The 144,179-nt window shown below is 34.6% G+C and overlaps 1 protein-coding gene across 1 annotated transcript; it reads right to left on the bottom strand.

Moving 5' to 3' along the window:
* Nucleotides 1–38,841: 38,841 nt before the first annotated feature.
* LOC149554852 (alpha/beta-Hydrolases superfamily protein) lies at nucleotides 38,842–98,534 on the bottom strand. Its single transcript, XM_089828866.1, has 5 exons — nucleotides 98,131–98,534; nucleotides 96,902–97,140; nucleotides 68,379–68,491; nucleotides 39,534–39,683; nucleotides 38,842–39,290 (listed from the first exon to the last, which is right to left on the bottom strand). The coding sequence occupies exons 1-5, from the start codon at nucleotides 98,432–98,434 to the stop codon at nucleotides 39,032–39,034; spliced, it is 1,065 nt and encodes a 354-aa protein (XP_089684992.1). The 5' UTR covers nucleotides 98,435–98,534; the 3' UTR covers nucleotides 38,842–39,031.
* Nucleotides 98,535–144,179: the final 45,645 nt, after the last annotated feature.

The raw sequence follows: 144,179 nt of genomic DNA, 5'->3' as shown, positions 1-144,179 counted from the left end.
TTCCTTTGTAATGATCACATTACTATGATAGATAAAAAAATTTGTTCCTTGTACTGCTTGTAGCCTTTTTATTTCACACTTTTTCTTCTTAATACTTATTAAATTCTTATTTGGATGTGATACAACATGTTACATATATACCAATACAATTTACAATTCATCAAAGTTGGCTACAATATAAGTTTCACCACAATACACAAAGTTAGCCCAACTACTGGTACTTGGATTCTGAAGACAAACTTGGTGAGGTTCTGACACTCGGCAACTATTGTCAATGCTCGACATCATCAATGTGCACTCAGTAGGCATAGAAGCTTAGGTTATACTAATCACTTCCAAGTAGTTTGAACTCAATCTACACTGGTGACTTGGTGAACACTGTGAAACTCGGCATATAAACTGAATCACTTGGTTGACATTGTATAGCTCGGTCAACATTAGATTCACATGATTGAAGCTACAAACTTGGTAAATATTGGAGAACTCAATTTGCACTAAGAAACTCAATAAACACTATGAAGCTCAGTTTAAGGTAGATACTGCTCAGTATGAATTGAATATTGTTCTTGGAACTCGATAGAAATTGTAGAACTTGTTGAGCCTGAATTATTTGGTTAAGACTATAAATTGCAAGATAAGCTTGGTAGCTGCTAACTATTTGATTAAGTGTGTCTATCACTAATAAACAAACTTGACTGTAATGTCAACATATGTATGTATGTATTTATGTATTTATATATACAAATATCTCTTTGTTTATACACATAAAAACATACATACATACATAGACACACACATATGTATGTGTATGTATGTATATATACACCTACATATACATAAAGAGAAGCTTCTCTAATCACCTATTGGGAGAAATATAAAGAGACACATGTTTAGAAGGAAAAGAAAAGAATATTTACATAGGTACCTCTTCTCCCCTTGAAGAAAACCACAGAGAAAGGGCATAGAGATCACAAGGGTGAGACAATGAGATGCAAAGATCACAAGGGCACCACAATGAAATGTAGCTATCACAAGGGCACGACAATGAAATCATGAATCTCCACTAATCTCCACTAAGGACATGACAACAAAATACAGAGATCAAAAATGCACAAGAACAAAACATAGCAATCACAAGGGCACGAAAATGAAATCTCCACCAATGTTCAAAGCTCTCCATCCTCTTTTGTGCGCAGCTCTCCATAATTGATCCAAAAATGGGGAATGATTTATGTCATTTTTTCTTCTTTTTTTATACTCACATGAGTGTCTCAATTGCGATGCAAACATTGGTATTGTGATGACATCGAGGAAAATTACAAAAAAAAATTTTAAAAAATCCACAAATTACCTTGTCGTCAAAAATTGTCATCGCAATTTGACCCCAAATGTTGTACTTAAGTATTTTTAAGACTTCCAATTTGAAGATAGAAAAACCTACAGTTGAGGTTCCTACTATTGAAAGATAGTTATTTGATCTTGTGATTAAGAGAAGAGGAAGAAGAAACAAAATTTCTAATCAGATGAAGGCTTGCAACAAGTATGATTCATTTGATCATGGTAGTTGTAGTAGCAAGAGAAGAGCTGATTTAATCCTCCTATTAGTAGTCTTACTATTTCTTCTCTACCTATGAGTGTTCCACCTACTTCATTTACTATCTCACAACATTCATACAATAGTATTCCTTACACTTATACTAATCCTCCTACTATGGTTCCTAATGTCCCATATATAACACTTTCTATTCCAGCTAATTTTTACACTCTTCCTAGTGTGTTGAATGTGTCGTTGCCACCTATTTCCTCTATTGATTCCACTATCATTAGTATTGCTCAAATTTTTTCTTCCTTGAAACAACAATCTGCTTCCCTTACTCAATCCAATTTTAATGTTCCTACATGTGATATGGGTAGTCCTACACAAAAATAATACAGACCAGGAAAAATGGGCAAAGTTCGTAAGAAGTTTTACAAAAAAATATTATAGCAAATATTTTTAGAAAGAAACAAGCCATAACCAAGTTAAATTGGTCTAGTTTCTGATTAGCTAGGTTGATTACAAATTCTTGTAGAACTGTCATCAAATTAGGTATAATAAAATGAATAATCAGTTGTTCTCAGCTAGCAAGATCAAATACAATTTTCCAAGGTGATAAAATCGTATATGTGGATGCATCTCTTGCATGTCATTCATGAAGCATATTCTCTTATTTAAAATGAATGGTTGGATATAAAGGCTCCATATGCTAGCCCAACAATCGAAGCCAAGGATGTAACCCTATGAGGATCCCAAGTATCTATTGCTACTGTTAATTTGGGCATCACTCTATGATTCAAAATGTTATGAAGTACTGAAGTTGGTAATAACTTCTCCCATGTCTCTAGAAAATGTAGCATAGGTTCAGGGTCTCTTGGCTCCCAGGAATTTGTAGTAGCTATTCTCACTACTAGAAGAATAACGTCAGTGATGAGTTGAGTGTAAGGAATTGAAGAAGCAAGTTTTGATTCTGTGTAAATGCTATAGTCACAAGGCTCATTCCCTTATAGAAGCCTCTACTACAATGGCATTACCTCTAAACCATGCAAAGGATGTTGAATTGGTTCCCAACCTTGAAACACTCTGATAAGCAATGGCAAAGCAAATGCAAATGCAATACATATATTACTATTATTTATGTATATGTATGTATGTATGTATGTATGTATGTATGTATGTACACACGTATATATACATATATATGTGTGTGCCTATGTATGTATATAGAGAGGTCTTGGTACAACAACAAATTGATCTAGCTATATACATATTCTAGAATCCAAATAATAAAACAATAAAACTATCTCAACCTGTGCTAAGTGACTTACCTCAAGATCCCATAAAAAAATAATGCAAACCAGGAAAAATGGGTAGAGTTTGCAAAAAATTTACAAAAACATATCATAGCAGATATTTTTAGAAAGAAACAAGCCATAAGACAGTTAAATTGGTATAGTTGTTGATTATCTAGATTGATTGCAAATTCCTATAGAACCATCATCAAATTAGGAACAATAAAATGAACAATCAGCCTTTCCTAGCTAGCAGGATCAAATACAATTTTCCAAGGTGATAAAATTGCATATGCAGATGCATCACTTGCATGCCATGCATGAAGCGCATTCCCCAATTTATAATGAATGGTTGGACATAACGGCTCCACATACTGGCCCAACAATGGAAGCCAAGGATGTAACCCTGCGAGGATCCCAAGTATTTATTGTTGCGATTAATTTGGGCATCATTATATGATCCTAAATGTTATGAAGCATTGAAGTTGGTGGTAACTTCTCTCATGTCTCCAAAAAATGTACCATAGGTTCAAGGTCCCTTGACTCCCAATAATTTGTGGCAACTATTCTCACTACTAGAAGAATAACTTTAATGAAGAGTTGAGTGTAAGGAGTTGAAGAAGCAAGTTCTGCTTCTATGTAAATGCCATAATCATGAGGCTCATTCCCTTGCAGAAGCCTCTACCACAATGACATTTCCTCTAAACAATGCAAAGGATGTTAAAGTGGTTCCCAACCTTGAAACACTCTTATAAGAAATGGCAAAACAAATATAGATGCAATACATATATTACTATTATTTATGTATATGTATGTATGAATATATATACATATATATACATATGTATATGTGTATATTTATACATACACACACACATGTGTGTATGTGCCTATGTATGTATACATAGAGATCATGGTACACCAACAAAATTGATCCAACTAAATACATATTCCAAAATTCAAATAATAAAATAATAAAACTCATTCAACCAGTTCTAAGTGACTTACCTCAAGATCCTGCACAAAAAATAATGCAAACCAAAAAAAATGGGTAGAGTTCATAAGAATTTTTACAAAAACATATCATAGTGGGAATAATTTGCTACTCCCAACTAGTAGGATCAAATACAGTTTTCCAAGCTGATAAAATTGCATATGCATATGTATGTATGTACGTATGTACGTACGTACGTACGTACGTACGTATGTATGTATGTATGTATATGTATATATTTATATATACACATACACACACATGTATGTTTCTGTGTATGTATTTTTATATATACAAAGAGATCTTGTGGATTGTGGAGATCAATGGAGACCTAGGATGTCATTGTCGTGTCCTTGTAATCACTACATTTTGTTGTTGTGCCATTGTGATCTCTACATCTCATTCTCGTGCCCTCGTGATATCTATATATGTATGTATATACATGTGTGTGTGTGTGTGTGTGTGTGTGTGTGTGTGTGTGTGTGTATTCATACATACAAACACATATATGTGTGTGTCTAAGTATGTATGTATGTATATAAATAGAGAGATCTTTGCACAAAAAAATAATAATAAAACTCACTCAACACATAGCATGGCCATAGATGTGATGGAAATTCCTATTGGTAAGTAGATTCCTCTTTTTCTCTCTCATTTTTCATGTGTTTGTTTCACTTGAACTATTATTTCTTAGGGGGCATTTTGTAATATTGGATTCATTTTATGCAGGACACAATGAGGACATTCTTGGATGTACTTGTGTTAGATGTATGAGAATCACTAAACAATTGTAATGAATTTCTCATGAGGAATGAAGATGGACTTCCCCTAAGAGTAGCAGGAGGCAATGAGGACATTCCAGGTACTTTAAAGATTGATCCTTTAATGGGGAATTTAGATGTTGGCGGGGGGTATGGTGCAAATGAGCTTCCACCTTCATGTGGTTGGCCCTAATTAGTAGAGAATATTAAACTATTCTCAAAACCAAGTGAATCTCAATATTAACCTATGATTGCATGACAACTAACTGTGTGAATCTCTTAGTTTCAGGCAATACAGAAGGACACCATAGTTCAATATGAAATCTCAATTCATATGCATACGACATCAGATGGAGCTGAAAAATGTAACGAGTTTTCATTTTTGTTAGAGGTCTTTAATTAAGTATTTTAAGTTATAGACCATTGTAAACATTGTAACTTTGACTCTTATAGGAAAGGATAATGTCCTCAGCATGCAAACAATTCAAGACTTTCTATGTGTTGGTTTGTTGAGGACATTTTCTTAGCCATAGTAGCTAGAGTTTAATGTTCATGATGGTCTATAATTTTAAAAATTTAATAGACCTATTAAATAAATGTAATCGTGTTGCATTTTTTCAGCTCCACCTATTACACATGCATATAGAATGCAGTTGCATGTGCATTTTTGATTCAGAGTGACGAAATCTTATTTTGGATGTGACAAAAAAATGACCTGCACCAGAAGATGGGAAAATGATGTCACTTTTGTAGGTCTGGAACCCTTTTTGGTACTTTAAAGATTGATCCTTTCTTAAATATTTTATGTGTTAACAGGGAATTTAGATGTTGGGGGGTTGGGGCCAAATAAACTTCCACCTTCATGTGGTTGGCCCTAATTAGTAGAGAATATTAAACTATTCTCAAAACCAAGTGAAACTCAACATTGAGCTATGATTACATGACAACTAACTATGTAAATCTCTTGGTTTCAAGCAATGCAGAAGGATGCCATAGTTCAATATGTAATCTCAATTCATATGCATACGACATTAGGTGAAGTTGAAAAAAATCAACGAGTTTTCATTTTTTTATAGGTTTGCATAGACCTATTAAATAAATGTAAACATGGTGGGATTTTTTAGCTCCACCTATTGTCCATGCATACAAAATGCAACTGCATGTGCATTATCGATTCAAAGTGGCATTCACAAGTTTATCAAATCAATGGTATGATTTTAATGAGGAATTTATTAATGGAATGAATGAATTTTATTAATCAATGAATTTTAGATGTTGACGGGGAATTCAGATGTTGGAGGCAAGGGGGGTGGGGTAAAATTAGCTTCCATCTTCACCTAGTTGGCCCTGATTAGTAGAGAATATTGAACTATTCTCAAAACCAAGTGAAGCTCAACATTAACCTATGATTGATGAAAACTATATGTGTGAATCTATTAGTTTCAGGCAATGTAGAAGGAAGCCATAGTTCAATATGCTACTATAATTCAAATAACTTTAAATTTTTGGCTCCTTTTTTCCTATGGTCCCATGGTATTTTGTACATAGAACATCTTCCCAATGAATATATAGGTCAATCATGTATAACTGATCTTCACTACTACAAAAAAGAACTAATAATCCTCATTGGACAAACTGTAAATTTTTTTTAATATTTTGGCTACTCATCACAATTGTGATGGCTTGTTTTGGTGGATAGCCATCTCTCCCATAGCACAGTTGTCGCATTCTCATTGCACTTGCTATTTCCTGTTCTGATGGATAGTCATCAGTCCCATAGCATGATTGTCACAAATCTATTATAATTATGATGATCTATTGTTGCAATTGGGATGGCATGAAGGATAAGCTCTTTCCCTTACCCTCTTCCAAGTTACGACAGTTTAATCTATCACACTTGTGACAGACGCCTGTGTTGTCGCAATTTGTGACAACAAAAGTCTGACACTCATCTGACGGAAGCCAGTTTGTAGTATTTTCACTTAGGTGATAGGTGGCCATCACAATTTAGGCCCAAATATAGTAGTGTTCCATAGGGCTTCCAGATGCATCCAAGAGAATCCATAGGCCCGACAGCCAAAAGCCTAAAAACAACAATAAAATAACTAAAAAATAACTTAACTTGTCCATTATGCACATGTTTTCATTTCTTTTTTAAGTTTTTTTTTCCTATGAAACCCTAAAATGACCCTAAAGGTGAATTTTTAAGCATTCACAACTCATTTTGGAACTTTGTTTGCACCTACTGTCACTTCTCATTTGGCCTCTAGTTTGCATTGTCATTGTGAAGCCAAGTTCAACATTTTTGAAGAGGATTGATCAAAGAGCAAGATATAGCTTTCTAAAATGAGTTTAAATCATTCAAGATAAGTGATCAATCTCATTCTTGAGTATTTTGATGAATTTTTTGAGTTTTGGATTAATTTTTCAAGTTCTTGAAGAAATTTTTTAAGTTATATTTTATTTTTTTGAAAGCTATGTAGAAGCAAGTTTAGATATCTATTTTAGTAGTTTTTTCTCACTTCTTCCACCTGTATGCATGATGTTCATACTTGTTTGGACCTATTTAAAATTTATTTATTTTCTTATAGAATAGGTTGTAAAAAACTAGGCAAGAATGGATACCGGTGTTAGTTTAGTGGGGGGCCAAGGAGGGGAAGGAACTAATAATTTCAAAATTGATATAGGTTCTCTTTTATGGAGACATACAACATGGATATCACATGTTATAAGAGGTGGCTCATACTATTGGAAGTGCAATTATTTTCAAAGTAACAAAGGAAAACCTTTCAATCACTCATATTCCTGAGTGAAGCTTCATTTTATGGGTCATGTTGGCAAAGGATTTGGAATGTGCAAAGGTAAAAATGGTATTGGGATGACTAGTGCAAAAATACTTTCATTTGTAAGAGAACAAAAATTTGTTGATGCATTGATCAATAGATCAAAAAAAAATCTACTATCAAGGTCCATCCTCAAAGAGCAAGATGCATGCACCCACTAAACCAATTGCATCCTTCCAACACCCTTTCTTGCAAGTACCTGTGCCAGGAAAGGATGAGGAAGAAGTGGGAATTTCAACCTGCAAAAGAGGCCCATTGTACACCGCATTTAAAATGGAGGCAAGAGATTTTACTAATGAAGCTATTGCACATTGCATCTATGTGAATGAGATTCCTTTGAGATCATCATATTAGAAGGAAATGGTGGTAACACTCAAAGAATCACTAGCTGACTACACAAGCCTAGGGTATGAAAAGGTTTGTATGACTCTATTGAAACAAGATAAGATAGATATAGAGAAATATCTTCAACCAATCCAAAAATATTGGAAGACTACAAGTCTAACTATTGTGTCAAATGGTTGGAAGGATACAAGAAATTGACCACTGATTAATGTGATTACAGTTTCCCCCAAAGGGGAAATATTTTTTAAGGTTTTTCATTGTGAGGGGAAAGTGAAGGACTCAAAATTCATTTCTAGAATTCTCATCAAGGCCATCAAGATGGTGAGTTGTGATAATGTGTTACAGGGGATCACAGAAAATGCCAAAAATTGCAGGGGTTCAGGTGCTTTAGTTGAGAGTTGGTATGAGCATATGTTTTGGACCCCATGCACAATTCACTCCCTTAACTTGATCATGCAGCGGATTGGCACTCAAAATAGATTGGGTGAATAAAATATACCAAGAGGCGGAGGAGATACAAATGTTTGTGACAAACCACCACATGTCACAATCCATTTTTAGAACATACTCTAAATTGGAGTTGTTGAAGGTAAATTGATCTTTTTAAATTACTAAGTCTTGTGGATTTGTAATTTAGTTAAAAATTGAAATTTATAATTTTACTATCAATTGACATATTTTTAACTTGCTTAGATTGTTGAGACCCATTTTGCATCTCATACATTTTTTATGAGATGACTCCTCAAGGTAAAAGATGCATTGGGCCAAATGGTCCTCAGTAATCAATGGGGCATATGGAAGGCCTATAATTCAAAAAAAGCACAAAAGATCATGGATTTGATCTTGAATGAGAATTAGGGGGCTTGTGTGGCATATGTATTGGATTTCACCGGTCCCATCATGACTATGCTCTATTCTGTTGATATAGATACACCTTGCTTGGGGGGTGTGTATGATGACATGGACACCATGGTTGAGAAGTTAAAACATTCTATACAAGCACATTAGAGTGGCCCCACATAAAGTGAAGCCTTATGCAAACAAGTGCAAGCAATTATCCACCATCACTAGAATGAGATAACTACCCCATTGCACCTCCTTGCATATGCCTCATCTCCTAGGTACTATAGTGAGGAGGTAGTTGGTATGTCGGGTAGAGTTGCACCATTTATAGATGAGGAGTTTGTTGAGGGGTGCCACAAATATCTTACAAGACTCTTCCCGCTAGAAGAAATGCATGAAAAAGTGAGGGAAGAATTTGGGTTGTTTTCTTCAAGGTTAAGGCATTCTCCATTTGCACTAAAAGACCAAAAAAAAATGGGAGCTATCACATGGTGGTACATGTATGGTCAAGCTTTCAAGCATCTTGAAGCTCTTGCAATCAAGGTCCTATCAAAAGTAAGATTTTTATTTTGTTTTATTTTAAACTTTTATGTTTACACTTGCATTCTAGAATTTCATGTTTCACACATTATTTAAAATTAATTTTCTTTTCATTTGTATTTTTTGTGACAACTATCTAGGTTGCTAGTTCTTTTGTTGCTGAAAGGAATTGGATTACATAATCCTTTATCCATTTAGTGAAGCACAACTAGTTGGGATCCAAGAAAGCTAAGGACTTGGTCTTTGTCCACACCAACTTGCATCTTTCGTCACGTAAGAATGATCATTACAAGGAAGGGAAAAAATGCTTTGGGATGTAGCCCTTAAGTGTACGAAATTAGATTCAATACTTCATGATCTTGTTATAGTTAGAGATGGTGATGATGATAGCATGGCACATGGTTCATCTAGCATAATAGAAACTATGTTTGGTTCAAATGATCATTTAGCAGTTGGAGGTGATGATGAGAATGTGAATTTTCTTGAAAATCCCTATGATTTAGACTCTGATGCAAGTTGATTGAATCTTCAATCATTAACTAAGTTTTTATTTTGTTGGAATCTTGAACATGACCTATTTGAACGTATTTTCTAAGACTAAGCTCTAAAGTTGGACAAGCACATATTGATATATCATATGAATTTTGATAAAGGGTTAAGTATCATATTCATACTATCAAATGATTTTATTTTGTATATTTCTTGCATTCTTTGCATGTGAGTGTGTGTGTGTGTGTGTGTGTGTGTGTGTGTGTGTGTGTGTGTGTGTGTGTGTGTTTCCTCCTGCATCTGCATCTGCAAAAAAAATCCATGCATCTCGTATCCAATTTGAAATGCGCATCTAAATCGGTAACTTAGACCTAAAGATTTTCTCTGAGCTATTAGATTCATAATTGGAAAATAATCAGGCTGAAGAGAAAACGATATGGTGAGGAGAGAGAGCCTTTTGCACAACTTAAATCCTACCAACCATGGACAAAAGATTGATCTGTCATTTCAAGTATATTTCTTTTCAATCTTAGAAAATAACTAGGACCACATTTCATTTAAAGAAGGATCAATAGAAAAAGGAATCCTCAAATATCTAACAATAGAGCTAGGACCCAACCATTGCCAACCATTACTAATAATTCAATCTGGGGGTTCAAGATGCTAGACAAGAATAGAGGATTTGTGGGTGGCAACGTTAGATCTTGAGACCAAAAAAAGAATTGAAGTCTATTAAACATATTATCAAAATTTTCTTGCTCCAATACAATGAAAAATGTAGTATCATCTGCAAATTGAGCATTAAGAAGAGTCTTGTATTAGGAATAAGAATACCCTTAACAAGAGGACCTAAGTGTAAGGTTATGAGAATATAATGTAAGGAATTTGTAGAAATGACAAATAGGGCATGAACAATGGGGCATCCTTGCCTGATAAACCTTTGGAGTTGGATGGTGTCTAAGAGATCACCATTGATATCAATAATAAAGGAGGATATTTATCCATTTGCAAAAGTAAGGGAGGAATACAAAAGCTTAAAGTGTACCCAAAACAAATGGTCATTCAATTATATCATAGGTCTTCTCAAAATCTAGAAACACCATAACTGCTTTTTGATCTTCACACTTGGCCCAATGCATTGTTTCCCAACTAGTAATGAGATTTTCTAGTATGAATCTACCTTTGATAAAACCAGTTTGAGTGGGGGAAATAAGTCATTCAACAGGCCTCAAATTCTTCTAGCAAGAATCTTGGCAATAATCTTATATGTGAGATTTAACAAGGTAATAGGCATCCATTTCTTCACCTAATTTTTATCTCCTCCTTTAGGGAGAAGCTTAATAATCCCTTGATCAATCTTAGGTCCTAAGGATCCTTGTTCAAAAACATCTTCATAATATCCAATAGCTCATTCCATATCCACTCCTTATTATGTTTATAGAATTCAGTTGGGAACCCATCAAGTCCTAGGGATTTATCATTAGCCTGCAAAGAGCTAATGGAACCCTCAATCTATTCCAACTTAATAGGCTAGTCTAATCTCTTAGCATTTGCTAGAAAAAATTTCCTAGGAATGAGGCCTAGGCATTCTTTCAGTGCACATATGTTCTCTTCTTTATATTCTGATGTAAAGATAATTTTGTAAAAGTTGAAGAAAGCCTCCTTTATACTATTAGGGTCACCAAATAATTCTCCATCAATTTGAATCCCCTCAATTCTCTCCCTTATTTTTTTGGCTCTAATGATATTAAAAAAAATATTTAGTACCTTTATCTCTTTCCCTCAACCAATTCATCCTAGCCCTAATCTTCTGAACTTTGATCTTAAATTGTTAGATCCTTCTCAAGTTACCTTAGATATACACTAACTGATTCTCCAAATGATGATCAAATCCATTTAATTAAAACTCCTTTTCTATAAAGTTCAATTTTTTTTGAAGTTCACCTTCTTCCTTAACCCTATCTGATGCTTTCATTTTTCCAATCATTTAGTATACCTTTCTCCAAGTAGCCACCAAATCTCCCCATCTCTCTCTAGGTTTCTTATCTTGATTGTAAAAATTTCTTAAAGTAGAAACCATCCTAATAGCATCATTACTCTCTACATCATCCATAAGTGAGGTATTGAGTTTAAAAAAACTTTTGTTCCTTCTTCTATTGACATCATCACTAAAACTCTCTAATCAAACACAAGAAGAAATAGGGTAATGATCAAACATAGCCACAAGAGACACTTTGACAAGGGTATACCTTGCTTCTAAAGAACAACACAAAGTATAAATGTCAGTATAAATTCTATCCAATTAGAAATAAACTCTCTGTTGACCCCTTTGATTATTGCACTAGGTATACCAGATGTCATTAAAAAAGATTTCTTACTAGCAAGAGGGTCAATGATTCTAAAAACCTCTTAAAATTAGACCAAAATGTTTTGCCTAAATTTCATTACTACAAATATTCTTTTAAATTGTAAACCCTAAAATTACTAGAATATGATGATAGCATAAAAATTGCTACGTTGATATAATATTAAATAAGCATTGATTTATGAAAAACTATATATATATATATATATATATATATATATATATATATATATATATATATATATATATATATATATATATCATGATTAGGGTTAGGTCAAAGGCATGGAAGATACAAACAATTAATACGTTAGGAAAAACATACAAGGCGTGAGCAGATAAAAATTTAATAAAGAAGAAGAACTTGCAAATCGCTAGCCAATTACCTCGGCACCTATACCACCACATAAGACGTACCGAGTTGTAAGCAAACATACTGTTTCACCGCATTGCCAACCTCTGAACCATCGATAATACCGGTATGATAATCTGGACTCGTTGGCAGTAGTATAATTATAAATTTGCAATGACATTGTATTATTACATTAAACATTTTGATTACCTCTACATCATGATTATAAATTCCAATGTCCTTCATGTTATTCATATTTCAATTATGTTATAATAAAGATAAGAAATCGTATGTAGAATCAATTATGCGGATTGATATCATGCGCATTACTTGAGCTTAATCAAATGGTTGTGTCATTCACCCACTTAGAATTAGTAAATATAATTCGTGGGTACGCATAGAATTATAATCAAATAATTTATATTATATATATATATATATATATATATATATATATATATATCCAATGGTTAATATTTCTAATGATTAATATTTCAATTTGTAAAATTGGTATAACTACATTAAAATCTCATTACATTATACGATCTTAAAGATTACCAATAAAGATATATATTTTTCCCAATTATAGTCCAGGAAGCTTGTTCTCTTCTGAGTTATTGCATTTTCAGATAGGAAGTGGGTGGAGGGAGAGGCAAAGTAAATTTGAGCACCTGATGGTGTCCTCCAGGGAGTCGCTTGTAGCTTGTTTCACGTGCCCTTTGCACCATCAATCTATTGTCTCCAGATAGTCATAACCCTGAGAGAATAGCTTGCCTGGTGCTATTTAGTGAAACTTTATAAATCAATTAAATTAATTAATCATTGCTCAATCTCTCTATTTTGAATAATAATAAGGATCTGAGGCTAATAACTAGAATGATGTCCTAAAATTATTAAATTTTGAATGACAGGTTAAAGTTTAAAAAAAAAGGGGTCATTACAATTGGTATCAGACCCTGATCCTGCCATCCTGAAAATATAGTAAATGACAAAAGGAGCAAAAATGAGTGAGCAATTATCCAATGAAATTAGGAATGTTATGGAACAGACAAACCAAACCTTAGCAGAGCAAATAGAAAGATCAAATCAAGCACTTATTCAAGCACTACAAAACATGGGTAATTCCATAAACAATCTTAAAAATAATAATTCTAATGGAAGGGACATAAGTTCAAATCATTCAGAAAATAATGGAGCTACGCCATCTGAAGTACCCAAACCTCCTTTCTTACCCAGGGAAGTCCCTTCAATGAAGAAGAAGGTCAAACACCCAATACTGCTATTGAAAATGCTAGAGCTTATGCCAATCTTGAACCAGAAATCAAGGAGTTAATAACATTCAGGGAATTCTGTGAAGCCAACAGGCAAGAAAGTCATAGGAAAGAAAAAAGACATCAAAATCAAGATTTTAGAAGTAAATTAAATAAAGTGACACTTCCAAATTTTGATGGATCAGAGAAACTTACGGCACGTGCATGGCTACAAAAATTGAACACCTATCTCACCCTAAGTCCAATGACAGAGGAAGATGCGCTTCAATTCACAATCCTTCACTTAGAAAGCACAGCGCATGATTGGTGGCATCATGGCCTTGTCACCAAGGGACACCAAAATATTACTTCCTATGAAGAATTTTCTCAAAAACTCATTAAGAGATTTGATAGGAAGCATCCTCAAGAAAACTTTAAGAAATTAACTCTATTAAGGCAACAAGGAACAGTAGAAGAGAATATTAAATAATTCCAAAGGATCTCTATCCAAGTCGCAGGAGTAGATGATGAATGCTTTACCTACTTGTTCATAGAAGGGTTAAAAGATTCACTAAAAGGTCTAGTAAGTTCCTTAAAGCCTTCATCCTTAGATGATGCTTTTGAAATGGCATTAAGGTTAGAAGTCTCAAACATGAGCAACAAACTATGGAATAAGCCCACTATTAAAAATCACAAAAAAGATAAATCCTACAAAAATTTCATTCCAACTAAGGAATGAGAGGAATTAAAGAAAAGGAATATATGCTTTAAATGCCAAGAACCATGGGAGCCAGGCCATAGCTACAAAAAGAACACTTGTAGAAATTATGGAATCGACTAGGTACCCGGACATAGATGTGGGAAAAAAGGCTGCATCCAAAAAAATAGAAGAAGATGATGAGGAAGAAAGGGTGAGCAAAAAGGCAAGATGTGACAAAGGCAATGAAGAAGAAGCAGAAGGGGAAGAATATGGAGTAATAGCCACTATGACTCAACCCTCCAAAAATAGGGTCTTAAGGATTAGATGCACCCTTAATGGACAGAAAGTCATTGCACTGGTGGATAATGGAGCATCCCATAACTACATTAATGAAAGATTGGTTAATAGAATAAAATTAAAAATAGAGAAGTTTAAAGGCTTTACTGTTGTTCAAGCCACAAGATCATTGGTACGTTGCACAAAGGTAATTCCACAACAAGAAATCACGTTAGGAAGAAAGCACACCATCAAAGAAGACCTACATGTGGTTCCACTCAACTTAGATATAATTTTGGGCAATCCATGGATATTTTCTCTGGGATGTTTTAGGTTCGACCTTCCAAACCTAAAAATCCATTTTGAGCACAATGGGGAAGAAATAACATTGGAAGGAATACCTGATGATTCTACGAAACTGGTTTCTTGCAAAAGAATAGAAAGAATACTATGACATGATCAGGGAGAATGGATTGCACAATGTTTAGTACTAAATAAATCAACTCCACAAGAATCTGTCATCCATATTGACATTGAACCTATCATTAAAAAACATCAAAGAGTATTTGAAGAGATTCCCGCAGGATTACCTCCCAAGAGAGGATTTGAACACATTATAGAATTGGAAAAAGATGTTAAACCAGTAATCACCACCCCTTACCGACATCCTCAAAAGTATAAGGATGAAATTGAAAAGGCCATTCAAGAACTCTTAGCCATAGGACACATTCAACCCAGCTCCAGTCCTTTTGCATCACCAGTAGTACTTGTGAAAAAGAAAGATGGGACAATGAGGATGTGTATAGATTATCGAGCCCTAAATAAGAAGACTATAAAAAATTGCTATCCCATTCCTAGGGTGGATGAACTCATAGATGAACTTCATGGAGCAGTATATTTCTCTAAAATTGATTTACGTTCAGGATACCATCAGATTAGGATGACGAAAGAAGATGTTCCCAAGACAGCATTTAGATGTCATTATGGGCATTTTGAGTTTCTGGTTCTACCCTTTGGCCTAACTAATGCCCCAACCACCTTCCAATCATGTATGAATCACATATTCCAAAAACAACTCAGGAAATTCCTTCTTATTTTCTTTTATGACCTCCTTATCTATAGCGAAACATGGGAAAAACATCTCTAGCACATTGATGAAGTCCTGAGTATATTGGAATCTGAATCCCTATTTGCGAAAGCATCAAAGTGCGAATTTGGATTAGAAGAAATTTTATATCTCGGTCATAAAATCAGTGCCAAAGGTGTAAGTGTGGATGAGGAAAAGATTAAAGCAATAAGAGAGTGGCCGAAACCCAAAACTCTTACTCATCTCAGAGGGTTCTTAGGCCTTTGCAGCTACTTTAGACGGTTTGTGAAGAATTTTTCAAAATTAGCATCTCCTTTGATAGATCTGACCAAGAAAGGAAATTTCAGATGGAATGAAGCGGCGCATGAGGCTTTTGAAGCATTAAAAGAAAGAATGAGTTCGTGCCCAGTCTTAGTTGTCCCAAATTTTACACAACCTTTTGAATTACAATGTGATGCTTCTGGTGAAGGAATTGGGGCTATGCTTATGCAAAGCAAACACCCTATTGCCTTTAAAAGTCGAAAACTTTCTAAGATAGAAAGACACTTCTCAATTTATGATAAGGAAATGTTAGCTATCATGCACACACTGGAAAAATTCAGGCAATACCTAGTGTGTGGAAGGTTCAATATTAAAATAGATCACAATAGCCTAAGATTCTTCATGAGTCAAAAGGATCTTAATGATCGGTAGCAAAAATGGATAAGTAAAATCCAAGCATATAACTTTGATATTGAGTATGTCAAAGGCACTCATAACGTGGTAGCTGATGCTTTATCTAGGCAAGGACAATTGAATACTCTTACTAGTATCACAGATAATTGGAAAAATGAAATTATTGCAGACTATGCTAAAGATCCTAGAACCAATGAGATCATGGAAGGAAATATAGCCAATGAGGAAATCAAAATTGTGGAGGAGCTCATACTATACAGAGGAAGAATATTGCTAGCAACAAATTCCAAAGTTAAAAGAAAGATCATGAAGGAGTATCATGATAACCCCCTATCGGGTCACACTGGATTTTACAAAACTTATAGAAAAGTTAGAGAAAGGTACTCCTGGAAAGGTATGAAGAAGGACATCATAAAGCATGTCCAAGAATGTATAATATGTCAGAAAAATAAATCTGAACAGCATTACCCGACTGGTTTATTACAACCATTACCCATTCCCAATCAAAAGTGGGAGAGCATTTCTATGGATTTCATCACAGGTTTACCCAAAGTGCAAGAAAAAGATTCCATCCTGTTAGTGGTGGATAGGCTAACAAAATTTGCACATTTCCTTCCCATATCCATACATTATAAAGCACCACAGATAGCAGAATTATTCTTTAAAGAGATCTTCATGCTTCATGGATTACCAAGAAATATCATAAGTGATAGGGATAGCAAATTCCTCAGCCTATTCTGGAAGGAACTCTTTAGATTAGCAGGAACTGAATTAACCCCCAGCACTAGCTATCATCCCCAAACAGATGGGCAGACCGAAATTGTCAATAAGTGGATAGAAGGTTATCTTAGAAATTATGTGACAAGACAACAAAATACATGGGTCAAATGGTTGTACTTGGGAGAATATTGTTATAATAATACCCATCATATGTCAATCGGGATGAGTCTGTTTAAGGCATTGTATGGATATGAAGCCACTACATTTGGAGATTTAATTAGCCAAAAAAGAAAGATACCAGGACCCAAGGACTTCATTCAACAAAGTGTTGATATTATGGAAGTTCTCAAAGATAATCTTCGCCATGCTCAAAACCAATAGAAGATTTATGCCGATCAGAGATGAGTGGAAAGATCATTCCAAGTCAGAGATCTGGTATTCTTAAGATTGCAACCCTACAAAAAAACCTCACTCAAGATCAGTGGAGTAGAGAAATTAAAACCCCGTTTCTACGGAGCATATCGGGTACTAAGAAGGATAGGAGAAGTGGCATATGAGATAGAGTTACCTGAGAATAGTAAAATCCACAACATATTCCATGTATCCAGACTGAAAAGGGTCCTCGGTAAGAATATAAACCCCTGTGTTGATCTCCCACCACTAGACAATGAAGGAAAGCTTGTTCTAGAGCCTGAGACTATTCTTGAAAAATGAGAGAAGAGATTAAGGAATAGGACTATTCCAGAGTACTTAGTAAGATGGAAAAATCTTCCCAAGGAAGATGCTACCTGGGTTGGAGAAGAAGCCCTTTCTCATACAACACTGCTTGAGGACAAGCAGAAATTGGAAGGGGGGACTGTAATGAACCTGGATTGATGTGTTTTACTCTATCAAGAATGTTATGTATTAAGTTCAAATAATTATTGATCTAATAAATTTTATTTATATATATATATATATATATATAATTTTTTTAATCAAATGACTCATAAGTTGTCATAAATATTATTATTATTACAGAGAAGTCTCGTACAAACATTAAACATATTATTGTTATTATTAAATATATTAATATTGTCAACTTTCAAAAGTATTCATTTTACTATTCCAAAATGTTTTACCTAAATTTCATTAGTACAAACGTTCTTTTAAATTGTAAACCCTAAAATTATTAGAATATGATGATAGCATAAAAATTGCTACATCGATATAATATTAAATAAGCATTGATTTATGAAAAACTAAATTAAACTTGATAGTCATGACTTTTCATTCGCACTATGCATGATATACATACATACATATATATATATATATATATATATATATATATATATATATATATCATGATTAGGGTTAGGTCAAAGGCATGGTGGGAGATACAAAACAATTAATACGTTGGGAGAAACGTACAAGGCATGAGAAGATAAAGATTTAATAAAGAAGAACTTGAAAATCATTGGCCAATTACCTCGGCACCTGTACCAGCACACAAGACGTACCGAGTTGTAAGCAAACATATTGTTTCACCGCATTGTCAACCTCTGAACCATCGATAATACCAGTATGATAATTTGGACTCGTTGGCAGTAGTATAATTATAAATTTGCAATGACATTGTAGTATTACATTAAACATTTTGATTACCTCTACATCATAATTATAAATTTGCAATGTCCTTCATGTTATTCATATTTCAATTATGTTATAATAAAGATAAGAAATCGTATGCAGAATAAATTATGCGGATTGATATCATGCGCATTACTTGAGCTTAATCAAATGGCTGTGTCATTCACCCACTTAGAATTAGTAAATATAATTCGTGGGTACGCATAGAATTATAATCAAATAATTTATATTATATATATATAATCTCATTACATTATACGATCTTAAAGATTACCAATAAAGATATATATTTTTCCCAATTATAGTTTAGGAAGCTTGTTCTCTTCTGATTTATGGCATCTTCAGATAGGGAGTGGGTGGAGGGAGAGGCGGAGTAAATTCGAGCACCTAACGGTGTCCTCTAGGGAGCCGCTTGTAGCTTGTTTCACGCGCCCTTTGCACTGTCAATCTACCGTCTCCAGATAGTCATAACCCTGAGAGAATAGCTTGCCTGGTGCTATTTAGTGAAACTTTATAAATCAATTAAATTAATTAATCATTGCTCAATCTCTCTATTTTGAATAATAATAAGGATCTAAGGCTAATAACTAGAATGGCATCCTAAAATTATTAAATTTTGAATGACAGGTTAAAGTTTTAAAAAAAGGGGTCATTACACCAGTCTCATAGTTTGGCTTTGTCCCTATAGTCATTTGGGGCATAGATGTTACATATGCCAATGGTGGTGTCATTGTATTTCAAAATGACCCATATAGCTCGCTGGCAAGGAGAGACACCATTGGCAGAGATCCTATCTAACCATTGAGGACCAACCATTATAGAAATAGCCCCCTTGCCTCTAAGATGATTGGAATAAAACCCAGTGAATTGGTTCCAAAAGAATTTAAGAATGGTATAGGCTTGAAACTCTACACCTCAATCTCCTATAAACAAATAATATCTTTGAGTTTCACATTGTAGCATCATCTCCTCACAAGATGTTACTTATATGACATTTCAAGGCCTCTCACATTCCAACTATGAATATGTATCATTTGGCTTTCTTATGTTTGGAGTTACTATATAACCTATTAAAGCAGTTTGGGATATCTTTCATTTTACTATCATTAGATATTGATTGTCTCTCAACAATCTTTCTCTTTTTTTTGATGATTTACTAGTGACTTCTAAGGGGGATTCAAGAAAAATCTCTACATTGTCATTAGAAATAATGACTGATTTGAGGGTCTCAGGTTGAGTTTCACCACCCCTAGGAGGACCATTATAAACTCTCCTAACATGCTCTAATCTTTCTACAATAGATTTGAGAGCAATTTGTTGAGTATTAAGCTTAGGTGGGGGAAAATATTTAAACACAACAATAGAATTGCTTGCATCACTATTGACATCTAAGGGATAATTGGTCAAGGGCTTGGTAGAACCATCTACATTAGCATGAACAACCTCAAATGGAGGATTATTTAAGCTAACAAATTTTTCTTTATCCATTATCTCTTGGTTAGAGTTATTAACAAAATTATCATCCACATCTTTAGCAACATCTTTATTAATAACCTTATTACAATCCCTTCCACTTATAGGGTTTGCACTATCCATATCGTTAGTTTCCTTCTTGACATCTTTAGGTTGAGGATTAGACTCAAATTTAGGGTTCAAAGAGGACTTAAGAGTCAAACAATCTTTTTTAGTGTGCACATTTTTTTACACTAGAAACAAGAACCCAAATTCCATAGGAGGGAAGTTTCCCATAAAAAATTCTCCTCATCTAGGGCCACTAAGATAAACTCAAGGAATTCAACCTCTGGATCTAGAGAAATTAAAATCCTTACATTAAGATGGACGAGAGTATGCTTAGATTCTTCAACTTGCAAAACTAACCCCAAAGGTTTAACAATTTGAGGGATGAACGGCCAAAATTCAGGCTACAAATTTTAAATTTTAATCTAGTAGGGAGAAGACTAAGCAACCAGTTGTTCAACATTCCCTTTCTCAGACCATTGAAAATCTCTAAAAAGAGACCGACCCACATTCCAATAACCTTTTTTCAAAACCCTATCTTGCATATTGTGGAATTTAAAGAAAACCACAAAGAGATCTTTTTGAATCATTCTACAAAAACTTATATGGTTCCCTAATTTCCTTCACCAAATATTCGGTCTAGTCATCAAAAAATTTAAGAGAAGGAAGTATATTCTTATCAACACATACAAAAAATATGGCAATATCTCTTAATCAAGATTGGTCCTTCTGAATGGCTTGCAGTGAGATATAATGAAGGATGTCGGTGATGATTAAAAGATATTAAATACATTGGTTCCCAGGTTTGAAAGTGATCCACTTACCTATCAAGGTCATGTATTTAATTGAATACATTGGGTTACAAACCATGCTTAAGGTAACAAAAAGGTATGATTGTGTTTGTTCATTCTCATATATATATGATATTTTTCTTTAAAAAATTATCATTTAAATACGTATCAATATAAGAAAGTTAAGACACACACACACACATATATAAACTTTCTTACATTATTTATTTATTTATATATACAGACACAGAGCCTATAGTCGAGCTCCATCATTCCATACGACCATTCTCATTCGTATATCTCTGGGGCAACCTCAATGTCGCTTCCCTATGCATAATTCTATGGGCAGTGCTCCCCATACAATTCTATGGGTAATGTAAGCCCTATCCATAGTAGTAAGGCCCTCAGGCAGGCCTGCTAAATGAATCAAGTTTGAAACATTGATCATCTTAACTTTCTTATATTGATCCATATTTAAATGAGAATTTGTTTAAGGAGAATATCTTAATGATATTTAATAACTTAATATTATGATTTGTTACATATAAACATGTTGAAAAATATAAGTTAGTTGTATTAATGTAAGGTACTAATATTATTATGAAATTTAAATATAATTATAAATATTGAATTTATAGGAGAATATGTTATTTGAAGTAAAGTCATATACATAGAAATTAAGCATTGTGCTATCTTAATTATATTATTGCAAATAAAGAGAGATGTTATAATCATGTTAGTAATGGTCATGAGTTAAATTACTAACATTCATGTTGACATTCGTATTTATACAACCAAGAGCTATATACCTTATATTTTCTTTTGGGTATGTTCTTGCAAGACAAAGAGAGAGATTGTGATTCAGAGGGAGGCTGACATTTTAGGCAACCTTGAAAGAGAGGGAGTAGATAGAGGATATGATTTAGTTAGCCTTCATGATCTTAGCCATATTGATTTAGAGGGAGTAAACCATGTCAAAATAGATTCTCTAGTAATCAATAAATTGTAATAGTCAAGAGGACTGTAATTCATGAATATATCCTATGACTATGTGATGGGCCTACCCCCTATGTAAATCATGAGGAAGTGACAACTTCCAAGTGATGATCACTTGAAATTGCATAATTTATTGAAAGGTGATGATCTTATAATAACTTAATTTTCTACTATAATGTATATCTTACGATATCTGTGTAGATCATGATAGATTATACTTTGCTTGGTAGATATTTATATGATAAGCATTATGAGAATGCATGTGTATATACCTTATAAACATTTTTGAGTACATGGTGAATGTTATTGATATTCTAGAAGGCCATTACATAGAGTACTTAGTGAATATTACATGCCTTAATGTTCTAGAAGGCCATTACTCATAGGGTACTTGGAAAATATTATGTGTCCTGATGTTCTAGGAGGCCATTACCCACAGTATTTGGTAAATATATTGGATTCTAGAAGGTCATTACTCAAAGAGTATTTGGTGAATATCATTGATATTCTGGGAAGCCAATACTCATGATATCATATGTGATATCAAAACTTTTTGAGTACTTGGTGGATATCAAATGTTGATCTTCTGGAAGACCAAGAATCTTGATATCAAATGTGATATCAAAATTTTGAATATCTTCTTATCAAAGATATTTCTATATTACATTGAGTTAATATATCATCATGTGTCTATTTATATTTTTTATTGTATTAAATATATTAATGAATAGATATGTCCCTTCATAAGACATGTCTCTTCTTGGTTTATTCCTCATAAAAATTCAAAGAGATTGGTGCACTTGGAAAATAGATACCATAAAAGGCAGTACTATTGCATTTGCAACTATCCCAAAAAACTAACAACAAGGGTCACATACGTGCAAGTCTTGAAAAAATAAACAATAGATCATGTTATTATAAATTATAGGCTATCTCTTATGTTTATTGTTAGATTTGGGTTTTCTAAATAATGAATGGGGGACCAAATGTAGATTTTAATCTCGTCATGTGAAGACTAGTTGCTTTGGCAAAGCCTTGAGTTCTTGTCCATTCCCTTTGTGATCTGTGAAGCAATCTCTTCAACTGAAGTGAAGAACAAAATGAGGAGTCTCGTGCAGTAATAGCCTAAGAACAGTTTGAAGTTGGGTGAAAAGAAGAGAGTAATCCATTTTGTTTCCTAAGAGGGGAAACTGTTGTAGCTATGTGCATCTCTTTCTTTGTGTTATCTATAAACAATTTTTGATAAATTTAAAATAACAAATATATATAGTTCACCTTATACTTTTTATTGTTCTCTTTTATTTTCTTTGGTTCTTATTCTCTTGAAATCGTGATTCTTATTCTCTTGAAATCGTGAATGCATAGAGTTTTCATCTACTAAAGTTGGACATTCAAGAATTGATTTATGCTTCTTGAAATTCTAAACAAAATAGGTGGAACTTCTAGTTTTAATATAATATTTTTAATTATAGTAATTTAGCAAAATGATTATGATTTGATTAGGGTTTCTTACAGTGTTACCGATCTTTATTATAAACAATTAGTTTTAGTCTTTTTCAATAAATTTGATAGAGAACTGTAGTTTGAATCTAGCGATATTGTTGAAATGCAAGATAAAATGGCAGTTACCTCTCTCTTGATTGTAAAAGATGAGACGATTGAAATGTTTCATCCTATATTGCTCAATTTTTCTATTATGAAGAATTCATAATGAGAAGACTTTGTGATTCTTGGTTCTCTTCCATTTCATTATTCCCAAGCTCTATAAAATCCTCAATTCCTCTGGTTATTTTCCCATGAGAATGTTTCATTGAATCCAACAAAAGATTTTTATGTATGTGTGAAGCAAATGAAGTTGTTAGATGTAATTTGTTGAATACAGTGGTTAACTATTGGTGTATGTCATGTTATGCCTACTTCTCTATTTCACTTTGTTCACCCTATTGTCCCTTGTGAAATAGCGATACAACGCGTTAATTGTGTGCATAAGAGTTTTCTGCGAGTAGTTAAAGCATGTATTATGAAGTTTGAAATCTTAAAGTTTCTAGGTGATGGCGTCTAGATTTGTATTAAAATTTAGTTTTTGGTGCCTTGTTTATGGTTCTTGAAATTTATATACATCCAATGTATCTTGTGATGAAAGAATGTAAGATGTCAATGTAATAAAGTCTGAGGTTGTAGACAATTGTTGATGAATGATTAATAAAAGTTAACCATATTCTTGAGTGGTTGTTGTTTGTTTTCAGATTGTTGTGGTATGTTCTTTGTATGCTTTGTTTCCCTCTTGCTTTATTTATTGCTCTACTAGTTTTCTTAACAACTGGTATCAGAGGTGAAGGTTTGAAGATCTGACAAATACAAAGGTTTGTAGGTATGATAATTTCTTCCTGCAAAGTGAGGAGGGTTGAAGGTTGAAGATCTTGGTAAGCAAAGGGTTAGCAGTTGTGTAATTTTTTTGCAAGCAACACGAGGAGAGCAAAAGTTTGAGTCTGACTAAAGGAGATTGAAAGATATAGGTGAACAAGTCATGTTTTTATCCTACAGAGATGAAAGGAGAACTAGTCGTATTCATGTCCTTTATGTTGAAATAAATTAATTATCTTAGATATGGTTGGCACAGACCAGCCGCCAGCACTAACCATTCATTTTCCATGTGCAGCCAACCATTCAGCCATCCATTTCAACTGTCCACCACCATTAATATTGCAGCTAACTTCTACTATACATTTATGATGTATTTGCTTATAAATAGAATGGATTGGACTGTGATCAGCAGAGCCCATTTTCTGGGTTTCTCCATGGCTTCTCCTCTCTATGACTTTCTCTCTTGTTTAGTTTCTTTTTTGTCGTGTGCTGTAATTTTCATCATGGTATCAGAGCTTATGGTAAATGATCTGAAAGTCTTGAGAGAGCAATGAGTGAAATATTGTGATTGAAAGATGTGGAGTGAAAGCTTGTGATACAATTGCTAGTGTCTTGTGTAGAAGGCTGCTGTTGTGAGAAGGCTGCCCATTACAAAGCTGAATTGAAGATTGGTGAATATTAATTTGTTAAGTGAGCTAAAGAGCAAAAAAGTGCTGAAGGAAGTTGTCTCTGGAAGATTGTTGATAAGTAGTGAAAAATATTGTTGTTGTGAGAAGCTTGGAGTTTGTGTGTTTTTTAGGGTATGCCTCAGATTATTTATTGCAATCAAAGGAGAGTTGTGCATTGTTGCTAATTTGAATAAAGATCAGAAAAGTGTTAAAAAGTCTAGAGAGCAAGAAGAATTTGAAGGAGTGTTGAGTTGAAGTGTTGGTTGCCCCTTGATCATTAGTGGCTTGTGGAGTACCTCTGTGCAAGTGGGAGTGCCAGTGTGCATACACATTTCTTGTGAAAAAATAAAAAAATGTGTGACAGTATTTGATAGAGTTGTTATAAAGAAAGATGAACAACATTTGAATGGTAATTTGTTGATGGTACAACGTGGTCTTAGCATGATGCATTATGAGAAGAACAAGTAAAGAGACTGTTATGAGAAAAAGAGAAGCCATGAAAAAAAGAAAGCTAAAGTTGAAAGTGAAAGCTAATTTTGTTATTATTAATAGTACTTTATTATGTGTTTTTATTTGAAATATGTGTAGAGTATTATAAGTCATTTGTAGGAGTTAGCATTCATTATGAAAAGAGATGGCATGCTAGAATTGTTGTCATGGTGCAAAGGTCTGTGTGTGTGCTGATTGGATAAAAGTATTAGGATTGGAAGTGAGAATTTGTTTGTCTAATTGTGAAGGATATGATGTTCTTGATAGTGGTCATGTCATAGAAGTTGATTGCATTGATATCCCCCAACCAAGTGATGAAAATTGAATTAGTAATGATTGTTAATGGGCTATATGAATGTATAAGGTGCATTATCGGTTGTGCCCGACACCCTAAAGGTTTTTTGGTTTGACATATTGATGAACCATGTATGTGAAAAGAATTCTTATAGAACTGGTGAGTATAGCGGCTGGGTACCCATGTATCTCGGTAGATGGATTTCTTTTTATATGGACTCAATATTTAGTTTGATGCAGGTACAAAAAAGAAAGACCCAGAGTGGTGATAGTTTCCCCATAGTGATGATTCGTGGTCATTAGAACCAATGAGTGCTTGGTTTGTAAACCATTTGAGTACAAAGTTTATGGTGATTTTGAAACCATTTGTGTGATGTTTGAGAAGTTTGTGGTGAACTTAAAACCACTTTGATATTGCATCGGTTATGGGTAATTCGTACAAAACCTAGAGTGATTATGATGAGGGAAACAAGATGAGTGAAAGCATTTGATAATTGATTGTAAATGGGTACCTAACAAGGCTTAAGGCCAGGACCCATCGTCTCTAGACTATGGAGGGATTTCTAAAAAACAAAAAATATGATAATTAATTTATGGGGGGATGTTGAAATAAATTAATTATCTTAGATATGGTCGGCACAAACCAGCCACCCAGCACTGACCATTCATTTTCCATGTGCAGCCAACCATTCAGTCGTCCATTTCAACTATCCACCACCATTAATATTGTAGCTGACTTCTACTATACATTTATGATGTATTTGCTTATAAATAGAATGGATTGGACTGTGATCAGCAGAGCCCGTTTTCTGGGTTTCTCCATGGCTTCTCCTCTCTATGACTTTCTCTCTTGTTTAGTTTCTTTTTTGTCTTGTGCTGTAATTTTCATGAGATAGAAGGTTAACCAATCATGTTTAACCTGCATAGGCAAAGCAACCAAGAGTGATGTGTTTCTAGAGAGAAAGTTCAAGTAAGAGAGCAAGGTTGCAATAATTATTTTGGAGTGAATAATTCAAAGAAAATGGATGTATCAAATCTTCCAAATTGGGCTCAATCTCTCATGTATGTCTTATGCGTATGAAGAAAGTGATGATGAAGTGGGAGTTGTTTATCCCCTAGAAGAGTTTCCTTCATGTGACTTGTGTACTAATCAGAAGGACATTTTAAATGAATTAGATCCCAAAAAAAAATTGTTATAGAGGAGTTTATAAACATGTTGGAATCTGATAGTGATGGAAAAAGAACTAATAGGGCTCCTGATAATGAGTACTTGTTTGAGGATATAGAATCTCGGGTTATAGATGATTGAACATGAATGGATGTGTAATTTATAGACATTGTTAGAGGAGAAGAAGATGAAGAGGTACAAGATGTCATGATTGGTGCAAACAATGGTGTTGTTGTTGCAAATGAGAATGGCTATCTAGGAAAACAAGTGCAAGAGGTTAAGGCCAAAGAATTTGCCACTACTATAAAAAGAGAGGTGAAGGAAGAGTTGAAGATGAAAATCGTGGAAGAGGCTAAGGAGGTTGCAAAGATGGCCATGGAAATTATTGTGAAGCTTGCAAAAGGTGACAAAGAAAACTATGATGGTAGCAAAGAAGAGATAGCAAACATCAATGCTAATATGGATGTGAAACCTGTTAGAGTAATTAGATATTTCCTAATTAAATCTAGTTTGCTTAAGCTAAACTTTAGGAATCTAATAATTAATTCTTTTATTAATTATTATGATGCAATCTAGGTTAGACCTTTTTACGTTTTTTATCTCCTTTATAAGGATGATCTCTCTTTGTAATTATTAACCAATTCACTTTTGATAATAGCAATATCTCCTTCTATTCATCAAGAATGTCTCATCTATGGATCTAGGAATTCCAGCCTCCATAGCTTTTACTTCTCTCTTTCTGTGACAATTGTTTGCATGTAGGTGATTCTTGGGAGTTGTGGGGTTGAGCTTTCATCAACTTCAACATGGTATTAGAGCTTCAAACCTTCATGCCCTTGTTCTGCTCGTGAGAGATTTGGCAGCGGTTTTCAAATCTAAGCTTTCAGCGATTTTTTATTGGATTTGGGGAGTCACTATTTTTCGAAGCACTTTGAGCCCAAACGGACATCACTGTTGAGCTTAGAGCACTCAAAAACTTCCATTTCCATATAAAATACATCTGATTTGGATGCTATTGAAATCTAGGCAAAAAAATTTCACCCAAGTCATTTTGACTTGGGCACAAAAACCAAGACGAATTTTTTTTCAAAAAAATAAAATCTAGGTTTGTTTTTTTTATTATCAAAAATTATTATGGCAATTGTTTTTTGCCAAAGGGTAGTATGTGCTTCATTGGTTTTAATGGGCTACAATTTTTTTTTAAATGCATGGTGGAGAGCTTTGTACTTTGGCTTACTCTGCCTCCCATTTGCCGCTCCCAAGAGTCTCTCGAATACCACGAAATCTTTTTCTACAAACCTAGGCTTGGCACATACTTTTTTTGTAGTGCTCTTAAGTATGGAAATTGCTATCCAAGCAGTTCATTCGACTCCCTAGATGCCCCATCCTCATGGCATCCCCATGCATGCCATCCTACCTACTACGGGCGTCCTGCATAGCCGTACTCTACCTGATCCCATTACACGCAATCATAGTAATGGTACAAACCCCTCATGTCACAATCCGCACACTCCTTGCCTGCATTTATATTCATCACTATTATTACTTGTCAGACAAAATAACTCTACAACTAATGCACTTCATTCATCACACATTCCTAGTTATAAAAATCCATTTTTCCTTTACTTCCTTTACTCCAGTCCTTCCCCATTATTTTTCCCCTACAAATTTCTGAAGAATGTATAGAATATTATAGAGTAAAATATTGTATAATAATAAAATCTTATAGAGTAAAATATTGTATAATAATAACATATTATAGACTAAAATATTGTATAGTAAATATTGACTATTATAAATCAATTTTTAACAACAATATTTATTAGTTAATTGATTTATAGTTTAATTAAATAATGGGACAAATATTTAGATTTTAAAGTAACAAATTTAATAAAGTATAATTGATTCAAATAATTATATTATAGGCTCAAGACATTAAAAAAAATGTTTACAATATATAATACTTATTAAATTTCATTCAATAAGTTAAGTTTTAATATTTTAAAGCTAAATTTTAATTTTAATATTATTATTTTTCATAGATTACAATAATATTGTATATTTTATTAGTAAAATAGACCTTTTCATTCAATTAAAATTTTAAAGATACATATTCACAACAAAGAGGCTGGGGATCACCAAGCGAGTTCATACCGCCCATGGCACGAGATCAACTATTCATCAACTTTTTAAAAAATCTAGATTTTAGAAATCAATTCATTATAATCTTTTAATACTTAAAATAGTAACAACAAAACAAATCAACTAATTTTCTTTCAATAATCTTTTAAAAATATTTTTCAACTTTTTTAAAAATTATATATAATAAATCTAAATAACTTTTACAAATTAACAAATTGAAATTGAAGTCTTAAATTTTCTTATATTAAACATTATATATATTTATATATTTATATATAATTTATTTATTTATTCATTTATTTATTTATTTATTTATTTATTTTATTTTTTTTTTTTTGTTTATTTATTTTAAAAAATCATATAATACATTAATATATTAAAGCCAATATATCATATATTAAAACTTAATTTCAAAAGAAATTTTTAGTAATAAGTAACAAGAACATTTTCCGCTGGTCACCTCACACAAAATTAAAGCGTACAATATAGTAAAAACTAGTACATTTTCTGAAAGTGGTCTAATTTCAGTGAGTGGAATTTCCATGTGCATACTAGTGGTCTAATTTCAATGAGAGTTATTATTTTTCTTAACAAGAGTAGAATATCACTATATATTATAATATATAAACTAGTTCAAAAAGAGCTCCTGAGGGAAAGAACCAAAAAGAAAACTCTCATTCATTACTCATAATGTTCAAGATGTGTAAAGTGTAATCCCTAAATTAGAACTGTTAAGAAACCCAAAAGACTTCCCTTATCTCTTCCAGATATTCAAACTCTAACCAGATATTGGAACACTAATGAGGCTTTATAAAATAGCCATATAAAGTGCCCGTACAAATATGATCATGAATATGTTTATATCAAGTTTTATAAACTTTAATGATTGTCTCAAAATTAATTGGCCATAATCCTCCATATAGATATCATCAATACCTACAAAATGAATGAGTTAGTTATAAAATTCATTTAAAAGTAAGGTCTTAGAAAATTGAATATCATTTCATAATTTCTTTACCATCTCCACTTGTTGTGTTTTGGTTAAGATCAATAGAAAAGGGAAACCATATTTTTGATTAATTTGTTGATCATCTAATACAACAATGCACATTTAACACATCCATTTAGATAAAATTAAATTATAAACTAAAAACTCAAATATATTTTCAATTTTTTCTTTTTCTATCATAACTAAATTCTAAATCAAAATATTGTTCTCATAATTTGTATCACATTTATTTGCCTCAAGTTCCCCAAAGTTCCCATAAGCCATTCAACTTTAATATTTATTGATAAATCATCTGAATCATTTGTATCATGTTTTTATTTAATTTAGTTTATGCATGTTCTTAAGATCATACAGTGAGACAATCCAATAACAATGCCAATTTTGGTTGATTTTACTAGTCTTGGTGCCAATGTATGAGAACATTTTTGCCTATTGTTGGTGAGGTGAGGGTTACCCCTAGATTTGGCAGAGCTGAACTATAGAGGAGATAGCTGCAATTAATCTCCTGTTCTTTGGGCCAAGTCTCCCATTGGGCTTGTTCATAGGAAATGGCAAATCTTTAGGGTTCAGTGGTGAGAAGATTTGAGAAACAGCATTGAGAGGCTCTTACCTCAGGTATTTATCATTAGAACTCGCATCCCTTTAGTGTAGCTCTCTTTGTGGTAGCAAGAGACATTGGACATGTCTGGTTTCTTGGACCTCTTTGTAGGTTGCTATAATAAGAAGTAGAATGTAATTGAAATTTGAAATTATTAGAATAAACTACGATTCATGTGCAGAATGAATTATACAATGCTATGTAACCTGTTATATGAAGTCAATTGCAGAAAAATAAAATCTATATTCCATAATTCCTATTTTAATATTCTCTTTTTTATTTTCTCTCTATATCTTAATGTGATTAAAATGCCTTTAATTTACGATTTTTTTTAAATCAAAACTTTCATTTGTATTTTTCGTTTCAGTTGTTTTGCCTTATGATTCAAGTAGTGTCATCTAAGGACACTCATACAGATTATTGTATTCTTGGGATTCACCATGTCTTGTGCCTAATTGTACATGTCACTACTCTAATTAAAATGTCATGGGGTTGATGTTTTTCCTGTGCTTTCCATCTTCCTTTATCCAATGAGCTTCCCTCCTGTGACATTAGCCTCATGACCTATCTAAGATTGATCACCTCAGTACACACATATGTACTCTTCTGTGCATCTTGATCGTGGTTCCTTGACATTCAATTCTTTTGGCCCACTTTTCTAGTTGCCTATCACCTCACTCTTGTCTACATTAGGGGGGATTTTCATATTGTTTCTCATGCTTCCTTGGTTTGATGGAGTGAGTTATGTATTCAATTTTTTTCCTATGTGCTAGGCGGATGCAATGGCTGGGTACCTATGCATTCCAGTGAGATGGATCATTTAGCATATAGACACTCTTCTTTTTGCTCCTACTTTGGTTGCAGCCCCCCATGTTCGATTGATCAACTCTTCAGGCTTTGGTGTTTCATATCATCTATATCTTTGAGTTCAGTTAGTTTCCTTTGTGTGTCTCTTGATTCAATGCATATTATAGTCTTCTCTACCTAGTCAGGTTCTATTTCAGTAGAGGTTCTTTAGATCAGCCGTTACTTTTGACAGATTTTTGCAGCTTCTACATGCTTCAGTGGCATTCTTCATGATCACCTTTTGTTCCTATCCTCTAAGACATTCCCTAGTTTGGAGGCTTTTCTAATCCTTCACTAGTTTCTTTTCAGCATTATTTCCATCTTTTTTTGGAGTAGAGTTTTTCCCATGTGGTTTTCTCTATTTCTTCTATTTTCAAAAATTTGGTTGTGCTTGGGTACCTCATCAAGCTTTGTTTGTGGGGACCCAAATCAATTTTCAATAGTAGTTTCTAGATTTTTAGCTACTCCCCAAGTTTATCTTAAGGGAGGGTGTTAGAGTAATTAGATATTTCCTAATTAACTCTAGTTTGCTTAAGCTAAACTTTAGGAATCTAACAATTAATTAGTTTATTAATTATTATGATGCAACCTAGGTTAGACCTTTTTAGGTTTCTGATCTCCTTTATAAGAACGATCTCTTTTTGTAATTATTAACCAATTCACTTTTGATAGTAGAAATCTCTTTTTTTATCATCAAAAATGTCTCATCTATGGATCTAGGAATTCCAACCTCCATAGCTTTTGCTTCTCTCTTTCCATGACAAGTGCCTGCATGCATCTAATTCTTGGGAGTTGTGGGGTTGATCTTTCATCAACTTCAACAAAGCCAAGTATGAATGTTCCTACAACATGTGCTAATTTGGTGGCTTTGGAACAAGGTAAGTGTGTTCATGATGAAATGGATAAATGTGGTATTTCAATTTGATGAATTTGTAGAAAATTCTACTTTCAATATATATGCAAAATGTGGGCATGTAGACATGGCACACTTACTATTTGACAAAATGTCTAGAAGAACTGCAGTGTTATGGACTAAAAGGATAGTCGGATATCTCAATGCATGGCAAGGAGATAGGTTAATTGTGTCAATTGTTAAATTGATGTCAATTGTGTGACAAATGCAGATAAGTTAAGATTTATGCTTTACATTTAGAATATCCTTGGTTCCACTTTCTTATTTCTTAAAATTTATTTTGAAATAAGACGATCTCATATTCTCCTACTTTGTTTTCTAATATGTACTTTATCTTTATTTATAGAAAATGTATTATTCATTAAAAATATTGTTGAATGTATAATCTTGTTTTTTAAAATGCTTTTTTTATTGTTCTTCATTGGTTGCTCACAAAATCCTCGTATGGTTAGTATTAGATTATACAATTACATAAAGAACTATACACTTAATTAATCAATGACTCTGACGTAAACCATCAAATCTTAAGACTCGAATATAAAATAAATAAGTAAACCTTCAAACCTTAAGACTTGAATTTATAAATAAATAAATAAATTACATAGAGATTCTCTACTCCTAATTGGATTTGGATTTACATCACTGACTATATGCCAAAAACAAAAACAAAAACAAAGGTTAAAATTAAATCTGTATATTATAATTGCATTCACGGCCTCTCAATTGCCCTCCCTTCCTAAATATCTCACTCTGTTCAGTTGTACTATTCCATGCGCCCTTAATATTGTTTTATGCATTTCTTCACCCACTTAACTTTTTGTGCTTAAGTGATCCTTCATTTTCCTTTCTTACATATGCATTTTTTTCCCTCGTGTCCTTTTAGTTCTCAACAGGAAAAGGAAACACATACTTTTTGGTTTCAAACCTACCAATTTCAGGGGCTGGAGAATTTTTAGCGCCTTTTCAACAGTCTATTTGTGCAATCGTTGCTTTCCATGAATGAATGAATGAATGATTTTTAATAACGTCCATGAGACCATAAGCTTAAGGGACCCACATAACACTCCTAGTTAGTTTGATGTGATTTCTCTAAGATGTCTCTTTTGTTGTGAATCTACATAAGTAAAATGGCCTCCTTGAGGAGTCTTGGTCCTTCGAAAAGATCTTTTTATGTTGTTCACTTTTAACGTTTCTTTGTATTGGCTGCGAATGTCTCCGTATGCTTCCACATTCATGTCTGATAAAATGTGTTAATTTTTTGTATGCTTCCACATTTAACATACAAAGCTTCTAGGGCATTTGCCACTGTCAACTTTCAACTATGCTTTGATGGCTGGTCTATACTCTATTTCAAATTTCCCATTGAGGTAAAGATGTTGGTAACAGTTGGAGAAATTCCAGAAAACTAATTGAAGAGTTTTATATACCGGGTTAACCCATTTCCTTGCTGATAATAACGATGACAGAATTAATCAAATTAAAATGAAAATAAAAGAAATTAGAGATATTTTTGAGTGATGTTGATTGTTCATATATCTTCTTTCGGCCAGCAGTTTTGCTGAATGACAATGGTCAGTTATTAATAGAAAACGTTTCGTTAATCATTTTATTTTGTAAGCTTGGAAGGACTTATGGCTCTTCTTTCCATTTTTCGGTTCGATGGTTTCTGTAAAATTTTGTTCAGCCCTAAGAGTCTTAGCTTAATACTTAATAGCCGTTACTGGAAGTGTTTTGCTTTTATGTTATGGATATATTGAATGCTAAGTTATGCTTGGCTGATCTCGAAAGACAAGGTTGCATATCTTCTTATTCAAATCACTTTGTAAAGTAAAACCCTCTCAGTATATTCACAGGGCCTGGCTTCCATCAAGAGTTGGTTATCTATATTACAACGCTTTGCAGAAGATGGTCTCGGCAATTAGAACAAGTCATTATTATTAAATGGATGATGTTTTCTTTTGAAAATGCTTCGCCCTATTATAATGTTTATTGTTTCCTCAAGGTTGGGGTTGAGGAAACGTAATGGTTTTAAGATCATCTTCAGCTTTCTCTCCTATCAATTTTAGTGGTTTTGGTTACTAGTTGATTTAAGCTAACCCTCGGTTATTTGGCTACTGGTCCTTCTAAGCAGTAAAGGGGTGAATATTATTACTGACCTTGTCTTGGTAGCAAAGCTTGTGATTCGAATGGAAGTACACTGGAAGAATCTTCAGAGCTGGGGTAAATCCACAAAGGGCAGAATGAAGTCCTAGAAACTGTGTTATCCTCATTTTTGCTAATGTAAAGATAATCAACAGATTATCTATTTAATTTAAAACTATCATTACTATAAATCTAGACATGTATAGGGCAGGGGCCCTAGCTCGGTTGGCTAAATCTTCCCTGTTGCAGGAGGTTGGTCACGGGTTCTAGTCTCCCCCGTCCTCGTGGTACCAGTGGGCGTGTAGCGCCAGCGCTACCGGTCACGTTAAAAAATTTATCAGGCGCACTGCAGTTTATAGGGGGGCCGTGTTGCACCGATTCCTGCAATCTAAAAAAAAAAAAAAAAATCTAACCATGTATACTCTTTTGTAATTATTCTAATCACTTTACCTTTTGTCAATCAAAAAATTGTTCAAATTAGCATTGTAAATCTGTTAAAATTATGTCCTACATATAACACACTACAAACAAAATTATTAAATTTCAACCTAGGTCTATAAAACTATCTATCAAGGCATTAAATATGTTTTAATATAATTATTATTAAATAAAAATAAATTTTAAAATATTATACACATTATTTTTTTTTAAATATTATTTGCAAAAAGAGGGGTAAAAATTTATTAAGACAGAAAGAAATACAACAAGGAGAGCTCAACAAGGAGCTCAATCCTGAGCAACAAGATCATCAAATTCTTGCACCATCTCAAAGGACAGTTGCCCCCTATCCCTAATATTCCAACCCGGATCATGACTAGAAGCCCATTTGGCTAAACAATTAGCAATTCTATTCCATTCACGAAAAATATACATGAACCTAATGAACTGAAAAAAGGAAGAGAAGAAAAGAATCTGCTTAACAACAATGGCCAGCTGCCAACTAACATCCTCAAGCTCTTGCGAAGAAAGCATGTTCACCACCACCTGGGAATTAGACTCACAAATAATCTTACTCCATCCCCGCAAGCAACACTGTTCCACAGCATATAAAATAGCCTGAGCTTCCATAAGATTGTTAGTATAATCACCCTTATGAACTGAGAAGAAAAATTTAACATCCCCAGAACTACAACGAGCCACTCCGCCAATACCAGCCGAACCAAGATTCCCACGGAAAGAACCATCAGTGTTAATTTTCAAAATTCCACAGGGAGGAGGAGTCCAGTGCCCATCCCGGTTAACCCGACCCTTCCTCTGATGGTGAAGCTGTCTGGACATAGAAGGAAACCTATGAGCTGCAACCCCATCCTGCAAATGAAAATTGAGGCGATTATAGATAGCAAGATCAACCGGATCCATACCCCCATCAAGCTCACACTTCACAAGAATAGTTTCCTGAAGAGAATGTGATATTTTCTACCAAAGATGCAAAACACCAAGCCGAACATCTTGGAATATGCGACGATTCCTCTCCAACTAGATATGCCAAAGCATGAAAGATGGGTCAGCAATCCAAGCAGCATGGAGAGAAGAAGACTTGGAGGGAGCACTACCCAAGCAAGCCCAGAACTCAGGCAAAGAGGAAGCAAGCCGACAAGAGCAACCCCAAGCGCTCCACCAAAGGTGCCATATCTGAGTAGAATAGGAGCAATGGAAGAACAGATGGGAGACAGACTCCTCGCCATTACCACACAAAACACAATAAGAGAGGCCCTGAAATCCACGTTTACAAAGATTATCCCAAGTAAGACAACGGTTGTGAGCCACTAGCCACATGAAAAAATTGCACTTGGACCAAGAAACTTTATTCCAAACTTGCTTCCACCAAGGGACCTCAGCATCCCCAAATAATTGTCTAGTTATCTCCTGATACCCAGCAGAGACATGATATTTACCAGACAAGGTACCGCCCCAAGCCAAAACATCTGGACCAAGCAAAGAAAAACACTCTCTAGAGGCTAGAATTTGAGAAAGCTCCTGACGATCCATGTCTGTACCTCCAGGAGGCCAATCAGAGGAATGCTTCCATCTGTAACCAACAACAGGTCCCAATTGATAAGGAGTCTTGTAATGAGCCACTTTATCCCATCCAGCGGCAAGAAAAGAGTCACAAAAAGGCTGAAAATGAGGGTATATGGATAAAATGGAAGGGAATCCATCCCAAGCATCAGACCAAAACAAAGCCTAAGAACCTCCTTTACATATCCAGAACAGACCCCTCTTCACCAACATCGCACCTGTCTTCAAAGTATGCCAAACCATTGAGCCACGACCTTCAAGAAGAAGTGCAGAAACAGAGCAAGGATCAAAAAGGGTTTGTGGTAACCTAGTGTGACTCGAACCGGAGTTGATGTTAGATTTATTATTTCAATAAGATAAAATATATTTTTTAAGATAATCTCACTCCATTCATAGAAACTAAACAATTAAATTAAAATTTAAAGTAGAAATAAAATGATTAATAAGAGAACTATTTTTAAAATTTGATGGTAAAATACTATCCAAAAAATGCAAAAATTTGTAAATAAGCATACGTAGCTTTCCAAAATAAGAAATCATAAAATATAGAAGGAAATATTTAGAATTTTAGAAAAAGGATGGAAAAAAAGTGGAAAAGAACAAGGAATATTTTCTGTTTGTAGACATTGAAGATTTAGTTATTGAAATTTAGTTATTGAAGAGAGATTTTTTAAATTTTTGGATGGACTAATATAGCAAAAAAGCATATATTAAACTTGACAGAGGAGAAAATTTGATATGATTACATTATTAAATAAAATTTGATATACTTATTAAGCTACATTTTTTAAAAGAAAAATCAACAAAACAAATCAAAACAATAATTAAGCATAAAAAAAATTATACTCATATTTAATATGTAAGTGGAAAGATAGAATTTGTGGCTACAATTTACCTTTTCAGAAAATTTATTTTTATTGAAGTTGAAGTTTACAAATCGAATCTTTCAATTTGCAAACTCTAAATCTATGATTTAGATAACAGCAATTAAATCATTTAAACTTGATGAAAAGGAAAAGTGTAATTTTTATATATGATAGATCAATGTAATTTCAAGGATCAATGTAATTTTATAATTAACAATTACATTTTTTTTACAAAATAGAAGATTTAAAAATATATATATTTTATTTGACTCAAGAGTTTTTTATAATTTTCTCTGTGCCGTGTTAAAAACATACCATATATCAAGTACATTTTTTATCTTAAATCTAAGCATTCTGTGACATTATCTGAAAATATGCCTCGCTATCAGGCACTTGTACTAATGGGCGTAACTCGGATGGAAAATATAGTCATCCAGCTGGAAAAAGATATTTGCTTTAAGACGAAATAACCTTGAAAGCAGCGATAGATTCCTCCGTAAACAATGCATCTTTATCCCATGGTCCGTCTGCTGCTAAAATTTATTCTATTTTTTAAATCTGAAAAAGCTCGAAAACCCCACTAATTTTTTATTCCTCCAATCAGAAATTAAGAATAACCATATCATAATTGTTTTTTTAAATACTGCCTCTCAGAACTTTACAATATGGCATCGTCCAAGCCCAAAAAGAAAATTGAAAAAATGAATGAGGGCCCATCGAAAACATTAGATCCCTGCCTTAATAAGGCAGGGACTAATCACTAGGTGGAATTTGCGACATATTTGTCAATCTCATAAAATGCCGAATGATTTATTTACTCTTTTTTTGTCAGTTAGATGAGGTTGTAGGTTAATTTTAAAATGAATTGTCCAGTTTTAATTGACTTTTTTAATCTGAGATTAAATGTATGCTGTTATGAATGCAAATTTCAATAGTAGAAGTGTGTTCTAAGTTCTTACAAGGCAAGACACATGGCATAGATGATTAGCAATTGATTACTAACTCTGTTGAAATAAAAGTAATTTGGGTCGACTATACACCTAACTTTACAAAACACACTTGGATTCCAATCTTATAGCAGGACGAGCTGATTATTGACAAAAATTATGATGCTAGATTCGAATAGTTCATAGGGTGGTAAAATTTCTAGCACGTGGTGAGCCAGAAGCCCAAATTGTGTCAAGGCAATTTTGTAAAGCAACACAATGGGGTGAAGCAGAACTGTTGAAATTCTTTACAGAATAAGACACCAGAACAAAGTACCCAAATTTTGAACTCACACACACAATGAACCAGACCTTCTGAGAGAGACAGTAATAAATTATAAAGACAAATGACTATATGAATTTCGCATAAAATCCAAATGATTTATGACTTTCCAAACTATGCAGTGATGCAACTGACACTAAATCCAAAGATCATATGACCTTTATGCAGAAAATTTCAACTGGTTCTGAGTGTGGGTCATGTTTGTTTGAAATTGAAATTGTTAAAAGAATATTTAATCTCAAGAGCTTGACAATCTAATCAAAGATGGGGCCATTATATCTATGAGGCCCTTCGGATTGTCTATGTGTACCCAATGCCCTGCATTTTCTAGAACATGATAGAAAACTTTTCCAGCGTCAACATTTTGGTCTTTATTCGTAACCCTTTCCAATTGAGCAAGCACTGAAGAATTCCATCTATCACTTTTCTCTGCACGTATAATGGAAATATCTAGCCCTTGAGGTGGGTATTCTAACAAAGACCAATAGCTCTTCTCCCTGTAAGATATAACAATTAAAGTTCAACAGACTCAAAAACAATAGTTAGTTATAAAAATTATGAGTTTAAAAGGAAAATTATAAATATCGAACACACACATCAACAAAAAGACTCTCGATGTAAACATAAGTGTAGTAAGTAATGTGTGTGGACATTTGAAATGTAGTGACAATTTATTAAGCCATGTTATTATATCAGACATGTTAGATGAGATAGATTTCAGGAGCTAGGAGTAGATGTACCTGTACGATTGGAACATCTCAAATATTCCTTCAAGATCAAAAACCCAAGTAACCTCTTCACTGGACGTGTCGACTTTTTTAAGGTTACTACCAAGCCAATCAGATAAAGTTTTTGAAAATCCTAGATTCATCATTTTTTCAACAAACCACCTGTTTCAACAATCAAAATAGAATGCCTTTTAGCCATCAATCAAAACTTCAGCAAATATATGATGCATAGCTGTTTGATGCCCAAGCACAATGGACATCAAAGATATTCATTATTTCTCTTTAAATTTCAAAAACAACAAATGAATCAAAATGAGGTAGTTTAAGATATAAACTATGTTGCATGGAGTTTCCTAACAAGCAGACAAGTGGAAGGGTTTCGATGCATAGCTGTTTGATGCCTATTGGTTAACAATTTGTGCCTCTTGCTAACTTGGCTTTACCTTGACTCTAGAAGCCCAGAATATGAGGAAACAAACGGATGTCACCAGCAAATGGGTCAGTGTATGTGTTATATCACTGCCCTCTGAATTATAAGGTACAGCTCCCTTATATGCAAGATATGCAATGAATTGTGTCTTTAGTAGATCATTCGGATGGGGGTATGCTCTTAACCTAAGAGCAGAAGAGTGTAAACCAGATTGTTTGCAAACATAAACAACCTAGGCAGGCTAAGATTTGGGTAACCCATGACAGCCAATGGAATAGCTATCACAAATCACCTTGAAGCTCTCTAACATCTACTCCTACTTCTAAATGTGGATTGGACCTAATGAAATGCAATCTAGGGAAAGAGCAGAGATGCACATGAAAGATGAAATGGAATCTACCTTGACTGATAACATTTTACCAAAATGAAATCTGACAAGGAATTAACAGCTCCAAATGCATTTGTCCTACAATCCCATTGAAACTACTCTGAAATGCAAGGTTAGCTCAGCTTAAGGAGACAATGAAAGGAACCTAGGCATGCTAGTCCTAAATGGAATCAGAACATAACATTACCTAACTGCAAACATCATACAAATCCTTCATTCCATCTAACTCTTTGATTCTCACTAAACATCTAGAAATGCAAGGGGAAAAGTTGGACAGAATTGCCAATCCTCTCCATTGACTTGGAAAATTACATATATAGGCCCCCTTTAAGGTTCTTGGCTAGTTACAATCCAATTATTACATCATCAGAGCATGTGAATAGCTCAGCAAATCATTAGTCATCTGTTACAATCATTTACCTAAAGAAATAAGAAGAAAACCCTCAAAATGCAATATACACGTCGTGTTAACCTTCTTGGTGATGTCTTCAGCATTTGGTTCTGATCTCGTGGTACCCCAGAGAACACTTGGCAACCATTTATCTTCACATGGCTTCAAAAACATGCGATAAATCTCCATTTCCTTTATATTCCATTGTTGGCGCCAAATCCTTCATTTCATATTCCAATGGTTAGCGCGAATTCGAAACTAGATCATTGATATTGAATCCAACGGCCACGATTAAATCTCGGAAACGGCCTTCACTTTTCCTTTTATGACTTCCTTCGTGATTGCTATAACAAATAGCAATGTCTCAATTGTATCACTTTTCACCACAACGTTTAACTACTCTATCCGGCCTCTGATGGGCTCATTGCTATAGGATATAGCAATAAACTCTTTTTCATGTACCACGAGCTTGATCTTCACATCACTATGACTTATGCCGATAACTTCATCGTCCATCGGTATAACTAAGTTTTGCTCCTGCGCTTGGCGATGATCGCTGAAGGTTGTGGTGATGGACATTTCTCATCGCTCATTGTTGTAATCAAATTTTGTCTCCTACGCTTAGCGATAAGCTTGATTGCTATGACCTAAAGTGATAACTTCATCGATTGTCCATTCCTCATCGCTCGTCGATGTAACAAGATGTCATTTCGCTGACCTACGATGACTCATTTCGCCATAGCATACAGCGAAAACTTCACATTTGGCTGCCTTTACCCATTGCCATAACTCTTATCAATAGCCTCATCGGTCATCGCCACAAATAAATCCACGACTTCCCAACTATTGATGATTGCCATAAGTTGCAACAAAAAACTTCATTTATCGCTGGTTACCATATCGAAAATGAGCCTTCTCTGCACAACGATCAATGATATCGCTATATGCTATAGCGATATCATACAAATCCACGAGATCCCGATCATCAGTCATCGCCACAATGTCTTGGTACTTAATCCGGCCTCCGATAGGATTATCGCTATAAGATATAGTGATACCCTCTCCTTTGTATATCGCGAGCTCAATCTCCACATCACTATGACCTATGGCAATCATCTTATTGCTCATTGTTGTAACTAAGTTTCATCTCTTGTGCTTGGGGATGATCGTTGAAGGTTGCGGCAATGGACATCTCTCATCACTCATCGTTGTAACCGAGTTTGTCTCCTGCGCTTGGCAATGATCGCTGAAGGTTGCGGCAATGGACATGAAGGTTGTGATAAGCTTGATCGCTATGACTTATGGCGATAACTTCATCGATTGTCCATTTCTCATCACTCTAACCGAGTCTCATCTCTAGTGCTTGGCGATGATCACTATGACTTATAGCGACAGACGTTTCGCGATGCAGGAAAATGTAATATGACAACAGTCTCTGTACGTGGCATTCATTCATTCGTTGTTGACCTTTCAACGCTCATCCTACCACCTTGACCGTGGTTCTCCACCATTTTTGAAATTTTATCTACATTTGATTCTAATGAACTTGCTTCCAATCTGCTCCCATGACTTCAAGCTTGATTCCTGTGAACTTAATTTCTATTCCTTCAGATATAGAGATGAATTTTATTGACTTTGACCATTCTCTTCTAGTTGCCATATCCTCTTGTGTTCGTGTGATCTTTCTCCAATTATGACTTGTCTTAGAATGAGCATCCATTGAAAATGTACAATGGAGTTTATCAGATAGATAACTTTCTCCTCATCTTAGGGATATGCTTTACACTTACCCACCCACCTAGAATCACCTAGCTGACTGATACTGCATTGATTTCCCACTTGGATAGCTTTGAATGGGGGGGAAGATGTGAGAGAGAGCATGCTAGTTATCACTTATACATGAACCTTGACTTGACAACAAATAGGAGTTCAAAACTGGGGGACCAAAAGTGCACCAACAATGCCCAAGCACAATGGACATCAAAGATATTCACTATTTCTCTTTAAATTTCAAAAACAACAAATAAATCAAAATGAGGTAAGTTAAGATATAAACCATGTTGCATGGAGTTTCCTAACAATCAGACAAGTGGAAGGGTTTCAAGGATGGGGGAACCAAGGGGCCCAAGTTCGGAAGAGGTGTGGCAAGGTGGCAATGCAAATACATATAGTACTTGAAAAAATATGTTATAGAAATATGTACAAGAAACAAATAAAAAGATTGATATTAAAAACATTGTGATGATTGAATTGAACAATAAAAATGGTGGGTTGAGCTTTAGGGGTTGATCTCCAACAAGATCTTGGGGCAGAGTCCCCAGTAGGGTCAAGGGCAATGCCCCTATCATGTTCCCTGTTACAATACAAGGCAATGTCTAGGGGTGATGCCTCTACGCCAGGTGCAAATAGGTCCTTCAAAACCACACAAACCTTAATGGCAAATGTCATTTTCACAGCTGTATCACTTTTGTTTTGCCATACCAAGTCCTTGCATAGTTTGGAACTTAGAATGAATTGAAACGAGGCTTAGAATTTTGATGCCTATTTACAACCCTTTGGTCAGTGCAAGTGCTTAGAGTTTGGGTGGCACCCATATACCATTAGGGTTAGGAATTATAGCATCCAGATTGAAAACACTTTCACTTTTTAAAAATACTTACTTTTTTATTTTCCTACAATGGAGGCTTCCTGAAAGTCCCACGGATGGTTGGTAGAATCCTCAAAGTCCCCTCTTAACAAAATGAGGACATCACAAAGCCCCCAAGCCATCCCAAAACCAAGGTGGCATCTCAGAAACACCCCCAGGTTTTGAGCAACTGTGCCTGGACATGCCCTCCGAGCCCCCACATCTCATGGACCTCCCCATCACAGAGGCATGGGAATTAAAATAAATTAACAAGAATTGGGTAAGGAAATATAACGACTACAGACAAACACTATACTAGGTCAGGCTCACGATTGTGCTTCAAAATAGCATTTCAATGGGAATACAGCCCTTGGGATTTAATGACAGCACCTCCGAATTATAGAGAGAATTCCTAATGAGAATCAGTGGCTCCCTTAACCATTTCCCCTGCTGCTGCTGCTACATTGACAGTCTCAGATAACACGGAGTTTCCTACAAGAACCCCACACGCAGCTCTCTTGTATGATAGAATCATAGCAGTAAAAATTATTCTTACAAATGAATTAGCAAACCAAAAACTAACAAAGATCTTACCAAAATTTAAATCACATTTTAATCAGGAAAAGTTTTGATTTAAAAAAAATCATAAATTAAAGGCATTTTAATCACATTAAGATATAGAGAGCAAATAAAAAAGAGAATATTAAAATAGGAATTATGGAATATAGATTTTATTTTTCTGCAATTGACTTCATATAACAGGTTACATAGCATTGTATAATTCATTCTGTACATGAATCGTAGTTTATTCTAATAATTTCAAATTTCAATTACATTCTACTTCTTATTATAGCAACCTACAAAGAGGTCCAAGAAACCAGACATGTCCAATGTCTCTGCTGCCACAAAGAGAGCTACACTAAAGGGATGCAGGTTCTAATGATAAATACCTGAGGTAAGAGACTGTCAATGCTGTTTCTCAAATCTTCTCACCACTGAACCCTAAAGATTTGCCATTTCCTATGAAAAAGCCCAATGGGAGACTTGGCCCAAAGAACAGGAGATTAATTGCACCTATCTCCCCTACACTTCAGCTCTACCAAATCTAGGGGTAACCCTTACCTCACCAACAATAGGCAGAAATGTTCTCATACATTGGCACCAAGACTAGTAAAATCAACCAAAATTGGCATTGTTATTGGATTGTCTCATTGTACGACCTTAAGAACATGCAGAAACTAAATTAAATAAAAACATGATACAAATGATTCAGATGATTTATCAATAAATATTAAAGTTGAATGGCTTCCGGGAACTTTAGGCAAATAATTTTCCAGATCAGTACTTTATTAGGGCAACAGAGTCAACCCGAACAATGTAAATGCTTCCTTTTGACATCAAAACATCATACACAGGATTAACTTATATTACTATATCCAAGAAAAGGTATTTCCTGCAACTCTTTTTATAGATCCCTCTCAAAATGTATAATCCTCCATATTTCGCTTAGATCAGTTTGATTCATCCCTTGAGGGAAAGCAATTATTGAAACATGTGGGTCATGAAGTCTGGTCCGATGAACAAAATAGATCCTTGAACTCTGTAAAAAAGAATACACATACAGCCAGGAAGACAATTGTAGCAAACACAAACAACTGTGCTTTTTTTTCAACTCAATCTGGATTAAAAAACATGCCCCACAGACATCCATTCACTCACATGCAAAAATCATCCGTCTGCAACCCAAAACAAAGTCACCTCTCCCTACAGAAAACTTTTCCCCAAATCTGTGGACAGACTTGTGTCCCAAACCCAGAATCCCTGTAATAACCCCAATAGGTTATAACTTCTTCAAACACCAAAAATCTTTAAATTTCAGTTGTTTGACATTTCGTCAAACACTTTGCAAGCAAGTTCTGATACCACTGTAATGGCCCTCCTCAAATCTGCCCTCAAAAATGCTGATGAAAGCTCAGGGAATTTCATCAAACAATTCACATGCAAGAGACGTATGACTGATATAGTATTTCAGCTAGCTTCAAATGACTTTTTTAACAATTTGCATCAATGAAAATCTTGTGCTAGAAGACTACAATGGACTACACAATGACCTAACATGAGTGTGCTACTAATTTTGACAATATTCAGTGCATATATATGATCTAAGCATGAGAAATGAACACCTACAGCCAACTAACATTTTTACAAATAGTTGGTATGCAAACTAACCAACTGATAAATAATGATATTAAATTGCTTAAATGACACCAGCAACTATTATCTTCTTAATTGCAATGAAAATTACAATGCTCATGAAATATGGCCAAGACTTTGGCATTTACATGGATTACAAAATGATAATGCTGGTATAATGCACACTTACAGCTGAAAGCTTATAACACCCTAAAAAACAATACTAACAAAAGAACCCGGTTGTAGATCGCTGTAATAATTTCCTTCTATGCTGTCGCTTCTGCTTTGCTTTTTTCCGAACTGCTTTTTCGGCCTGCTTTTTCGTACCCGCTTTTTCAGTTTGCTTTTTCGGTTCCGCTTTTTTCGGACAGCTTTTTCGTACCCACTTTTTTCAGCTTGCTTTTTCGGTTCCGCTTTTTCGGACTGCTACTATGTTAAATCTCAAGACCATATCTTTCAATGGCGTCAAGATTTCCAGCTTGAAGGGATTTCGTCCTCCAAACTATTGAGACATAATCTCCAGAAAATTTCCCAATTTCTTTGATATTTCCAAGCATGCCTAAATGAGAGCTATCCTCTTTCTTTTAATCCCTTCCTCACTTGCTCCACGCTTCCCTCTTGCCAATGTGGGATAATACATGAGTTTTAATATTACTTCTTTTTTTCTTTTTACAAAGTCCATGTATGTACTCAAAAGGGGGACTCTTGATTTTTTATAAAGTGACTTTGTAAAACATTATAATATTTAATTTAAATAGTCACTTTACCGTTGTAACTTCAAACATTAAAATAATATACCAAATAAACTCGAAGTCCCACATATAATAGCTCATCAGAAAGAGCCCAACAAAACGCATCTCATCCTGTCACTGAAAATTGAAGGCACTGCATCCCCTTATTGGCTTACTAAAAATAGTAAGTCTTTCCGAAAACCCAACAAACGAACTCCGTTTGGCCTGTAATTAAATTTGACTAGGCCAAATAACCTCAGGATCCCTTTAGAAGTCCTGGTTAGCCCTCGGGACCATACAAAAATGAGCTAACGACAACATACCTCCAAACTGGCTAAGTGGGGGACATTACAATCCCCCTAACTGGTTTACAGACTCACCTTTGTGAAGAAATTTACAATATGTTGGCCTCTTCATCAAACTAAAAACGTTTGTATATATTGGCCCATTTTTTAATATTTGCAATATTAAAAGTCTCTGACTTTTATCTGGTTGGTCCATTTTGTTACACATTTCAAAATTTCATCTTTTCCCAGTTGATTGATATTTTAGTCAAATTATGTTTTCACCTTGGAAATTGTGAAAATTTTAGTATCTGATTCTCTGTAAACTATCTCTGGAATCTGAAACCAAACTTGCAGGTTTCCATTTTACATTGTGCCCATTTTGATTCTGTATATGATTGAATTTAGAAATCAAATCTTCATTATGACACTGGTGAGCTTTAACATTTTCTGCATGATAAACCACACTGTTAGTGAAAAATATGCTGCAATTTGCCCTGGCATTCTGGTTCTGTACATTTCCTCAATCATCTTCTGTTGCTCTCCATAATTATTGCTTATTTCTTTGTCCTGAACTCTCTTTTCACTCATTAGTCGTGGAATCTTCTGCATCAACCTTTCTTGCACACAATCCAATTACATCTGCATTGAATCTTCTGTAAAATCATCTTGCATCATTTACTTTACTCATTTAAGAGATTGATTTGCACAGTTCAATGCAAGATTAATATCACAGGAATCTACTATCTTCACAGCACGTTATCAAGAAAAAACCTATGGTTGACATGTTGCCTTTTCTATTATTTGCGAGCTATCGATTTTGCTTCCCCATTGCAATTTCATTTTCAAGGCATCAATTTCCATTAATTTGCCCTTATTGAATGATATATGTAAGCCTTTATTACTGTCTGCAATGCATCAGCCCTTGCCATGAAGAACTTTCATACTCGTGAGGCATTCAGATATAGAGCCTCAGACAAACCAGAGCTCACTATCAAACAAATTACTACAGTCCCTGCAACGGGTTAAACTTATTTATCAAAAATTAATTCTACCATGAAATATACTGGTTCTGATTACAAAAATCTTCCCTATAATTACTAACCATGCCGCATTAGCTTGATATGCAAAATAAGAGTGGCAGTAATTTGTGTTTTCATATTTGTCGCCAACCATAAAGTTTGCTAATGATAATGGGGGTGATTGACTGAAAAAAAACAAAGATAATGGCCTACCAAGGCACTTTATTCCCTTGAAAATTAATCAACAAACTCCTTCCACTATTTACCAGCATCCCATGCAAAGGAAAAACACAATCTCTTCATTATTGCTGTGCACCACTTAGCAGATACATATTAAGGAATGCAACTACGGCATCACTATTAGATGTTATTCCTGCTCAAGAACTTATTAACAATGATCTTGATATAATATTGCCAACACTTACACTATTTAATCCCTTGCAAACTAATCAACAAACTCCTTCCACTATTTACCAGCATCCCATGCAAAGGCAAAACACAATGTCTTCATTATTGCTGTGCACCACTTAGGAGATACATATCGAGGAATGCAACTACGCCATCACTATTATGTTAATTCTGTAACTCTGATATCATAACTGATCAGAAACTACACATCATACAGTGTTGGAAATAATCAAGACTGGCTAGGTTACTGAGAGGGGAGGGGTGAATCAATAACCTCAAAAACTTTAAATCAATTCAGTACTTAATCCATTCATCATTCATTCATCTAATCTACCGTATGCATGAGAAAGATAAACATTTATAACACATGAACACAGAATTTTGGTGACCCAGAAACCTTCCAAATAGAAAGTAAAACTGGGTGGGGATGATACCCACAAAACTTCACTACTGTAGTATGAAGTTAGCCTGTTAGGGCTTACAATGATCACTTCTGATGATCTGCCCTGTTAAGAGCAATTTGGACTGCTAGATCCACTTTGTTAGAGGATTTACAAACATACAATGAAGTATGCACTCTGTTAGGAGATTTATACAGAAACTGTTAAGTCTACCCAGTTAAAGGACTTACAAAACTGATTCACCTGTTAGGATGAAACAGTGGATCTACTTACAACTTGATTGCTGATTAGATCCTTGAAGTACAGATCACCTCTTGTGACTAATGAATCTTTAATGCTTCTCGTGGAATTTGCTGAATACTCTACTCTGCTGCTGATTCGCATTTATTTTTCTTAAGCATTACATGTCCATTCCTTGATACACATCCACATATGATGTAAATGATATAATACATTACATATATACCATTCCAATAATTACAATTGCAAGGTCGGCCAAAACACAAGTGAACAAAATATTACTGAGTCGGCTAAACAGTGGAAAACTCAGGTTCTTCAAGCTGACTTGGTGACCTTCTAATACTCGGCATCCACTGCATTACTCGGCATCGTCATGCACTCAGTAGAAGTAGAAGCTCGGTCCATACTAATCACACAACGTAGCTTGGAACTCGGCAACCATTGGAGACTCGGTAGATATAGTCACTCGGTAAAAACTGAATCCTTTACCTTGCTTTCACTCGGTAAACACTAGCTTCCATCACTCAGTAAACACTAGCTTCCATCACTCAAACTGATGACTTGGTAGACACTGTGAAGCTCAATGAACATTGTAGGCTCGGTAGATATTGCTGGACTACACACTCACTCGGTAGCTTCAAGAATGCTCAGTGTGAACTGCTGGACTGCACACTCACTCGGTAGCTTTAGGAATGCTCGGTATGAACTGCTGGACTGAGTGATGAGCTCGGTAATCATTCGGAGTCGAATAAGTGTTGTCACTAATGACAAATACAATATAATGCCAACATACAGATCTAGTAAAGCATGAATATCCTTAATAGGATTTGCCTCTTTGATAACCTTATATGATTAACCTAATTGGCAGCTTCCTTAGGAGCATTTAATAATGTTCATTTTGCATAGTTGTTAGTATAATTACTAACTAATTATGAATTTTGGGAGACGCCGATCTTGGAATATTATCATTATTTTATACATAAGGGCCGACCTAGAAAGAGTCATGTCCTTTGTAAGGACATGCCTCTTGGGTGCTATATAAGTATGAGGTAAGAATGAGGATAGAGTACACACACAAATACAATTAAATCTACTCCTCTACATTACTGCCTAATGCGATTTGTAGCAGGGATAAACATTTTCAGAATAATTATTATACTACAAGTAGCACTTCATATTCAAATCTGTATATTCAAGACCATCTTCAGCATAAAGAAAGGCATTATATCAGTTTGATTCATAACAGAATTTGCGGAAACTTTGCATGATATCAGAGCTCTGGTAGTCAAACCTTGGCTCTGCAAATTAGTGATCAGACTTAATTCATATCTAGCATCATTCTTCTACCTACAATGACTGCAACGGCTAATGCAGTCAGACCCAAAGATAGATTTGCTTGTTAAGAGCATTTCATTGCATGAAAATTCAGAATTATGATGGCTCTTGATGAAAATGATGTATCACAGTTCATTGATAAGGAAGCCAAGCAACTTGATATTGAACCTAATAAAACTACTCGGATGAAAGGAAACAGGAAAACCGTGAGAATCATATTAGATGGAGTTAAAAATGAAATAGTAACTATGCTAATGAAACATCAGACGGCATTCAAAATGATGAGTGCATTAACCAATGCATATGAGGTTAATAATAAAACTAGAACCCTATCACTAAAAAGGCAACTAAATCATATAAAAATAAGGAAGGGAGAATCTATGAATTCATACTTCCTAAGGGTGGCTAGTCTAAGAGATGAACTTACAAGCATTAGGTACAAAATTGATGATGAAGAATTAACATTAATAGCAATAGACGGATTACCAGATTCATGGGAAATATTCTCACAAGGAGTAAGTGCTAGAGACAAACTTCTAGACTTCAATAGACTTAAAGATTGCATTCAAGAAGAATCTAGGCAACTCAAGAAAGGAGGAAAATTGAAAACTGAAAATGAAGAACTTCATGTTCTCAACACAATTTCCTATAAAGGCAAGAAGAAGCATTTCAAAAAGAAGAAGGGTAATCAAAGAAAAGACAAACCTAAGAAAGATTTATCCAAAATAAAATGCTTCAAATGTCAAAAATTTGGACGCTATAAATCTAATTACCCTGAAAATTCAAAACAGCAAGTAAATTGTACAAACGTTACTAAGAAAGATGAAAATTATAATCCTGAGAAATGTGTATTGTATTCAACACTATCAAGTGAATTATCAAGCAAAGCTTGCGTAATTGATAGTGGATCATCTCGACGCATTATAGGATACAAAATACTAGACTCATTATCAGAAGCAATTTATGACGAAGTTACTATAGGTGATAATTCCACTCATCCTGTCAAAGGAATTGTGAATTGCACCTTGAAACTAAAGTCAGGCATTTCTCTTCATCTCAAAAGAGTACTCTATGTACCAGGAATCAAGAGAAATCTAATCTCTGTTACAACACTTGAAGATGATGGACGCAAAGTTGCATTCATGGATGGTTAAGTAATGAATTGGTCTAAGAACTCTTCATTTAAGAAATCGGAGTTAATTGGTCAAAGAATGGGATAGTTGTATGAATTAAATACAGAACCTAGTCAACCTATTCAAGCCTTAATTCATAAAGCTACTAATGTAAACGAAATATGGCACAAAAGGTTAGGACATCTAAATTTCAAAACCTTATCTACTATGGAGAAAATGGTTACTGGTTTAACTAAGTTGAATAAAGAGCATTCGAGCATATGCAAAGGATGCACTTTAGGTAAGAACACCAAAAATTCATTTCAAGATAGCACTAGAAAAACTAACAATGTTTTAGAATTAGTCCACTCATATTTATGTGGACATACGTTTGTTCCTTCCCTTGGAGAATTGATAGCTTCTACTGCTTTTGACCTTAACTCCTCAAATTTGTTGATCTAGATTTTGCAAGATATGCAAACAAAACTAGAAAACATGGAAAAGAGCATAAATGAAATGGCAGCCTAGATTAGGCAAGGTGTTACATCCCAAATGTTTGACCTAATTTTAAACTTGTTCATATTGTGATATTGCTATCAGGATTTAACTGTGTGATTTTGAGTCAAACTCATTGACCCATGTTTCATGAGTAGTGATTCAACATGAATCCATCTCTCATGAGAATAAATGGAACACTTAGCACTCATTGGATCTAGGTGATGCTCATAGGGGTGAAGCACCGGGACTTCCCGGAACATCACCCATCCCAGTACTACTCCAGCCTCAGCGCGCTTAACTACAGAGTTTCCTCCATGGTCAAACCCAAAGCTTGCAAGCCCATTTGCAAAACCTTCACCAAGTGTTGTGCCTTATGAACCATTCATTAGAAAGCCCCTTAAGCTCATCATAACCGTTGGATTTAATGAATTATTCTTTCATGATCATGTGAAATAGGTAGTTATTTATATGATCATTATGTTTTATGAATTATCATAGAATTACTATTATGGAAGAAGTGTTTTTATGGTGATTGCAAGAGAAGATGAAGAGGGGGGAAGCATTGCTAAACAAGATCATCGGAATGGGATGTTCGCTTATTTCAGTCACTAGGATCGACAGGTATGACCTTAAACTTCTTTGGAAAGGATGCGACGACTTGATCACATGATACATTTATGGGACCCGCATGAGCTATTAACAAAATAATTTACGAAAAAATTAAAATAATCTAAATTAAAATATAATACATACCTCAAAAGATTTTTAATTGATCTTCATCATATTACTATAATAAATACTTACATATGTACACATAAATATAAAAAAATGAAATAGCACCAATAAATTACAATAACGCAATTTAATGATGTCACTCCATTAATATACTTACATGAACATATATAAGTATATATTATAATGATAAATATTTGAAACTATAGTCTTTCCAACTCTTCCTTCCAAACTTCTTTTTTTTTTTTTCTTTCCTCTCTTTTCTTTATCGATTTAAACACTTGGTAAATTCGAATTGACATATGTTATATAACCGGCAAAAGCCAAGAAGGCACAGCTTTCCTTTAACTTAAGCCGTGTCTGAAGTTTGGCACTTATTATTTAAGCTCGATTGCCTTAACGTTCAGATTATTCATTGATAGTTTTTCCACATATCTCAACTTTCTTTCTGACGACATTTCTTATTTCATATTACCATCAGCCTTTCATTTTTACTGTGTTCTTTGTTCTTTTAACCTCTCCAGCATTCGAATCACATAAGCCCATGAGACGAAGTTCATTTTATTTACTTCTAGTCTAAGCATCCAATTGCAATCGTAATTCTGCCGTAAGAACTCAGACCTTGGAGTAAGTCTGCATTGATACGTCTGCAACAAAAGAGGAGTAGATTCCAATTCGGATCACAGGGGATTCAAGCATATCCAGTGTTTATATCAAGTCATGTTATGACATTACCGTATTATTTTATTACTTTCTAGAACAGCCAGTTAGGCATCTAAGATATTTATCATTTCAGAGTTATTTTTCAAAAGTCAATATGAGTTGTTACTTACTCAATGTCCTTATTATCAGTCCTTATTCCTTGAACTTTCATAAGTCAATTGGATACAACCCATATGAAAGTGTCTTAATGTATATTAAAATCTGAACTGGAAATACTATCCAATAAGTTATGTTGATCTCAAGAATACGCTTAAATTGTCGCAATTTGTGATAAAAGATATTAAGAGCAGAATGCTCATCACATTTCCAAAACACCTGGGATTCACCAGCAATGTAGCCTAAAGGGCGAAGAGGTGTAAATAGGGCAAAGTGCTCATAAATATTTCAAGCACCTGGGAATCACCCGGCTATGTAGCCATGCATGGTGAAGAGGTGAATTGAATCTGCACGAATAAAAAAAGAGAAATTAGACATGAATCACTTAAAGGAAATATACCTATGTTCCCTGGGACTCGTACCTGGCCTAAAACCCGTCGTTTCAGGGACGGGGACGTCCCGAGGACGGGGGGGACAGGTACGGGACGTCCCCCAGCCGTCCCCAAAAAGGGCAAATTACCAGGGGACGTCCCCAAAACTTGGGGATGGCTGGGAAAAAAAACCCCGGTACCTAGACATCCCCCAACCATACCAAGTACAGCCAGCCGTCCCCAATTTTATTTTTTTATTTTTTTTTTAATGCAAAAAAATTAAAAAGTGAATATTAAAAAATAATTTTAAGGCTCCTTACTAGGTCACCGAGGTGGGCCCCACCCCTCCAAATCCGGTAGAGGCAGAATAGGAGCAGCAGCCTGCTTCATTTTTCTATGTTATGTTTTTTATGTTGAACATCAACATGATTATGATACATTGATACTTAATACTTTATGGCAGCCCTCTAGCCTTTGGGCGTATAGCTTTAGGCATATTCAGATTTAGGTTTTTAGATTTATCATGTTTATCATTATGATATTGTTCACTAATATTGATATGTATTTTGACAATTGAGTATTGAAATTGGATATTATTTCCTAGATGGCATTCAAATGTTGTATGTTATGGTTTTATAGTGTTTAAATGACATGCATTGTGTTTAGTTTCATGAATGACATGTATATTTGCAAATTTCAATGTATATTTTAAAATTTCCCTATATATATATAGCCGTCCCGGTTTGCCATCCCCCCCCCGTCCCCAAAATCGCCAAAAAAATTTGCCATCTCGGAAACCCGTCCCACCGTCCCCTGTCGTCCCCGTACAGGAAACTCAAGGGAACATAGAAATATACTTAATAGCTCATGCTCAGTTCCGTAATGCAACCTGTTGTCAAGTCGAGCGGTGGTGATCGGGACATTGAGCCCATCGAAAATCCTTGGCCAAGGTAGTTTATAGGCATATGTGCCATCTAATGATCACTTGATATCAGTAGTGTCATTTATGTAAGCATATTTGTTTCATAACTGAGCAGACATTTAAAAACACCAGGATGCTCAAGTGGTTGGACTGAAGAACATCCCAAGCCCGATCCCGAGGTAGGGAGGGCCATTCTAATTTGATAGAATGTGTGGGGATAAGTATGGTCCAAAGTTGAGAGGTTAAGCCTATGTGAATGCTTCTCCTCTCACCAAAGTCGAGGCTTGCACAACCAGCTAAAGATCCTCCGAAGATACTTGTATGTTCCATTCCTTCTTTTCTTGTTAAGCATTTACTTTACTTGTATACAGTTATGTTAGTCATTAATCTACTTATTTCAGCTGATCATGAATACAATTATGTATAGTTAATCATTAATCTAGTTATTACAGTTGATCATGAATACAGTCATGCTAGTTAATCATTAATCTTTTTATTTCAGTTGAACATGAATACAGTTGTGAATAGTTACTCATTGATCTAGTTATTTCAATTGAATGTGATTTCAGTTATTTTCTGTTAATTGTTAAAAGCAGTTAATGTCATGTGAAAAGGATCCAGTTATCTATGTTGGGAGATTTTAGTTTAAATCGTCTTTGTTTTTAGATATGAAAATCCGTATGTTATATGAGGTCAGGAGGAGACCCACTCCTCACTTCCTCCAAGGTTAGAACCTAAGAACTCTAGCCACGGCGAAAAAGAAAAACAAGCTTCACTAACACCCTATGAAAAACAAAAGAAACAGGAAATAGTCAATAACCTGTCCACTTATATTAAGAAGATTAAACCTCCTAGGTTCTCAAAATCCAAGTCTGGAGAAGTTGTCGGCCATGGTAAACTGAGATGGAGCAATACTTCGAAATTAGGAGCTTTTCAGAAACATCTAAAGTAGTATGGGGAATATATCATCTCTTCGAAGAAACAACTACTTGGTGGGGAAACACCAAAATAGAGTTCAACATTAAGACCACTGAGATCACATGGGAGAGGTTTCGCTTCATTTTCAAAAATCGATGGCTTCCCCAAACCTTCTATGACCAGAAACTATTAAACTTCCAACACTTGAAGCAGGGAGATTTGACTGTGCATAAGTAGTGGGAGAAGCTCACCCATTTATTAAAATATGTTCCCCCTCATCAGCAAGACAAAAATTTGTCAGTTAGGAAGTTTATTATAGGCTTAAACAATAGGATTGAGGGAGTTGTAGATGTCCTAGCTCCACAAACTATAGAGGAAGTTCTCGAGAGAGGCACACAATCAAAAGAGATGACTCCATTCGAGATAATAACAGGAAAACTAGCTGGAATGCTGATAGTTCAGATTCAAGATCTCATAAATGAAGTTCTAAGAACTTCGGGCCCAACAAACCAGAATTCAAGGGAAACAATGGAAAGGAGGTTAAAGGTAACCCCAGTCAATGGTGGCAATAAAGGGAATGAAAAGAAGGGGCCACCCAAAGGATGTTTTACATACGGTCGGGACCACTATGCTAATCAATGTCCCAATAAGTTCAACACCAACTAGTAGCCACAACCCCCACTACCTCCTCGACAAGTTGTTTATCAACAGAGGGTTCATGCAGCATTGGACAATCGACAAGCTGAACATCAATTGGGCCCTATAGAAACTCCGGGTAAGATCTATGGTAACCCCATCTCTATTTTGATTGATACCCGAGCAACGGAATGTTTTATTTCCCCAAAATTGTTGAGTAGATTTCCTAAGAGAACTGGATTTATGGAAAAATCTTGGATTATTGAGTATCCAAACAAGATAAGGACCAGGGTAGAGCAGTGTCTCTTTGAAGCCCAACTAGATTTCCCGAACTTCTCTGCTGAGGTGAATCTGTATGTAGCACCCTTAGGGTCATATGATATCATCATAAGAAAGAATTGACTCAGTGAGCACAAGGCTAAAGTAGATTGTCTTGCCAAGACAGTGGAGTGTCTGGACAATCAGGGAAACCCTGTAAGCATTCAAGAGATAATGCATGAGGTAAAACCTCGCCAAATTTCAGCCATGCAGCTTAAAAGATGCAGAAGGAAGGGGTGTGAAATCTTCATTGTAAAGATAGAAGACTTAACAGAACCCCTAGACAACCCTCATCAAGATGACTAAATGTTTAAAGACAAGGAAATCAGAGAAAAATTGAAGGGATCCTTTGAAGAATAGTATCCATACCTTAAAAACTTACAAGATGTATTCCTAGAAGAACTTCCTGGCCTACCTTCATCCAGAGTATTTGATTTCACTATAGATTTGGTGCCTAGGGTAGAACCCATATCAAGAGCGCCCTATCGAATGACCGCTACTGAATTGATGGAATTACAAGTATAGTTGCAAGACACATCGGATAAGAAACTCATTCGACCCAGTGTTTTGCCTTAGGGAGCCCCTGTACTGTTTGTCAAGAAGAAGGATGGAACTATAAGACTGTGCATTGATAATATGATATATTTGATCAGATCTGTTGGTTCCCAAAACCGCAGATTGGAAATCCAAGAGCCTGCCACTTCTCTGATAGGATCTCTCAATCAAATTTTGGCCAACGAACAGAAATCGTTGAGATTCCCCCTGCACTTCGAGCTCCGTGATACCCAGGTGGGTAGACCTTCACCTTGAACATTGACTACTTAGTTCAAGGCTTTTCTATAGCGAAATTAAACTTTTGGAGTTCTCTGGCTGCCAAAGTCCTTGAACTCGATCATAATGAAATTGGATGGTGGATAATAGTTTAATGCTTTGTATAAGGTTTTTAAAAATGGATTTGATGTTTGTAGGAAGGAATATATAGATTTTCTAACTTCAATAATAAGACCAATGCCTCTGCTCATCCGGGCGATAGAGTCAACTTCAATGAATTATCACGTACAACTTTATAAGGTTTTTACCCACTTTACTGCCAACAATTAAATAATTGAGATGCGACGGATCAAATATTATGCCATCGTAAATTAGTCCAGATTGAATTTTAACTCCTCTGGCAGGGAGACAAACTGGATACAGATTTGGAAATGTTTTAATATTTCACAATATCTGTAATGATCAAATTCAAAATGATAAATGACCTTGTCCACTTATCCGATACTTAAATTGTATACAGAATTTCAAAAATAATTATAAAGGACGATTCACATGCAATTTAAATCACTACACCTTTAATAATAAGCAAAAAATATTTTATTTTATTATAAAAATATAATAGTGGAATTTATTACAAAATCATAATATTGCCCTTATCTCTCCATACAAAATAATGTAATAATTTATCTCTTCCGAACATATTTTGTGAGTATCTGAATGAATGTTATTGTTCGAATCTTACTCCTTATATATCTATATATATAAAGAGACATTACCCTTCATAATGAAAAGTCATACCCCCTTTCTAGATTAAGATAACATTATTATATCTTTAATGTTTCTCAGCGATAACTCAACTCAAGGTAATTAGAAATAATGATCTCGATGAGCTTTTTCATTCACACCATTTTAATATATCTCAAGTCTTTGCGTTAATGTTAGGAATGATTGGTGTTATTTTTTATTTTTATTTTTTTGATCTTTGTCTTCTGTCGTCTATAATCTCTTTGTGCGTTTGGCAAGTTTGACGTCTGGAAATCGAATCCGATCAGATACATATGATAAAACTCTTGAGTATTCTCGTGAATTCACAATGATTCATCTGCGGTTCTGTGGTGTTGATTCTTATTTCTGGAACTTCCTAAAAATCCACCGCTCCTGACATAGGAAATTTTCTTTGCTGGAAATAACTCTCTAAAATATCCAGTTTGCATTGTAAGCATGCATCCAGAAATTATTCTTTTGTAGGGGCGGTCTCTTCAACCCGATATTGTGCCTGAAGATTCTAGCCCATTCTGAAATGATATGCATATTCTATTGCATCTGTGTGTTTGTCATGGATGAGTAGCGGCATTTTATTTTGTATAAACTATTTGATCCCTCACTGTCGATTATTCTACATTGTATTACCTCCTTTGTGGCCTCCAAACATCCACAAGTCTGTTTGCTGCAAGACCATGGTTCTCGAAAGAGCCTATTCTTGACGTCTGGGGCAATGTCCAGGGCCTGCACTATAGATAAGCATGATATTGTGGAGATTCGTGACACCATATTCAATGCTGGATTCAATTAATCTAACCTTGACTTTCTCTTTTACTTTCCACTGTGCTTGTGCCTTTTATTGCTTCCATATATAGATCAATTTGTATTGCTATATTGAAGATTGGACAGCTGCCAGCAAATAAGTAATGTTCTTGAGAAATGGCTTGTTGGTTAGGTGCTGTAGGTTCTCATATCCTCTACTTTTTATTGCATTGTATCATAGGTAAAATATGAAAGACTCAGAATGAAAGGCACAATCTCTAGATTGTGTAGAAAGACTCTTCTGATCACTTCCTTCAATCTGACTGATTTTTTTGTGAACCTTCATCTCTATTACAGTGCATTCACATGCTGAGATAAATCATTTGAGCCATGTCATACCCAATGAATCTAAAAGAGTAGGGACATAATTTCTAGTGTGACATGCCTCTAGAACAGGAAACAGAGAAGGATCTTTACCAAGTGAACCCTTATCTGCATTCAGGTTAATGGAAGTCAATGCAATAGTAAAACATCTATGCCTGCTATCAATGGTTTTTTCATGATATCCTGGTTGCCATCATATCCACTGCTCACATATGAAGCAATTTCTTATTGCTAGTTCTGTGACACTTCTGCTACTAGCATAGTCTGACTTCTTGTTGATTTTCTTTGTATTGATGTTCTATTCTTGTCTTCCATCAGAATAAATCTACACATTGGACCATTATACTTATTACTCTTTTTATTAGCCTTCACATCAGTATTATTACTTTTCTTCGTATTAATTTACTCATGGACTTGAATATATATATTTCAAACATAGGCATCTCCTGGTTATATATTTCTGATTAACCATAATGCTTCCATTGGCTGACATGACATGGATAACAAAGTGATAAGAGAGTGTGAAAAAATGGAGACTAGAATTTGGGCTCCATCAAGATCAAGGGAGCGACAGTATTTTCCAAGATCAACTTAAGATTGGGTTATCATTAGCTTCTAATCAAGAGGACATTCACAAAACTGCCTTCAGAACACATTATGGTCACTGCAAGTTCACGGTATTACCTTTTGGGCTAACCAATGCTCCAGCAGCCTTCATCAATTTCATGAATAGTGTATTCCAGGATTGTTTGGACAAATTTGTGTTAGTTTTTATTGATGATATTCTCATCTACTCCCAAAATGAGGTGGAACACCAAAGGCATCTAAAGATAGTCCTTCAAGGGCTATGAGAACATAAACTGTATGGGAAACTATCCAAGTGCTCTTTTTATCAGAAGGAAATTCAGTGTCTAGGACACATTATATCAGCTCAAGGATTAGTCGTAGATTCCGCCAAGATTAAGGCAATCAGAGATTGGCCAATGCCTAAGAATGTGTCAAAGGTCGGGAGCTTTATGGGCTTAGGCGGATTTTACAGGAAGCTTGTCAGAGATTTCTCCATAATTGCATACCCCATCACCTCACCTCAAAGGAAAAGGAAGAAGTTTATTTGGACTGAAAAATGCCAGATAGCCTTCAAATACCCGAGCGAAAGGTTAACTACCGTTCCAATACACAAAGTACCTAATCTAGAAGGTCAATTTATAGTTATAATAGATGCATCAGGGGAAGGGTTAGAAAGCGTATTGATGCAAGAACACCAAGTTATTGCCTATGAATCCAAGAAAATGAAAAATTACGAACAAAATTATGCACTACATGACTTGGAATTAGCAGCCATTGTTCACGCTCTACAAATGTGGAGGCACTGTCTTATTGGGAAACCCTTCGAACTCCAGTCAAATCGTCATGGGTTGAAATACATATTTACCCAGCCTAATCTCAATGCTCCACAAAGAAGATGGTCACTGTTTCTAGCAGATTATGACTTAGAGATCAGTTATATCAAGGGTAAAGAAAATAAGGTAGCGGACGCTTTGAGCCGACTAAGGCATATATCAGCTATGGTGACAATAAATATTGCGCTTAAGGAGCAACTTCTACAATGTCTACCTAGTCACGACTTCTATAACAAGGTCTATCAAGCACTTCAGAGGGATCCTCAAGATTCCAGATATGAAGGATACCACCTAGAGGAGGATGGACTCTTGAGGTATAAGGGTAGGATGTATATACCCAAGATTTCGAAAATATGAAGGATACCACCTAGCCAAGCATTCATATTCAACAGGATTACTTCAATCTTTACGCATTCCAACACATAAGTGGGAAAGTATATCCATGGATTTCATTAATGGATTACCCCATGTGCAAGGGAAAGATTGTATTTTTGTTGTAGTTGATAGACTAACAAAATTTGCACATTTCTTTGCTATCACCACAGTAGTCACAGTCGTTCAAGTTGCCAAATTATTTTTCAAGGAGGTGTTCCGCTTACATGGCTTGCCACAAAATATCATCAGTGACAAGGATAGCAGATTTTTGAGTATATTTTGGGAAGAATTATTCAAATTAACAAGTAAAATTTTGAACCACAGCACCAGTTACCGCCCACAAACAAATGGGCAGAAGGAAATTGTGAACAAGTAGGTTGAAGGTTATCTTCGTAATTATGTGGTTGGACATCAAAAGGCTTGGATCAGGTGTTTGTATTTAGGGGAGTATTGCTACAATACAACATATCATATGTCTATTGGGATGACTCCATTCAAAGCTTTATATGGATATGATGTTGTATCTTTTGTTGATCTTGCTTTTGCCCATAGTAATGTACCCAAAGCTCAGAATTGGCTTCAGAATAATTAGGATATTCTAAAAGCCCTCAAGGACAATTTACAAGCTGCACAATCAACAAAAAATTTCTGCAAACAAGAAATGTACAAAACGTGGTTTTGATGAAAGTGAGTTGATGTACCTTTGGTTACAGCCATATATACAATCTTCACTTAAATGCAGCGGAGCTGAAAATTTGAAACCCTGTTTCTATGGACCCTATCAAATTGTCAGGAAAATTGTTGCAATTGCTTATGAATTGAAATTACTCGAGGGTAGTCGCATTCACAATGTCTTTCATGTCTCTCGTCTCAAAAAGGCACTCGGTAAATAGGTCACTGCATCAAGAGATTTACCTCCATTGGACTCAAAAGGGAAATTGGAAACTATACCTAAGAAGATTCTAGATACACGCAAAAAGCAATTGCGTAATCGATCTATCAAGGAGTATCTCATTCTTTGGAAAAATCTGCCCGTGGACGATGCCACTTAGGAAAGTGAACATGTATTACAACACCCTAATTACAGTTGCTTGTGGGCAAGCAACATGGGCAAGGGAAGATTTGCAATGTTCCGAATTATTCTCCAAATTTGTCTATTTAAAAGTCAATATTAAATATAATAACAAGTAATTATTTAATATTTGCTTAAATAATTATCAAAGCTCATATTAAATAAATACTAAATGAATTAGAGTTAGTAATTATTTACAATTTTTGTTAAATCAAATCCCATATCCTGCCCATATTCAGTTACACCATGGGAACACACAGGATCACAATAAATTGTGAATCCACATTGGAGAAGGGCATCAAAGGTTTTGGTAATGAGCATTGAGCCTGGTTTCAAGTGTCCTAATATGTGGCAAAGTGCTCCTTTCGTCAAACACCGTTTGACCTAGTGGAGAAAATAATAAGAAATCGCTAAAGCAGAATGGATATCGTGAACGTCCTCAGGGTGACAACATATAGTTTCTCATACAGCATTTGGAAATTCTGAAGAAGGGACATGAATACAAAGAAGCATTACATGCGGGCTCGTGATTCTGAGAAGTTAGAAGAGAAGTTTACGTGGAATGAATCCATCCCTAACACAACAGAATTCATCAATGACCATTAATCATACAAATCTCAATCCTGGTGCATGAAAACAGAGGGACATCTTGAAAGTTAATTCATTGTTTGAATCGGCCTAAACTTTGTTCAATACGTCAAGGTGAAAGGAAAGAATCACTATTCCCGTGAATAATCTGCACACAGATAGTCAGCAGTGAATGGTCTGGAAAGTATCGATAATATAATTCAACGTGTCTGCATTGAAGTTGTATGAATGTTGTGATGGACCCTTTAGAACTAATCAAGCCAAGAAGTCTGGGTGATTCAAATCAATTCCCTTTCCATAGAAGACTCCTGGTTGACGGGAAAATACAGTTGGATAAACAACATCAACATTTCGTGCAAGTGCAATATCTCTCAATTTTGTAATGGTTTAATGAAGAAATCAAAGTATCAGTAGATAACTTTGCAATTTTGCTACTTTGCATTCTCTGTATATTTACAAGATTTGGAAGGTAATGGCATGACAATCAATTAGTTTGATAATGACTGAAAACATAATGAAATTTTGTATGAAATCAATTATATTCCTCTAAACAACAAAGGTTATATTATTCTTTCTTCCACCAACTACTGGGAATCTTACAGAGGTGCATAAGCTTCGCTTGTGGAATCGAGACATAACTCAATGCAAAGTCCAATGGGACAAGTATTCTGAGGAAAATGCCACTTGGGAAGATTATGATGAGATCTCCCAGAAGTTTCCATATCTTTTTACGAGAACTTAAACTATGAAAGAACTTTGAATTATATATGTTTGGATTTATGTTTTTAAGTTATAGTATTTTGTTATGTTGCAATGATCATTGAGGACAATAAAACACGCGGGGGAGGGTATGTTGCATCCCAAATTTTGCTACATTTAAAATAATCTACTAGCTGTTGGAAATTCATGTGTAGTTAGTTGTTTGATAGATTTGTTAAGATCATTGATCCATGTAAAATTGATCTATCAAAATAATTATTGAGATATTTGATTCTTATGAAATGGAAATTCGATTACTAGTTATTATTTCATGTGACAAGTTAGTTAGCCCTATCAGTAAAATTGTTGAGATATTTGATTCTTATGAAATGGAATTTTGATTACTAGTTATTATTTCATGTGACAAGTTAGTTAGATGTTACGATGGGAATTGCAAAATGAAAATCTTAGAAACTAAATATGATTATGTGATATTTTATTATTATTTCAAATTGTGGAAATATGTTATTACCCCAAAACCATTTCCTTTTGCAAAAGCACGATAAGGAGGGAATGTTGACAAAATAGGAGTTAGGATTGGGACACCCAAATCCACTGTCAAACCATCAAGTATGAAATCTAACCTCCGGGATCAAGGATGAAATGGCTAAATAAGCAAGAAAGTACAAAGGATGACCATGACCTAACCAGTTAAATTATAACATTATAAAAAACAACGCAGATAAAAAATATTACCTTCATTTTATGGATCATCTCTGTATATCTTGAAATTCTATCATGTCTTAGTATGATAATATCGTGTCTATACTCATAATTGTGTGGGTATGAAATGTGTACGTATGTACATGTGTGTATGAAAGTCTCAAATTTAGTGTATGCATATACATACATATATATATATATATATATATATGTGTGTGTGTGTGTGTGTGTGTGTGTGTGTGTGTGTGTGTGTGTGTGTGTGTGTGTGTGTGTGTGTTAAGGCTACTCAGGAAAGCATGAATATAAAGGGGCGATATTAATATATTAAGGCATGAATGAAGATTTTGTTGCCACCCTTATTCTTTTATTTCGAACCTTGGCTACGATTTAATTATTATTTGTTTAAATGCCTTGAGCAAACACCCTTTTCATGTCTCCTTTTATGGCATCCAGCTATATGTCTTTCTTTTTATTAAATATGAAATTGGGAGGCCCCTGCAAATGTTTTTGCCACCTCAGTTATTCTTGCGTAATTGAGCATGCATGCGGGTGTATATTGCTTATCTTGCTTTCCTCTTTATGGATGCATTATATTTACATTGCCTCTCACCCTCTCGGGCGCTTCTTCCACACATTTTGCTTCCACAGAATTGTATTCCTGCTCATGCTATATTTTTCTCTACTAATTTCAATTAAGCGTGTGAATATAATAGGCGGCTGCCTCTAATGTTGCCGAGCTTGTGAGATTCCAATATTCATTTTTTTGGACGGAATTGAAAGCTTTGATAGCGTAGGCAGGTGACATCTACCTAATGCTATACTTCCCAAATCCAACTACAGAATCATGTCATGCATTACATTTATATATTGTTTATTGTGATTAAGTCATGCACTCTAAACTTCCCACCTTGTCTCTTATTAGAGCAAGCCTCTATAATTGTTTTTCCTTGAAAATCCAGATTTCAGATGTGTCATATGGAGTATTCTTCTTCAACTAAAAACTTGTTGCAAGAAAGGAATTATCTGATTGCCAAAAGGCTTTACTTGTGATAGCTTTTGAATTTGAAGCACATGTTTTATGTCAAAGAGTACTATCCCATACAGAGATATGATCACTATATCTACGAGATGGGGTGCTGCTCCATATGATACAGGAACAATCAGAATGAAGGCTTAACTCATTTATGATGCCATAGACCAGAACTGGCATGAAATACGGCAATGTATAAGCAATGTATAAGTTCTCTACGAACCTGATATCATATAAGAAAACTCCCTAGAATTCATCCATGAGGACTAGCATGGTCAAGATGAAGGGAGAGAGTGGGAACAATCCTACAATGAAAGGAAATATAATCAGTAATAATACTGAAAAACAGTAACTAAGTTAGCTCATGGAAATCCTTTGTATAAATTCTTCTTGTCAAATTGAGTGGTGTGTGATCGGGCATCTAAGTTGCCTATCCAAAATCCTTGGCCAAGGTAGGTTAATGGCATGATTGTCACTCTGATCACCAGAGGACGGAGTGCTAGCAGTTGTGAGATAGGTTGATTGGTAAGTGTCCACAACCTCGTCAAATGACTAGTCAACACTCTAACACCAAGATGCTCAATGGCTGGACAAGGGCGTCCCAAGGAACTCTTAGGATAGGGAAGGCCTTTCTAAATGGAGATTGTGTAGGGATACGTAAGGTCCACAGTTGGGAGGTTAAGCCCATGGCAATGTTTCTCCTCTCTTCCAGATGCCAAGGCTTGCACAACACAGGGACATCATCCACCTATTGTCTGGTATCTATTTCATGTTCTCATATTTCATTTGATGAATATATTGCTCTCATGCATTTTAAATATTTCCTAAAATCAAGAAATTAGTTTATGAAATGCAAGTGAAATGGTAGTTATTGACTGAATGTCATGCGAATCTAGTAGCTAAAATGGTTGTTAGTTTCTAGTTATTTGGAAATATAAAGTACAATTAACTCGTATTTCCCCTTCATGTGAAAGAATAGAATAACTGATTTAACTGCATCTCCTTTCATTCGGTTAAGATTGTGATGGTTTTTCCTTTATTTAATCGGTTAATTAGATTTCAGATTTTTAGCATGTTACACTCAATGTGTGACATTTGCAAGAACTTATTTGCAAGGAGATACATCACACCCTAATTGCCACCTGAATCCAAAAGGATCAGCCCTGGTATTTGAAGAATTAGAACCCACTTTTAACCCCAATTTTACCTTTTCCACATTACCATCTAAAACATGTCAAAAGCCATATGCACTCAATGTGTGACATCCGTAAGAACTTATTTACAACGAGATACATCATACCCTCATTGTTTTGACAAATGCCATTTGAAGTAGTGCATATCCCCATTGTAAACAAGTATGAAAAAAATTACACTTGTCCTTGTTTGCAATGATGACTAAATTTGGAAGATGACCTAAATTTAATATTTAATAAGTTTTGAGGGCTGTAACTTCTGAAATCACTCCAACTTTATCACAAAGGTATTTTAATATGCCCAACTCTCCAGTGCCAAACTGCCTAATATGCCACAGACTCCTATGTACTCATAGCTTCATGGAAGAGTGATGTATGAAAGAGTAAACCTCCAGCTGCTCACCTCCATGTATACTCAAGGATGCATGAAAGAGATATATGTAAGAGAGGGCCTAGTATAGAAGAGTAGAAAGGCACCATAATAAATGGTACGTAAAAGATATTGGATCTATCTAATGGCATACTTGATCGCAAGGGGTGATAAAAACCCTATATGTGCAATTATCATTCTCACATGACACACTATGATGCTTTTCGAGTCAGATTTACAGTTAAATGACAAATCAATAGAAGAAAAGAAAAGAATAGTATAAGAAGATAACTACAGAGGAAAAAAATATGTGATCTCCTTATCAATCCCAACCTCTAAAGCTCTCAAGTGTACACTTTGGGCATCACTTCCTGCAGTACATGAGAGTAAACTTGCCGAATGTTGTGTCTGGTGCACTATAGAGGGGTTTAAGGACTAATTTACTGTTGCTATGTATATCAAATTCCTTGCAAATGTTAGTAGTTTACAACATGATAAAGTCAGTCATGTACAATATTAAGCAATTGCTAATAAAACTGACCATAACCCTTTACCTAAATGCTGAGAAAAATAACATTTCAAGTTTGGGTTAGAGTTTTTAACATTTTCCTTACACTAACCCTAATTCAATACTTATGATTTAGATTTTTGTAATAATATTTGACAATTGCCAAAAAAAACTTGACCCTTACCGAACACACTAAACAATGGTATTTCAAGTTAGTGCTAGGATTTTGCTAAAACAATCCTTACCTTGGCCCTATTTTCAATGTTTAGGGTTAGAGTTAGTAACCCTATACAATATAAAAAAATTTAAACCATCCTTAAGGTCAGGCCTTTTGCTAATAAAAAACCATTATCCTTTGGATTAAGGGTAGGTGAAAATCCCTAACTAGAACATGAAAATCTTTGCATTTTGTGTGAGGATTAAAGTTGTGACCTTTTTGGTAAAATATAAAGTGGCCAAACCTTGAGCCTAAATGTTGAAAATAAATCAATATTTAGGGTTAAAAAATAGGGCTATTTGCATTTTGACTTAGGATGGGGTAATATTTTATTATATACTCATTATAAATGCAATGGAGGTATCTCAAGGATGAAATTGACTAGGTGAAGCACAATCACTCTCCGAGCTCTACTTTGCTTCCCAGTGCTTTAGAGATCTTGAAAAAAAGCTCAACTTTCCAGTCACTTAAAAATGAAAAAAATCCAAAAAAATAATTATTGATGAACAATCAACCAACCTTGTAAAACTGGTAAAAATCAAACTTAAATTGTTTTTGAAGGAGTTTTTGCCCACAATATTATGAGAAAACTTGAGGAAAAAAATCATTTTGCTTTAATTGAATTGTTAAAATTGCAATTTTACTAGGTGCAAGTTGTGATTTTTGGATAAAAGTGCAATAGGAACCTACTTTAAGTTATCCCTAAAGCTGTATTACAAACATCTAGAAGTCAAAGAGACCAAGAAACCATGCTTGGAAGAGAAAAAATGGAGAAACTGAATGGTATGGTTTCAACACAATGACAATTCTGTGATTGTCATGATCATGGCAGATTCACCAGGCAGTTGCATTTTTGCCATCTACCAAAACCAGTGATTTGCCAAAATGAGCAAATGCTCAATTTTTTTAGGTTTTTACACACACCAAAGCTTGCACATGGATGTTCTACTCCATCCAAAACATTGTCCAACATTAGAGAAAATGTCCTAGTTCCAAAAACATGCCATGAAGTACAAAAAACAAAGTCAGGATCAGGCCATCAATCAATCTTATTAGAAAACAGGCATACCATGAACAGTCCAACAGTCCAGCAGCTCACAGCTTTCCTAAGACAGTGGATGAATTACAATGAATACTTTTTAGTCCTTTCTACCAACATAATTTTAGCAGATATCAAAATCAAACTTTCCGTGAAATGTGCACATGTCAAATTGAACAAATGAATTACCTTCGAGATGGAATTGGATTTGGAAGTGTCTTCAGAGTGCTCAAAACTTTTTCTACTTCACCATCACTATTATCAGTTACTACTTCACCAGGCACAGAGTCCAGTACCCACAGCTGTTCTGCATCACATTCAGCGGGGTAAAAGATCAAAAGTTTGAACAAGACGAGCACAAGAATAGAAGAAATAAGCTGTGTACCGTAGGTGCTTTATTTGCTCATGATAAACAATTTTCTATTTGTTAAGTTGGATACAGTCAAAAAATCCTCAGTTAATTCCTTTATCAATGGTCACTGATGTCATAGCAAATGCAAGCTTCCCAAAGAATGGTTCTGTGAAATGAGTAAATATAGAAATTGAAAACATGCTATGCTCCAGCTCTGCGATGATAGAGGGGCTTGTTTGTCCAACATTAAACACCTCAACAAAAACACTGTAGTGGCAGACACTTGTGGCAACTATGTTGAAGCATAAACTGTATATGAACTAAATTCATTTTGTTTTGGCCTCATGGTTTTATCATTATGTAATATCACTTGATGATTATGTTCAAGTTTGGTATATATAAGCAAACACATAGGCCTTGTAGGAGTATGCTGGATGACATCTCTAGTGAGCAAGTAATATGTTATGAGAACTTCCTTAAAAACATGGAGTAGATGTGTTGTTACATGGTGCTGTTGAAACAAGGTTCACATTTGTTATTCGAGTGATCACTCACGGGAGTGAAATGGATTGTTTCATGAAAAAAGATTTATGGGAGTGCAAGTCTTATAGTATCATAACCATGTTCTTTTGGTAACATAGAGAGTGCCGCAGTATTTTCTTGCTTGGATTTTCCCAAACCAAAAATTTTATGCCCAATTAAAGTCTCATAATCTGGAAACATGTCCATTTGCTAATATAGAGAATGTTACAGTGTTTCCTTGTTGGGTTTTTTCCTGAAAATGTTTCCCAAAGTAAATCTGGTGTTATCTTGTCTGAATATCTTTGCTATTCTTATAGAGAAAAATTGATAAGAGGAAATAATAAATTTTTTTCAGGATTGCTTGATTTTGTTGAAGATTGTAGCTGCGATAGAGATCTTTATCTCTAGAAATATGGGCGTTATTACCATTATGGTCACCTTCAACTGAAGAGGACAATTATAATAATAATTGTAATAATAAATATAAATTCATGTGTCTTATAACATGCACTGAGGCATGCATGTGGAAATATATGGAGTCATGTTTTGGGAAACTAAAGAGACCTCTGGTTGTAATGTGAAGAGTCTCTCTACTATATCGCATCAAGCGAAAAGCATTGTATACTTGAGAATTTTACTATCAATAAAGTAATATTTTGTTGTGTGGCTAGGTTTTTTCCTTCATTTTAGAGGGGTTTTCCAAAAGTAACTTCTGGTGTATTTTGTAACTGTTATGTTTTCCTTATTGCTGCTTATCATTATTTTTCTGGGATCAATTCTTAACATAGTATCAGAGCCTAGTTTTGATAATAGCAATTAAACTGGTTATTTGTTAATCTATTTCAAATTTTGTTCAATCTTCTTCAGCTATCTGATTTCTTTTCAGTTCACTGCATACTTTGTTAAAAGCTAGCTCTGTGTTCCTCATCTTATTCAGCATGTATTATCTCTCTATTGCTTTTGAGCTCTATGATTGTGCACTGTATAGTGTCCAGTCTCATATGTTCACGTTTCAAGTTCTTGTGCAATCGTTGAATTTGAGCGGAGTCATTTTTAATTATTCATATCTCATGTCTGCGTTATTATTATTCAAAGATCCTTTTCATGGTTGGTTCATTATAAGTTGATGATGTTTCATCTGTTCACCTTCTTGTGTAACCGATTTTCTTTGGTATTTTTTTTATGGGTGATCGTTATTCATTTATGTGCCAATGTGTGTTTCGTATGTAATATAAGAAGGTTTTATTTTACGCATGATGAGAAGCCGCATCAAACTAAGTATCATTTGTGTTGTCATATCATGTCTTCACATTGATTATTTTGCGTAGAGTTATCATTATTTGTTGTTTCGTGTCTTTCAGGGAGTACTGTACGTAGCCTATAGAATGTGGGGTTGCTCGGAGATATGTTCGGCAAGCACAGCAGTGATGCAAAACATGACTTTTCACCGCATGTGATAAATACGAAGCCTCTAGCCATGAGATCTGTGCGGGACTATGACTGCCACGTGAACCCCGAGAATCGATCACCTCAGGCGGAGGTTGTTTAATTCGATCAGCTCCTTGGGCTTCTTGTTGCTACTCTTAAAGCTTCTAAGATTGACGACGAGTCTCGTTAGAGGAACTTGCTATCTTCGGTTGCTGATACCGCCCAAGATAGCTTTGGTCAATTTTCAAGAGAGGGAGCCAGTGTTCAATCATGATAGATGCACAAAGAATAACAGGGAACTCATCATCGACACCATGAGGAGTGTAAGGTTTGATAAAAGATGTTTTCAGTTCTATCCCTTTTATCTAATTCATATGCTTTCCCTATCGCTTTAAGTATGAAAATTATTTTTTTGGGGTCTGTCGCTGCTAAGGATGATCTGAGTTTTTCATTAGGAGTTTTTCATGAACTGTGTTCGAGTTGCTTCTCTTCGCTCTTCTCATATTAGTTGATGTCAGCTATGTGATGTCATTTGTTATCTTCTTGCTGGCCAGTCAATTATTTGTCATCATGGCTGCCTTCTCAGCTCCACGTATTGTCACCATGGTTTATTTCCTGCCTTCTATCTTGAGATAACAGCAGGTCCCCTTCATGTTTGGGAGTTGCTTTTTTTAGACCAAGTAACGGCAATTGGAATCCTGCTTTTATTGTGCGCATAGATGTCAATATGTGTTATTTCTTTTGGAGTTTGTATTCTTCTTTTTTTTTGGTCTACCAATCTGTACTAACATCGGATAATATATTTGTATGATTAATCAGCTTTTAGGTTTTTGCATCCTATGTGGTGTTTTACAAATTTAACCCGTGCGTAGGTATTTTTGAATCATCAGGTTTCAGAGTATCCGTGGTATCGTATGAGATTTGTGTAAGTTCTGGAATTGTCTTTTGATTATTTTAAGAGTCCAAATATATTTTACGGCATCTTTCATTCTGTAATATAGTTCTCAGAAACATTAATTATTGTGACTCTTGTGTTTTTTAGAAGCAGAGCCTGTGTATTTGCAAAGATACATGTGTTCACTTATCCTGCTTATTATAGTCATTTTGTATTAGTGTCTGTTGCAGATTATATGCACAATCAATGTATGACTCATTCTTGTGAATGTAAATCATATGTTTTGTAAGCAGTTTTGTTATTGAGAGACTTTGAGACATTTGCAGCATGGCATTCGATTGACTAGGAGTAGACGTCAATCAGAAAGGATCTATTCTTCAGGTGTTTCTGATTATTGCATGTTATGCTCAAACAAAATAGAAGTATTTTATTTGGGTACTGATCATGAATCTGTGTTATATAGGGATTGGTTATTGATTTCTATTATGGTTAATGTTATCAGCTTTTAATATCTCTTTTGGTTGCAGGGTGCAACAAGAAGTAATGAGATGGGAATGTTGTTGTTACATATTCAAAGGGAAATGTTCAACTTTAGAGGGAGGATACTACCACGATCTTATTACGGTGATTAAAGAAGTTATTGATTGAGAGGGAGTCATTATGGAATCCCTACCATTCTTATATATGTTGTTAATATTTTTGATATTGTAGAATTTAACTCTTGTTGGAAACAAGTCTCAACTGCGATTTTCCTTGTTGATTACGAGTCCTTATTCATGTGAAATTAGCGTAGTTACCGGATCCATGCCCTAGAGGCTGGATCTGGATCCAGAGCCGTGGCCGGATTCATCCATTTTTTTTATTTTATTTTTTTGGAGATTTTTTTTCGATTATTTTCTTATAATTGTTATGGATTTGATCCATAGATTCGTACTATGAAATGATTTAGAATCATAGATTCATACTTTGAAATGATTTAGTTTTAGAATTATGTATATTTCTCTCATTTTTTAGTATATATAATGCATATATATATTTATATATATTTATATATATAAATATACACAAATCCTCCACGAATCATAATTGGGAAAAAAAAAGTTACGAATCCACGGATCCAATTCACGTGCACGAATCGGATTCGTTTCACAAACCGGTAACTAAGGAAATCAGTAATAGTTATAAGATAAACCTAATAACTCTTTCACTCATGAGAGATTCATAGTGAGCATCGTGTAGAGAGTCCACGATGTCATCACGTTGAGAGATTTCGTAATGAGTCGGAAGTCATGTTGAGAGTCCATGATTGTATCACATTGAGAAAATCAGTGATAAAAATGCTAATTGTAAACCTTACTAACTTTTCACGTTGAGTGATTCCTATTACGATAATAGATAGTTTCTATTATCTCTGTTTCGTATCTAATGGTTATCTATTGTAATCTTCTATAAATATTAGAATGTTTCTAATATTTAGTTTTATGTTTCTATAATAGAATGTTTCTATTATTTACGATTGTTTCTTAAGGAAACATCATTCAATCTCTTGTATAAATTGACCTCTAAGTCTCTATTAATATCAAGCAAATATTTTCCAATAACTTCGTAATATGGTATCAAAGTCAATACTCTAAAAATTTCAAAAATATTATAATTTCTTACTTGAAATTATCTGCCTTTTATTTTTGAAATTATTTACATGCATATTTTCTCCCAACTTTCTATAATCCGACTAGGGTTTCCGTTCTGAGAGCTCTGAATCCACCGACTTCTAGTTCAATTCTGCAACCCATTTTTGTCCAAATCCGTCTATTTTTTCCGCTCATTTCTGCCATTTTTTATGGTTTTTTACAGCAGGGTCGTTTTGTTCAAAACCCTACTTTTTTGTACCAGATCCAAAAAATTTATAGATTCTTGGTGGGTTTTTTGAGATCTCAACTGAGTTGTCTTTTTTTTTGGGTGCCTCAATTTTTGTGCCTCAATTTTCAAGTCAGCTGATCCAGAAACTAACAACACATTCTTTCTGGATTTTTCGAGCTCTCTTCTAGGTCACCCTTCAAATTTTTTGGGTCTCTACTTTTTGAGGGTTGCATGTACTTGCATGTTTGTTGCATGTATTTGCATGTTGTTTGCATGTGCTGCTTTGCCATGCAAAGTCTCGTGTTTTGTCTCCCTTAAACATTCTGGTGGGTTTTCATAAAAAAATTTCATCAAAAAAAAATTCTAATGGGTTTTCATTTTTTTCCCTAAAAAAAAAAATTATGAGTTTCTATAAATTTTCCCTTGAAATTTTCTGATTCTATAATTTGCAAAGTTGTGTGGGATTCCTCTGTTCGGTTTGTAACTTTTTCCTCAAAAATTATCTTTTGGGTTTTACTGTTTTTCCTAAAAAATGAAGCTTTGTATTGTCAGGTTTTGATTGTTTTTTCACCTCAAAAATCATGTCAGGTTTTGATTGTTTTTTCACTTCAAAAATCATGTTGGGTTTTGATTGATTTTTCACCTCAAAAATTATATTGGGTTTTGATTAATTTTTCACCTCGAAAATCATGTTGGGTTTTTTCGATTTTCTCCTAAAAATTATGGTTTTTTGTGAATTGTTTTAGAGCATTATGCTCATCTACAAAGTTTTGGAGCATTATACAAAGTACCATCAGCAGACATCCTCTGCTCTAAATTCAGAAGGCTCCTGGAAGAAATGCACTCAATGCAACTATTGCCACAAGTTTGGGCACATGAAAGTTGAATGTCAGAAGCACTTAATTGCACTATCTAAGCAATCTGGTTCACAACCCACAATGAACAACAAGGAGCGCCTTGAGCAGACAGAATCTATCTTTTACGCTTTTTGACAGCTTCGTGCTCTGGATAGATTAACTATTAAGGGAGGGTATTACGATAATAGATAATTTCTATTATCTCTGTTTTGTATCTAATGGAAGGTATTATGATAATAGATAGTTTCTATTATCTTTGTTTCGTATCTAATGGTTATCTATTGTAATCTTGTGTAAATATTGGAATGTTTCTAATATTTAGTTTTATGTTTCTAGAATAGAATGTTTCTATTCTTTACAATTGTTTTTTAAGGAAACATCATTCAGTCTCTTGTATAAATTGACCTTTAGGTCTCTATTAATATCAAGCAAATACTTTCCAATTACTTCATAATAATTTCATGATAGGAGTTGGATGTCATGTTGAGCGAGTCCATGACAGCATCACGTTGAGAGAGTTTGTGACATAAGTTGATTGTGAGCCTTGCAAGCTATTCATGTTGAGAGAGTCTGTGATGAAAGATGGTTGTGATTCTTGCATTTCTTTTTCATGTTGAGTGATTCCATGAATTATTATTTTTTAATCTATGTGATTAGAATTTATCATTGACATTTTTTGTTGCAACTTTGTGTGACTATTTAGCTAAAGATCTCTCTCTCGCTAAGACGGAGTGTTGAAGATTGTAGCTACAATAGAGATCTTTATCTCTAGAAATATGGGTGTTATTACCGTTATGGTCACCATCAGCTAAAGAGGACATTTATAATAATTATTGTAATATGAAATATAAAGTCATGTGCCTTATGACATGTGTTGAGAGGAAATTTATAATAATAATTGTAATATGAAATATAAAGTCATGTGTCTTATGACATGCATTGAGGTATGCATGTGGAAATACAAAGAGTCATATTTTGGGACATTAAAGAGACCTTCAGTTGTAATGTGAAGAGTCTGTTTATTTGCTATATATATATATATATATATCGCATCAAGCGAGAAGCATTGCACACTTGAACATTTTATTATCAATAAAGTGATAATGCGTTGTGTGGTTGGGTTTTTCAAGGATAACTTCTAGTGTATTTCGTATTTGTTATGTTTTTCCTTCTTGTTTATCTTTATTTTTTGGGGATCAATTCTTAACAAAATGGCTGCAATTTGATGGTTGGTAGGAAGGGCATACTAAGATCTATTACAAGTCAAATTTGAAGAAAAAGATTGAAAATTTCAAGAGTTGCCTCAAAAATACAATAAAGTTCTCATATGAATAATAAATCCTATTTCATAGCCTCTGTCATGTTCCTTTTCCCAATGAGCTGGAAAATAACTTTAAAAATTTGTAATTGAGCTTAAACTATTGTTTTAATTGTTAAATGTATCGCAATCTGCTCTAAAAGATCATATCATAAGAGACATAGATATTGATTTGATCTGAAGCAAGACTATAAAACTCAAGGTTTACTGAAATAGGATATATATATATATATATAAGCAAGTTCTCTAATCGTATCTGATATGTGTGTTAGAAAGTAAAGTCCACCAAGCTAACTAAGAGGGGGGGGTGAATCATTTATGTAATTAAAACAACTCTCAATACCCTTATTAATTCTAAAACATGTAAACAGTAGATGCAACAACCACAGAAAGATAACCATACACAATAAATTCTAAAATATGTAAACAGTAGATGCAACAACCATAGAAAGATAACCATACACAATAAATTCTAAAACATGTAAACAGTAGATGCAACAACCATAGAAAGATAACCATACACAATAACACCAGATCTGTTAACTGAGTAAACCTTTGATCAGAGGGAAAACCCCGATGGGGACGGTACCCACAACATGATGTACTAATATAAAAGTTCCTTATAAAAGGATGGACCCTATTAGAAGTCAATGAAATACAATCAGTACATATGAGTCCCTGTTAGGAGACTTTGAATCCTTGTTAGGAATTGTGCCAACCCTGATAGGAGTTGATAGCAAGCCAGAAGGACCTACTGTCTAAACAACTTCACTACTATCCTCATTGAATAGTACAAGTATACATCAACATAGTCCAACAACTTCTTTGCCAAATACAGTTCCTTGTAAGCTCACCATGCCTCACCTACACTAAATACTTCATTGATCCGAAAGATATTCACATATAGGTGTTAGAAACAATAGTCCACCAAGATAACTGAGAAGGGGGGGAGGGGGGAGGGGGTGGGGGATGAATCAATTATCCAATTATAACAATTATCAACCTTAATTAATCTTAACCATTCAATCAAAGTAAAAAGCAACCATACCAAGTTGCACATAAACAATTACACCAGATTTGTTAACTAAGGAAACCCTTGATTAGAGGGAAAACCCAGGTGGGATGATGCATGATGTACTAATATAAATATTCCTTGTTAGAGGATGGACCCTATTAGGAGTCTATTACAACATTTAGTACATATGAGTCCCTGTTAGGAGACTTTGAATCCCTGTTAAAAGATTCCAACCCTGTTAGGAGTTGTAGAAGGGAAAAGGACCCACTATCCAAATAGCTTCTGGGGCAAGACCACTGAACTCACTATCCAACTGATTTCTCAACTATTCCTTGCAAAATTATTGTTTGTATTGTACTTTAACTTCTTTCCTTTGTCCTGTCAACAGGACCAATCACTGTCAGACCTTGTAGACCAAGTCATGAACCTCGGATCCAAATATCAAACCTCGGATCACTAAATAAAACCTCGGCGATGAAGTTTTCTTCACCTTTGCTCTGCTCTGCTTATCTTTGCATTCCACTCTTTGTGCTTCTTACAATCAATCATACATCCATACATGATAAAGGAAAATGTTCTTCCTTTACACCAAATCCATAAAACAATTCCCTGAGTCGACTATTACACCTTCTCACTAAATTATTATAGGACCTCATTAAGAACACGTTACACTTAGCGATAAACATTAATCTTATGCCTTATAACTTGAATAACTTTCCGTACATGTGACATCATGACAAGCGAACTTAGCCACGTCATCTCCAAAATGTCTTCTTCACATCTTTAAATTCGGCTTCTCAGAATAACAAATCTACTGAGAGATATAACAAGTTTACCAGAACATGCTTCTGTAAACTCTGTCTCAAAACAATCTTCACCGAAACTTGCATAACTTCTTCCAGACTTAATATCTTATGCTTCCGAGGTTAGCTGCATATACTAGACACTTAGTATTATCTCCCTTTAACCTCGCTTAGTGAAAATGATCAACTATCTGTCCATACCAACTTGATCTTTACCACTGTTTTTCTGTTAGATACCACAGAAAACTGCTATGTTGACATCAATGACAAACACAGTCATGAATGTAACATATCATCATAATAATGATCTAATCATGTTTCTACAATACTCCCCCATAGAAGTATCATCAACATTCATGCTTCCAACAATAAGCTCACGCAATACAATAACATAGAGATGACCGCATATCATACTCTTATTCCACATTCTACCACAAAGAAATGATCTTTCCTTTATACCAAGTCCTAGAATAAATTATTGAGTTGGCCTTGAAGCTTTACCAATTTACAATAATAATATAGAACCAACTTAAAATATCATATTACACATTACATTACAATATTACATCTTTTCACGATTACAAGCAATCTGTGGGCTTGCAATCTTCATAACTCTTCAATCACTGATCATCTAAATGTGTGTGATTACCACAACAGCTTCAACGTGTCTTCTACCTCTATCCAAGTTCGCTTCACCATATTCCATCTCTATTAGGAGATACAATCCAAACAACAGTACCTACTTTTCAGAAACTCTATCTAAAAGCTGCCTTCCCCAAATCCATCATAACTCTATCCAATCTTCATATTCATGTATGCACTCTTAACTGTAGCATCTAGACATACTCTAGAACATTCTCCCAAGTGCGCATAAACTAATCTTCAATCCTCAAATTGCGTGAAGCCAAACTTTGTCTATTGCACTGTCAGTCTTTACAAAATAACTAGTATGTTGACATCAATGACAAACTATGTCATCAATGCAACACAGCCTCTGAATCATGTCTCCAGCACTACTAGGATACTCCCCCAGAGGGATACCATGCATTCATGCTAACAATCTCCCCCTTCGACATTGATGATGACATACATGAAAAACATCTAAATTCCATGAATACCAAATGTCTTTGTTACAACTTGTTGTGAGGTTTTCACACCATTGCCCCAAATCTTGGGGACCCCCCCTTTTTTTATCGCCTCGACAATAGTTTTTGAAATTGTCTCAAAGTTTTTTTTGAGTTTGGAAAATTTTAAGTCTTGGACGCCTTTAGGGCCAGAGGGGAGAAGGTTAGATTTATTTTCACCCGATTTTTTAACTTAATTTTCCAGAGCCACCAATTCTATCCTTAGGTCGAACAAATTTCAAAGTTAATCTCAGCTTGGCAGGATAAAATTGTAAATTTTGTACTTAGACGTTTTCTTTTGAAAATTCGGATATAATTGTGTAAATTTGGAATAATTTTCAAAAAGTGAAATTTTTGTTAAATTTAGTCTTTTGGAAAATCTTAAATTTTTGGTGAATGAAAATTAATTTTTGTGATGGTGGAATCAAATTGCAAAATCGATTTTAGACTTTAGAGAAATAATTTTATTTGTGTTAAAAAATTAAAATTGCTTAACAAAAATCGATTTGAATTAAAATTGCAAAAAATTGGCTTTAATGGGTTAAAATTGCCTTGAAAACTTTTTTGTCTTTAATGAAATTAGTGATTTAATATATTGAAAAAATGGCTTTTGGTTAGCCAAAATCCAATTTTAGTGACGTATTAATTACTAAATCCTCATTAAACGGAAATATTTAACACCCCCAAGGCATTACTTACTTTCTTTTGCAATTTGAAACTAACTAGCAATTTAAAAATAATAATTTTCATCATGGCAAAATTAATTTTGGTTAAGTATTTAATTGTGGGTCATAATTTTGCATTAATTATTTGTTTTCTTTCTCCCAGGGTCCAAGTCGGCCAGCTAGAGAAGGTTTGTGGAGTTGGCTATAAGAGGAAACTCCTTCCTCTTCTTTCCTCACTTCTCATCTTCTCCTCCTTGCTTTTGGGTGATTTTCATTTGAGGGCAGATTTCTCCATTGTTGGGCAAATTTTCTTCTTGGAGCAGCTCTTTGGTGTTGGGCGGTTTTCCTTGCATGGCAGTTTTTTCTCCATTTTTGGCGATTTTGGTCTTGAGGGTAGACTTCCCTTCCATTGGCGATTTTTCTTAAGGGCAGATTTGGCCCTTGTCTTGGGCAATTTTTGGTTGAAAGGCAGATTTTTCATGGCGTTGGCAATTTTTTTTTGCAAATTCTGATTTTTGCAAGGAGCTACAATTTTTGCCCTAGGTTGGGCGATTTTATTTGGAGGTGAATTACATGGTAAAATTCTGATTTGGAAGGGATTTGAAGTTCTTGAGGTCTGATCCTAAATTCCGAAAAGTCACTGTCCGACTATTGGTTAAGGTGAATTTTAATCATTTAGAGTTGAAAGGGGTCCTTAAGCTGAAATCCTTCTTTCGTTCTAGTCTAAGGATTGCTTCCCTTGGTTCTACTAGCCTTCTGATTCGCCACTCTACCATCTCGTAATAGTGCGACGAGTTGGAAGATGTTAGTGCAAGTAAGAATCCCAAGCGGACAAACACTAAGAAAGACAAAGAGGATATGATGCCCAAAACACCTTTCTTCTTGAAAATGAAGTGAATAACCGACACCAATATCGATACAGTAGACATGATATAGGGGAAGGACAGACTGAAGGAAGGACAATTCCCCTTGGCAAAGAAGATACAGAAGGCGGTTGCACATCATAGCCCAAGCGTCGATACTTCCATATCAACCATGATGAGTGATGTTGGGGTGGCGCTTGATTTTGAAGACATCAGAGGAGGATATCAATGAGACAAGACTTGGATCGAGATTGGATGAGTTAGGAAAGGTTGCTATCAAGAAGACGCATTTGGACACTCCTTGCTCTCTCAATACTTTTATTGGATTTGCGAAAGAATATAAGAAGGATCATGAAAAGATACCAAAAGCAGCAAGCAGCGTGGTGAAGATAGTGGAACTCAGGGCGAAGCACACACCTTGTCCTTCTATGAAGTCAACGGAACGCTAGCTAAGTTCATTGCCTTAGCTAAGAAAATGAAAGAAAAGGGAAGAGTTACATTAGAAGATCATTTGATGTAAGCCCAACTGGCAATTCTCTTTCTTCTATTTCTGATTGGCCACCATTTTGGTGTCTTCTCATTGGCTGCCACTTTTTACACTTTTTTCATTGGTCCATTGATGAGGTGGCATCTTCTCATTGGCCGATGGGGTGGCAACCCTAATTAGGGTTTTTAGGATCCAATCTGGATCATTGATCTTGTTTTGATCTCCACCGTCCGTTGTATTTTTGGCCCCTATACAAGGCCATTTGCTCTAATTTGTAAAGGGTCGAAGGAATTGTTGCTAAGATAATACCAAAATCGCTCTCTTTTTCATTGTTGTGACTTGCATGGTGATTAAGAACATTGGGTGTTATTGCATGGTTTCTACTTCCACATAGTTAAATTTCTTTTCAAGTTGTTAAAGTTGGTTGCATTTCAAGTTGTTTAAGCAAGAGTAAAGTAGATGGATAGCTCTATGGTAGCATTAGTAGATGTTTGATAGGGATCAATACTAGACCACTAGTATCCTAACGGCTCGTTGGGAAGCCTTGTGTGGTAAACTAGTTCATTTTCTTTGAATCATTGCATTTGTGGAGGTGGAGCCGCTGGTTAGCCTTCATTAGATTCAATCCTCGTCCATTTGCTAACCTTCCATTCATAAGAGTAGGAGTAGGAGTAGAATAGTGAGTAGTTGAGTACTCTAAGTTTAGAGAGGGAAGTTAGAGAAGTAAGTCAAGTATCAAAACACACCCATTCACCCTCCACTACCATCGCTTTCCCATCAACATCATCATTGGCAAACGCATCCTCCATCATCACCACCATCGACATTATCTGCCACACGCATATTTCACAAACCCAACCACCATCTCTATCATCCCACCAAAGTCCAAGTCATCATCAACAATTTGCATAAGGCCGCCTACGTGATTACTAGCAAATCACATCGATAAAACTGAGCGAATATCCACAAGTGTAAGGAACATTGGAGTTGTTCTCATATTTCATGAGCAATAACTTTTCAAGAAAGGAATTGTATGTTTGATATTCCGTATCAGATATTCAATTACTAATATGTTATGTAAGTGATACAAAACTCGCATCAACAAAACTGCTCCCTCATTCATGCTAACCATGAATGTCAACTATACTGCAACCATCATGCACAAGAAGGAAGGTGTTAATCTCCCCCATACATTAGCATCCTCAAATCTCTCTTTCAGCAATATCTCTCCCTCATTGACATTAATCAGCATGTAAGGATATTTCATGTGTTACTCTGCCCCATAAGATATCTCTAAACATGCATATCAAAGGATGTTTTTCATGTGCATCTCTCCCCCATTGATATCAATCAATATACAAGGATGTTTTTCATGTATTACTCTCCCCCATTGACATCAATGACAAAGGTATCATTATGTCAATTCTCTGCATAAGATCTGCAATAAGCTCAAGTGTCCAAAGACACTATTAAGTATCAGTTACCAAGAGTCCTTAATGACTCAGCTCAAACATAGATACTCCTCCATAGAGGAAGCATCAAGCATCCAGTCAAAATAAAAGAAATAGTGCTCTGTTACCACAAGACTAATGCAATCTCTACATCAACTACTCAAAAGTAGGTTGGCTCATAACCCCAAGCATACCTTTCAAGTACTCAAATGTGTCCTTCGTCAATGGTTTTGTAAATATGTTTGCTATCCGCTCCTTTGTGCTAGCATACTCCAATTTTATCTCTTTCTCTACAACTTCTCTCTCAAAAAGTAATACACAATAGATATATGCTTTGTCTTTGAAAGTAACATTGGATTCTTTGACATACTCATTGTACTTGTGTTATCACAATGTATGATAACAAGCTCTGTAAACTCAATCCCAATGTCTTTCAGCATTTGTTTCATCCATGTAATCTAATTACAATTGTTTGTTGCTGCTACATACTTTGCTCTATCGTACTCTATGAAATACTGGTCTATTTCTTACCTAGCCAAGAAACCAATCTTCCTCCCAAGAAAAATGCTCAACCACTAGTACTTTTTTTGTCATCTACACTTCTTGCCCAATCTGCATCACTGTATGCACATAAAGTGAAGTCATTTGATCTGTCATACAATAGTCCATAATCAGGTTTACCCTTTAAATATGTGAAAATCCTCTATACTACTACATAATGTGACTTTTTAGGATCTACTCGAAATCTTGCCACAATTCCAATTGCATTAGCTATATCAGGCCTACTATGTGTCAAATATTGTAATCCACCAATCACAAATTTGTACTTTTTCTGCTCAATAGTAGGGGTTTCATCTTTGCTAGATAACTTATGTCCAGTTAGCATAGGTGTTCCAACATGTTTACAACTTTCCAAACCAAATCTCTTCAACAAGTCTTTCAGATGCGTTGCTTGTGATATGAAAATACCATCTTTGTTCTGACAATCTGAAATCCCAAGAAATACTTCATCTCACCAATCATACTCATCTCAAACTCTTTCTTCATTTCTTCTGCAAATGCCTTGCTTCATCGTTTCCTCCAAAGATTATGTCATCCACAAATACCTCAACAATCAAAGCCACTGTCAATCTTTTTCAAATATAAGTTACTTTCAGCATTACCTTTTACAAATCTCAAACTTATCAGATACTTATCCAATCTCGCATATCAAGCTCTAGGTGCTCGTTTCAATCCATACAATGTTTTCTTCAATCTGCAAACCATATCCTCTTTATTTGTCAAAGAAAAACCATCAAGTTGCTCAATGTATACCTCTTCTTCTAGTTCACCTCTTAGAAAAGTTGATTTGACATCCGTTTGATAAACTATAAAGTTCTTGTTAGCTACATATGCCAAAAACATTCTCATTGCTTCTAATCTAGCAACAAGTGCAAATGTTTCCTCAAAATTGATTCCTTCTTGTTGTGAATAACCTTTACATACCAATATTGCTTTGTTTCTTACAACCTCACCTTGCTCATTCGTCTTGTTTCTAAATATCCATTTAGTTCCAATAACATTCTTATCCTTAGGTCTAGGAACCAATTCCCATATATTGTTTTTCTCAATCTGCTCTAATTCTTCTTTCATAGCTTTAATCCAAAAATCATCTTTACTAGCTTCATCAACATTTTGAGGTTCAGCCTGAGAAATTAAACATACTTCTTCTTGTACCATGTTTATTATCATAACTCCTCTGTCCTTCCTCCAATGATCTATTCAGCAGAGTGATTCTTTATCAAGTTTCTGTTAGGTGTCGCTGCTTCAACTCTAATTTCAGCTCTAGGTTTAGATCTTAGTTCTTCTCTTTGGTCTTCTCTCAGTGCTTCTCTTTGAATTTCATTCTGCTAATCAATGTCAGTCTCACAAAATAATCTGTTAGGCCTTGTATTAGTCTCTTCATCAAAATTGTAATCAAGTATCCTTTCCTGAATTCTAAACTTTTCATCAACTCTCACATTTGCGCTCTTAACAATAGTCTTAGTTCTTTGATTAAAGCATCTATATGCCTTACTTCTTAATGAATATCCAAGAAACATTCCTTTATCACTTTTTAAATCAAGCTTTCGAATATCATCATCTCTTTTAATGTAACATTTTCTTCCAAAGATTCCAAAATACTTTACTGAGGGTGTATGTCCAAACCAAAGTTCATAAGGTGTCTTACCAATGCCTTGTCTAATTTGTATTTTGTTCATAATGTATATTGTTGTATTCACCACTTCTCTCTAAAAGATCTTAGATACATTGTTCTCAAACATCATTGCTCTTGTTGCTTTTGTCACTGTTATATTTCTCCTTTCTGTTATCTCATTTTGTTCAGATGTTTTAGGGGGTGAAAGATGTCTCTTTATACCATTATCTTCACAAAAATTGTTAAAATCATTTTAAGTAAACTCTCCTCCTCTATCAAATCTAAAACATCTTTCACCATAGAATGCTCTTGTCTTTGTAGGACCACTCAAGTCTGTGTGCTCAATCTCCAACTTCGCTAATGTAGAAAATTTCTTGCTTGGAAATGAGCTTTTCTTCTGTTTTGCCATTACATACTCCTTACACATCATGTTAGTAGATTTCGAAATCTCAAGCAAATCTCTTACTACAAATGTAATATTGACCTTCACAATGTTATCAAAGTTGATATGAAGAAATCTCTTATACCACAACCAACTATCATCCACCTTAGCAACTAACCATGTCATCTCAGTAGGATTCAACTGAAATACATTACCTCTTGTCCTTGGACCAGTACCAATCAATGAACCATCCTTATCTTTGATAATGTAAGTCTTGTATGTAAATTGCAACTAATATCCCTTGTCCACTAGTTGTCCAACACTCAAAAGATTATGTTTCAAACCATGACCTTATGCTTAGGTTGTAGTGGTAGTGGTTGGATTATAAAGTTTTGGCATTGGGCATTAATTTAAAAAGAACGGGTTTTTGTTTGGGTTGAAGCGAGGACTTGGCTAATTCTGGGAGATGGAGCAAAATTGGGAGTGATGCTAAAGAAGAGCTAAATTTGGCTAAGTATAAATTTCATCTTGGTCGGGACGTGTTTTGACATGCCCAAACTACGAGGGCAAAAACATGCACACAATTTTTTTTTTGAATAATAATTATATAATGCTCAAGTTAATTACATCATAAGTTTATAAACTCTTGTGGAGGAATACATTGTTAAACTGAAGCTCTTGATATAACAATTATATCGACGTTACCCTCATTTCATATTAATCTTAAAACAATAATTTTAAAATTTACTCTATAACATTATAATTAAGGTAGATTTAACATTTATTACATAGCATCTTTTATCTCATATAAAGTTAACATTATAAGAAAGAAATTTTAATCAAGTTCAACTAGATCAAGTTCAATTACAAATCTCATAGACAATTATCGATTTACAATTTAATCGATATTGAAAAGTCGCTAAAGAAAAGTAATTAACTAGAATTAAAACATATTATATATATATAATTTATTAACTTTAAATATTTCAACTATCTTAACATAAAAATTAACTATCTAATCTTACTAACTTTACATGATGATAGAACCTAAAATTTAATATTAATTTAGCATGATGCTTATAACAAAATTTAACTTAACCTTGTAATTCAAATAAAATCACCATTCAGATAACAATTCGATTTATGCTAAATTAAAACTATGATTGCAACTAAACTATATTAAAAAGATAAATTTATTTAAAAGAAATACTAACTAAATTAAAATCTAAACTATATTACATTTAATATAAATTTGATACTAAACTAACTTAATATATAACTAACTTAATTCTAAACCCTAACTAAATTACTTATCACCAAACTAACAAGCTAAAAATTTAAAATAACTTAAAATTTAAATTAACTTAACACAATACCCTAACACCTAAACTAAATCTAACTAAAATTAACTCCTAAAACTATAGATCAAAAACTAACTTATATTAAAACTAAAGTAAATATCAACTAACACCTATAACTTAAACAAACCTACATATTCTTAAATTTAATTAAACTAATTAACAACTAACTAAGTAAAACATAAACTAGCAATGAACTAATATTATTAAATAAAAACTAAACTAAAATAAAATAAAACTTAAATAAAATTAAAACTAACTCCTATTTCAATAACATTACTAAACTAACATCTTTAATATAATGCTAATATTAATAACTTTAAACTAATAACAACAATTTAATAAATTACACTATATTATAACTACATGCTAACCTGAACTAATTCAAATAAAATAAATAAATAAATAAATTAACACTAACTACTAACCCCCTAACCTACTTACTAACCACACCCCTTAACACCTAACTCTACCTACACTCTACTCTAACCCTACACCCTACCACCTGTCCCATCGATCTCCCCTCAACCCCTGCGCTTCCCTAAGCGCTTGTAAAGCGCGTTGCCCCAGTACTGACCTTGTGTCAGTAACACTTCAGCCCAAGGTGGCCGCCCATGTAAGAAATTGCATTAAATTTTTTTTCGAAAATTCAAAACGCTTTACCCCAAAAGCCATGGCCAGCGAATAAGAAAGGAGGGACAGGGGGGGGTGACGTCATCTTAAATGATGACAAACTGACTTGTTAAACATTGCAAGCATAAGTCCTTTCAACTTCAATCAAAAAGCTGCGTCCCAACTAGGGGATTGGGAAATAAAACATTAATGCAAAAAGTTTTATAGGTAGTTATAGGATGTTTAGGATATCCATAAAATTGCTCATAACAAATTTAAATATTATTTAAATTAGAATATATTTTATATTTTTATTTTCTTAAAGAGATCAAAAGGAATATTCTCTGTCTCAACAAGAGGATAAATTATTTCTCTCATACAATTTCCAGCACCCTGTAGGTGGGTGTTTTGGAAATTTTCTCTTAGGGATGATATGTAAAATTAATTTAATCTTCTTTAAATTGGATCAAAAATTGAAATGCTAACATATTGCTAATATTATCCCAAAGTTTTAATTCCTAAAGTTTCTTATGGCTTACAAAATTAATAGTGCATCTCTTGAATCTATTAGATGATTAAGATAGGATTCAATACAATTTTCTATCACATCTAAAAATAGATTAAACCAAGGACTAAATTCGTCATTCCATTCACACCTGAACTCATGTAGGAGTATTCACAGATCATACTTTGAGCATATCCTTCCCTCATTTATACAAGGAAGTAGAATTGAATGGAATTAAACATGAAGTTAATGATCGTGTCACAACAATGCATGATTAAATTGATTTCTTAAACAAACTTGAATTAAATTATATCAACCATATCCATTATTTTCATCCTATTTTGATATGCATCCATCTAAATTAAAATTACGATCAAAAAACATGACAAGCAATATACTCAAACACCAATTTTATTGGCAACCCTGATTCAAAGGCTCAGCCGGGAAAGAATCAGGAAGAAAACCCGGCTTCGTTGCCATTTACATCAAGATTAAAATACAATTTACAATAGGATCTCAATCCCAAATTTCAACAATTTAATCAAATTCTCTTCATGATCAAAATCAAGGGATTTATAATGTTTTTCTGCAACTCATTTCAAGAACCATGGAGGAAACAGAATTCTGATCAAGTGACAACAAAACATAACCAAGAGACAATCGAACATGCATATTCATACATGGTTTTCACAATATGATTCACAATGAATCAACACTAGGGAAAGGTGGATTCTTCCAACCAAGAGAAGTCAAGCACAACACCAACAGATGCCCAATCGGGGCTATATACCAAGAACTTCCGTTCTTCCATTTCAACATACCAGAATCATACAAGGTTTGTGCTGACAGGTAGGGGCCCATAACACCCTACCCTTTCTCCCTCTTCTCATCCTGAGAAGAGACTCTACACTGGTTGGAGTTCGACTAAACAGACCTTTCCCAAAATTGGTCACTTCTGCCCTCTCCAAGGGTGAGTAATACCAAAACACCCATGCAAGAAAAAAAACTCAAAATTGCAAACATAAACATGAAAGGAAATCATCCAAAAATAACATGGTTTTCAAAGCTTCCCAACATACCCACAAACATACAAACATTGAAACAGCAACCAGGTAGCATAAGCATGAAACAAGAATAAAATCTGAACAAGGGAGATGAGAAACCCAACCTTCACAAAGAGGTAATGGCAATGAACAGGTTTGAGTAGAGTTTCCCTTTCCTTGCTTCAACCTTCAAGAACTCCTCTCTAAATGTAGAGATTGGGTAACAACCTCAACTAGTCCAACAAAGGTCTCTAAATAAGCCTCCAACTCAACCACCCAAAAGGAGCAAATAACTATATTCACCCACCTACAATTCTAGAAACTCCAAACTCAACCCACACCATGGTTAAACCCTAAAAGGAGGTGAGGTAAGGCAACTCAAGATAACTACTTGTAATTTTCGCACAAAGGTAAAATGACACTTTTTGAGTGGCCTCCAAAGTCAACAAAAGGGGCTTAGGGGTTGGAAAAGACCCCTAACCCATACCCATACCCCTTGGGTATAATTATTCCATGTTTTGAAGCCTTAGGAAAAGATTTAGAGCTAAACAAAAGCTAGGAAAAAATTAGGACCAATTAACAACTCTAAAAAGCAGATTAAGCACTAATCTGGATTAGGGATGACTAAACTCGATTAACAAACAAATTAGCAAACTGACACTCACTTAAACCAACTAAGGTCCAAAGGGTACACAGCATAGTAACACGGGGACGCGTCCCCCCCCTTTTTGCCCGACGTCTCGGAGACTTCAACGCACCGGAGACTTGGGGACTTCGTCTCCCCGTCCCCAGCGGTGCCACTAGATTCCACCACCTCCACCGAGGATGGGGGACATCCTACTATTCACTATTTGCAAATTCAACTATTTATGTTTAATGTTCGATGTTCCAATTCAATGCAATGTTTCAAGTATTCACTCTTTTACATCTTTACATCCTATATTGCAATACATATTTTCATAACTAACATTTTTAAATACCATATGCATAGATATATACACCCCTCTTGTCCCCTACCGCCGTCCCCCCACCGTCCCCCCGCCGTCCCCAAATTAAGGCCCCTCTGTCCCCCCGTCCCGGAAACTTGTCCCCCCGTTTCGCCGTCCCCCCGTCCCCCAGGGTGGTGTAACTATGGTACACAGCTAACCCCAAATCAGCACGCTGAAGAGCATACACAATTCACGAGTGTCAAGCGACACTAACAGAACATAATTACGAAACATTCACATTTACTGAACACGGAAAGATACATTCATACATCTCACAATACAATACTTCAATTACGAACAACAAGGTTTCCAACATTAGCACATAGAGATCAGTTCTGTTCCTCCGTCGGTTTCCTCGACTAAAATATCTGCACACTCATTGCACACATCAGTAGTCCCGAAAATCACATGTACATATATACGTATCAGAAATTTACATAAATTGAAACATACATAAATCAGGGTTTCTTGCATCCTACTTATATCCTTAATCATAAAGATTCCAAAATCAATGTGTAAATCCTACATTTTACTTAATTCATCACATACATATACATAAAGCATTAAATGACAGACATCAATATCTGAAAACAACATCACAAATAATATGATTTGTTCAAGTATCTGATAGTGTCTCGACCATCTCGAGTCGTGAGTATCAAAATAATAAAATAACAACTAGGGCTACGGAGGGTCGGGGCGAGGCCTCACATTTTTCACTACCTAAATAAAAGTTGTCTCAACTTGGCTGGGACGTGTTTTGCTACCTAAGTAAAAGTTGTCTCAACTTGGCCGAGTCTCGTTTCGCTACCCAAGTAAAAGTTGTCCCAACTTGCTGAGACGTGTTTGACTACCCAATTAAAAGTTGTCCCAACTTGGCCGAGACGTGTTTCACTACCCAAGTAAAAGTTGTCCCAACTTGTCTGCCGACAATGGCCTCACCATAGCTACTGATTGGCCTTAAGGCGTTCCGGCACTGCAACCTGCCCAAATTGATACAGAATCAAGCAATAGCGTGCTAGTATGGTCTAGGTGGGTAGATTTACCCTTCGGATACCGTAACTCCAGATATCCTGCCCAAAAATCTCTATTGACAAGGCCCTTCCTAAACGAGGTTGCCCACAGTGGCCTCCAGGCATCCGAGGATGCAGACAATGTCCTTGAAGAGGGGTAACCTTCACGACACACATAAAGGTTTCGTTTCGGGCCTATGCCTACCTAAACGAGGATGTCAGCAGTGGTTTCAATAACCTCCCACAAAAAGGGTGAACATGTCAACAGTGGCCTTGAAGAGGTAGGGCTAGGGTAAGCCGAAGGGGCCTAAATTACTCTAAAGTGGGACAGTAGATGTAGGGACATTTAGATGTGTTACACTACCCAGGTAAAAGTCGTCTTAGCTTAACCGAGACGTGTTTCACTACCCAAGTAAAAGTTGTCTCAGTTTGGTCGAGACATGTTTCGCTACCCAATTAAAAGTTGCATTAGCTTGGCCAAGACATGCTTCGCTACCCAAGTTAATGTTGTCTCAGCTTGAGCTAGAACTTGATTTTCTACCTATGTTAATTTTGTCTAATCTTAGAGCAATGATCTTTGAACTTTTAAATGGGAGGTGGTGTCAAAAAGTTTGTTGCAAATGTGTGTGGCCTTTTTATATATGGCATTAGGCCCAAAATTCAAAGCAATAACAACCTTAGAAATAATGTAGGAGCATGGGGGATTAAATGCCTCGGATTGAATATTTATAAAGAAATTAATTTCAAAATTGAGATAAGACCCATTTGTTAATGTTAAATTAGAGAGAAAATGACGAAAATAAGAAATAATATAAAACAAAAATGGGTTCTAAATAGAGACAAGATTTAAATTTACCTTGATTTTGCAAAACATGGATTGATTTTAAATGACTTGATTAATTCATCCATTGTTGCATTGAAATTATCCAAAAAGCATCGATTTTAATAAATGAAAATTTAATTTAATGGAAAATAAATCATAAATGGTAATCATTGAATATTTTTCGATTAAATTTGCATTCTGTATTAAATTATTTTTTGAAATTTAAAATGGGAAAGTCTATGAGGATTTTCTATTTTAGTTATTATTTAATATTTTATTTTATCTACAAGTGGTTGTCCGCCTTGCAAGATAAGGAACAGATTTCTCAAAGTGATGAGGTGACATTGTCTACAATGGGCTCTCTTCTCATCATTCCACGTGTCATTCATCCTTATCCAATTGTTATGGATTTGAATTCTTTCATTGGTCCAAGGGGGCAATGTAATGTTTCCATTAGCTCACAAGGTGGTGCTTAATTGTAATTGGGTGAGCATTTAATATTTGTAGCAGGTGGTTACAAAACCCTAATTAGGGCTTATGTGGATTAATCTGGGCCCTTGATTTCAAATCAGTCTTGGCCATCTGTTGTATTTGAGCTCACTATATAAGGAGTGCCACCCTCATTTGTAAAGGAGGACTTTTAGAGAATTGTTGCTTTTATATAATGTCAAATTTGCTCTACTTTTCATTGTTGTGCCTTGCATGGTGAATTGTTGTGATCAAGTTTCTATTAGTGCATGGTGATCCATATTTCCTCACTTAGTTTATGATTTTCTTTTGTGTTGTTAGAAGTAGTTTAGCTGGATGGAAGCCATTGTGGATGTTCAATTGCATTGCTCAAACAAATCTAGGCCACTAGCCTCTTACGGATTGCAAGAGTACCTTGCGTGGTGAGCTGATGAAAAAACTTAACTTCAATTGATGTCCAATCTTTGGTTTGCATCCAAATAATGGGATTGAAGAGAGGATATTGATAGGAATATCATTTGTCTATTCCTTAGAAGCTTGCACTAGATGAGTGGAGTCGTTGGCGAGATTGCATCTAGTAGAATCCAAGTTCATCCATGATTCCTTGCATTCCCAATTAGAGGTAGAAGTAGAAGTAAGTTAAATTTGGAGTTGAAGTGGAAGTTAGAACTTATATTTTCATCGTACATTATAAAGCCAAATCTTTAGAAGGGCAAAAGTTGATATCCATTAAATGAATAGTGTAAGTCCCTTTGCGATAACCAACATATCACATCATAAAATTGAGTGAAGTCCACGATTAAAAAGGAACCTTGAAATCATTTCATGATCTTACTTTGCAAGCTTAGCATGAGAGATGACCTTATATAAAGAGAGGATTGAGAGTTTGGCATTCCTCCTTGAAACATTAAGCATTTGATTCTACATATTGTTGTGGAATAAAACTCACATCAACAATACCAATCATTAGAAAGTAAAATCCACCAAGATAATTGGGGGGGATTCAGTTATGTAATTAAAACAACTCTCAATATCCTTATTAATTTTGAAATATGTAAACAAAAAATGCAACAACCATAAAAAGATAACCATACACAATAACAACAGATCTGTTAACTAGGGAGACCCTTATCAAAGGAAAAACCCCGATGGGGATGGCACTCACAAGATGATGTACTAATATAAAAGTTCCTTGTGAAAGGATGAACCCTATTAAAAGTCAATGAAATACGATTAGTACATATGAGTCCCTGTTAGGAGATTCCAACCCTGTCAAGAGTTGTGCCAACCCTATTAGGAGTTGATAGGAAGACAGAGTGACCCACTGTCCAAACAGCTTTAGTACTATCCTCATGAATAATACAAGTATACATCAACATTGTCGAGCAACTTCTTTGCCAAATACAGTTCCTTGTAAGCTTATCGTGCCTCAACTGCACCAAACACTTCTCTAGTCCGAAAGATCTTCGCACAATACAATAACATAGATATGACCACATATCACACTCTTATTCCACATTCTACCACAAGGAAATGATCTTTCCTTTATACTAAGTCTTAGAATAAATTATTAAGTCAGCCTTGAGGCTTTTCCAATTTACAATAATAATATAGGACCAACTTAAGATATTACATGTTATATTACAATATTACATCTTTTCACAATTACAAGCAATCTGTCAGCTCACAGTCTTCATAGCTCTACACTCGTTGATCATCTAAATGTGCATGATTAACCACAATGTGTTCAACATGTCTTCTACCTCTCTCCAAGTCCATTTGACCAAATTCTATCTCTATTAGGAGACAATCCAAACAATAATACCCGCTTTCCAGAAACTCTGTCTAAAAGATACCTTCACCAAATCCATCATAACTCTATCCAGTCTTCATATTTATGTACGCACTCTTATCAGTAACATCTAGACATACTCTAGAACATTCTCCCAAGTGCACACAAGCTGATCTTCAATCCTCGAACTACGCAAAGGCAAACTCTGTCTGTTTCACTATAAGTCTTCACAGAATAATTAGCATGTTGACATCAATGACAGACTCTGTCATGAATGCAACGCACAACCTCTGAATCATGTCTCCAGCACTGCAAGGATACTCCCCCATAGGGATAGCATCAGCATTCATGCTAACAATATATGTTGGCAATTTTTGGTTATTCTGAGTAAATATTTTGTGGCAAACTAGTGGGTATATTTCAGTGGTATCAGAGCCACCTTCCTCCCAGCCTGTGAGAAGAGCTTGGTGATGCAGCTTCATAAAAATACAAAGCTATGAATCTAATGCAAATTAGGAAGTCAACCAGATGAATCTACTAAAGAAGTGGCTAGATGTCATGAGATATATATGAACTTAGGCCCAGCTATCTGACAAGATATAAACCTTACTGAATATTTTGAGTTTCAAACATATGGACAAAATAAAAGTAGATATGGGAAACAACCCTGCAAGGAGAGTTTCTGATTGGAACAGTGGTATAAAGAAGGTGCACATTTGAAGCCATCAAATGATTTGAAAAAAATTTGAAGGCTGTCTGATCAATTTAAATATGTATTTCTTTTTTATGATTTATTTGGGATATACAGATTTGATAAGTCTAGGTTGAAGAAGAATTTATGACAACACATGATGGATACGAAAAGTAGAGGAATATTCAACAGCAGTGTTCAAAACTAAAATGATATGTATGCAGTGGCACAAGAAGAGGTCAAGAAGCAAGTGCTCTAGCAAGTGCTGGTAGGAGAGCAAAAAGAAAGATCTGAACCCAAAGTGTCAAAAAGGAGCATTTCTCCATGACAGAAAATAGAAATGCCAGGGCAACATCAATCCAGACCTTAGGTATGGAAGTAATTGCATTTTGTAATGATGACTCAGAATATATGACAATGATTGGTCCATAAAATACAATGCAAAAAGTTAGTTGTCGTGATGTGATGATTTGGTTTGTTTGAGATTAAGGACCATTAAGAACTACAGATTTATCTAGAAACCACCATGATTATGCAGTGTGATTAAATAAAGGTGGGAAAAGAAACATTCACACTCCTTTGTTCCAAGATTGATAAGAAATTTGATGGAGTTATGTTTATCTCAGAATAGCGCAGCAGAGTGGGAGAGCAGTGATTCTGAAGTTGATATGGGACCCTGACATTCAATTTTGGTATGCAGAGGTGGATTGTTTGAGGACAAGCAATCTCCAGGATAGGATTGTAATGTTCCCAATTTTGCTGGGTCAGCCAAGCCCTACTTTCTTTAAAAAATAAATAAATTTTAGTAAATGATAATTATTGATAATTTAAATAAAACAGCTCGAGGCCGACCTTTGTTTAGGGCATTTTTTAATTTATGGTTGACTATGGTGAATAGAATTAAATGACTTTCCTAACATTCTGGGATGACCTAGCTAGGAGCTTATTAGGTCAGTTTCCTTACAATTGGCTGACTTGAAAAGTAGCACGTATGTATATGTATATATGTGTGTGTGTTTGTGTGTGCGCACGCATGTATATGCATATATATAAGTGGAGTGGGAAAAAGAAGGCATGGAAGCTTATCTTTAACCTCAAGCATTAAAAGAATGCTCATTGGGACAAAATCTCAGCAGTCTGTGCAGGTGAGACGTCAACACCACTGACAGTTTCTCCATATCCTAAGCTTACAATTTCAAGTAGATCTCTATTTAGCCAGATCAGAATCTCATAATCACCAAGGAGCTGTGGATGCAGGTTTGGGGGTTTATACATTGCGCCACTTCTAAGGTGTAGGATAGTTATTGAGACATCATTTGGAAGAGCCAGCAACCTCTCAACCTGGGCACACTCAGTACAGTTTGATTACCTCCGTTAACACAGTTCACCTCTATATTCCTGATTGAGCTTAAAGCTTAAACTGCTGTTTAATCTGTTCAGTGTATCACAATCTTGTTTAAAAGATAATATCATAAGGGGCACAGATATTGATTTGATCTGAAGCAAGTCTATAAAACTAAAGGTTTACTGAAAAAGGGTACACATCAGCAATTTCTCTGTTTATTTCTGATACCTCTGTTAGCAATTTTTGGTTTTCCTGAGTAAAACTTTTGAGCAAACTAGTGGGTATATTTGACAGGCCACTTCTAAAAATTATGAATCCAAGAAAATATAATGATTTATTTCATTATGAACAGTTGGGTCAGTTTGCTTAGGAAAGCATCATGAAAGAAAGAATGAATTGATTAAACAGTTTGTTGAACCAAGCCCTGACAAGCTGCAGAAAACATAATTGCAAGAGAAGAAGTCAAATTCTAAGTTTCAACCAGTGCCTTGTCATTTAAATAAATAGAATTCTTCTTATTTATGAATGTTAAATACTTTAAAATTTGATATCTCTCAGTGCATTTTACATAGATTTTTTAAAATATAGGTACATAGTCTCAAATATAGGTACGCTTCCCAGTTCAACCCTATCAAAATCAATATGCATAATGACAACAGCTACTTGCACAGCACCAGTTTTAAGTACAGCTCATCCTAGGGAAACACAATTCTTTACCTGATGCTCTTACAAAAGAAACAGAAGTGAGTTTCATGTTACAACCAATACAGCCATATGGCTGGCCCATGGAAATGCCTGACCAACAAACAGAATTCTACAGGCATATCAGAAGTCACTTACCTAAAAATAATACATCAAAGTAACGCGACTTGGACCTGGCTCGGACTCGGCAAGGGTAACTCGACTCGTGACCCGGCTCAGACTTGCCTATGACTCGGCAGTGATTCGGCAAAGTGATAAAACCCTTGAAATTTAGAGATTTTTTTGGATTTAAATTAATTCCATGCACCCATTATTGAATAAAGATTAAAGACACAATAACATCATAAAATAAAAGGTAATTTGATCACATACATAACATACATCAATTACGTAACTACAAAGGCAAAAAAAATAAAAATCAGCCGAGTCACCTAGGCAAGTCAGCCCAGTCAGGCGAGTCAGGTGAGTCAGGCAAGTCAGCTCAGTTGACCCGCCGAGCCAGGGTCACGGGTCATTTTGACCCGGCTGAGGCAACTTGACTTGCCGACTCGGACGACTCACCCGACTCGCGGCAAGTCTCATTACTATGGTACTAATTTATAGATTGTCTATATTAATGTATATATTATGAAACATATATTGTCCTGCACACTGCTCAAAGTGGAAAGCCATCATTCCTTATATTAATAGAATCTCAGTTACAGAGTCCAGACAGGCAATAAAGAATTAGGGTAATAGCTTTGTAGGTATACCTTTTGAAAATAAGGAGGGAGACCGCTTAGGTCACTAAGACATCTGCATACAGAAAAGGGAAATTCCTGACAGAGTTATATCTTACAGATACAGAAATTCAACATGTGATCAATGAAATGTGCATTGATTGTTCGTACTGTAAGTGTAATCCACCAGGCCAATCTCAACGCCATCCGTATTTTGACTCATAAGCCATTTGTGACTAAACACATAGACACCACATGGTCCTATTATTAGATTTTAGAATAGATTTGATTCTATTTGATATTTTCCATTCGCACTGTTCTTCTTGGTTGTAAATTGACCTCTGCCAAAATGGGGAAACTTGGTTTTTCTTGCCTAGGAACCATATGTTTTCCATCAATTTTTTCAGATTAATTAAATTATTTTTGAAAACATTTGAAGCAAATTATTGAGTACCTGTTTTGGCAATGATATATCTTGTCCATATTCTCCATGGGCGCAGCTCTCTGCAAATTGAAGTGCAACCTTCCCACCCATGGAATGACCAATCACAACATACGGCCAATTCCATTTCTCCACCTTAATCAAATTCGCTACATCCCTAGCAGCAGCAGGAATATCATGAGGCCGATTGAATCCTTCACGTCCCGCAGATTTTCCATGGTTTCTCAAGTCCAATGCAACCATTCTCCATCCTATATCTCAGAAGTAGAACAAAAAAATCATTTCTACCAAATATAATCCAATTCTACCAAGACCCAGAAATCTTAGAGAGTTGAGAAACCATTTACACAAAAATATTATAAAATAATAAATTCAAATCTAACAAAAAACAATTGAAAGAAAAACGATTTTAACTAGAAAATAAAAAGAGCAATCTCTGACTCCGCCTTCAAAAAGCCGTGATTTCACAGTGAAGATAAACTGCTGATCCCATCCAAAAACAGAAACCTTCATTTCGTTTTTAAAAAGCCTCTAATTTGCTCCAATTACAATCCCCAATCACAACTCAAAATGACAAGTCTGACTTCACCTAATTGAAAGCCTTCCATCACTTGAATCAAAAAATATTGCAAAGTGACCTATGCTCTACCAGTAAAGTTTGAGTCAGAAAAACTCATCAGAGATCACAAATCAAGTCTTGCTGTGGGAAAGCAGGACACTCTTAAAGGACATGTCTCGGAACAAATTTAACAGAATGGATGCTCTTCAATCATTTATGTAAGCTGGAAAAGTTAAATTATTTTTGTACTGTTAACTTTACACAACAACAGACTGCACAAAGATTCAGCATGTTTGTCTTCCAACAGCAAAAGAAAATAAAAAAACAGCAATTACACCTAATTCAAGAGTTGAATTTCTCCTGACCAAAAACATTAACCTCTCCAAATTAAGAAAACTCATCCATCTTTCATTTATCCTAATCCAAAATGCTAATCTCTCCAAATAAAGACTAATTTCAGCTAACAAAAAACCCATTTAAACTATATCAAATCCTGTCTTGACAAGAAAATTAAAACCGGAACATGGAATAAAGCAAAGCTCGGGATACAACAAACAAATCCCTGGATCCACTTCTAACAACAGCCTTGATTTCATATCAAATAAAATCAAAACCAGTATCGCCAATTAGTTCTAGTAAAATTCAAACAAACAATTGCATAAACCAATGATCCATTCTCTACCTGGCGAACTTTGAGAGCTCTTCTCCACCAATGAAGCTCCCAGCTGCTGCGAAAAGTGCCGCCAGTTCCTACCCGAGCCCATAAGGCCGTGCAATATGATTGCCCTGCAACTGTTACTGTCATTTAAACCCGCTCCATTTTTTTCTCTTTCTAAGGAAGGAATTACGATTTCCTCGTATGCAAGTGTGGCCATTTTTCTGTGAAAACGCGAGGAGAGGGGAAAACCCCATTTCGCCGTGGATTGAAATTTGAACCTCTCTGATATTAAACCCAATGCAACATTTCTGTACTTCGACCTGCTCATTATTGCTCGTTGATGTTTTGAAAAAGGAAGGAAGAGACCGCATGAAAGATTGCTCAATCAACAGCATTCACTTCATTAAACGTTGTGAATTGGCGCAGTTGAAGGAATACAGGGTAGGTTCGGGGGTTAAACAAAATCTACGACATTGTTTTGGGTTTTTTTGAATACGACAAGACTCCGAGGAAGAATTAAGATGGGTGTTAAGTAGTTTATGGGACTATGATTGGTGTTACGTGGCTTATGGGACTTCTAAAGTAGTACTAAGGCAGGTTTCTCATATATAAGGGCAACGCTTTAGAAATTGTGGAAGAATACAAGTACTTAGGGATCAATTTCCATTGCTGGTTAAGGTGGGAGACATGCATATCAAGAAAAATGCAAGTGGAGTGGAAGGCAAGGGGGGTGGAAGGTCTCTTACCTTCTTCAGAACAGATGTAAGAAAGCAGAGCTCTGGGATTGAAAAACTAAAAAAACCCTCTTTGGGTTGTTGGTGATTCTAGTTGTTCTTTATAGCAGCAAGGTATGGGGAGCAGCATATCAAACCACAAATGGCGACAAATAATAAGAATACAAAAATATTTCATTACCACTAACCTCAAAGTCAAGTCAACGGTTCCCTATAAGATTTTATTGTCGAAGGCAGGCATGTTTTCAGTGGAATCCTCGATAATTATTCGACTGGTGAGTTATCTAAAACAAGTGGATGGATGTGCATCGCTGGCCTAGGATGGTGGTTGATGAGGAGTTTGACCGTCAAAAGAGGACGTGGAAGAAACAAAATAACAAATGGCTCAACAAATGGAACATTGACTACCAAGAATGCCCAGAAACCAACTCAGAAATAAAAAATGGGTGGTAGAAAAAATCAGGTTTGCCATGTGGACAACTCAGATAGGTAGAAAAAAGGCCATGATGCATACGAACACGGCAACAAAGAGTATTTAAGAGTCAAGATTAAAGGAAAGGCAAAAAAAATTAATCACCCAATTGAGGTCTGGATCACACTGTTTGAGGATCGAAATTAGGAGATGGAAGGTCCCTAAAGAAGAGTGGGAGAACAGAATTTGAAGGTTGTGCAATGAAGGGGTGGTGGAAATAGAGTGACATTATGTGAAAGAATGCACTACATACGAGGATATGTGCAGCCAATACAAGGACACTTTACAGGTGAACAACATAAAAGATCTTTTGGAAGGGTCAAGACTTCACAAGGGGGCCATCTTACTTACGTTGATCCACAACGGAAGGGACAGACTGGAGAAACTTCAGCAGACCGATTAATGGGCTTGTAATCGATCTTTCTCGTGGTCCCTTAGACCATTGGTCTCGTGGACATCATTAAAAATATTTCATTTTATTTCATGTTTATTTTGTTAGCTAGTCATGTTCATTCTATTTTGTAGAGTTGGTGATACGAGAATACTAATTTTACTACTAAATAACTGACAATCTCTCTCTCTCTCTCTCTCTCTCTCTCTCTCTCTCTCTCTCTCTCTATATATATATATATATATATGAAATTAATCTATTTTAAAATAACTTTAATTAATCAAGATTATACAAGTTTTCAAGAGAAAAACAATAAGTAAATTATACCCAATACATATACAAAATGGTTACATTTTACATTCTACATTTTCAATATAAAAAAATTAGATTAAATATGCTATGAAATAACTGTCACTAGTGATTTGTATTTGTGATAAATAAAATAAATAGTCAAGAAAAATTAAGTTAATTTTAATACTAATATTTACTATTTAATATCATTTAATTAATATTTGATTGATATTTTAATATTTGATTAATATTATAATATTTGATTGATATATATTTGAAAATTAATAGTTTTTTATATAAAAATATTTGTAATTCAACATAATTTATCATTTATCATTTTACTATTAGTTGCATTTGAGAAATTATTAAATATGTGCATTCTAAAATATCATCCTATTATAAGTGTAGTGCTTCGTGGTATATGAACCAATCAAGTTAATGTAAAATAATCTTAATTATTTTAGAACTAAAAGAATTCACATATAAACATTAGAAAAAATAAAAATATTTAATTTAATTTGATTGAATTAAAAAATAATAATCACTAATTAAGAATAAGTGATTGCAATAGTATTAGGCTATGGCAAATATAATAATAGAGATCATAATTAGGAGCATAAATAAGAAATGTAGTAGAAGGCGAATTAAATAGGTTTCATTTCAAAAAAAAATCAGAATTGGGGGTAGAAATAATGGTCAAAAATAATTTTTTAATTGGGAAAATAATTAAACTAAATGGAAAATGGATGGATAAAATTCTATGTCGGTAGTTGGTATTTTTTCAATATGCATTGGTTACTCAATGAAAATAGGAAAATTTTCTAAATTTTCTTTTCCTTGCAATTAAAACATTACATGGGGACACTTGCATAGCTTATTTTTAAGTAGAAAATAGACTTCATAAGCATTGGGGGCATGGGGTGAGAACAAGGTACTCAAGTCTTAAGCACTTTAAAACCTCCTCCTTAGATCTCTTTTTCAACAATGTATTTTGATCACAAAATTTTTTGTTATCTCTAGTTGTAATTCTTCAAATAAGCTATATAAGTTTGTTTCTAAGATACTCACATAGCTAGAATGGATGTCATTATATGTTGGGCACTCCATGATAAAGTTTGTTTTGGTCTCTACCACGCCCATGTTACAAAATAGCCATATCCTTTCTTCTCATTCTTCCTTATGTATAAACCATCTACTTCTTTCATACCTCAAATGATGAGAACTAGTCTTAAGTTAGACTTGATCATTTTTGTTCTCCATTTGACATTTTCTCTTATGTGTGTGGTTTCTCATTGTCTCCCATGTGGTTAAATTTTTTGATATGGTAGGCTTTTCTAGCGTCCATGTTTGTTTGACCATATGATATTTCTTTAAAAATTCCCCACAAAATTTTAAATTTCCTAGTTAGTTTCCAAACATTCTTGTATTGGTAACCTCCCATTTTTTTCATTCATTTATTTTTGTTGCATCCACTTGCTTTTTCTTCTATCTATATTATCCTCCATGATCAATTTAGGCCAGTGGCATTGTTACATACTTCGTTTTTCTTCAAGTAGCTAACGATAAAACCATTATTGAGGCCTCTAACATAAAATAAATGTTTATGTCAATAAGATACCATGAGGAACAATGGTTTTAATTTTAAGGCTACTAATGATAAGATATTTTTGAATTATTTTTACTTACCTCCATTTATGGTCTTACATACAATTACCTCAAATCTCACATACATAAAGTATCATCGAGGTTACCAACAAACCAAAAAGAATCTTCTTGGTTTTTCAATCACATAATTTTGAATTCCTACATCTATTTTGCAAAGGAATATAGTGTTTTCTAGACACCCTATAATTATTTTTTCTCTACATGTTTCATAATTTACTTTGTTGTGAAAATTGATCCAAAAAGGGAATTGTTTCGGGTGGTCTAGTTCACTTTGGTTTTTCTTGTATTCACTTGCATCTCAACTCATGGCAAAAGATTTAAAATGCATTCAAGTTTTTGTGTAATCCATCCTTGGTTTTAGTAATTAGGATGAGACCATCCACATGTAGAAGTAATTTTATTAGATATCCAACTAGTTGAATTCCTTCTCTATTAGTTGTATTTATCAATTCCTCTAACCTATTAATATATAGATCAAAAAGAGTTGGGGAGAGTGGGCACCCTTGTTTGGAACCAAGATCACTACCAAAATATTTCGACATCTCATGCATTGTTCTAACTATAGCTTTGACTTACTCGTAAAGTCTATGTACCACAACCCTAAGCTCATTAAAATTTTCTAGTTCTTTCATCATATCCCAAAGTTTTTCATGTAGTACTATGTAAAAAGTATTTTAAAACTCTACAAGACATAAAAATGAGTCATCTCCTTGAATATTTGATATTTTCCAAGCAAACTTCTAAGGGTAACCCTATGATTAATAATGGAATATTTTGGTCTAAGACCAGCCTACCTCTTAACTCTTTCACCTTTTATTTTTCAGCCATTTATTGATTATTTTTTCCTACCATGCTACCAAAGGGTTTTCCTAGGAGAGATTTGACCATAATAGTGTGGTAATTTGATGGATTATTTGTGTCACCACTTTTATGTTAAGTTTTTTAAGCTACATCTTTTCAAATTTACTTCAACATATAAACGTTACTTTATCTATACTTTTATTTGGTATATGTTTATATTTAATTAGTATGTATCATTAGTCTCACTTATATACATAGAGACTTATGTTTTTGCATGCATCAGTTTACCACAAGTAGAGACTTATGTTTTTGCATACATCAATTTACCATTTGTTCACTTCTAAAATATTACCTCAAAAACATTTGTGATGTTTTGCTATCTTTTTATTTTTAATTGTGAATTTTTTAAAAGAATGTTGTTGTTTCTTTTTCTTTTTCTTTTTCTTTTTCTTTTTCTTTTTTAAATATATTTATGTGTTCTTCATATTTTCTCAAGTGATTTTTTTTTAATTTCTTTTATTCATAGAATTATTTTGGTGAAAAATGGAAGAGGGAGAAAAAATGTTAGGTCCTCAACTTTTTGCTCAAAATTATTCAATATACATGTGGGGAGAAGAAGAATTTTCAAGTACAATCCCCTTTTGAATTCAAATTAGATTAGCAAGGCCCAAAATAGTGGAAGAGATGCCAATACTAAATTCAAATTGTAAAAAGGAATGTAATGCAAGGGTGTGTTCTTTTCCCTATGTGTGATATCTATAAATGTAAATGCAAAATTGAACTAGTTGATCAAGTGAGATATGTAATGTATATCTAGATGCTAAATGTATACAATCAATCCAATTAAGATATGTAATTATATCTAAAATAAAAATAGAAATGAAAGATAGAAGACTCACCTTGAAATGTGTAGAGGAAAGTATCTTTTCTGCTCTAAAAAGTGTCTATTTAGGCCTGATTCTAAAATTATGTCTGCTAACCCCTTAATAAAGAAGAAAACCTTGAAACTTATTTTCCTATTGAGGATCTGGAAATAGATCAACATGGAGGAAAATTGTTTGGACATCATTTCATGAAGTCATTGTCTTTCTAAGACTCTAAAACTAGGTCGACCTAGATTTTTCCAAAAGCTTTCAAGAAGTTATTTCTAGATAATTTGCAACCACAAATTGACTAACCTACTCTTGCACACAATGCATTTTATTTTTGTTTTTGGATGGATGAGGGATTACCTTGGTCAATCCTGATGCAAGAGCATCCTAGGGTAGTTATCAATCTTATATGCAGAATCTTTCAGCTTGGATTTGTGGAGTTATGGTTTGTGCAACTAGTGATATGTTGGAGGCACATTGGAGTACCTTGTCCTAAGTGTGCATAGAGTTTGGAGATATCATCTTGGAGTTAGAGCCATTTTTGTGACTGTTGGTCACATATTCCTAATTTCCTAGATAGACTTTGGAGATTGTATTCGTGAGCTTTGATCTGGGGGAGTTGGCATGTCGCTCTTGGATTTGTATTATTGGGTGGTAGGTGGACCTATGCCTAAGGGCACATACTCTTTTATCATCGTATGAGTTAGTTATGCATAGTAAACTTGGGGCTTGACCTAAGTATTTAATCATTTAATGTATTTGTGGCTTGAGGGTTTATTTAATATGTGAGTGTTTATATCATAAGCCAACATGTGGCTTGGTTTAGTATAAGTAGAGGGACTTGTGGAGTCTTAAGTCATCATTGATTAAAACATGGAGAAGATGGAGAGCTAAGAGAGTGAAGTTTAGTAGAGCTACTAGCTAAGTGTTGGCTTGGGAAACAAGAAGGTTGCTTGGTGTCTTATAAGCACAAGTTTAGATTCTTATTGGAGTTCTCTACTAGATTGTGGATCTAGGCTAGCTAGGAGTTTGGATCATGTGAGATCATGTAGAATTTATATTGTAATTATTGATGTATTTGGTCATAACCTAGAAAGCCTTATAGTTGAGCATGTTGGATGTAAATCTGATGATTCTATTATGATAATTAATATTGCTATGGATCTAAATCTATGTGCTATTTTTTATATTCTATTATGTGGTTATTCATTGGGGATTAGGACATCTCCTTTGGGGATTCTCCTGCCTTGCATTGCATCAAATCCTTAGCTTGAGAAATCAATCTTGAAATTAAAATGTAAATGTATTTATAATGAAGATATGGCTCTGATACCACTTGATGTCTATACGCTCTGATACCATTGATGAAGTACCACTCTGATACCACTAACGAAGGGCCATACCACCCTTACCAACTCACAACCAAGAATGCAACAATATGGAGACAACGAGATGACAAAACAATTTTATTACACTTGAAAATCCAATAGTAATTACAATAACATTTTTGCAAGATCTCTCAAGATCTAATCCAAGCCCAAGCTAGTCCAAATCCACACTCTGGTAGAAACCTCCAAGGTCTCAACTTATGCTCGCAAGCCACCAAGCAACCTCTTGTTTCTAAACCGAAGTCACTAGCTCTTCTCACAAACTCTATCCAAGATCCAAGTGTAAACTGCCTCACATTCGGCGCTCTGTCTACACACTCACAACTCCATCACAATCCTGCTGTAAACTGCCTCACATTCGGCGCTCTGTCCATAGACTCAGGAAAACTCACTCTTCACTTCCTCTTTCTCTTTCACACCTTGAAGCCTTCCAATGCTTCTCCTTCTCAAGCTACACCTCCTCAAGCTTCCACTTCTCAAGCTACTCCTTGAGCTTCTACTCCTCAAGCTTCCCCTTGAGCTTCCACTTCTCAAGCTACTCCTTGAGCTTTCACTTCTCAAGCTACTCCTTGAGCTTTCACCTTCTTCTCGAGCTTCTACTCTTCAAGCTTCTCCTTGAGCTTCCACTCCTCAAGCTTCTCCTTGAGCTTGATTTAGAAATGCTCATATGCCTTGCTTAAATAGGCACTTACCACCCCATGCATGACTTATCCACAACCTTCTAGAATTCCTCCACAACCTTCTACAACTTCCACAACCTTCTACAACTTCCACAACTTTCTACAGTATTCATAACTTTCTAGAATTCTACCCACACACCTCGATAAATGGAATGACAACCATTTATTTTTTATTTTTTCTATTATGCCACCTATGCACCTCGAAAATAGAAATCCTCTTTTTCTTTCTTTTCTCCTTTTTCCCCTTTTTAAAATTTTTTATTAATTTCTCCTCTAATTTTCGTCACTTTCTCTCTCCTCCACAATTTTATTTTATATATATATATATATATTTTTTTTTTTTTTTTTTTTTTTTTTTTCAATTTTTTTTTTCCCAATAATTTTCCCATGCAAGATGCTCCTGGATCAATTTAAAAGAAACAAGATTAATTTAATAATTCATCTCGCCTGTATAACTCCTTGTCAATAAGGCTTTGTGTTATATGTGTATTGTAGATGTGGAATTCACTAAGTAGAATGTAGGATATCTCCACAATTGCAATTGATCTACTAAAACCACATCATGGAGACGTGGATATAAATGTGCATCAATGAAGAAGATGATAAATGCCCAACAAAATGTGAGATCTTGAAGAGGAAATGCTCATAAAAGATCCTTGAAACTTTGATAGCCTTGAATGCTTGATGAAACTTCCTTGCTTAAATCCATTAGTACCTTGAGCTTGCATGTGGATAGATTCCAATAGATTGATAATATTATGAATGTAAGGTGTGAAAATGAAGATCTCAAGCCTTCTTTCATACTAATTTTCATGCGAGAAAACAATTAAAGTTGACTGAGAATAAAAATTAATTAATTGGAAACCTCAAGGCACTTTGGGTCTCATGCTACCCAATCCATGGGGAAGAGGTTGGTCGAGTCAACGTGTTCCAGAATAAGTTGAATAGGTTGACCTTTTTCCCAAGGAAGGGATCATACAAAGATCCAAAAGGCATTGGAGAAGGTGCAAACAAAATTAGAAAAAGTGGAAAGATAAAGGAGAAAGAGAACACTGGAAAATGTAAGGAAACTCAGGTGCGGAAACAGCTTCCTACACTAATCTCATAAGGAAAGTATGTTGCAAATCCTATTAAAATCTTCTACACTTACAGATTCAATATCATGTAAACAACAATATTGCAGCCAACCATGCATACAGAATATAGACAGAGAAAGAAACACATAACACAAAGATTTTCTGGTGGGGAAAAACCTTTCGATAAAACAACCCCACCCCTCCAGAACCTACACAATGTATTATCTTCAACACAAGATTACAATACACTTGCAATGCAAGTTCAATAGCAACAATAGAAGACTCCAGCAGCACCTCAGTACCTGCATACTCTCCTCTTTCACTCTATTGCATTACAACATGCAATACTCATTTTATGAACATCTTAAGACCCAACAACATGCCCATAATGGAGTTGGGCATTTTTCATGGCTCAACCACCAAGAAACATGCACAATGCCACATGTACATCCAATACCAAGAAAAGGGCGTCCATCCCTTGAATAGGCAATGACAACTTGTCATAGAATCCGCCAAAAATAGCAGTCACAAGAGAAGTGTAAGGGAATCCGTCATACCAACCTATTTTTGGCATATTCTCTTACACACACCAACCGCTCATTCTTGGGCGCCCAAATAGGCCTCATGTCATAAGATGCTCTTACACATGTCATAGCTCATTCCTTAAATAGCTCTTACACGTCATAGGAATCTGTCATAACCATTTCAACCATGATCTCCTTCACACACTTCAAGATGTCGACACATGTAAGTGATCAACATGCCAACTAGACATGTACACTCACATTTACATATTATTTGCAAAAATACATTTTACAAAACAAATAATAATAAGAATAGGAATTATACAAGGTTGAGACACCTTATTCCTAACATTCTCCCACTTGTCGAACACCTTGTAAGAGCAACAGGAACATAACAAGAACTAACCGCTATAGGTCGAAAGGCCCATAGACTCCGAACACCATCTGAACTTCTCAGTGCCCACTGGTTTCGTTAATGCATCTGCAACATTCTTCACAATATCTACCTTCTCCAAATTTACCTTTCCATCTTCCACCATATCTCTCACAAAGTGATACTGCACATCAATGTGCTTCGTTCTGGCATGGAAAGTTGGATTCTTCGCAAGGCAAATAGCACTCTGACTATCACACCAAATAGTAATCTATTCTGCATCAACACCAACATCAGAACACAATCTCTTAAGCCAAATGGCTTCCTTACAAGCATGAGTAGCAGCCATGTACTCAGCTTCTGTAGTGGACAAAGCAACCACAGGTTGTTGCTTACTCATCCAACTAATGGCACCACCAAACATAGTGAATACATAACCACTGGTGGATCTCCTACGGTCAATATCACCTGCCCAATTTGAATCCACAAACCCATGAATACAAACTGAATGCGAAAATCCAGAAGAGTTACCATGATAACATATGGAGTAATCTGATGTACCCCTCAAATATCTGAATACTCGCTTAACTGCATCCCAATGTATCTATCTAGGATTAGCCATAAACTGACTTAGGACTCCCACTGCTTGGGCAATGTCTGGTCTAGTACAGACCATAGCATACATAAGACTACCAACTGCACTAGCATAAGGTACTCTACTCATGTCCTCCACCTCACTAGGAGATTTTGGACAATCATCTACAGATAACTTTGTTCCCACAGAAATAGGAACACATAGTGGTCTACAATCTGCCATGCTGAACCTATCCAACACAAACTTCACATACTTACTCTAACTCAACCAAAGTTTTATGTTAGACCTGTCTCTATTGATTTACATACCCAAGATGTACCTAGTTGCCCCAAGATCTTTCATCTCAAACTGTGCTGACAACTGAGATTTAAAATCAGAAATCATACCCTTACCCTTCCCAAACAGCAACATATCATCAACATATAATGCAACAATAAGAAGGCAATCATTTTCAACTTTGAAATAAACACAATGATCTGATTTCGATCTTACAAATCCAATTGACAACACAAAGGCATCAAACTTAAGGTACCACATCCTAGGAGATTGCTTCAAACCATATAGAGATTTCTTTAATTTGCAAACTAAGGATTCTTTACCTTTAACAATGTAGTGCTCAGGCTATGACATATAAATCTCTTCCTCCAAATCACCATGAAGGAAAGTTGTCTTCACATCCATCTGTTCTATCTCTAAATCATATGATGCAGCAAGAGATAACAGAAATCTAATGAATGTCAACTTTCCAACAGGAGAGAATATTTCACCATAATCTATTCCCTCTACCTGTGAATACCCCTTGGCAACCAATCTAGCTTTGTACCTTTCAACACTGCCATCTACACAGAATTTCTTCTTGAAAACCCAATTACAACCAACAGATTTTCTCCCTTTAGGCAAAGGTACAAGGTCCCATGTTTTTTTTTTTCTCTAATGAAGCCATCTCATCATCCATAGCCTCAATCCAAGAACCTGCATCTTCCATGCCCAAAGCCTCTTTCACAGATCTAGGCTCATCAGTGTCAGTAATCAAAGCAAAAGAACAACTGGAATCTAACATAGAATAACCAAACCTTTCTAGTTGCTTTATTTCTCTCATGGATCTCCTCAAGAGCTGAGGTTGAGGTTGTTCTTCCTCTTCTTCTAAACTGTCAGAGCTGCTAGAGCTCTCCTCATCATTAGACCCAACATGGTCTCTCTGTTCAGTCTTCTCAGGGGTAGGAGGCAACTAAACAACATCTTTTTCCTTTTCTTTTTCATCTGGTTGTAGACAATAGGAGAAGATGTTAGCTCTCTAAAAATAACATTTCTGCTATACAACACCTTACTAGTCATAGGATCCCAAAGCTTGTATCCTTTCACACCAGCACTGTACCCAATGAAAATACATTTGACAGCTTTGTTTTCCAACTTAGATCTTTTCTCCTTTGGAACATGTGCATAAGCTTCACAACCAAAAACACGAAGATGTCTAATTGAAGGCTTCTTACCAGACCACACCTCCATAGGTGTCTTACCAACAAGAGCTGATGTAGGAGATCTGTTAACAAGATAGCAAGCAGTGGCCACAGCTTCGGCCCAAAACCTTTGTTCTAAACCAGCTCCACTAAGCATACTCCTAGCCTTCTCCATCAGTGTCCTGTTCATTCTCTCTGCAACTCCATTTTTCTCCGAGGTATAAGGAGTTGTCTTATGCCTCTCGATACCTTGTTCTTTATAGAACTATTCAAACTCTGCTGAGCAAAACTCACTGCCATTGTCAGTTCTCACACACTTAATCTTCTTACTAGTCTGATTCTCTACAAGGGCTTTAAATTCCTTGAATCGACTAAAGACTTGTGTCTTACTTTTAAGGAAATAAATCCATGTCCTTCTACTGTAATCATCTATGAAAGATACAAAAAATACAGACTTGGAGATCGAAGGAACTTTTACAAGACCAAATACATCAGAATGAATAAGATTCAAAACATCAGAAGATTTGTGAGAACTAGGGTAAAATTGAACACAATTTTGTTTATCGCAGACACAGTGTTCACAGAAGTCGAACTCAAGATTGCAGTCATTTAACCCCTCAACGAGATTTTTGTTTTTCAGGGTTCTGAGACCCTTCTCACCAATGTGGCCAAATCTCATATGCCACAACATTGTCTTTTATGCAGGAAGCTTTCCTTCCAAAGTGTTTGCATTGCCATTGGAACCAATAACCACAGAATTCTTCACTGGTCGTTCTGATGGTGAGGATGAAGAACTATTACATAGAGGAATACATGCATCTAGCTGAAACAAAGTACCTCTCCTAGTACCCTTAGCAAGCACCATCGATCCTCTAATCATCTTACATCCTTCTTTCGAAAAAACAACTTGTGCACCTACATCATTCAACATACTTACAAATAATAGGTTTCGTGCCAAACCTAGAATGTGCATAATTCCATTGATTCCCTTTACTCGTCCATCAGGAAATTTGATAGTGACCCTTCCATGTCCAACTATCTTTAGGTGAGAATCATCACCCAGGTACACCTTTCCACCATCGAACTCTTCATATTTTAAGAACCAGATTCGATGAGAGGTCATGTGAAAAGATGCACCCGAGTCAACCAACCACACATCATCAGATGCATGGGCTGCCAAAGCTACGATGAATGCATTGCCATCTTCTTGAGATTTTTCAGAACCAGAATCTAAGGCTTTCTTCTTCCTCTTAGGCTCTTTACAGTCTTTACGAAAATGCCCAATCTTATCACAGTTCCAACATTTTGCCTTGGACTTATTGGAAGTCTTTGACTTCCCACGAGATTTGGATCTACCCTTATTATCAGACTTATTGTCATTTTTCTTTCCTCTTTTCGTGGATCTCCCACGAACAGCAAGGGCTTCTTTTTTCGAAACGGAAGCCTTTCTCTGCATCTCCTCTGATAGCAGCGAAGACACCACATCATCCATTTTGAAGGTGACTAATGTGCTTCTAAGAGCCATTACAAGATGGTCCCATGAATCCGGTAAGGAACACAAAAGTGTGTAGCAATGATCCTCCTCCTCTAACTTGACACCAACTGATGTCAACTGTGCAGCCAGCAGATTAAATGCATTTAAATGATCCGTTAAGGATCCACCTTCCTCCATTCGCAGAGAATACAACTTCTTCCTCAGGAACAACTTGTTCACCAAAGATTTGGCCTAATACACGGCCCCAAGTCTCTCCTACAGACTATATGCGATTTTCTCATTTAGAACATTCAGAAGGACTGCATCGGTTAAACAGAGTCTTATGAGACCCTTAGCTTTACAGTCTTTGATATCCCAATCTGTCTGAGCTATAGTTGTTGGTCTTGTAGCGGTTGTAGTCACTTCCCATAGGTCACGATCTTCCAACATGTCTTCCATCTTGAGTTTCCACAACTCAAAATTAGTGCCATTAAATTTCTCTACCTCCATTCTTCCATATGATGAACTCACCATCTCAATCTGCAAATAAGATTTAGGATGCTCTGCACAAGACTCCCACTCAACTTGATATTAGCTCAAAAAACCCTACCCAACAACTAGGATCAAAAGTTGATCAAGCTCTGATACCAATTGTAAGGAAACTCAGGTGCAGAAACAACTTCCTACACTAATCTCATAAGGAAAGTATGGTGCAAATGCTATTAAAATCTTCTACACTTATAGATTCAATATCATGTAAACAACAATATTGCAGCCAACCATGAATACAGAATATAGACAGAGAAAGAAACACATAACACAAAGATTTGCCAGTGAGGAAAAACCTTTCGGTAAAACAACCCCACCCCTCCAGAACCTGCACAATGTATTATCTTCAACACAAGATTACAATCCACTTGCAATTCAAGTTCAATAGCAACAATAGAAGACTCCAGCAGCACCTCAGTACCTGCATACTCTCCTCTTTCACTCTATTGCATTACAACATGCAATACTCATTTTATGAACATCTTAAGACCCAACAACATGCCCATAATGGAGTTGGGCATTTTTCATGGCTCAACCACCAAGAAACATGCACAATGCCACATGTACATCTAATACCAAGAAAAGGGCATCCATCCCTTGAATAGGCAATGCAAGCTTGTCATAGAATCTGCCAAAAATAGCGGTCACAAGAAAAGTGTAAGGGAATCTGTCATACCAACCTATTTTTGGCATATTCTCTTACACACACCAACCACTCATTCTTGGGCGCCCAAATAGGCCTCATGTCATAAGATGCTCTTACACCTATCATAGCTCATTCCTTAAATAACTCTTACGCATTATAGGAATTCGTCATAACCATTTCAGCCATGATCTCCTTCACACACTTCAAGATGCTGACACATGTAAGTGATCAACATGCCAACTAGACATGTACACTCACATTTACATATTATTTGCAAAAATACATTTTACAAAACAAATAATAATAATAATAGGAATTATACAAGGTTGAGACACCTTATTCCTAACAGAAAAAAGTCCATCCATGGTCTACAAGATCATAATGGGATGTCTACCAAAAGGTCTTAAATCATGGTTGCTTCCATTTAAGATGGTACATTTAGCCCCCACTTTAGCAAGAATATGAGTTTCCTCAATCTAATGGTAAAGTAGATCAAAAGTAAAAGCCACTCTTATCATGACTCAGAAGATGAAGAAACCATCAAGCGCCCAAGAGACTCGAGTCTTCATAATTTCAAAAATCATATTAAGAGGGATATTGCTCCAAGAAGATTTAATCAACTCACCTAATAAAGTTTATCTACCTTATTGTGAACTAGAGGAGAAAAAGGGGCATTGCAATAAAAGATGACATTAAATGGTCTAACAAGTGTGTATGGCATGCTAGTCAACCCATTGAAGATGAATTGAATCATCTAGAAAGTGCATGTGGTATGTTAGTAAATCCATCAAAAAGATCCATCTTCAAGGAATCTCCAAGTCTGAAAAAGAAGAATAAAAAAATGACCCAAGCATGAGGATGGGTGTGTCCTTAAGGGATCAAAAATAAGATTAGGCTTCTTGAATTTTCAATAGTCCAAAGAAGGATCAAAAAATGATAAGGCCTCCCAGACTATCAATAATCCAAAGAGGGATCAGAAGCAAGGATCAGGCCTCCCACACTATCAGTAGTTCAGAGAAAGATCCAAAATGAGCAATAAAGATCAAGCCCCCATGAATTTTTAGTAGTTCAAAAAAGATCAAACTATCAATGTGTGTGTACATAAGTGAGCGGAGTAAATGTCCCACATTAAAGGAACTTCATATGCCTTAATAGGATAAATAGCTTTAACAGAAGCATACATGCATTCAATAAGAATGTTTCCACTATGAGATTCCCCCAAAGAGAGAACACATAAAGGGAAATAAACACATGACAAAAGAGAGAGCACAGAGGGATCTACCAACTTTGAGGGTAGTATGATCATATTATAATGTGTAATATTATATCAAGTATGAAATATCATCATTCCTAAAAGGAAGTATAAATACAACACAACGGAGGAAAAACATATACAAGGACACATGCACAAACAATAACACATACACAACATAACATGTAATAAAAATATGGAGGAGGAGAGATCAAAATAGAAGAATATGTATGGCATATTTGATTACTTTATCCTCTTGTGTCAATGGGAAAACAAGGATCATTTAACTCAATCTAGATGAAACATATAACAAATAACACAACATAAAAACACAAAGACAAGCATGCAAAAGCATTCAACTTCAAGTATTATATGTGCCCTCTCCCTCCCTTCCCCATCTTGGTTTGACATGTTAGGGGAAGGATCGTAACTCATGAGAGGAACAAGATATAATATAGTATGAACTAAACCTAGATCCAAGAAAGGACTCTGGTGGGAACTACTATGCTCATCACTAGAAATGGGTGTAAGTTGTATAGAGATCATGTTACAAAAACCACAATCCATATAAATATATCCATCATCACTATCAAGAGTATCTTCCATACCAAGATTAATAAGATCCAAAAACAAATAAAATCATCATGTTTATCCACTTGTATATGGTTACTTTGATTAGCTTTCTCCAAGGGTGCAACCATGGGTTGACCAAAGGAAGACAAAGGTTGAGATGATGATACAATTTGAGAAGCAAGAGAACAAGCCTTGGCCTTATCTTTATGATTCGTGTGATGTTTGTGAGCATGTTGATTGTGAATGGTTTTGTGAGATAAACTTGAAGTATTAGGGTCAAATACCATAGGTTTCAAAGATAGAACAATTACAATTTCAGGAATAATAGTCAGAGGGATAAATAGTATGGTAGGTAAGATATGAGGATTAACCTTAGGAGGGCTAAGCTCAAGAATCTTTTGTACCTTATATTTAAAACGAGATCGATAAAGATGATCAGGGTGGCTAGGTGGTGTTTGAGGGAGAGATGGGCAATAAAAATATTTCTTAGCATAATCTCAATTAGGATGTGAAGGCCTATAATATAATGGTTAATGGTGAGAACTTCTCCATTATGGGGAAATTTGATGCACTTATGAATGGGAGAAGCTACAACTTACATGGAAGAAAGTTGTGGAAGACCAAGCTTAACTCAAAATTGATCAGAAGTATGAATGACAACAAAGGTAGTATGAATAGTCCTACCAAAAATAGTGATAGGAAGAGTGATAGAACCTTTCGAGTGATAAAGAAAACCATAACAAGTTTGAATCCACATAGTGGATGTATCACAAGTATATTTCTACAACCCTTTATTAAATAGATGATCTTCAGTGACAACATTCATGGAGGAAGAAGGATCAACTAAAACACCACAAGAATGGATATGAGCAACCCTAAAAATAATTTAAAGAGGACCATTAGATGCTTTAAACATATTGAACTGACTAAAGGTGATAGGTGGTGAATGTTTAGGTTCGGATGGAGGTGAAATCAAAGGTTGAGGTTTAGGCTCAACATAATAAACTACATGATTAGCTTATTCTACCTTATCATCACATGTAATGTTATTTTCATGAGAAGAAGCTTGATTAATGAAATTTGTTGAATGTGAAGGAAAAACATTGTTGTAGATTTACACATTCTGATTAGGAGGTGCAATAGATTTATTCATATTATTAACCTTGGCTTCAATAGTTATAGCATTATAATCAATAAGGTCTTGAATCACATTTTTCAAAACATAAAATAGTATCATGACCCAATTGACGATGGAATTGACAAAAGACATTTGTATCAAATGACTTAGGCATTGGTTTGCTAGTCTTAATAGGATAGATAGGAGGAAGTTTAAGAATTTTAGCATGAATCAATTCATTCGTCACCTTAGGTAAAGGTTTAGATAAAAGAGTGTAGTCATGATTAGGATGATACACATAGAAAAATGTAGTCATACCTTCAAATATAAAATCCACTTGACCAAGAATTATGTTGGTTGACTTGATTTTGATAAAGTGGTTAGGCTTGGAAATGTTGTTTTTGTTAATGTGTAATAGGAGTCATTAGAGTAGTACTTTCAAACTGGCTCACTTGGGAGGAAAAAATGGTGACACGCTATACAAAGATGTGAAAAGGAGGTATACTGAGTAAGGAAATCTTATCTCTAATGTATGTTTACAAATTAGAAATAAAGATATGTTCAATATCATGTTCAAGCACAAGATAAGATATTTGAGCATACAAGTGTTCAAATCTACCAGTAGAGTCACTAACTTTTTCTTTAAAATTTTATATGCAATGCATTAAGTTAGTCAAAGAAACTTGAGGACCAATATTATTTTGGAATTGTTGAATGAAATCATTGGCAAGTGTTTGAAAGGAATCAATAGAATAAGGAGGTAAAGAGAAATACCATTACAAGGCTTTATCCCTAAAAGTATGTGTAAGAAACTTACCCATTATCCTATAGTGTTGAGAAAACTCACTTTATATAGTTTGAAAAGTCCTAACATGAATCATGGGATCACCCTTACCATTGTAAATCTCAAGACAAAGTATCTCAACATGTTGTGGTATAAAAACATGAAGGATGTCTAGGGAAAGGGGATTAACAATGTCATATGTAGGGATTTTTTACTTATATTGAGTCAACTAAGCCACTTTTTGTTGCAATGCAATGACAATTTGAACTAAGATACTAATAGTGAGATCAAAATATATGATAGTGGGTAGAGACATAATCGATGTGTTAGCAAATTTGTAGAAAATAGAAGAAAGATGAAAATATGTTGGTGGAGGATTGGAAGGAACGAGAAGAGGATTTGAGTATGTGAAAGGAACCACATTATATGAAGATGGTTACATGGAAGTAGGAGGAATAATAGTGGGAAGTGAAGGGTTAGGAATAATATAGTAGTGGAAACTTGTGTAGAAGTAATCATGAGATGTGACACATATGTAGGAATGCAAGGAAGAGTGGTGGTAATAAGAATAGAGAGTTCAAAAATTGTGGAAAGAGGATTGTATCCTAACTCTTGAGCACATTCAGTCAAAAGCTTAACAAGAGATATACCACATAAGATAGAGATGATATTTTCATCATGAGTAATAAGCTTCTTAACAACCTCAATAGCATCTTGATACTATCAGGGTTTTGATTGTCTTGCACAAGCCAACTTTTCGATTTGTCAAAATCATGAGAGAGATTATCAACTTGGGAAGTAGCAACTATTAAGGCTTCATCTTCATCATGAGAAGAGTGAGAAGATTTATGCTCCATAATAGGATTGAGATATCGAGGAAAAATGTTGGTATCATAATGGGTCCTAGGAAGGAAAGATAAATCATGACCAAAAGACATCATGAGTCTATGACTTATCCTAATAGGAATGCTATAGGATGGACTTAATGCAATTAAGCTCATAAAAGGGGAGATCACAAGAGAAAAATCTAATGATATCTAACCACAAAAATGTGAAAAAAAGATCTAACCATGAACAAAATACAAATAAATCTAATTCTAAAATTAGTAAGAATGTAAACTCCTAATGCAAAGAAACAATATAACACCAAAAAGAAGGGGTACAAGTTAGGTTTACCAAAATGTTTTGAGGAGAAATGAAAGAGGGGTAAAAGATTTTTTGTCTTCCACTTTTCATGCAAAAGTATTTAATGTGTGTGTGGGGAGAATGAGAATTTCCAAGCACAAACCCCTTTTGAATTTGAATTGGATTAGCAAGGCCCAAAATAGAGGAAGAGATGCTAATACTAAATTCAAATTGTGAGAAGGAATGCAATGCAAGAGAATGTTATTTTTCCCATGTGTGATATGTGTAAATGTAAATGAAAAATATAACTAATTGATCAAGTGAGACATGTAACATATATCTGTTGGAAATAATTATTCAAATTGTATGTTGCCATTGATGTTACACAAATGTCAGTTTCATCTGAGCAATGAAGAACTTGCAGTATTAACCAAGTATATTGAGTGTTGACTGAGCAATTGGGTAATGAAGGGCATTCAGTGTTAACTGAGTAGTCAAGCAATGAAGGATATTTAGCTTGCAATGTTAACTGAGTGGTCGGGCATCAAAGGACTTCCAATGTAATTGAGTGATCAATTTTAGTATTGACTAAGCGATAACAGAATACACTTGTCTAATAGTTAACTAATTGAGGCTGAATATTTGGATGTTTAATTGGTATTTGAAAGTGTATTCGAGTTGATTAGTGAAAGCTTATGATATATGATAAAGGCCAAGTAGTGAGGATAAAATACTAAGTGGAATACATGGAATAAGATGGATATGTGATTAAAGGAAAAGACAGAGCTAAAAAGTGTGGAAGATAAGTTGTAATGAATATCCCGATCAATAAGGATCTAGAAGTCAAGCCAAAATAGAGATCTGAATCTGGAAAAGAAGTTGCTTCATAAATCAGGTCAAATTATTATTACCTTCTAACCATTGTAGTAGTGAAGAAATCTCTTGATAGAGTTGATTTAACAGTCAGATTGTAAATCCTTGAACAAGGTGACATTTCAAGATTGAAGTGTTTGAAGACCTCTAAACATGCCACTCCTAATAGGCTTCACTTTAGAAGAGTGAAAACTATTGTAACTAGTTGTATGGTGGTTTTCCTAAATTAAGTTTCCATGTTAAATCTTAGTGTCATCAATGTTCATGTTACTTGCTTTATGCTTTATGTTTCTACAACTAAGTTACTAAAGGTTAAAACAAATTAATATTCACAAGACTGCTTTGTTAACCGAGTTACAACAATATCTTAGTTTTAACCAAGCTAGACAGAGAATTGCACTATCAGTGAAAAGTTTGATTTGACATATGGGGACAGGGAATTGTTTAGTGGTGAAATGGAAGCACTTTAAGGGATGTAGGCCTCCACTTCATGGGAACTAAAGCATTCAATATGTGTGTGGGGAAAAGGAGAATCGATAAGTATGATTCCTTCTAAATTCCAAATTATATTAGCAAGACACAAATGAAGGAAGGCATGTCAATATTGAGTTTGAATTGTAGAAAGGAGTACAATACAAGGAAATACTCTTCATCTTATGTGTGATAATGTGTATACAGGATTGAACTAATTGACTAAGTAATGCAAATTTAGATGCCAAATGTATGCAATCATCCCAATTAATATAAAAACTCATGCTAAGATTATGAATTGAAATGAAAGATAAACGATTCACCTTGAAATATCTAGAGGAAACTATATTTTTGCTTCCAAAAGTACAAATTTGAACTTGTGAGTGAAAATGTGGTTATGAATCTATGAACTAAATACAAAACCTAGAAAAACCTATAAATTATTTTTATGGCCGAGGCTAACAAAATAGGTCAACATTGAAAAAATCTATTTGGATGATTTTCTATGAAGCCACCATCTTCCTAAGGCATTGTAACTATGTTGACCCATTGTTTTTCAAATCTTTGAAGGAATTATTTCCATAACTACAACCACATATTCACTATCCTACTCCTGTGCATAGTAAATTTAATTTTTTTTTTTTGGGTGGATGAGGGCTTGCCTTGATCAAGCCCTAGATTGAGGAATTAGACTTGAATTGAAAATGTAAATGTATGTAAAGGAAATAAGATAAATTTAAATATTCACCTTGCTTGTAAAAACCCTTGTTAATAGGGATTTTTTCATGTTGTATGTTGTAGATGTTGAATTTGGTATGTAAAATGTAGGATATCTCCATAATCACAATGGATTAACCAAAACCATATTGTGGATCCATGGATTTAAATTTGCATCAATGAATAATATTATGAATTCCTAAATGTACATGTCATTCCTTGATGACCAACAAAATTCTAGATCTTGAAGAGGAAATACCCACAAAGGATCCTTCAATCCTTTCTTGAATACATAAATTCCTTAAGCTCTTGAATGCCTTGACTACTTGATGGATTGCTTGTGTGTACTCATTGATTGGTTTTCATTTTATTTTTGGAAAAATGAAGCCTCCAAGCCTCCTTATATACTAGCTTCTGAGAGGGAAAACAATACAAGTTGATTGGGAAGCACAAAATTTAATAATTGGAGCTTTGAGACGTTTAGGGCCTCATGCCCCACAATCAATGGGGAAGAGTTTGACCTGGTTGACCTCTTCTAGAATAGGTCAACTTGAATTTGACCTCTTCTAAAAAATATTGAATTGAGGTTGACCTCTTCTAGAATAGTTTGACTTGAGGTTGACCTCTTCTAGAATAGGTTGACCGATTTGACCTTGATCTATTCTTGGAGAAGGGGAGAGGAAGTGAAATTTTTTTTGGAAAAAGTGAAAGAAAATAGGAGAAAGAGCACATTGAGAACTAAGAGACAGGTGTGAAAAGGTTTTAAGAGATGGTTGCTTTCATTTTAAGATGATACAATTAGCCCCCACTTTAGTGGGAGTATGAGTTGCCTCAAACTCATGGTAAAGTAGATTAAAAAACAAAGAGATGATCTTATCATGACTTAGGAGACAAAGAAACCATTAAGCCCCCAAGATATTTGAGTCTTCATCTATACAAAAATCACAATAAGAGAGATACTTCTAATAAAAGGAGTGTAGTCACTTTCCCAATAAGGTTTGTGTGCCTTATTATGAACCACACAAGAAAAAGAAAAAAAGGGAAAAACATGTGTTACTATAGAAGAGGTCTTTGAATGGTATAGCAAGTGTCTTTGGCATGTTAATCAACCTATCAATAAATCAAATGCAAATGTAGGCTCCAATAGGAAATCACATACAGATAACTCAACTAACAAAGGACCAAGCAAAATACTGCAACTCAGTGGACTCAACAACACTTGACAACCAAAGAAGGCTTGATGACCAAAGGGTAACTTGACAACCAAGGAGAGCTCAACAAAAAAAGAACACTTGATGACCAAAGGATAACTCAATAACCAAGGAGAGCTCGACAACCAAAAAATACTCAGCAACCATAGGATAATTCAGCAACAACTATGAACTTGACAAACATATAGAACTTGACAACTACTAAGAAACTCAGCAATGCAAGGCATTGCAACTCAGCAAAACAAAAAAGAAGGAAAACATGAAGGATAGTAGTGCAACTCAAGATGCTCTTGCATCAGATAACCAGAGTTGGAGAAAATAATTCTCTTGAATCGTTGAGATGTTAGAACCCAAGTTGAATCCAACTCAGATTGGGAAATCCATGTAGCATCCTCAACTAGTCTATTTTTCCACTTTACCAAATACTCATGGTAATCATTTGCTCTTGTGCTCTTACCAACTCTTGCTCTAGTATCTGTTCAACTTCTTCAAATTTCATCTTAGGATAATCATTTGATACAACAACTTCATCATCTGACTTGTGATATTTGTATAAATCAACAACATTAAATATAGGAGATATATCTATGTCATCAAGTAACTCAACTTCATAAGCATTACCATTGTCAAACTTCTTCAAGATCTTATATGGTCCAAACTTCTTCATCTTCAACTTACTGTATGTTCCAAGAGGAAATCTTCCTTTCTTCAAATGAACCATCACCTCATCACCAACTTCAAAAATATGATGTCTTCTAGATTTATTAGCATTCTCCTTATACTTCAGATTACTTTTTTCCAACTTCATCTTTACTTCCTTATACAAAGATTCCATAAAATCTGCAAACTCTTCTCCTACATCACTTCTTGTCTCTTCACCAACAAGATCCCTTAAATTTGATGCTCCTCTAGGTTGTATTCCAGTAACAATCTCAAAACATGTTTTCCTTATACTCCTATTCACAAAATTGTTATATGCAAACTCAACTTGTGCTAATATCATATCCCAATTATGTGATTCATTTCCAACAAAGTATATCAAAAAATTACCCAAGCTTCTATTCACAACCTCTATATGTCCATCTATCTATGGATGGAAAATAGAACTAAACTTCAACTCAATACCCATCTTCTTCCACAAAGTCTTCCAAAAATAACTAACAAACTTACTATCCCTATCAAAAATAATACTTCTTGGTAATCCATGCACTCTAAAAATCTCTTGGAATAAAATCTTAGCAACATGCTCGACATCTGATGTCTTTTTATAAGGTATGAAATTAGCCATTTTAGAAAATCTATCCACAACAAAAAATATAGAATAATATCCCTTCACTGTCTTAGGCAATCCAAGGACAAAATCCATACTAATGTCATTCCAAGGTTTCTTAGAAATAGAAATAGGTATATAGAAACCAGTATTCTGACTTACTCCTTTTGCAACTTGATAAACTCCACAACTTTTACAAACTTATGAACATCCTTATACATTCGAGGCCAATAATACATTTCCTTCAACAAACTCAATGTCTTATCAATTCCAAAATGTCCAGCCAATCCACCACTATGCTTTTCCTTAATCAAATTCAATCTCATAGAACTCTTAGGAATACACAACTGAATACCTTTAAACAACATACCTTCTTGAATAAAATACTCATTATACTTACTTGGTTGTTCTGTCAAACTAGGTGCACTGCTCTTTCTCCACATCTCAGAAAAATCATGATCAGTATCATACAACTCATTCATCTCATCAAAACCAAGAACTTCAACCTTGATCTTTGTCAGCAAAGAATTTCTTCTACTTAATGCATCAACAACTCAATTAGTGACTCCACTTTTATGCTTAATAACAAATGTAAAACTATGTAAATACTCAACCTACTTCATATGTCTCTGATTCAACTTATGTTGACTTCCCAAATATTGTAAGGCTTTATGATTAGTATACAATGCAAACTCCTTATGAATCAAATAATGTCTCCACTTCTTCAATCCTTGAACAATCACATAAAAATCTTGATCGTACACAAAATACTTCCTTTTAGCATCATTCAACTTTTCACTAAAGAAAACAACAGGTTAACCTTCTTGACTCAACATAGCTCCTATTGCATTATCGCTTGCATCACACTCAACTTGAAATACCTTATTGAAATCAGGGAAAGCTAATATAGGTAATTTAGTAACCTTTTGTTTCAAAGTCTCAAAATTGTTATCAACTCCATGTGTCCACTTGAATTCCTTTTTATCTCCTCTCATTGTCTTAGTCATAATATTACAAATAGAAATGAAATTCCTTATAAACTTCTTGAAAAAAATAGCCAAACCATGAAATGATCTTACTTCACCCACATTCTCCGGTTTAGGCCATTCTAAAATTGCTTTAACCTTCTTATGATCCATCTTCAAACCATCAATTGAAATCACAAATACTAAATATACAATCTCCTCTTGCATAAAAGAACACTTCTTCAGATTAATCATTAACTTTTCCTCTTTCAATCTCTACAATACTTGTCTAACATGCTCAAGATGTTCTTCCTCGGTCTTACTGAATATCATAATATCATCCAAATAAACAATCACAAACTTACCCAAGAATCTTTTCAAAACTTCATTCATTAACCTCGTGAAAATACTAGGTGCATCAGTCAAACCAAAAGGCATTACCAACCATTCACACAAACTATCTTTTGTCTTGAAATCAGTCTTCCATTCATCACCTTCTCTGATTCTGATATGATGATATCCACTCTTCAAATCAATCTTGGTAAAATACTTTGCTCCACTCAAACAATCCATTATGTCATCCATCCTTGGCATAGGAAACCTATATTTCACTATGATCTTGTAAAAATCTTTGGAATTATTACACTGTCTCCATTCTCCATTATTTTTAGGTGCTAATACAATAGGTACAACACATGTACTCAAACTTTCTCTGATCAAGCCTTTCTCCAACAACTCATACCCTTGTCTATTAAGTTCTTCATCTTCAGTAGGTGTTAGTCTATATGGTGCTTTATTTGGAAAACTAGCTCCAAGAATTAGATCCATACAATGTATTATACTTTTGACTAGTGGTAAACCATCGAGTATATCTTTTGTAATAATATCTATATACTCATTCAAAAAATTAGTAATTTCTACTGGCACTCGGTCAATACTTCCAGTTTCTGTTGTCACTCGATTACCACTAGCTTCTGTCACTTAGTCACTATTAGCTGGCACTCAGTTAGCACTATTATCTGATACTCGGTTGCTATTGGAACAACTCAGTCTCTTAGGGATTATAGAAAAATAGATTTGGTTCTTCTTCATTTCCTTTTCAAATTACTTTCCATTAACCATGCAAATTCTCACAGTAGTACAGTTAACCTCATATGTACTTTCAATCAAATGAAACAATGTTTGCTTCTTCCCATTCGCTCAAAGAGTATATTGATTCAATCTTCCATCATGTATAGCATATCTATCATATTTCCAAGGTCTACCCAACATAATATGACAACAATCCATAGGCATAATATCACACAAAACTTCATCAAAGTAATGTCCAATCTTGAATTTCACAATACATTGTTCACTTACCAATATCTTATGATCATCTTTGATCCATGAAACATGATAGGGTTTAAGATGATTTAGCCTCTGCAACTACAACTTTATAACCAACTCTGCTGATGCCAAATTTTTTGAACTTCCACTGTCAATAATCACTTTACAATATTTTCCAGCCATCTTGCATCTAGTTTTGAAAAGACTTCTCCTTAGGACAGGTTCCTCATCACTTCCCTTCTCACATAAGGTTCTTCTCACCATCAAATTTTCTCTAGCCTCAAGTCCACTTGGTGAATTCTCAGTGTCTCCTTGAACCACAACATTTATATTACCTTTCCCACTCTGAAAAGATCTATTCCCTTCTTTACCACATCTGAAACAATTACCATGAAAACTACCTCTAGAATAAGAATTACCTCTTCCTCGATAAGAACTAGTACCTCCTTAATAAGAATCACCACCTTTCCACTCAGTCTTTCCTTTATCATCATTCTTCCATTCAGATTCGCCCTTATCTTGCACAAAACTATCAAATCTGCCACCTTCTCCATAAGATCTACCTCTGCCTCTCTGGAATCTACCACCTCTACCTCTTTGTCTTTGTTCATGCTTCTTTGTCAAGATCTCCTTAGCTTTTAAAGCATATTGATATATTTCCTCCACACTTTCCAATTTCACAAAATTTATCTCATCTTGAATCCCAAATCTCAATCCATTTATGTACCTTGCAATTTTCTCAACATCATCATCCACATGTTCGGATATGATGTCCAATCTATAGAATTCCTCAGTATACTCCTTCATAGTCATGTCCCTTTGTCTCAAATTTTGCATCTTTCTTAACAAGCTAACTTGGTAATTAGTAGGAAAGAACTTGTTCTTTACCTTGTTCACCATTTTCGGCCAAGTCCCAATCTTCTCCTTTCCTCTCCTTTGTCTATCAGTTTGCAAATGCTCCTACAACAGTGAGGCATGTCCTTTCAACCTATTAACCGCAATCTTCACCATCCTATTATTAGAAGTGTTTTCATAGTCAAATAAATTCTTCATTTCAGAGATATAATCCAACACAGCATTGGTATCCAATTTTCCATCATAAAGAGCAACTTCTACAATAGGCTTTAAATTTTCCCTAAACAACACTCTTAACAACCTTGCCTTATCTTGATCTTCTTCTGGTTTTGGATTAAGGTTTGGTGTGGTTGCTTCATCATCACTCACATCATCAAAATTCTCTCCTCATCTCTAAGTTGTCTCTACAACATCTAATCTGGCTATAATTTGTCTCAATGTATCCAATATGACATTGTCAAGATTTCCTCTACCTCAAACCATCTTTACAATCAGGTTCCTACAAGATTGTAACCCACTGCAAGTTATAGGTCAAATCCCATAGAATTCAATGTAGAGCCTATAGATGAAGACAAAAAAATTGCCTTGGTGGAAGGCTATAAACTCATGGATGCATGCCTATGCCAAGAATTTGAAAGCCATACCCAAGAATCTAGTGCACCAAATGAGACACAGGTAAATTGGTCAAATGAAAAGTAAATCAAATTGAATAGTTGATAAATTTCCTTTTTGATGTTATTTTCCAACATAAATTAACTGCATAACATTTCATTGCATCCTTCAAATCCTATCACAGAACCTATGCATGATGAAGGCCATGATGTGCATCATAGTGGTGGAGGTAATAATTTTCTATTGGAAATCAATTACACAATTATGAATACAATTTAACATATTCAATTGCAATTTGATGTGTAACATTTTTAAAAATAGTTTAGAGCATGTTGAACATCATGGTGAAGAAGTGGAGCATGATCAAAGTGTTCATCATGTTGAGGTGGTGGAGGATCAAAATGTTATTATACATAATGTGGCATTGTTAGGTAAGAAAAATGCATGTTATTTTCTACTTGTTAATGAAATACTTGTAATAGTATTAAAAAAAAAAAAAAAAGTGCCAATTTGACCCATTTATTTGTTATTGCAATAGAGCCCCCTTTAGTGCAGCAACCTCGTGCTCCTCAAAATAGGAGGATGCATCATAATTTGACATTACATGTGTCACAAGAGGAGAAGAATGAGGAAGATATGGATGCTCCCATCAACCTTTTCCTAAAGAAAGATGAGAAAAACTAAAAGAAGACATGATTTTAAAAAAATGCTCTTTGATAAACCTTTTTTGATAAACTTTGTTGGATAATGAAAGAAAATTGTTTTAAGTAATTATCTATGAATGTTGTGTATTAATATTGATTTATATGTCATGTTAATGAATATTTTATGTGTTAATGAAGTCTTGATTAGTATTGCATAATAATGAATTTTATATCATATTAATGAATTTTATGTGATTGTATTGATTGGATGTTATAGTTCATAAATGGATGAATGAATGAATGAAGTATGTAATTAGATGATAATGGGGAATTTAAATTGATGTTAGGGGGAGGGGGTGAGGCCATATGAGCTTCCACCTTCATGTGGTTGGCCTTGTTAAGTAGAGAATATTAAAGTATTCTCGAAACCAAGTCAAGCTCAAACTAACATACATTCATTAATTAATCAATTTCATTAATTGTAGGTATAGAATGATGGGATGATACTCTATGGTATAGGTATGAATCTTTAGAGGAAGATTAGGTACTCGATCTTCCAGCTTCAATAGCTTTACCACTTGCCTCATTTTGGGTCTTGCACCTAGATCTGGATGGGAGCACCAAAAGTAGGGACTGAAGACTTGAAGGGACGAAGTTGTCCCACAAAAAATGTTGAAGATGACTGGAACAACTGTGGAGGTACAAGATTCATAGAGTTATTGAAGATCTTAAACTGTTCATAAGGGTCATAATTATCTAATACTATTATACTACTAATTCTATATTTAATACTTTAATTTTGAAAATGCAACTTGCAATATGTTTTGTTGCATTCTCTATACAAGATAAAGTGATATAAAAGTTCAATTAGATTATAGTGAGCCTATAACTAGAACTTATCTAATATTTTTCTTTAATTTACTCGTAATAAATCGCTCTAATTTTTCATAGTAATATTACTATCATAAACATGCAGACAGTTCTAGCCAATTAGGATGTTTTAGATTTAATAGTATTATTACAATAAGAATAATGTCTTGACAATAATTCTATATGATATGATATCCTTTTCTAAATCTAGCCCTTATAATTATAGGCATCAGATTGGTTACATAGTGAAAGGGTATGTCCCTTTGTTTACAAAATTTACAACTAACCAACTCATTAACAATTAACTGTATGCACATAAAACAAGTTTATAGAACAAAGACTTATGTTACATATTATAATGATGATGATGATTCAATAAAATCATTGCATTTCCTAATGTGTTATGCATAGTTGATATCCCTTAGTAAATTTGCATCATTGGTTACTTCTCTTGCCTTGATCTCAATTTCAAACATCTGCTCCATCTGCATGTTGGCCTTTGACATCTCCAATTCATCATTTTGTGTATCTTCTAGGACTCATTCCTACATCACATAACACATATCCATCCATCTCTCTCATTCAATGGTGTCCCCATTTTCATCTTGCCAAGGTATAACTTTATGTTTTGTAACCAATTCCTCCATTAACCTGAAAGAAAACTTAAATTCCTATGAATATGCAGTATGATCCTCAATCAACCTTTCTACTTCGTGAATATCTTCATCTTGTTCGAGGATATTCTTTTCTTTGTCCAAGCTCTTATATATCTCATTATGTATCAAAGCTTGGGGTTTATAAATACTGTAAATATAAAATATCCCAAACCCAACCTAATTCGTCAAGAAAGTTCTTAAAATAATTTTTGATTAGAGTGCCAGAGACTTATCTTCTAATCATCAAAACATCTTTCAATTTTGTATTCTCTTCTTGCAATTTCTTTAATTCAATTCTTAGAGTATCAGCAAATGATTGTATCATTGGTTGCACTTGAGGCTGTGTTGACTTTAACATATTTTCATATAATGCCTTCCAGTTATCCCTCTCAAATGTCACTTGCTTCACACTTGCTTGATTAAACAATGCCAAGTCCATTTGAATACCTACAACCTTGTTAAGGTTTATCACCCCTACTTTCAATATCATCAAATGACCAAAAGCCTAATCAACATCAATAATTTGTGGCCTTTTGTGTGGGGGGGTATAAGGCCCACAACAACATTGATTTTTCATCTTCCACAAATCTTGAACCAATTATGACATCTTTGAGTCCCTGAACATCAAGTTTCTTATCCTTTTTAATAGATTTAATTAAATAGACAAAAATGTATGATGCATTCAAATCCTAAGCAAGAAGAACCATCACCCCTGCTTCATTCAACAGTCGCCTTCCTCTTGCTGGAGTCAAATACTCAACTTCCCTTTTGATATATTCCTTCAAAATTTTCAATAGTTCGTGTTCATTCTCAGGAGAGATATTTTGAATATTTTGTCTCAATAATTTGCCTCTGTGTTTATACAAAATAACCATAAACTCCTCGAATTAGATAAAAACATCAACATTTACAAAATTTCTTAACTCCAAAAGTCTTTCATCCTTCTTGGAATTTATCCTCTCAAGGATCTGCACATCATGCTTCAAGGGCTGAAGTATTGGCTTGTCTATAGTTCTTGAAATTAGAACAAGGGAATCTAGAATCTTTTGATTGTCTTCTTTAAATTGTTCTCTAGCTTTTCCCTTAGTTCTTCTAGTTTCCTATTTTGTTCCTAAATCTTTTGTAGTACTTCTTCCCACTCCAAATTCTTGAAACCTTCCTCATATACAATGCCTTGGTGAATATAATCACCCAATTTATTTTATTTCCTATGAGCATGAATGTATCCTTCTGGATCATAATGACTCCAAGAATCCATGGTGTACATCTGATATTCATTCTGCAATTTCTCTCCAATATTGTCATATGACTTAGTTGCTCAAATAATAAAGTATCCAAAAGATAAAGTTGTTGGAAGGAAAGTCTGCTTTCTTTGTTTACCTCTGAAATGTTATTTGCTAGATTCGTACATTTACCTTACAATTCCTAGATATGCAATTCTATCAGGCATTGATGTTGGCAATCTATATGGCCTTCCTTCAAACCCAGATACTTCTGATACTAGTGAAGTAATCATATGCATACCAATCTCCCCAATTGTGTTTGATTTTCTCTCCCAAATCATTGTCCCTAGATTTTAAAAATCTTTTAATATTAGGGCTAATTGAGGGAAAAGACTAGTGTCCAAACAAAGTGTACAAAGGTTGAACAAAATGATCTTCAAATGTAAGGTAACAAGAAGTACTGAACCTATAATCTCATACTGGTGTCCACATTTGAACAAGTCTCATTTCTCCATCACACTTCCTCAAATTAAATTTTAAACCCTCACCCCACAATCCTCTCATTTGCCCAAAATATAAAACCATATGCATAAGCAAGGAATAATGTTTAAAAGTATAGTACTCTGCATAATCATGGGGTCTGGGCTTCAACATTTGAATGTCTGATTCTAACAACATGGGCCCAATTTCCATCAAATCCGGTGCTTCCATCCCTTCTACTTGTCAATATGATTGGTATGTCATGTCTAAGTATGTCTTAAACAATTTGATGCTAAATGGAGGTCCATCTACTGCAATTATGGGCTCCTTTTCTATTTTATGCAACATCAATTTCTATTGCATATATGAAATATCTGACCTCTCATACTCATTTTTCAATTCTATGAATGACAACCTTTTAGTTAGACTGCCAATGAGTCTAAAAGCTTCACTTAGATATTCAATAGATATCTCCATGAATTTTCCCCCATCCTTGTCATATATGCATCTGTCTTCAACATTATATTTTCTTATAATGACCCTGAGTAACTCCACATTCACAAACACATTTAGCACTATTAATTTTCCTAAATTCATCTCCCAAGGATGGTAGATTGGTTCCTTGTGATTTCTCCTACATAATGATATAAAAAGAGCTCATAACCCCTAGTTCTAGTCCATACATCTTCAATGTCACTGTACTTGTCTTTAATTTTGTCTATGGATGTGAATTTTCTACTTCTGGACTTAGGACGTACAAAAGCCATCTATTCAATGAGTTCTTCATTCAATTTCCTTGGTGGCACTTCATCATATGCTTTCTTCTTCTTATCATATTTACCCTTTTCTACTTTCTCGACTTTCCTCTTCTATGTAGAACCAGAACTGTCCATGACACCTTCTACAACTCTCCATAAAAATTGAATACAAATAGAAATCTCACAATTTTCCCTTAAGAATTTATGAACTCACACCAATAATGATTTTCTTTTATTACCAAATAGACTGCATTTGTGGATTTACTTTCCACGTGAATTGAAACATAGAGCCATTTTTTATCATTGTAGCAAATGAACTGGCTGTCAAAACTCATTTTGTGCACTTATTGTCTCACCTGATGAAACATATTAAAACATTTGATCGATACAACTTTTAGTGATATAAATATATGAAATTATGATCACTATAGCCTGTTCTCACAAATAGCGAATTGATTTTAACTTCATGTCTATTGCTATAACAATGGCGATATCACCATCACTTATCACTATACTAGAAACCCTTCATCTATGATCTTCGATACACCTTATTGCTATTAGGTATGGTGATATCAAAACCCCAACCTTCGATATTGGCACTTGAAATTTCACTATAACATATAGCAATATCCCACAACTCATCGTTGATCACTGTATCTCCATAACACAAAATGCGATCAGTGATCACATTCAACTTATCACCACAACTCACAGTGATGCCCTTTTAATAATACAAACATCCATTGCTATAAGTTATAGCGATCTCTAAGTCTCATTGCTAATCACTATATCCTTTATGTGCTCTCACCGCTCAATGATAGATCATGATCACTATAAAATATAGCAATATATGAAGACTTATCGCTCATTGCTATACTAAAATTCCATATCCTCCACTCGTCGATGAGATATATCGATATAAGTTATAGCAATAATTCAATTCCATCTCTCATTTCCACATTGATAATGAGTCTTTTTCACATAGTGATGAATAAAATCACTATATGCTATAGTGATATCATACCCTACTTCAAGCTACCCAAACTGAAATCGTTGAAAGATACCCTAATATCTTATGCGTCATTGCTATAGTTGTAGAAATAATCTCAAAATTGAGAATATTTTCAAGAATTCAAATAGGACTGAGGCCTAGATTGATCAATGGATATTGCCATGTGATGAGTAAGCCCTAGGAGTGCAATTTTGCATTAGGATTCTTTGACTTGAGTGATAAATAGCTATTTTTTTCAAAACATAAATCTATCTCTACTCTTCAGGATGTTATATTTTATTTAGCTAATAAGAGTGCACATGTCCCATATCGTAACAATAAACTAACCCAAATTCTTCAAGATTCCATGGGTGGCCAAGCAAAGACACTCATGTTTGTACATCTCAATCTAGACATTGACTCTTACTCGAAGGCAATCAACACTTTGAAATTTGCAAAGAGCGTGTCTAGCTTGGAACTGGGTATTGCACGTAGCAAAAAGGAAACCAAGGATGTTAGAGATCTCAAGGAATAGATTTCCAAATTAAAGGAAATTATTACAAAAAAAGATGTTGAGCTCAAGCATTTGCAAAAACCGAATCCCTGAAGATGTCCTGGACACTGTTAATAAATATCATATACACATTTTGGAATTTTTTGTAGATGAATTCTATGCAATTGTTGTGATACCTAATCTTAATATGATTAATTATGTGACTATGACTTCTTGTTATCAATTAAGGTTTTTGACTTATGCATTTGTTATGTTTTCTTAGTATTTTGTTGTGTGTTTCTATAAAATTTCTTAATAAAATAGAATTTAGAAGCTTAAAAATTTACCAAATATTTATTGCATCTGGATGGTTTTCATACAGGTGAAACATTAGTGTTATACGAAAGATCAGTGTTTGTCGTTAATCACTATAGAGATGATTACTTTAGACATATAGTGAAACTATTATGCATGTTAATATAGGTATTAGGCACATTAACACATGCCTTGGTAGAAGTCGTGTGCTAGTCTTGTGTGCTTATTTATCTTAATCTCTCCCGAAGCATGTCTAATATATTTTTTCTTTAAACATCTCGATAGAATTTTGCAGCAACTATCCCATCGAAAGGGAATGCTTCTCATGCTTTAGCTTTCCATTGCAACTTGTACCTATAATCATGCAAATTCTCAACTCAAAGATTGTTGATGTTTTTAACTCTATCATCCACTTATATGCAATAACAAGGAAACTCTACTTGAAAAATAGCACCTAAAATGTGGCTCAAATAGTTGCTCTCTTTTTTTGTACTGGCATATATCTTTATAATCTAATAAAAAATTATCAACACTCCCTTAATTGTTTTACATGTCTACTAAAATGGTTATCAATGAGAACATTTCAATATCACTTATGGTCTTTTAAGATATAAAATATTGTTTTAAAAGTATTTTTAAATTATTTTTTAAATGTAAGATATTATTTTAGAAGCATTTTCTATGACTTTATTCTCTTATCCCATTTGATGTTTGAATTATTTATATAGTCTAATATAACTGATGGTAGAGTTGATTGCAGTTTGTTTCCTTGATTCCCAATTGAACTGACATCATGATTTAATCATCATTGTTAAGAACTTAATAATCAGGTAAATGAGTTGCTTGCTCATGTTTCATGTTACATTGATCATTTGTTTCTATTAGAACCCAACAATTTTTCCTGTGATTGTATTTGAAGGTATGTTTCCTACCTAGCACCCTTGCACTTGGGGTAACTAGAGGCCTGACAAAATAGAGGGCAATGGCAGAAGATTTAATGACTATCGAGGATATAGAAAACTTGAAGCTTGCAGAGGATATCATGAAGACTTGTTATGAGATGTATACTGTAACAACTATTGGTCAGCCTGGCACCAGAAATTGCACATTTTCATACACAAGTGAGCTACTTTGAAGGAATTAATAACATGCATTTTGTTATTTTTCTTACTTCTCATGTTTTATGTAGCTTATTTTGAGGGTATAGTTATGAATTTGAAATTTTTGAAATGGAAATTTTATGAAGATGGATTACAGGGAGGGAATAAAAGTTATGAGTTCCCAGATGACGTAATAATTAGATATGAGGACCACCATAACCTTTTACAACCTAAGACCGTGGAGTCATTACTTGTGTTACACCATATAACTCAAGATCCCAAGTAAGATGTTTATCAATATTAATTATATCCTACTACATGATACAAAATCTAATTTTTGTGGCTTTTTTGAATCATTATTTTTCAATTCATTAGCTGATTTGACCTTTCTCTACTTCTTGATTGTTTTATAATGGCAAAATTTTTATGAAAAGTGATATCTTATATTACTATGCTAAATAATGGGTGTACTTATTTTATTTTATGCAGTGCCTGCCCCTAGTTTACTTTTTCGAGCTACATTTATGATATGATTGCCAAACTCTTTTAGGCCAATTTATGTTTGATGAGTAGTATTATTATTTTAGAGATTATCAGATGATGTTTACACTCAGTTTATTATATGATGAGATTACTTGGTACTCTATATTTCATGCATGTATGATGATTATTCAATGGTTTCAGATATCGATGATGATTAGTTAGATGGTTTATTATTCCATGTGCTTCTTATGGATACTTACCCCATACTGCATGTGTATGGTGTGTGTGTTGTTTTATTTATTTATGGTGTTTCTAATATGGTTAAGGAAGGGAGTCGTAGTTACCTGCTAGTCGGGATCTACACGATGCACCACTTCCTGCCATTGTCTGTTTAGCTTAGAATATTGTGTTTGTACATGCGTGGATTTTATGCAAGTTGCAGGTACCGAGTATCGACTTCCCTGAATTGTCAGGATGAGCATACCCTATCGCACTGTCTCAATGGTAAGAGAGGGGAGATAAACTCTTAAGTCCAAATCCTAAACCCTTTAGCCAATTGTCCTAATTGATAATTAGGACAAGTATCTGAGTTAAGTACCCTCCGAATGCATCAAATGATGTAATTTCGTGATTATAACCCTTTTTGTTGATTTGGTATGTATTTTTCTATGATGGGTTTTCGTATGTTGCTTTATGAGTCCTTGGTGTATTTTCTATTAATTAAGTCTAATTAAAAAAAAGATTAATTAATGATTTAATTTAATAGAGAATTATTATGATATCTTTATATTTAATTAATTAATTAATTAAATAAAAGAATTAAAATTGGAGATTAAAGTTCAAAGATATATTTAGAACAGGATAATATTTATTTAATTTAATAATAATATATTTGGAGTTCATTTTTAAATAAATGCTAAATATTATTGTTATTTAAATTAATTAAATATGTTATCAATCAAGTTCTAAAATAAATTAAAAAGTTGAAAGATATTAATTTATTAAGAATTCTAGATCGCATGATCTAAACATGAGTTAAATATAAGAATTAAATTAAAAGATTAAATTATAAAAATTAATAATGTTATTTTAATTTCTTAAAAGTGCACATAAGATTAAAGTAATAAATTAATTAAGAATAGAAGTCAAGTGAAATTTTAAATAAAGTTATTTAATAATTCAACTTAATGTGCATGAAAGTTGAATGCAAAAGAATAAGAAAAGATAATAAAAGTTAATTTGGAGTTAACTGAGTTGTGCAAAGAGTCTTCTCGGGTAAACGCACAATTAGTGCCCCGATTTGAGGAGAAATTGCTTATCACAACTTTGGGGGTTCATTTTTGAGATAGAGGAATTTGGACGGGAATTTTTGGGGGACAATTTTTGGAAGCAAATTTCAGAAGGCTGATACGAAGAAAGTCTTCGAGGGGAAGGTTATTGAGAGGAGCGAATTCGCATACAGATCCTGGAGATTGCATAATAGCATCAGGATCAGGTAGGGTCTTGTGTTTTTGATTATCCATTAAATATGCAATTATCCTTTCCTATCTTCTTCATGTTTGGGGTTTGTAAATCTGAAATTCTCTGTGAGGAATACTTAAACATTACGATATTGGAATTTATCAGATGCTTGTTTATAAACTTCTGTTATACATGAGATTTAAATGGGAAGGGTTGAACCTAATACCGAAATTCTAGATTAGAAGTTTGGATGGTTGACTTTATTTCTATACTAGTATATATATAAAAAAAAAAGAAGAAGGGAAATTCTTTAATATATATATTTATACGTTTATATATATTAACAAGAATTTGAATTAGTATATTTATAAATCTATATATATTGATATATGCATATCTATTTTTTAAACACAATTAAATTTTTAAAAAAAAATATTATAAAACAAAAAAAAAAAATTGTTTTAGTGGGGGGGAGGGAATCACCCCGTACCCACCCCCACTACCGGCGGGCTGACAGTACCTGCATTGCAGGTACTGCGACAGTAGGTACAAAGTACCTACCGCCACAGGCCCTGCGACCGTAGGGTCCTTTCCAGCCGACGGGCTTTAAAATGTGTTTTTTATTAAAAGTTTTTTTTTAATTCATTTTTTTTATATTATGTATAAATTTTATTACTTTTTAAAATTTTCAATTTATAAATTTTTAATATATTTAAATTAATAAATTTTTTTTTTTAATCTTGATTGATATCGATTAGTTAAATAAATTTAACATAGTTTGTAAATTTTAATTTATTAATAATTTTGCTTAAATATTAATAAATTAACAATTAATGGTTAGATTAAAATAAGTAATTAGATCAAATGATTATTGATTAATTTAATTAAAATTAGTTTAATTAAGTTAATTAATAAGGAATTTTATTTGACTACATTATAAATTTGGATTATTGATTTAATGAAAGTTATTATAGAAAGAGTTAATCGTAAAGGGTAGTTGTGAAAATCTAGTTACTTGAATTTGACATTAAACTGAAACATAAACCTTACCTTAACTCAAATAATATACTTTCAGATCCAATCTCTGAGACTTTGATGTTGTCTTTGTACTTTGAATGTTTTGGGGTTGGTTTAGCGTTGACCAGTTCAGGTTGTTACCAGAGGCTCGGGGTTGTGAATGTGATGTCATGATGATTTGGTCTCGATCTTTCTTAACCTGACCATGGTAATGTGATGAAGTGCTCTATGACATGATTGTGTTACTGTTTGTTGTTGCTTTCCAGTTTCCTTGTGTGAAGCTGAGGTGTATGTATTTGAGAATACCTAACTTAACCATTTTTGAGTCTCGATCAGTTATATTTGATAACCATTTCTGAGTCTCGATCAGTTATACTTGTATTACTTTCTGGTTGCTCATTAGAGAACCATTGGATTTTGTGACTTATCATTGATGCCTTCAATTGCTGATAGAGAACTGTCGTGATTACATGATTACTATTTGATGTTATCTGTTGCTCATGAAGAACTGATGTAATTTTGTGGATTATCTTTTTATGATGTTTTTCAGTTGCTCGTATAGGACTGAGGTGGTTTTATTATGATTCTTTGATTTACGAGTTCATGAGCTAGGGTAGGTTATCTATGTGTAGAGTCGGGAAGTGGCTTGCAATGGAGGTCGGAGCCCTAAGAGGTTGCCTTGAGAAACCCATTGTAAGTCATTTTTTAATAAGTGAAAACATTTACACTAAATGAGAGAAAATGAACCTAACAAGATAATTGTATATTCTCTCCCATGCCATGAGTGCTAGTACAGACTAGGATGGGGTAGAGAGGACGCTTGGTTATGACCTTGCATTCCATAGTAGGCCTCGTCTGTACGAGAGGATACTAGTGGTCGCAGGATCGGTAGGGACCCGAGATTCCTAAGGGATTGCTCGGGTAACTTCTACATGACTTTTGCGATGACACTTTCCCGCTTGCATATTAGGTTTCTTACGTGTCTTGTGGTACCTCTGGTAGTTAGATGTCGATCTTTTTAGGAACCCTTGAGTTAGCATACTTATAGGATTTCCTAGACTTAGTGAGTATTTATGATTATAGATTTTGTTATCCTATTTGGGACTTGAGACTATCTCCTCAGCGCGGTGGGAGTGGACCATTTAGGTTCCACGCGGTCGGGTGGTAGTGCTTTTACTCTTACCATTGAGATCCGTTCTGTGGTCATCGTGGCTGGAGTTTTCGTGATTGGCATTTACCTTCACTATGTTCTTGGATTATTATGATGGATGGTTAGATTTTATGATAAACGTGTTATCATTATGGATGTATGGAAGTATCATGTATGGGAATAATTTCATTTATATTTTCACTGTACTTTGTATCATGGATTTGAGGATGTTGTATCTTTATCTTTACATATGTATATTCTTTTAAGCCTTTCATACCCTGTGACATGTACAGTGGATGATTGAGCATTCCGAATTAATTTGCCAAGGAGCATTCGGAACAAATGTATATTATGGACATTGGAGTTTCTGATTATTCTTTTATATGTATGTGATAGTTGTTAGACTTAGAATTAATTAAATTTAAACGTGACTCAACGTCTTGGGATCTTTAAGAAATGTAACTTGCAATGTATGTTTGTCGATGATTACATGTTATTGCTTCCGCTACTATGTGTTTGATGTGTATGTCATACTTTCTTACTTTTAAAAAAAAAAAAAAAATGTTTAGCAAACTTAGTGAAACTTTAGGTTAATTCTTTTGGATCCCTTGGCGGGGCGTTACATTTTACTATATAGGAAATTAGAGCCAACATGTTTGTTTTAGCACCAAACTCCATCATGTCACCATATATCCATTGTTTGGTTTAGCTTTAGAAGTAGTCAAATATCTGAGCTAAAGGTTGGAGGTGCCAATACAAGTTAACTTACATCTTTATTGCCAAAGAAACAAAATTCATTATAGCTAGATGGTCTTTCAGAACCCATTTCCATGCCAGTCCCTAAATTGATAACTTCAAAATGGGTAGTTTTTATAAAGAAGAGCACTCATTTTAATGATTTCTTCCCCCAAACAACCACAATATGTTATGTTCCAGAGAACATGCCTACATACTATTTCATATTTTGACATACAATACACATCTATTAGTCATGTTAGAAATAGTCAAAGTAGATACAATGAGTTATTACAATTGAAGGGCACAATACATTTTGGTGTGAAATATTTAAGGAATGATGAATTGATGTTGCAGGGAAATGTGGGTTTCTACTAGGTAGGAGATGTAGATGACAAGAAGAGGACTTATGGATATTACTTTAGAATACGACTTGTCTGAAAATGATATGTCGCTTAGTGTAAGTCTAGTTGAACTTTAATAAGTTTCGTTTTAGAAACTAGTAAATACTAAATGTCTTCTTATTTTCTGGACATCAACACGAGGTAATGATTGATTTTCATTTTCTCCATGTAAGCTCGAAATAATAGTAGTGCTTGATATGAAGTTTCAAATGTTCTTAGTTAAGTTGTGTATTGGTAGGACCATGAGAATGGTGATGCAGGGGAGGAGGCAGAAGATGTTGATGATGAGATGACAGATATCGAAACTCTTAAAAAAATTATACTCAGACCAATAAAATAAAATAATTAAAATCAATAAAAAAATGTACTAAGTAAAAATTCATAGGTTATAGATGTGATGTGGTATATTTTAATCTGAGGCCCTTGTTTGTGTGAGGACAACTAAAAGTGTAATAGGGGAAGTTACGAGTCCTACAATTTGTACTATTTTAGCTTCTTTATCCTATTCATTACTTCCATCAAACTTTAATGTGTGGACAATGTTTACACTTAATTATGATATATATGTTATATATAATGAATGATTATGGTATGTGATTGTCCATGGTTATTATACTATCATATTGAGTTACAATTTTTGGATTTGATTGTTTGCAATTTTTTACCATCAACGTTTCTGATCATACTACATGATCCATCATCAGGGTTCATCATTTTTTGTTCTTCATGTTCTCTGGCATCTTGATGATGGATCATGTAGTATGATCCAAAATATTGATGGTAAAAAACTACACACAATCAAATCCAGAAACTATAACTCATGTTAATGGATTGTTGAAATCTTATAGATCTGATACTATCATATTGTTATTAATGGTATAATGTGAATGGATGCTTGTTTGTTAAGAAGGCCCTTGCAACCTATGTAGAAGAGGTTAGAGGACATAGACCAAATGCAATTTCTAGAAAACTTTTCTAACTCTATCTTCGAAGGAATTAACACCCAGAGGATCTGGAGGAGTTTGCAGGATGATAATATCGTGTTTCATTAACTCATGTAGTGATTCTTGCATGTTCCTGTATTCTTGTCTACTGATTAAGACTTCAAACATGACAGAGACACTTGTTAGTTAGTTGAGGTCTTTTAGTTTCATAAAGGAATAAGTCACCCTCAATGTTAGGGAGGTGTGATGTGTCTCCCTAACAGAATTTAAGATGTAACTAAGCCCACTCTCTTGGACTATGTATAAAGTCTAGTTTTTCCAACAATTGGTGGATCAGCCAATGCACATGTGATATAGTTAAATTCTACCTTGATTTTTTATTTGCTAAGTTGTTACTATAACTGTCTACTATGTACTATTTTAGAGGAATAAAGTGAATGACTTTATGATGTGTTAAGGTTACTCATGATTCTAAGGTTACATCTCCTCAAGCAATGACCGCTGGAGGCAATGCAATTATCTTGTAGTTAGATTTATTTAATTAAGCAATAACATATATTCTCTCCCTCTCCATGGTCTAGATGTAGGGAATGAGACACCCTGATAGATGAGAACCTCATCCATCTGTAGCCACTTGTAGTGCTATCAGTATAGGTCTATGAAATCACATCTCAAGATGGTGGTAGACCCACCAAAGACCTGAAGATTAATAAATATCCAAAATAATCACTAACCAGGTTGTCGTCAGTGATTGCTTTAGATATTTATCTTCTAGTAAATTTTTCTTTTAATCAAAACATGATGGTTGAAATTTCCACCAAAGATTTGTCAAAATTGTCATCGTGGGTTTAGCATCCTAATCAGTCAAGGGCCAGCATTGGTTGAACTTTTGACCAATCTTTGGTGAAAATTTTGACCAAAGCATTGACTAGGATGTCGGCATGGGTTTGGCATCTTGGTCGATGCTTTGGTTAACATTTTGACCAATGGTCTTATTAACAAGGGACACCATTTTTGACCAACTGCATCGTCACAATCCCAACACCTACAAGACTTGGTCAAATTTTCGATGACGAAAATGTTGTGATATGGAGCCTAATCAGACTCGGAGGTTTATTCAGCATGGTTTTCTCCCCATATTTCTATAGGGGGTTTCGGGATAGCCTACCCAAGATGAGGTCAAGGGGTAGCACCCTTACAGGGTCTTGGGGCACTCCATGTCATAGTACATGGTGGGGTTGAGGAACAACGCCCCAACAGGTTTTTTCAAGGGCAGTGCACTCGGAGCCAAAAATGCCCTTATATTGTAAAAGGCGTCAATTGTTATTTTTTCTATTGGATGACTTATTCTAGCCGTAATTTTGCAAGCGGCAAAAGCTTATATAAAAAAGGCTTAGGGTTAGGGATTTCGTAATGTAATGGTGATATTGTAGCTTCTTACGACAGTATTGAGATGTAAGGGATTGCACATTGTAATCACTAGATAATAATAATATTGGACTTGTTGTTGGTGGATATAGCCCAGGGATTGGGTGAACCATGTTGAATCTTGGTATCTTGTGCTCTCTTTTATGTGATTTACTATTTTCTGGTATTGGTTATATTTGCATGTAATTGTTATCTCTGTCTGAGGTTAATCCTAACAAAAAATAACCACAAAGCATTTGGTCAAAAAGTTGACCAACATGAATCAAAAAATTGACCAAATTTTGTCGAAAAATGAGTCAAAATGTACTAGTGGTTAGATGTAGGAAAGCATATTTTTAGAGGATTTGGAGAGAAAACTTTATATTTGAAGATGGAGATGTGAATTGGGATTTTGGTTTCATAATATTTCTTTGTTTAAGGCCACAACCCAAAAGACCTCATAGTCGAGCATGTTGTCTTATATGTCAAGTTAAATAATTACACCTTTTTAATTATTGCATATAGCCCAGTGTTTCTTATGGGTTATTTGAGTAAGATTTTGTGTGTAACTCTTAGCAAGGGTAGCATAGGGTTTCTCCCTGAGACACCTCTTCCCCTGTGTCAAGGAAAAATATAAGTGTCAGTACGACTCCTGGGAGGAAAATAGGAATTGTGATCAAAAGAGCCAATGAGTATATGACTTCTCATAATGGTTCTATAGGTTTGTCTTATAATTAATCTCATAAAAAGAGATATCACAAAAGGGAGCTCTAATGAGATCTATCAACACAAATTTCAATGCAATAAGGAGCACAAAAAGAAAGATCTAACTATTCATAATGTATAGCTAAATCTAATAAGATAATCTAAATCCAAAAGAAAGGGGCACAAGTCGAGTTCACCAAAATGTTTAGTGGTAAAATGAAAGCACTTTAATGGGATGTAGGCCTCCACTTCATGTGGACTAAAACATTCAATATGTGTGTGGGATAAAGGAGAATCAATGAGTTTGATTCCTTCTTGAATCCAAATTATATTAGTAAGACCCAAATAAAGGAAGGGATGCTAATATTGAATTTGAATTGTAGAGATGAATGCAATACAAGGAAATACTCTTCATCCTGTGTGTGATAATGTGCATGTAAAATTGAACTAATTGAATAGGTAATGTAAATCTAGATGCCAAATGTATGTTAAGATTATGAATTAAAATGAAAGATAGATGACTCACCTAGAAATATGTAGAGGAAAGCGTATTTTTCTTCTAAAATGGAGATCTGAACTTGTGATTGAAAACTTGATTATGGATATTTGAACAAAACAGAAAGCTAGAAAAATCCAAAAACTATTTTTTTGTCTAAGGCTCAAAGAAAAACTCAACTTGGAGGAAATGTGTTTAGATGCTTTTCCATGAAGTCCACATCTTCCCAGGGTACTGTAACTAGTTTGAACCATATTTTTTGAAATCTTTTAATGAACATCGTCTTAGAGCTCTAGATCTCCATGCACCTATTCTATTTTTGAGAGATTTGGCTTGGCTTTTAGATCTGTGTTTTTATCTTTCAAAGGGTTTCATTTTTCAGAGTCATTTTGTATTGAATCAGAGGGTTCACTAGTTTTCAGGTCACTTTGAGCCCAAACAGACATCACTCTTAAGCTAAGAGCACCCAAAAACCCCTATTTTCATATAAATTTGTCCAATTTGGACATAGTTGGAATTTCAAGCAAAATAATATTGCTTCAAGATTGGGCACATTTCCCAAGGCTTTGATTTTCTAATTTTTTGGCACTTCAATCAAGATTTTTGCCTCAAGATCGAGATTTTGGCACATTTCTTGAGGTGGTGATTTTCTAAATTTTGGCACACAAATTGAGATTTTGTTGTTTGAAAATAGAGATTTTGGTACATTTCTCGAGGTGGAGATTTTGAGTTTTGTGGTATGAAAATTAGGATTTTTGGCACACAAATTGAGATTTTTTGGCACACAAATCGAGTTAGTTTTAGTAGAAAACTTGCATGCTTCTCGAGGTAATTTTTGGTACTATTAGACACATTTTTTTAAACATTTGGCATGGATCCTAAGACAGTAAAAGTTATTTTGCCCTTTTAGTGCTTTTTTGACCTACATGTGATTTTTTGGCCATAACTTGCTCATACGGACTCCATTTTTCACAAATGAGATATCACTAGAAAGCTTATTTTGAGCCCATCGTGATGGTCCAGTTTATTTGGATTTTCCATACTGTTTGGTTGTCAATTTATACAGTCAAAGTTAGAGGTTCTATTTTGCACTTCAGGAGATATTTTTAGACATTCTATTTTCCAGAATTTTTCTCCAGGCACATCCCACTCAATTTTTTATTTTTTTTGCATTCTGGTGGATATCTTGGTTGTTTCAGGCCCAAAGATCAATTTTATTGTTCCAAACGATTTTTCATGGGTTGTATTATCTCTTGTATCAACCTTATGTCTCTTTTGATCTTTGTTGACATCCTTTTCTAGTATTTTTGTATCTATTGCATTTTGGGATCTTGCATATCTTTGTGTTTTGTTGTACTCACACTACATTATAAAGTGCCTTGGGGGCTTTTATGTTGGCCATATTTGTCATCTTCCTTTGTCAAGTGAGTGTTCCTTCCATGACATTAGCCTCATGATGTGTTGATGACATGTTTCATTATAGGTGTTTGTACTTCTTTTGCACTCTCGATGTTCCTAGTTCTTTCTGCATGAGATATTGCATTCAGTTTTAGTGTTCATGTCCTACCTCTCAGCATTATAGGGGGGTTATGTTGGTTCTATTGCTTTCTTGCTTCGATGGAGTGAGCTATGTATTTAGTATTGATCCTATGTACTAGGTGATTGCAGTGGCTAGATACCCATGCATTTCGATGAGATGGAGGGTAAAAGCACAAACTTGTGTCACCTTTTATAAAGGAGAAGTGATATCAGAATTTAAAGTCTTCAAATTTAATGACATAAAAGTGGCATTTGTACTTAGAATTTGAAGATGATGTAAACTAATGAAATGTGTAAAATTAGATGAAGTTTATGTCTGTAATTTTTTTTAAAAAATTGAGTGAAATTTTTATCTATTTTTTAATTTTTAAAGTCTATTTTTTTTTTTTTTTAAATGCTAAAAATATAGAGTTTTTTTTCCCATCAAACAAATATATGCAGGCATTATATTTTGGTCTAATTTTCGAATATGTTAGAGTCAACATGTATACCTAGTGCACCAAAAAAGAAAAATTGAAATTCAGCTAATATTTTTCAAGTTATAACTAGTCAAAGTCAAAGTTATCAGAAATTGACAATTTTTCTCTCCCGTCAAACTTTTTCTATCAAGTCTACATATTTTTAAAAATAAATTACATATTCTTGAAGAAGACTCTCTCCTCTAGTGCAACATTAAAAAATAATAATTTTTGAACATGATTTACTATTTTTTACTTATTTTTCAATAGACAACTTCCTAAATCTTAAAATACCAACTTGTAATATTTTCAAATTATAACATACTATCCATAATCAAAATAATAATAAAAATATATGATCATAATCTTGACTCCGAGACCTACAAAACTATATTTTTAGTTTTTAAAAAAACATCAATTTAGTAGGTCAAATTAGCCTTCAAAGTGAGAAGTTTGCAGAAGTTCTTATTTTTGCATGTGTGGCTACCACCTAGGATGCCACATAGGTAGTTATGGCCGAAACTCTTGTCGGCCCAACTAACTGCAAGCGATTAGTTTAACAGTTTCAAGTATAAAATAATTTAGTTTCAAACTTTTTCATG

Source organism: Cupressus sempervirens, chromosome 5 (genome assembly GCF_028749045.1).
Source record: "Cupressus sempervirens isolate cs-2001-9-10 chromosome 5, ASM2874904v1, whole genome shotgun sequence".
NCBI lineage: Eukaryota > Viridiplantae > Streptophyta > Pinopsida > Cupressales > Cupressaceae > Cupressus > Cupressus sempervirens.
The sequence above is the reverse complement of the archived record's forward strand: the minus strand, read 5'-3'. Positions and strand labels throughout refer to the sequence as shown.

Coding starts and splice junctions, on each gene's coding strand:
- LOC149554852 (XM_089828866.1), bottom strand. CDS start 98,434: ATGAGCAGGTCGAAGTACAGAAATGTTGCATTGGGTTTAATATCAGAG. Junction 97,141..98,130: donor GAGCTCTCAAAGTTCGCCAG/GTAGAGAATGGA, acceptor TCTGAGATATAG/GATGGAGAATGGTTGCATTG. Junction 39,684..68,378: donor AATCCAATTCCATCTCGAAG/GTAATTCATTTG, acceptor TTGTTGAAACAG/GTGGTTTGTTGAAAAAATGA.